Source organism: Dasypus novemcinctus, chromosome 26 (genome assembly GCF_030445035.2).
Source record: "Dasypus novemcinctus isolate mDasNov1 chromosome 26, mDasNov1.1.hap2, whole genome shotgun sequence".
Classification (NCBI taxonomy): domain Eukaryota; kingdom Metazoa; phylum Chordata; class Mammalia; order Cingulata; family Dasypodidae; genus Dasypus; species Dasypus novemcinctus.
This window is the reverse complement of record NC_080698.1, coordinates 57,353,947-57,472,578: the sequence shown is the minus strand read 5'-3', so window position 1 is coordinate 57,472,578 and position 118,632 is coordinate 57,353,947. Positions and strand designations below refer to the sequence as shown.

Here is a 118,632-nt window from a genome sequence, read left to right as displayed (position 1 = left end):
GTCTGCTGTGACTGCTTTCCCCTCTTCTCAACATCGTTCTGACCTTCAGCCGCCCTGGCAATGGGACCACCTAGTGCCCTTCGCCCACCCCACACGCCCCTGCCTCTGGGCCTCGCTCTCCCTCGTCTTCTGGCTGGTATTCCTCCCCATCCCGGGAATGCTCACATTTTCTAGGCACATGAACTCCTTTCTCAACTGAAATTTATGTTGAATTGCAATATAAAAAGCAAAGAGAAAGCAAATCTTATTAGTGAAAATTTATTTTATAAGTTCAAATTTAAAGCTTTTGCTCATTATAAAGTCAGTCAGTTAGAACAATGAGGTTGTCCTGATGAGAACAAAAACTGAATCAGGCTGAAGTCTTGCATCAGCCTCAGCATCTGAGTTACTTCCTCATTATACTTTGTTGCTCAGTTTCGAGCAACCCTGTTTCACGATACGAATTAGCAAATAGAAGTTTCATGCACTACTGGGACAGTCTTCAATCCAAATGAAAAAAAAGGAGTGATAGGAAAATTCTGCTTCAAAGTTGAATGTGACAAGAGGAAGGCAGGGACACAATGTTTTAATGACAAATATGCAAGTTAGACAAGAAGCACCAAAAACTTAAAATAAGCACAAAAGCAAGCAAGCTTCTATTATATGTAATCTTAAATGAGAAAATATCTGAAACCTGTGAAGCCTCTTTTGGGATCTGAGAGGTTCCACAGAACAAAGTTTGAGGAATTCTGTCTCTAGATGCCTTCCTGTCCTTCAGTGCCAATCCTCCTTGGGGGCATCGGCCTTCCTGACTCTCGAGGGAGGCCACCCTGCCCTCCCCTGGCCTCTCACCACTTTCTGGATATCTCTACCCTGACACTTCCCAAATGAGATCTTGAGTTAGAGAGGACCAGGTTTTACCCCATTGGGCCTCTCTCTCAGTGGGTGATGCTCTCGTATCAGTCCCAGGTGCTTCTGGACCCCTGAAGGATCCAAATTTGGGAGGCTGCACATAAAGCCGACAGAGACATCTCAGATCCAAGCAAGCCCTTGCTTGTTTGTTAACTCTTAGGTTGGTGAGTACCCTTTCCAACACAACTGAAAGGCCAAGCAGCTTGTGTCTGGGAAATTAAGAACTATCTCAAATCTTTTTCCTAAAATCCCAAGAAATTCAACTAAAGTGCAGGGTTATGTTTTGAGCACTTTGCTTTGGGAACCATGCTGATTACAATGACAATGATTAATAATAATAATTATATAATAATAGTGGCAGCTAAGTAATGTTCATTGGTTTAGTGTTTAACTGGCACTTTACTCAGCATTATTCATCTTCACATCAACTCTATAAAGTACTTTTCTTCCAGTTTTGCATATGAGGAAAATAAGACTTCAGAAAGGTTATCTTGCTCAAGATTACACAGCTAGGCAAGGGTCAGAAGTGGGACTGGAACCTAGAACTTGAATCCGACCCATCTGAAAGATGTATCGTGACACACTGACAAGGCCTCTCTGGCCCAGGGCAATGAGACAGCTCCTGGCACGTTTAAGCAGGTTGGACTCGACACGGTGAGTACGCGGGAAGCAGAGGTCCTGTGCGTGCCAGCCTCCACCAGACAGCCACCTGCTTGCCCAGTTCACTCGGAGGAATGGCTGTATCTTTGCAGGAAGTAAAAGAATACAGAGACTACGACTCTCCACCAGAAAGAATTGTCTCAGCTCATTTTAACTCCTAGACATGGTCAGAGACCAGGACCTGGGGCTTAGAAACGCTGCCCCATTGTAGCCACCCAAATGTTCCATCACTGTTCCAGCTCCTGTGATGGGCACTTGGAGTATGACGGAGAAGAGATGGCCATGGCTCCTGCTTTCCTAGTTTAGCCTTTCAGGGAAAATAAGCCTGGATAGTGGTATGGGCTTTCCCTCTGTCTCATGGCCCCCCACCCCCAGTCCATGGCAGGGGAAGCAGATTTCCAACAAACTCGAGTTCCAGTTGGACCCGCCTCTGCTCCTGAATTAGCAGCTGAAACCTGGGGATATGGCTTAAAGGTCATTACAGACATACTTTACTCCAAAGAAGAGCTATCTTGATTTAGCCTTTGTCTCCCTCTGGAAAAGTCCTAGGGACACTAGTTTTCCTTCAGGGATTAAAAAGGGCCTTGTGCAGTGTGAACTTCTTTTGAAAAGTTGAAGAACAGCCACCAAAATGCATTCTTGGAATTCACTGTGCTCCCAAAATTAAAGATGGTGTGGCAATTTGAGATTATTTATGAATTCCAAAAATAGATTATGTTTGTAAACTAATCTGTTCCTCTGGGCATAATACCATTGATTGTATTAGATTCAGCTGAGATGTCTTTGGTTAAATTTTATAAATTATCAGAGTTGAGTCCCCATCCCCTTCATGAGCTATATAAACAGATGTTCAATCAAGAACATAGAAGTAGATACACAAGAAAGAGAGAGAGAAAGAGAGAAAGAAAGAAAGAAAATAAGGAAAACAACAACAACAACACAAGTAGATACAAAGAAGATACACAAAGGAAGAGAGACAGCTCCACAGACATGGCAGAGGCCCTGGGAAGAGAGCTGAGCCTCATAGTCTACATCTGACCTTGTGAAGAGAACAGAACAGCTGAGCCCAGAGAGAAACGAGCCCTCCAAGCGGTCAGCAGCTAGCCTAAGGGATTTTGCTTCCTCTTTCCTCCATTCCAGAGACTGTCTAATCCCTGGCTTAGGTGGGTTAGGCCAGTTCTAGCTAGCCGAGGGCCAGGGTGAAGGTCATCTGTGTCTGGGGGGTTTGGGAAAGGCAGCCTGGGTAAATCCAGCCCAGCACACTCTGTGCCAACCCCTGAATGGACAAGGCGGTGGAAACCCTTCATCTCTGTTCCTTGACTCAGATTCAGCCCAGAACAGAATCTTTCTGTCTCTGTGGTTTGGCTTTGAGTGTTAGGCTGTAATGAACTTGTAGTGGACTGTTAGTTACAGTATTTGGCAATGTTGCTGCAGTAGATGGGCATTTTCAATGAGAAGAGACAATATTTATAAGATTGCAGGCAGAACAAAGCACAAAGAGAAGGTTACCTTTAATATCACTAAACCAGCCCTCAGTTTCCTATGTGCTGGTCATTTAGCTACAACCTACTTTTTTAGCCTTAGTAGCAAACCCTGCCCCCCAGGCAACCTGGCCTGGTTGGGTTGCCCCAAACATGCATGGTGCTTTCCCACCTCTGGGCCTTTGCTCATGTTTCAGGGACCTTGCCATCACCTGTGCCGCCCATGGGACGGCTTCCTCCTCCACCTTCATGGCCCTGGTAAGAGGCCCAATCCTTGGCAATGCTGTCCTGTGCTTGGCAGTGTAGTAATCTATCTACCCTGATGGGCAGGGCAGTCCCTTAGGTCCTAGCACACATTGCTTTGCACATGGGACACTAAACATGCACGTGACAGAATTCTGGGATGACTGATGGGTGCCTGTGGGCTCTCTCCATTCTGATTGCCTCATGTGCACACAAAACAGGGGGTTCTGCGGCCATTCTACCTCAGTGCTCATCACCTCCTTCCACCAAATCTGAAGGTGGGGGGATGAGGTCTCGGGGGTTCACCCTGGCCACCAAGCAGACATCGTAGCTGTCGTGCATAAGGACATTGATGGCTGCAACATTCCATTGGTTATCCCACGTGTCCAGCTCCAGTATTTCTTTGGAAATAACCTCATGACGATCTGAAAAACAGCAAAGTAGCAATACAAAATATCATGGTGGAATTAAATAGAGGTCACACATTGATGCCTAAAACAACTTTCAAAAGGCATTACGCACAAAACTAATTAACCAAGTACTGAATAAGGATACTTTAAAAGGAAGACAATGTTCCTGACATTTAAGAAGCTAATGAAGGCCACATAATAACTCACATTAAAAAGTTATTTAAGACCTGCTAAAGGGCATACTATTGCTTAAAGCTGAAAGGATGTCCCAATATCATGCTAAAGATTTATCAATGACATAGTATTTATCAATGATGTAATTATTTATCAATAATGATGAAAACTATCTTATTTCTTTAGGAGGTACTCAAGATAGAACCCAGGACCTCCTACATGGGAAGCAGATGCTCATTCACTGAGTTATATCTGCTCCCAGTGAGAGTTGTTTTTTTCATTTGCTCATCTGTTTTTGTTTTCAGGAGGTACCAGGGATCAAACCTGGGACCTGGTATGTGGGAAGCAGGCGCTCAACCACTTGAGCCACATCCGTCCCTGTCCTTATTTTTTATCGGTGAGCTTGTGTGAGCCACTGACCTCCCCGAGCTTATTTTTCACTTGCAGAGAGGGATGCTAATGTTCGGTCAGAGTCCTTGCAGAAATGGATGGCACACTCAGACTGGGTAATCTGAAGAAAGTTTAGGAAAGGGACCATTAGCAAAGGTATGGGGAGGCTTTAGGACCAGCTCAGTACTCCAAGGCTAACAGCAGCAAGGGCCCATTACCACCCCTCAGCCTGAAAGAAAGGGGAAGAAGTGGTTGCTGGGAGTGGAAGGGGATAGTTGTACGGAGAGGGCCGCCTGGCAGGAGTAAATTTAGGTGGAAGAAGAGGAGTGCATGCAGCCACTCTTGGCAACCCAGCAGGGAGGCAGCAGGAATCAATACCCTGATTTTCCTTTTACCTACCAAATTACTGACATTGCCTCCCAAGGGGAAGACAACCAGTTGAGGCAGTCCATGAAGGTCAGTCTTATAAACAAAAAGTATGGTAGGGAAGGACAGAGGGTGGATCTAGAGGGGCAAACGGAAGAGTTCTAGCCCAGATGCCTATTTCACAATTTTTTAAAGATTAAAGGAGATGAAGTACGTCAAAGTACCCAGCCCAGTCCTGGCATATATGTTGATTTTTGAAAAAGGTCCATGTATTCTACGTTAAGTTATATTATTCAACACTTCTAATTATTTACTGATTGTGGTAGAGTGTTGGTTTTTTTTTCCTTTTTAAAGATTTATTTTTTATTTATTTCTCTTTCCTTTTCCAATCCCCGCCCTGAGTTGTCTGCTCTCTGTGTCCATTCGCTGTGTGTTCTTCTGTGTCTGCTTGTATTCTAGTCAGCGGCACCTGGAATCTGTGTCTGTTTTGCTGCATCATCTTGCTGCGTCAGCTCTCCGTGTGTGCGGTGCCATTCCTGGGCAGGCTACGCTTTTCACGCAGGGCGGATCTCCTTATGGGGCACACTCCTTGCGCGTGGGGCTCCCCTATGTGGAGGATGCCCCTGCATGGCATAGCAATTCTTGAGCGCATCAGCACTGCGCGTGGGCCAGCTCACTACATGGGTCAGGGGCCCTGGGTTTGAACCCTGGACCTCCCATGTGGTAGGCAGATGCTCCATCAGTTGAGCCAAATCTGCTTCCCTAGATTGCATTTTGTTCCCTGGAGAAAAATATCGTGATTTAATCCACTCCTGTAGGTATGAATCCATTGTAAACAGCACCTTCTGAAGATGTATTTTTAGTGTTAAGGTGTGGTCCAAGGTAAACGTAAGGGTCAGGCTGCTGCTTCAGCAGCTCAGAAGACAAAGCATCAGCCCAGAGATGATTTTCAGGCCTTGAAATCTAATGAAGTTTGCTCTGTTGGGCTTCAGAATTGCTTGGGACCCTGTTTTCCTTCTAATTTCTCCCTTCTGGAATGGAAATGTCTATCTTATGCCTGTTATGCCATCGTACTTTGGAAGCAGATAACTTGTTTTCTTGGTTTTACAGGTCCACAGAAGGAGAGGAATTTTGCCCCAGAATGGACCTCACCCATAGCTGATTTTGATGAGATTTTATACTTAGCATTATTACTGAAGTGAATTAAGGCTTTTGGGATGTTGTAATGGATGGAATGAATTTTACATGTGGGAAGAACATACCTTTTTGGGGTGCAGAGGGTGAGCTGTTACAAGTTGAATTATGTACCCCAGAAAAAAAGCTGTTCTATTCTTAATCCAGTCCTGTGGGTGTGAACCCATTATAAATAGGATCTTCAGAAAATGTTATTTTTAGTTAAAGTGTGACCCAACTGAACGAGGTTGTGTCTTACTCTTATTACTGGAGACTTTATGAAGAGAAAGCCACATGGAAGAGCAAGAATTTGGAAGTGTCAGTGAAACAGAAGAGAAAGGAGAGAACATCACCTGTGATGGGGAAAGCCAAGGAACCCAGGGATGACTGGCAGTCGCAGAACACCAAAGTCTTTGGGGGGAAGCATCGCCTTGCTGATGCACTGATTCTGGACTTCTCCTAGCTTCAAAACTGTGAGCCAATAAAGTCCCATTGTTTAAGGCAATCCATTGTATGCTATCTGTCACAGCAGCAAGAAAGTAAAGACACTGATTTTGTGGACTTTATCTGTCAACTCCTGAAAGAGTTCTATTAAAATATACTAAAAGCCCCATGAATCGCCTAGGGGGGAGTGGGGACAGAGAGATGAAGAGGCTGAAAAGAAAACTGTGAGTTACTCGCCCCTGCAGCCGGGAGCAGTGATCATCCCCAGGCCTTGGGGCCACCAACCTTGAAAAACCTGTGGATGATGGTGGCCAATTGAGGGGAATAGACAGTTTCTTCTCAGAGGAGAGGAAGTGTGTGGCAGAGGGATGAGTGTGGTTTCTCTTTGAGGTTAAGCAAAAGAGACAAGCTTTGAATCATGGCTGTAAGTGGCTCAGAAACACAGTCCAGCAGAGGTTGGAGTAATCACCTCTGTGGAAAGGTTTGCTGAAGAGCACCATATGCTGGCAGGCTGTGAAAGTGAAGGAAAACAAAACTTTTTGGAGTCTCTCTTGTGTCTATCCCTAAGCCCCCTTGGATCTGATTTACACCCCATTGGAGGGTCCCTGGCCCTGCTTTATTAACTTAAACAGGGCAATTTTAAAGTTTTAGAATAGGTTGAACCAAAAATAAAAGAAGAGCTGTGAAACAAAACCATTAAGCAAGAGAGAGAGAGAAGTTGACTATCAGAGTGAACTCACTAATCAGATGCCTAGATATCAGCAAAAAATTACAAGTCATACTAAGAAACAGAAAGATATGGCCCAGCCAAAGGAACAAATGAAAGACCTGATGAGACACAGGATTTAAAACAATTCATCAATGGTAGTCACACAAATCTCCTAAATCAAATCAAGCAGTTGAAGGAAAATATGGCTAATGAGATAAAGGATATTAAGAAGACACCAGGGAGAAGAAGATTTGGCTCAACTGATAGAGCATCTGCCTACTATATGGGAGATCCAGGGTTCAAACCCAGGGCCTCCTGACCCATGTGGTGAGCTGGCCCACGTGCAGTCCTGATGTGTGTAAGGAGTGCCATGTCACACTGGGGTCTCCCTGCACAGGGAAGCCGCACATGCAAGGAGAGCCACCCTGTATGAAAAAAGTGCAGCCTGCCCAGGAGTGGCATTGCACACATAGAGAGCTGACTCAGCAAGATGATGCAACAAAAAGAGACACAGATCCCCGGTGCTGCTGACAAGAATGCAAGCAGATACAGAAGAACACACAGTGAATGGACACAGAGAGCAGATAATGGGGGACAGAGGGAAGGGTAGAGAAATAAAAAAAAAAAAAAGAAAGAAGACACTAGGTGGGCATAAAGAAGAATTTGAAAGCGTGCAAAGAAAAGTAGCAAAACTTATGGGAATGAAAGACACAATGGATTAGATTAGTAATACATTAGAAGCATATATTAATAACAGCAGATTTGAATTGGCCAGTGAATGAAAAAGCACATTAGAAGACAGAATATCTGACTTAAAAATATACTTTCAAATTCTTGCTCTTCCATGTGGCTTCCTCTTAAAAAATTCTCCAATATTAAGAGTAAGGCAAATGAATGAAAAAAATTGAACAGGGTTTCAGGGAATTGAAAGACAGTGTGAAACACAAAAACATATGCATTATGGGTGTCCTGGAAGGAGAAGACAATGGAAAAGGGGCAGAAAGAATATGTGAAGAAATAATGGCCGAAAATTTCCCAACCCTTATGAAAGACATAAATATCAATATCCAAGGAGGACAATGCAACCCAAACAGAATAAATCTGAATGGACCTACTCCAAGACACCTACTATTCAGAATGTCAAATGCCAGAGATAGAGAGAGAATTCTGAGACTAGCAAGAGAAAAAACAATCCATCACAGGCAAGGAACACTCAATAAGTCTAAGTTCCAATTTCTCATCAGAAACCATGGGGGTGATAAAGCAGTGGTGTGATCTATTAAAGGTAATGAGAGAGAAAAACTGCCTGCCAAGAGCTCTTTATCCGGCAAAACTGTCCTTCAAAAATGAGGATGAGTTTAAAGTCTTCGCAGATAAACAAAAACAGAGAGAATATCTCAGACAAAATAGATTTTAAATGCAAAATTGTTATAAGAGATGAAGAAGGTCATTATATATTAATAAAAGGGCAATTCACCAAGAAAAAAATAACAATAAATATTTATGCATCTAACCTGGGTGTACCAAAACACGAGGCAAACGCTGGCAAAATTGAAGGGAGAAATAGACGTCTCTACAATAATAGTTGGAGACTTCAGTACACCACTCAGCATTGGGTAGAACATCTGGACAGAGGATCAGTAAAGAAACAGCTTAAATAATATGATTAATGAACTAGACTTAGACATATACAGAATACTAAACCCCAAAACAGCAGGATAAACATTCTTCTTAAGCTCTCATGAATCTTTTTCCAGGATAGATCATAAAACAAGTTCACAAAACAGGTCTCAATAAATTTAAAAAGACTGAAATTATACAAAGCACTTTCTCTGATCATAATGGAATGAAGGTAGAAATCAATAATAAGCAGAAAAATGGAAAATTCATAAATATATGGAGATTAAACAATACTCTCAATTAGGTGGTAAAGGAAGAAATTGCAAGAGAAATCAGTAAATATCCTGGGACAAATGAAAATGAGAACACAACATATCAAAACCTACGGGATGCAGTGAAGGCAGTACTGATAGGGAAATTAAAGCCCTTAATACATGCATTAAAAAGTAAGGGACTGTGGGAAGATGGTGATAGACCAACAGGCAGAGCTGAATGCTCTCATAAAAACAACAGAGAAAAAACCTAAAGCTGTCCAGGGGACCTGCTTTGGGGGTCGGCAGACAAGTACAGTGCTATACAACTCCCAGGAGGGCAAGGGACAGAGACTGAAGAGGTCAAAAAGACAAATGTGAGTCACCGAGCCCCTACAGCAGCTGGGAAGGGCTCCCTTCCCTCACCCCCCAGATATTAAGCTGGGGTAAAACCCCTGTCTCACTGTAGATGACCGAGAGGGGAACAGACATCTTCCTCCCTGTCAGCTGTTTCAAGGGAAAAGGAAGGGGAGGTCAGGGTGCTTTTCTTCAGTGAATTCAGCCAACAGAGCATGCTTTGAATTTCTGATCTGGAGATTCAAACACAGGAACACAAGAAAGCCCAGACTGAAACACATCAGTGGAAAGGTGCATTGACTAGTGCCATCTGCTGGCCTGTCTGGAAACTTCATGGACAAAAACTGCTTGCACTCTGTATCCAACCCCTGGGAGAAAATCTGTGTCCCATAGTGAGTCCCTGGTCAGATTTTGAAAACTTAAGCTGGGCAATTTTAAAGAATGAGAATAAGTGGAACCAAATATCAAAGAAGAGCTGTGGGGAAAAAAAAAACAAAAACAATAGACAAGAGATAGAAATTAGTCATCAGAGTAAACACACCAATATATTCAGAAGCCCAGACATCAGCAAAAAATTACAAACCATACTAGGAAACATGAAGAGATGGCCAGACATAAAAACAAACCAAATATTCTAAAGAGATACAGGATTTAATAAAATTAATCAATGATAATAGGAGAGCATAAAGAACAATTTGAAAGCCTGATAAGAAAAGTAACAGACCTTATGGAAATGAAAGACATAATGGATGAGATTAAAAATACATTAGAGGCAGAGATTTGAATTGCCTGAAGACGAAATGTGTGATTTTGAGGACAGAACATCTGAACTGGAAAAGACAGAACAGAAAGAGAAGAGAATGAAAAAGTAGAACCAAGTCTTAGGGATCTAAATGACAAGGCAAAACACACACACATTTGCATTATTGGTGTCCCAGAAGGAGAAGAGAATGGAAAAGGGGCAGAAGGAATATTTGAGGAAATAATGACTACTTCCCAACCCTTCTGAAGGACACAAATATCAATATCCAAGAAGGACAATGCACCCAAAACAGAATAGATCTGAATAAACCTGCCCCGAGAACCTACAATTCAGAATGAAAAATAAAGAGAGGCTTCTGAAAGCAGCAAGAGAAAAGCAAAGCATCACATACAAGGGAAACTCAATAAGATTAAGTGCCAAACTCTCATCAGAAACCATGAAGGAGAGAAGAAAGTGGTATGATGTATTTAAGGTACTGAAAGAGAAAGACTGCAAAAATCCTGTATCTGGCAAAGCTGTCCTTAAAAAATGAGGGTGAGGGAGGTGGCTGTGGCTTAATCAGTTGAGCTCCTGTCTACCATGTGGGAGGACCTGGGTTCATGTCCTGGGGCCTCCTTGTGAAGGCAGGTTCACCCACATGCTGCAGAGCACCGCCCAGCTTGCAAGTGCCCCAGAGAGTTGACTCAGCAAGGTGATGCAACAAAAAAGGGAGAGAAGCAAAGAAACAGAAGAGTGCACAGTGAATGGACACAGAGAGCAGACAGCAAGCAAGCTGCAAGGGGGGAGGGGAAATAAAATAAATACAGAAACAGAAGAATGCACAGCGACTAGACACAGAGAGCAGACAGCACACAAAAAGCCACAGTGGAAGGGCATAAAAAAAATGAGGATGAGTTCAAAGTTTTCACAGACAAACAGAAACTGATGTTACCAAAAGACCAGCTTTGCAAGAGATACAAAAGGGTGCTGCAGCCTGAAAGAAAAAAACAAGAGTGAGAGATTTGGAGAAGAGTTTTTCAAAGTCTGATGAAAGAAAATGCATAGCATGAATTATATGAATCTGTCTTTTTAAAAATATCATTAAAGTTTTAGACACAGGGACATTTATTCTGGAGAAACAGGGTGAAACTTTGTAAGATAAGTCTTACAGATGAAGTTTATAAGTCTAAATGGTAGTATTATTGTATGTATTTGGACTATGTTTTGATAAGTTATGGTTTATACTTAAGATTAAAATTCTGAGCATGGTTTTTGATGTATAAACTTAATTTAATACAAAAATATGGATGGATACATTTTAAAGACACAACTTGAAAAGCAAATTCTTGAAGAGAAAATAACTTGGTCAGTGTTATTAAAATGTTGACTGATTGTCTTTTGTTTAATCAAAAAGGAAATAAGTGATTGCTTTCTCTCTTAAAATCATACTGCTATTACTATTCACTGTTTTCCTTGCTTTTGTAGAATAAGTTTGTCAGAAAGCTTAAATATTCTTAATATTCATTTTGATTCAAAGTTTTGGTTTTGTTATATGTGGAATCTTAGAAACTTCAGCCAAAAACGCATGCAAATGTGAACATTCTGAAGTTTCTCTTAATTCTGATCTGTGCTTAAGTTTTGGCTTTAAAGAAGTTATAACAGTGGTGGTCTCCTTCAGTATTTGTTAGATGTGTGAAGTACTGACAGATGTCACGATGATGGTTTTATTTTTCAGATGATCACTGTAGATAGGTTAGTCTTACCACAAGTGAGTCACTTTTAAAAATGTGCATGACTTTAAAATGCTGTTTGACCTAAAGTAAGGGGGAAATGGAAAGGAGAAATGAGTTTATATGGCTACGAGTTTCTAAAAAAGAGTCTGGAGGCTGGCAGAAGGATTGCCCTCATGCACAACTGAGCAGAGTCAGAGAGACAGATAAAGCAGATACAACCCCCAGATATTGGTTCCTATGAAGGCTAAAGAGACCCATGAGAGTTATGGTCATGGCCGATGGGGTTTACTACCAGGGCAGATGGCCCCTCTCTGGAAATGGTGTTTATGTGTGATGAATCTGGACTCAGATGGGATCTCCCTTCATAAGACTTTCATGCTAATGTGCTGGAGGTGCAGTTAACGTTGGGGTTTAAGATATAGTTAGGGGATTTGAATCTCTGGACTGATAATGTGATAGCCAGGTCCTGAGCCTCAACAGACTCCAGCACCTACAATCTGATTTATTGGACTTACCACACTCAGCTAAGATGGAGTTGAAGAAGGACAATCACCACACCATGGAGCCTAGAGTGATTACAACTGAAAATGGGAGGATGGCAGCCAGCATCCATGTGGAATCTGAGCCTCCTCTTGACATAGAGGTGCAATGGACACAACCAATCCAATGTCCACATAGAAGAGGTGGCATTGGATTGGGAAAAGTGGACATGGTGGACGATGGGTATGGGGAAGGGCAGGAAGAGATGAGAGGTGGGGGCGTATTTGGGACGTGGAGCTGCCCTGGATGGCGCCTCGGGGGTGATCACCGGACATCGTGGATCCTCACAGGGCCCACTGGATGGAATGGAGGAGAGTATGGGCCATGATGTGGACCATTGTCTATGAGGTGCAGAGGTGCCCAAAGATGTACTTACCAAATCCAATGGATGTGTCATGATGATGGGAACGAGTGTTGTTGGGGGGGGAGAGGGGGGGTGGGGGGGTGGGGTTGAATGGGACCTCACATATATATTTTTAATGTAATATTATTACAAAGTCAATAAAAAAAAAAAACTGGAAAAAAAAATGTGCCTTTTTTAATGAGTAGATTTTACAGATACATCATAATAAAGTGTACTGCTACATTTAAAAAAAATAGGGGATGATGTGGGAGAGGGAGGGGGGTACATGGGAATCCCTCACAATTTTGATGTAACTTTTCTGTAACCTAAAATCTTTTTAAAAAATAAAGTTTATTATATTAAAAAAAAAAAAAAAGAAAGCTAAAATCAAAGACCTAACTGCATACCTGGGGAACTAGAAAAAGAATACTGTCCTTAGAAGAAATAGAAGAACTCAACAAACCAATCACAAGTAAAGAGATTGAAACAGTCATCAAAAACCTACCAAAAATTAAAAGTTCAGGATCAGATTACTTCACAGGGGAATTCTACCAGTCTTCTAAAGAAGATTTAATACCCAATCAAAATTCTTCAAGGAATGCAACTGGGGACTAAAAGTAGACTTAATATTATTCTAGCAATGGAAGAACTTCTGCCACTGACACACAGGCAGTGGCCACCAGAGGCTCTGAGCAGAGGGAGAGGGAAGGGGAAGAAGAGGTGCAACATGGGGCATTTTCTGGATACTGGAATTGTCTTGTATGACATCTCAATGACAGATACAGGTCATTAACCATTTTGCCAAAGTCTATAAAATTGTGTGGTGGAAAGTGTAAACTATAATGTAAACTATAGACCATGGTTAGTAGCAATGCTTCAGTATGTATTCATCAGTTGTAACAAATGTACCACACTAATGAAAGATGCTGTTAATGGGGGGAAGTGTGGGATGGAGAGGGAGTGAGGTATATCTTTTTCTCTGTCTCTGTCTCTCTCTCTACATATTTTTTCCCCCTTTAGGAGCCACTGGGAACCAAACTTGGGATGAGAGGCAGGTGCTCAACTGCTTGAGCCACACCCACTCCTGCTTGTTTGTCTTTGCTTGTTGTCTGCTTGTTGTTTGCTCATTGTCTGCTCATTGTTTTTGCTCATTATCTGCTTGTTTGTTTTTTCTTTAGGAGGCACAAGGAACCAAACCTGGGACCTCTCATGTGGAAGGTGGGAGCTCAACTGCTTGAGCCACATCTGTTCCTGAATCCCCTATATTTTTAATGTAACATTTATGTAACCTAATGTTTCTTTAAAAATGAAAATAAAAAACTTTGAAAAAAGTGAATGCCCCAGGGTATTGTTGAAAACAGTAGAGTATCTTTGGTAATTAGTGGAGTGTAACAGCTGGGTGTGTGCGGGGATAGTGGAAGAGAGCTCTGCCAGTACCACTGTCATCTCATACTGTCTGTGGGCATACCCACAGCTGAGTTTCCCTGAGGAACAACATTAGAGGCTTACCAGTGTGAAAGAGAAACAGACTTCAGTAAAATAATCCACCAGTCACAAAAAAATAAACAATCAAATAACAATAATAAGCGCTTGAGGCAGGGCACTAGTACTCAGAGTTGCTATGATGTATTACTTAAAATGTTTACAAAGAAAAACTTTCAGGCCTGCAAAGAAAAACAAAAGTGTAATTCATACACTGGGAAAAAATTTAGGCACAGAAACTATATTTGTGAAAGCAACCAGATACCAGATTTAACAAAAAAAAATTCCAAAGCAGCCATTAAAAACATGTCCACAGAACTAAAGGAAAACATGATTAAAGAAGTATCATGACAATATCACAATAAAGAGATAGAAATAGAAAGAACCAAATGGAAACTCTGGATTTGAAAGGTACAATAACTAAAATAAATATTAATATGCAAAAATCAGTAGTGTTTCTGTGCACTACTAATGAGCAATCTGAGGAGGAAGTCAGGAAAAAAATTCCATTTACAATAGTGACTAAAAGCATCAAATATTTAGGAATAAACTTAACCAAGGACATAAAGGTCCTATATTCACAAAGTTACAAAACATTGCTAAAACAAATGAAAAATGACCTAAGAAAAATGGAAGGACATTCCATGTTCATGGATTCTAAGACTAAATATCATTAAGATGTTAATTCTACACAAACTGATTTACAGATTCAATGCAATCCACCTCCCATCCCCCCAAATTCCAACAGCTTTTTTTTGTTGTTGCAGAAATGGAAAAGCCAATTATCAAATTTATTTGGAAGGGTAAGGGGTCCTGAATAGCCAAAAATATCTTAAAAAAGAATGAAGTTGGAGGATCCTTACTTCCTGACATTAAAGCATATTATTTAGCTACAGTGTTAAAAACAACATAGTACTGGCATAAAGATAGACCTACTGACAAATGGAATAGAAATGAGAGTTCAGAAATAGACTCTCGCATCTACTGTCAAGTGATTTCTGACAACACTGTCAAACCCACCCAGCTGGGTCAGAATATTCAACAATTGGTGCTGGGAGAACTAGATATCCATAACCAAAAGAAAGAAAGTGGATTCCTATCTCACACTTTATTTAAAAAAAAATAACTCAGAATGGATGGAGGACCTAAATATAAAAGCTAGAACCATAGAACTCCTAGAAGAAAATGTAGGGAAACATCTTCAAGATCTTGTAGTAGGTAGTAGTTTCTTAAAACTTACTCTCAAAGCATGAGCAACAAAAACAAAAAATCGATAAATGGGTCCTCTTCAAAATTAAACACCTTTGTGCTTCAAATGACTGTCAAGAAGGTGAAAAGGCAGCCTACTTAACAAGAGAAAATATTTGGAAAACTCATATCCGGTAAGGATTTTTTTTTTTTAAGATTTATATTATTTATCTCTCTCCTTCCCCACCTATTGTCTGTTCTCTGTGTCCATTCCCTGTGTGTTCTTCTGCATCCGCTTGCATTATCCGGCGGCACTGGGAAACCGTGTTTCTTTTTTGTTGTGCCATCTTGCTGCATCAGCTCTCTGTGTGTGCGGTGCCACTCCTGGGTGGCCTGTGCTTTTTTCACGTGGGGCAGCTCTCCTTATGGGGTGCATTCCTTGCACGTGGGCACCCCTATGCGGGGGAGCCCCTGCATGGCAGGGCACTCCTGGCTCATGGCAACACTGTGCATGAGCCAGCTTACAACATGGGTCAGGAGGCCCTGGGGATCGAACTCTGGACCCTCCATATGGTAGACAGACGCTCTATCAGTTGAGCATGTCTGCTTTCCCTGCTAAGGATTTGATTTCCATGTTATATAAAGAGATCATACAACTCGATGATAAAAAAGACAAGCAACCCAATTAAAATACAGGCAAAAGACTTGAAAAGACATTTTTTTCAACGAGTATATACAAATGGCCAAAAAGCACAGGGAAAGATGCTCTACATTACTAGGTATTAGGGAAATGCATATCAGAACAAAATGAGATATCATTTCATGCCTTACAGAATGGCCATTATTAAAGAAACAAAAAACTACAAGTGCTGGAGAGGATGTGGAGACATGAACACTCCTTCACTTTAGTAGGAATGTAGAATGGTGCAACCTCTGTGGAAGACAGTTTGGTGGTTCCTCATGAAGCTAATTATAAATCTGCCATACGATCCACTAATACTGCTACTATGAATATATTCAGAAAAACTGAGAGCAGGGAAACAGATATTTGCACAATGATGTTCATAGTGGCATTATTCACAATTGCTCTAAGATGGAAACAACCCAAGAGTCCATCAACTGATGAATGGATAAACAAAACGTGGTATATACATATGATGGAATACTATTCAGATGTAAGAAAAAGTGAAGTCAGGATGCCTATGACAACATGGATGAACTCTGGGGCCTTTATGTTGAGTGAAATAAACCAGACACAAAAGGACAAATATTGTATGGTCTCACTAAGACAAACTAAATAAAACGAGTAAACTCATGAATGTCAACTCTAGAGTAAGGGTTACTAGGAGATAGAATGTGGGTTGTGAGGGGGAGCTGATGCTTAATGTATATAGAATTTTTAATAAGGTTGATTGTAAATGTGTGGAAATGGATAGAGTTGATGGTAACACATTCAGTGAGTATAACACTGCTGACTTATAAATGTGATCGTGGCTGAAAGAGGTAGTCTATGGATGTAAATGTCAATTGAAAGACAGCTAGGGGATAATCTAGGGACTATATAACCGTGAACTTGGGGGTGGTAGCAGTTTGATATTATTGATGAATTCCAAAAATAAATATTGGATCATGTTGTAAACTTGCCTTTTCCTCTGGGCATATTAGAGTGTATTGGATTCAGAAGTTTTGCTTTTACTTGACTAAATAAGGATTAAGGCTTTGATTGGCCATGTCAGCAGGACGTTGAGCGTCTGCCCTTGGGACCCCCCTGGGTGGGGACTCACAGAAAAACTATACCACAGAGAGGGGAGGTTGGAGTTTTGAGCTGGGGCCCAGGAAGTAAGCACACAGAGGAGCAGAGCAGCTGAGCCAGAGAGACTCCAGCCCCTGGGAGAGAGACAAAGCCTAGAGAGCCTCACAGTCCACAGCTAACCTTGTGCAGAAAACAGAGGAGCTGAGCCTGGAGGGAAATGAACCCTGGAAAGAGAGGAGCCCAGGAAGCCTGAACCCTGGCAGACGTCAGCAGTCGTCTTGCTCCAACACATGGCAAAAGAGTTTGGTGAGAGAAGTAACTTTGGCTTTATGGCCTGGTAATTGTAAACTCCTATCCCAAATAAACACCCTTTATAAAAACCAACTTATTTCTGGTATTTATCAGCATCCCTTTGGCTGACTAATGCAGGGGTGGATGAGAACTGTTGTTAATAGTACAAATATAAGAATGTTCTCTTACAAGGTGTTAAGAATATGGTAATACATGGAAAAAATACAACTAAAGGAACTTATGGATGATAGTTAACAGTAATATTGTAATATTTTTGCAGCAATGACAAAGATACTATACCAATCCTCAGAGTGAAAATGGGGATATATGAGGGTTTGGGATTTTTCCTTTTGGGGAAATGAAAATTGGCTCAGGTGATGAGAGTGTACCTCTGTGATGAAACCGAGAGCCACTGAGTTTACACTTAGGGTAGGCTGTCAGAGGCACGAGACTGTTTAATACGGTGAGCCCCACGGTGGAGGAGGACTGTGGTTACCACACAAATGGGGATGTTCTCATGAACCACAAGGATACAATACTAATACGTGGTGCTAATAACAGTAAGGTTTGAGGGGAAATTTCACCAAGTGTAAGATACGCACTTAGCAGTAATATTTTGGTAATGTTCTTTCATCATTTGTAACAAATGTTCTACAACAGTGCAAGGTGTTAGTGCGGTAATGTGTGGGAATGCTGTATGGTATGCCTGATTGTTTTGTGAATTCACAACTTCTCTAATAAAAAAAATCATATATATGAATTTATGTGTGTCATGTGAATTATGGTTTTGTCTATTTCTCCTTTTAGTTTTGTCACTTTTTAGTGTAACATTTGGAGTGTGTTAAGTACATATAAATTAAAATTTTTTTATCTTCCTTATGAATTTAAAGCTTTTATCATTATGAAGTGGCCTTCTTATTGTAGGAAGATACTAACATAGTTCATTAAAATCCTTTTTAATATAAATAGTAAAAGGCAGGCTTTACAAAAATTATTCTGACAATCTTTGTCATTTGATTAGAACATTTAGATGATTTAAATTTCATGCAATTACTGATATACTTTGGTTTAAATTTACCATCTTGTTTTGTGGTTGCTCTTTGTCTCAAGTGTTCTTTCTTTTCTTCCTTTATGGTTGTCTTTTTGTTTGACTGAATATTTTTTTTTATCATTCTATACCTTTCCCTCTACTAATCTCAAAAGTATAAACCCTATTTCTATTATTTTGGTGGCTATCCTAGAAATTAACACATGCATACCAACCTTACCATCTAAAGACAGACAATACCTTCCTTCACCTTCCTCTTGAAGGTACTTGGAACAGTTTAATTCTATTTACTTCTCTTCCCAACTTATCAGCTATTGTGGCTGTGCATTTTTTTATGGATTATCTATTTATTTTTTACTAGCAACTTTATTTCAAATTCACAAAAATAAAAGAACAGAAAAAGACAGCTCAACAAGTTATGGAAACATTACTCTTAAAAAGTTCTTTTTCAGGCACTTTTATCTCCTCTAAATCCAACTGCTAACTCAGTTGTTCCTCTAGTGCTCAGAACCTAGATGAATTAAATGACATAGTCAAGGTCTCCTCATTAATGAAAAAAAATGAGAAAAAATGCTCTATCGTATTCCTATTTCACAAAACCAATCCCCATATTCTTTTTTTTTTTTGCCTTTATAATTACTATAGTACCAACTTTGCTTTTGCCACAAAACATTACAATGTTTTTGTTAACAACTGTATTAGCCAAAGGGGTGCTGATACAAAATACCAGAAATCTGATGACTGTTATAAAGGGTATTTATTTGGGGTAGGAGCTTACAGATACCAGGCCATAAAGCATAAGTTACTTCCCTTACAAAGCCTATTTCCACATGTTGGAGCAAGATGACTGACGATGTCTGGGAGGGTTCAGGCTTCCTGGGTTCCTCTCTTCCTAGGTCTTGCTTCTCTCTGGGCTCGGGCTTTCTCTCTTCCTGGAGCTTGCTTTTCTTTCCTCTGTGAGCTTACTTCCTGGGGCTCCAGCTTAAGGTTTCAGCATCAGACTTCAACATCAAAACTCCAACATCAAAAACCCTCAACTCTGTCCTTTGCCATGCCTTTTATCTCAACGCCCTAATGATGTGGCCCAATCAAAGCCCTAATCATAACTTAATCACACCCAGGTACAGACCAGATTACAAACATAATCCAGTATCTATTTTTGTAATTCATAATCATATAAAACTGCTAAAACTATAGTCCATGAATTCCATAGTTCTATTTTTCCCATGTTATACATTCTCAACACCCTATAGTAGAACAACATTCCTATATTTGTATTAACTGCAATCTTCATCTACTTTCAAAATCATTGTTACACATTCCCAGTAGTACCCTCCAGCTGTCCTCCTACTAACATTGATCTTCCTAGACTACTCATTTCAGCCACAATCACATCCATAAATCAACAGTGTTTTCTGTCATTATAACATGTTACCATCAGGTCCAACCATTACCACATATTTATATTTCACCTTATTAAATATTCTACATAACATCCAGCATCATCATCCCTTCTCATCCCACATTTTATCTCCCACCAACCTAAACTTCATAGTTCAGTTCCATAGGTTTGCTCATTGTATCTAGTTCATATCAGTGAGACCATACAGTATTTGTCCTTTTGTGTCTGGCTTATTTCACTCAGCATAGTATCCTCAAGATTCCTTCATGTTGTTTCCGCAATTGATTTCTTCTTACAGGGGAATAAGAGTGCATCATATGAATATACCACATCTTGTTTTTCCGTTCATTGGTTGACAGACATTTTTTCTTTTAGGAATTGTGAATAATGTCACAATGAACATTGGTGTACAAATATGTTTGTATCCTTGCTTTCAGTTCTTCTGAATATATTCCTAGTAGAGGGATTGCTGGATCATATGGCACTTCTATATTTAGTTTCCTGAGGAACTGCCAAATCATCTTCCACAAAGGTTGTACCATTTTACATTTCCACTAACAGTGAAAGAGTGTTCCTATTAGTCCACATCCTCTCCAGCACTTGAAGTTTTCTGCTCTTTTAATAATGGTCATTTTGTATGGTGTGAAATAATATCTCATAGTTTTGAACTGCATTTCCCTAATAGCTAGTGATGTTGAACTTCTTTTCATGTGACTTCTGGCCAGCTGTATTTCCACTTCAGAAAAATGTCTGTTCAATTCTTTTGACCATTTTTTAATGGGGTTGCTTGTCATTTTGTCATTAAGTTGTGTGATCTCTTTATATAACAAGGAGATCAATCCCTTATCAGATACATGATTTCCAAAGACTTTTTACGCCATTGAGTAGGTCCCCTTTATTTTCTAGACAAAGACATTTGAAGAACAAAAGTATTTAATTTTGAGGCAGTCCCATTTATCTACTTTTTCTTTTGTTGCTTGTGCTTTAGGTATAAAGTCCAAGAAACCACCACATGCCACAAGATCTGGAAGAGTTTCCCTGCATTTTCTTCTAAGAGTTTTATGGTTCTAGTTTTTATATTTATGTTCTTGATCCATTTTTAAAATTCCTCCCCTCCCCCCCACATATTGTTTTGTGCTTGCTGTCTGCTCTCTGTGTGTTCTTCTGTATCTGCTTGTTCTCTCTTCAGGCGGCACAGGGAACCGATTCTGGGACCTTCCAGAGTAGCAGAGGTACTCAATCTCTTTTGCCACCTCAGCTCCCTGGTCTGCTGCCTCTCTTATGGTCTCTCCTCTGTATCTCTTTTTGTTGCATCATCTTGTTGCACCAGCTCTCTGTGCAGGCCAGCTCTCCTGCATGCACCAGCACTCCTGCGCAGCTAGCACTCTGTGTGCACCAGCTCTCCATGTGGCCCAACTTGACTTACACCAGAGGCCCTGAGAATTGAACCTTCAGTAGAAGGGAGCCCAGGTGCTTGAGCCATATCCGTTTCCCATCCTTGATCCATTTTGAATTAATTTTTGTATAAGGTGTGAGATAGCGTCTTCTTCCTTTCTTTTAGAAATGGATATACAGTTTCCCCAGCACCATTTATTGAATAGGTTATTCTGACCTACCTGAGTGGTTTTGAGCCTTATCCAAAATCACTCGACCATAGATGTGAGGGTCTATTTCCAAATGCCCAATTCGATTCCATTGGTCAATTTATCTTCACTGTTTTTATCACTGTAGCTAGATAATATGCTTTCAAGTCTGGAGTGAAAGTCTTCCAAATTTGTTCTTCTTTTTAAAGATATTTTTGGATATTTGGGGGGCCCTTACCCTTCCAGATAAATTTGATAATTGGCTTTTCCAATTTGGCAAAGAAGGATACTGGAATTTTTATTGGGACTGCATTACATCTGTAGATCAGTTTGGGTAGAAGTGACATCTTAATGATATTTAGTCTTCCAACCCATGAACATGGAATAAAACTCCTTGTGTGCATCAGCACTGCCTGTGGGTCAGTTTACCACACAGGTCAGGAGGCCCTGGGTTTGAACCTTGGACCTCCCATATGGTAGGTGGATGCTCTATCAGTTGAGCCAAATCTGCTTCCCCAGATCTTCTTTAAATGATTGGTAGAAGTCACCTGAGAAGCCAACTGGTCATGGACTTTTCATTTTGGTAAGTTTTCTGATGACTGTTTTACTTTCTTTCTTTGTGATTGGTTTATTGAGGTCGTCTTCTTCTTTGAAGGGTCAGTGTCGTTTGTTCATGTGTTTCCAGAAATTTGTACATTTCATCAACATTGTCTAGTTTGCTGGCATACAGTTGTTCATTTAACAGTTTTCTCTTATGAGCTCTTTTATCTCTGCTGAGTCAGTAGTAATGTCAACCTTCTCATTTCTGATTTGTATCTTCTCTACTTTTTAAAAAGAAATTAATCTAGCTAATGATTTATTGATTTTGTTGATCTTCTCAAAGAACCAACTTTTAGTTCTGTTGATTTTCTCTATTCTTTTTCTCCATTTCATTTATTTCTGCTCTAATCTTTCTTTCTTTCTTTCTGCTTGCTTTGGGATTGGTTTGCTGTTATTTTTCTAATTCTTCCCAGGTAAGCAGTTAGGTGTTTGATTTTAGCTTTTTCTTCTAATAGAAGCATTGAGGGTTATAAATTTCCCTTTTGGCACTCCCTTTATTGCATCCCATAAGTTTTGGTATGTTCCGTTCATTTGTCTTAAGGTATTTACTGATTTCTCTTGTAATTTCTTCTTTAACCCACTGATTATTTAAAAGTGTATTGTTTAATCTCCATTTATTTGTGGACTTTCCCTTTTTTCACCTGTTATTAATTTCCATCTTAATTCCAGTATGATCAGAGAAAATGTTTGGTATAATTTCAATGTTTTTAAATTTATTAAGATCCCAACAAATGGTCTATCCTGGAGAAAGAGCCATGCACACTTGAGAAGAATGTATACCCTGCTGTTTTTGGGGGTTATGCTCTAAAATTGTCCATCGTTCTAGTTCATTTATCATATTATTCGAGCTATCAGTTTCCTTATTTATCCTCTGTCCACATGTTCTATCTAATGCTAAGAGTGGCTTGTTGAAGTCTCCAACAATTTTTACAAAGATTCATTTCTCCCCTCAGTTTTCCAGTGTGTGTCTCATGTATTTTTGGGCACCTATGTTAGATGCATAAATATTTATTATTATTTCTTCTTGGTGATTTGGCCCTTTTTCTTAATATATAGTAACCGACTCATCTTTTATTAACACTTTCGCATTTACAATCTATTTTATCCAATATTAGTATCACTATATCTGTTCTTTTTGAAATTATTATTAGCATGGAACATCTTCTTCCAACCTTTCACGCTCACCCTGGTTGCATCCTTGCATCTAAGGCGAGCCATCAACAGATGGCTTATGTTTTTTTAAAATCCATTCTATCAGTCTATGTCTTTTGAGGAGTTCAATCAACTAACTTTCAGTGTTACTACTATGAAGGGATTACTTTGTCCATTTTATCCCTTGGATTTCTGTTGTCGTATCTTACAATTGTCTTTTAATCCTTTCAATTTCTTTTACGTATGTTCTTCATTTCTATACTCTTCTCCAGGGCTCTCTCCCTTGTCTTTTCCTATCAGGCTGTAACACACCCTCTAATACCTTTTGTAGATGGGATAACATGGATGAATCTGGAAGACCTTATGTTGAGTGAAGCAAGCCAGACACTGAAGGACAAACATTACATGACCTCACTGATAGGAATTAAGCAAATTAAATGGACTCTCAGAGCTAGAGTCTGGAAGACAGGTTTTACAGGAGACAGGAAGAAGGGTTGTGAGCCAATGCCCATATGGGCAAAATCTAGGAAAAGGTGGAAGGGTGTAGTTGTACAGTAGATGGGAATGACAATAGTGCAGTGATGCTCATGGGTTGGGTGGTGCTGGTTTGTGAGGGGGGTATGGTGGGGGGGTGGGTTGGGCTGTCCATGGAACTGGGGGGATGGCTGGGGGTAGGAACAGGTGAACTCTGAGGATTTGCAGGTATGTGGTTGAAACTACCACTTTGGGAATGTTCTTTTGGCAAATATGGCAGGGGAGGGCTACTGGTTTAGGGTGTTGGGTATGGGGGACATGCAGGACAGGGTGCACCTGGGGCAGGCCTCTAGGGAGTGTGTGTGTGTTCTTGTTGTAGTGGGTTGTATCAGTGGGTGGAGACCCACATAATGAGTGGGAAAGTGTTGGACTCCCATCCTGGGAAGTCCTGCTATGTTCTCAAAGGGGTGGGTGTCTCTTGAGAGCATAGGCAGTGCCTAATAGGGGAGAATAGGCTAGTATGTGAAGCCTTCAACATTATACAAGTAACCATGAATCTTGATCTTCACGGAGTGAACCTTGGTGGTTGCTGTGGGTCCTGAAAGGAGGGGGAGGGAGGAATAGAATAGATAGGACATGGGGCATTTTGAGGTGATGGAATTGTACTATATGATCTTGCTATGATGGATACAGGACAAGTTAAATTTCATCAAAATTTATATAAGTGTATGGTCTAAAATGTAAATCATAATGTAAATCATTGACTATGTTTAGTAGCAATGTTTCAATATTTGTACAACTGTAACAAATGTACCACCCACATGTAAAAGGGGAAAAGGGAAAGAATGTTGGGTATATGGGAATCCCCTAATATTCTGTATGTCACTTTTCTGTAACCTAAACTTCTTTGAAGACAAAATGAAAAAAATAAGACACTGGGGGAATAAATGGAAGAAAATGTCACTGTACATACAAGACAACAGATATTACAATGATGAAAGACATAATATAGTGTCAACTAATTTTAAAAATATTTTTCTCATTATTTTTTGTCCCAAATAAAAAATTTACATTTATTTTTAAAACTATCATTTTAATTTCATTTTCTTATTAATTGTACTTGGTTATTTTGTTGGTTTCATTTTTGAAGAAGTTTTGGATCACAGAAGGGTTACAACTGTGACAGGGAGGATCATTGGTGTGGGGTGTCAGTGATGGGGGATGCACAGGAGGAGGTTCACCTGGGGGCATACCTATAAGGCATATAAATGTGTTCAAGTGGTTGTAGGGCATTGTCATGGTGGCTGGAGATTCACACAATAACCGAAAGAATATCAAATTCCCATTCATGGGAGATCTGCCACATTCTCTAATGGAACAGCAAGAATTGCCCCAATACAGGGGCAAGTACTAGTGAAGGAGGATGGTCCATTGATGGGCCCTTGATATTGATGACTGGACTTATGAACCTTTATTTTTGAAATTAAAACTTAGCCTAGTATTATAGGGTACCTAAGAGTTACCTCCTGAGAGCCTCCTTGTTGCTCAAATGTGGCACCTCTCCAAGATGAACTCAACATATAAATGCATTACCTTCCCCTCAGTGTGGGGCATGACTCCCGGGGATAAGCCTCCCTGGTGCCAAGGGATTACTACCAAGTACCAGCTGGTGATGCAACTGGAAAAAGACCTTGAATAAAAGGGGGAAAAGGTAAAGACGAATGAGTTTATATGGCTAAGAGACTTCAAAGTGAGTCTAGCGGTCATCAGAGAGGTAACCCTTATGCATATCTCAGCAGGAGCTCATAGACAGCCAAAGTAGATACTACCCCAAATAGTGGGGCTCCTGAGGGCTCTGGAGATACCCAGTTCCTACTATACCATGGCAGATAGCTCCAGAATTTGGTGCCTTGCAAGTGGATCCTACTTTGGAATTTGGGCTCCCCAGTGTGAGAGTTAGACTCAGTTGTGGTTTCCCTACACATGACTCTTCTGCCCCTTCTATTTAAATCTATAGTTAGTACTAGAGTTGATAGGTGTATGTCCATGTGCCAGCTAGGCCCTGAATCTCAACAGAGTTTCAACACCTACTCTCTAGTTCATTGGACTCACCCAGGACAACTAACAAGGAGATAATGATGGACAGTGACTATTCCAAGGGACAGAGCATCTGCAACAACAAGCAAGACAGTCCAATCCATCTGCCCCATGAGGTCTAATCCCCCTCACAATGAGAGGTGAAGTGGGCATTGCCATCCCAGAATCCTCAGGATTGGAGAATAAATGAAGGACTAGAGTAGACTTACTGGTATTTTACTATAGACTTACTGTGATTCTAGCAATGGAAGAACTTATATCATTGAAGTGGAGGCAGTGGTCACTGGAGGTTCTGAGAGGAGGGAAAGAGAAAAACGTGTGTAATATGGAGGCATTTTTGGGACTTGGGAATTGTCCTGAATGACATTGCAATGACAGATACAGGCCATTATATATCTTGCTATAACTTACAAAATTGTGTGGGAGAGAGTGTAATTACAATGTAAAGTATAATCCACACTTAGTGGCAATGCTGCAGAATGAGTTCATCAATTGTAACAAACATATCACACTAATAAAGGACGTTGTTAATGAGGGAAAATGTGTTTGGGGGGATAGGGAGTAGGGCATATGGGAATCCCCTACATTTTTTATGTAACACTTATGTAATCTAAGTATCTTTTTTAAAAATTTAAAAAGTATATTAAAAAAATATATAGCTTGTAGATTTGTCTCTTGGTAACATACTCTTTCAGTTTTTGTCTGTAAAGTCTTTAAACTCGCCTTCCTTTCTGAAAGGTAGTTTTGCCAGATAGAGAATTCTGGAAGTTTTTCTTTTTCAGTACCTTAAATATATCATACCATTGCTTTCCTGCCTCCATGGTTTCTGAAAAGAGATCGGCAATTAACCTTATTAACCCTACCTTGTAAGTAAAACATTGCTTTACTCTTGCTGCTGTCAAAATCTTCTCCTTTATCTTTGGCATTTGGCAATCTGAATAGTTGATGTCTCAGAATAGGTCTATTAGAATTTATTCTGTCTGGGGTATCTTATTCTCCTTGAGTATTGATATTCATGTCTTTCATAAAGGTTGGAAAATTTTTAGTTAGTATTTCCTCAAATATTCCTTAAACCCCTCTTCCATTCTCTTCTCCTTCTGGGACACCTATAATATGCTTGTTTGTGTGTTTCAGGTTATTCAGTTCCCTGAGACCCTCCTCATTTTTTCTGCATTCTTTTCTCTGTCTCTTATCTTTTCAATTTCAAATGCTCTGTTTTCAAATTCACTTATTCATTCTTCCAACATTTCAATTCTACTCTTATATGCTTTGAATCTATTTTTTTAAGGAGGTACAAGGGATTGAACCCAGGACCTCACACATGGAAAGCAGGTGCTCAACCACTAAGCTACCTCCACTTCCCAATGAAAGTTTTTTTTTTGTGTGTGTGTGTTTTGTTTTTAGAAGGTACCAGGGATAGAACCCAGGACATGGGAAGTAGGTGCTCAACCACCCAAACTACATCCATTCCCTAACTTAAAAAAAAAAATGGTACTGGGGCTGGGGAATGAGCCCAGACCTCATATGTGGGAAGCTGGCACTCAACCACTGAGCCACACTGGCTCCCTGAGTTGATTTTTTCATTTGTTTGCTTGTTATTGTTTTTAGTAGGCATTATGGGCCAAACCTGGGACCACCCATGTGGAAAGCAAGTGCCCAACTGCTTGAGTCACATCTGCTCCCCCTAATGGATGCCCCTACCCTGAGATGGCTTCCTTGCCTGTTTCTTCTTTAGGAAGCACCAAGAACTGAACCTGGGACCTCCCATGTGGGAGGTGGGCACCCAACTGCTTGAACCACATCTGCTCCCTGCTTGTTTTATTTTTGCTTGCTGTCTGCTCGTTTTTTCTCATCTGCTCATTGTTTTTGCTCTGTGACTGCTCATTGTCTGCTTGGTGTTTGTCTTCTTTAGGAAGCACCAGGAACTGAACCTAGGACCTCCCATGTGGGAAGTGGGCAGCCAACTGCCTGAGCCACATCCACTCCCTCTCCTAAAATATTTTTAATCTCATCCATTTTGTCTTTCGTTCCCATAAGTTCTGTTACTTTCTTTTGCAGGGATTCAAGTTGTTCTTTATGCTCACACAGTGCCACCTTAATATCCTTTATTTCTTTAGTCATATTTTCCCTCATCTCCTTAAATTAAGGTTTAAACATCATTTATTAGTTATTTTAAATCCTGAGTCATCTCATCTAGATTCTTGGCTTGTTCCTCTGACTGGGCTATATCTTCCTGTTTCTCAGTGTGGGTTATCTTTTTTTGATACCTAGGTATCTGCTTATATTGATGATTTTTCTCTGTTGATCAACTGCTCTCTCTTGCCTAGTGGTTTTATTTCACAACTCTTCTTTGATTTTTACTTTAATTTTTTCTAAAACTTTTATACTGCTCTGTTAAAGTACTTAAAACTGTGGCAGGAAGCTGCTGATGGGGCCCAACCAGGTCTACCGTGTCTGGGAAAGAGTGAGAATCTTCCTTCACTTTCCCAGCTGGCCAGCAAATGGCATTCCTTGGCAAACTCTTCCATGGGGATGAATCGTTTAATTTCCACTACCTTTTATGAATTATGGTAGTTATATTTGCTGAAAAGAAACCATAGTCAGCCCTCTGTGGCAACCTTTGTCTTCTACCAGCTGTTAGCTGCTCAGCTGCAGGTTTTTTCAAGGTGGTTTGCCTTGAGGGTGGGGGATGGGCAGTGTTCCCAGCCACAGGGTTATCAACTCATGGTTTTTCTGTTGGTCTGTCTCTGTGTCTGTAGTTCCTCATGGATGATGTGTACAGCACCTTCCTGACCTGCAGGCGTCCCCAAATCAGCTCCCTTAGATTACTATGTTTTCTCCCCTATTTTGTAAGAAAGCTGTGCCCTGCCTGAACTACTCCAATACCATCTTGGAGCGTCTCTACTGTGTATTTTAATTATATGTATTTTTTTTAACACAACAAGCCATTACTATTATTGTTTTGTACAGTGATTCACTTAGAACAAGGCACATATTTGTACTTCGATTGCTCTTCATTCTCACTTGCATCTAGACTTTATATATGGGATTATTTTCCTTATGCCTGAATTATATCCTTTAGGGGAGGTCTTATTATGGCACACTCAGATTTTGTTTGAAAATGTCCTTTTTCACCTCCATTTCCTGAAACATATTTTCACTGAATATAGAATTCTAGATTGGCATTTACATTCTTTCAGTCTATTGGAGAGATTATTTCATAGTCTTCTCATTTCCAAGCAGTGGCTATTAGTCTAACTGCTGCCCCTTTGAAGGTAATTCTTTTCTCCGCTTTTAAGATTTTTCTCTTTGTCTTTGGTTTTCTGTAGCTTCATTTTAATGTATCTAGGTGTGTTTTCTTTTTATTCATTCTGCTTGAAATTTGTTGAGCCTCTTGATTCTGTGAATCAGCAACTTTCCTCAATTCCTGAAAATATTTAGTCATTTTCCCTTCAAATGTTTCTTTCCTGAATTCTATCAAATCTTTCTGGGACTAAGATAAACGTATGTTAGGGCTCTTCATTACATCTTCCATGTCTTTTACCCTCTCTTTTGTATATTCTATCTTTTTTATTCTTTTACATCAATCTGGATACTTCTAAAACCCAACTTCCAGTACACTGTCTCTTGGTTTGGAATTTGCTTTTAAACCCAACCATTAGTTTGGTTAATTTACTGTTTTTCATTTCTAGAAGTTATATTTGATATTATTTCAAATCCACTACGCCACTGTTTTTGGTTTCCTGTTCCCTGCAGATGTTCTCAAATTTGTATTTTATTTTTGTAAACATCAGAAGCATAAGTCTCATGATCTGACTCTGATAATTAAAAATATATACTGTCTTGTGAGTCCATTTTTGGTGCTTGTGGTTTCTGATTCTTGTTCATGTGATCTTATTTCTTTGTATCCCTTGTTATCTTTTTTTTTTGAAGATTTATTTATTTATTTACTTCTCTCCCCTCCCCCCCACCCCAGTTGTCTGTCCTCTGTGTCTATTTGCTGCGTCTTCTTCTTTGTCTGCTTCAGTTGTTGTCATCAGCGGCAAGGGAATCTGTGTTTCTTTTTGTTGCATCATCTTGTGTCAGCCCTCCGTGTGGGCAGCGCCATTCCTGGGCAGGCTGCACTTTCTTTTGCGCTGGGCGGCTCTCCTTAAGGGGCACACTCCTTGCCCATGGGGTTCCCCTACACGGGGGACACCCCTGTGTGGCACGGCACTCCTTGCACGCATCAGCACTGCACATGGGAGCTCCACACAGGTCAAGGAGGCCTGGGGTTTGAACCACGGACCTCCCATATGGTAGACGGACGCCCTAACCACTGGGCCAAGTCCACTGCCCCCTTGTTATCTTTGTGCGCTGTTCATTGTTCCTGAAAACTTGAGTAGTGATGCCTAGGATTAAGGTAACTTCTGGAGAGGATTTTCATTTGTGTCTGCCAGGCACCTGTGGGTATTACTTGTCCAGAACAACTTTACTCTAAGGTTTCCTGAATTATCCAGGTGAAGCCTGAGCTGCAAGTTGACATGAAGGCCAGGACTTCTGGTTCAGTCTTCCTTAAAGATAGAATCCTTAGAGCCTCTTGAAGATACTAGGAATGGACTGGTTCTGTGGAGCCTAAGCTTACACAATTTTGGTGGTACTCTTTAAGGAAAATACTACAAAAACACAATTAAGAATTGAAGTGAATATTTTTATAAAATGAGAAAATAAATTAGAGCAAAATGCAAATTTTAAAATCTGACAAATACCACAAATATAATAAAAGTCAGGTTATTTAAAAATAATTGCAATGTCATATTCTATATTGAGAATAGAAAGATAGCCCAATATTTTTTTTGCATGCTTGATTAAAATTTTTTATTATTTAGTTAGAATGCATAAAATATGCAACTTCACACAGATGTACTTACTTGATATTTGTAGTAATACTACAGGCTTATGTCCTATGAACACAGGAACTGATAAATTCTATTTTGTGTAAATGCCATAAAAATGACAACAAAACAGGGCATTTATAATTGTCTGTTACTAAGTATATTCTTGACAAGAAATAACTTCCATTTTGACTAGATATCAATGAAAGCCAAATCTTCCACTTACAACTTTATGCATCCTATAACTGAAAGAATTTCCTACAGCCTAGCTTATTTTTCCTTCCTTCTCTTCTCATGTATTCTCAGTGCTGGCTGACCTCTGGCCCTGTATCTTCTTGATGTTAAAACACTGGGGAAGTTGGTACAGTGATATTATTCCTGGAAGTAATTCCTGAACCAAGATGGCCAAAAATAATGACAGTATGTAGAAATGAGGAGAACCACAGAAACCAAACTAAATGTATCCCAAGTCAGTTTCCCTTGTGCAGCATCCCAAAAATGCCCATGGACATTCCTATAACATCCTACAGGAAGTGGAAGTATGATGAAGAAGTAGGAATGAAAAGAGATAGCAATCTTAACTGGCTGGTGGTTAGAACATCCTACTTTTGTAAATTTCACAGAACATTTATATGGAAAGGGCCCATATAAAATGACGGTTCAGAAACTTAAGTTTCATTAGCTTCACAGTAAATTAGCCTCTTGGATGAGACAAGTCATATGGGATCAAAACAAGTGCCTTAGTGATGTGAAATCAACTCTTTATACCTTCTGCTTCTCCTCCATGTATGTACTCATCTTCCTTTTATTTAATCATTCATTTTTTCATGCACAGAAGGCAATTAGAGTAGGCTGATGAAACTCATTTAAAAATTCCAACAGGTGAATTTCAAATATTGTTGTGCATCCTTGTATATATTTTGTTAAAGTTTTATTCAGATTCAAATAATGTAGATTGAGTACCTGCTGAGAGACAAACACTGTGTCAGGTATTAAACAGAAGTTATTTAGTCTTTTTAAACCTTTCACTGAACCTGTGAGGTTAGTGCTATCATTATCTGTATTAGTTTCCTAGCGTTGCTTGTAACAATTTATCACAAACTGGGTGGCTTAAATCAATAGGAATTTATTCTCTCATGTTCTTGGGGACTCAAAATCCAAAATCAAGGTGTCAGCGAGGCCATGCTCTCTCTGAAGGCTCTTGGAGAGACTATTATCTTGCACCTTTTTAGGGTCTGGTGGCCACTGGCATTTCTTGGCTTGTGGTAGCATAATTCCTAGCTCTACTTTTGTTTTCACATGGCCCTGTGCCTATGTATCCAAATATCCTTGTCTTTTCTCTTATAAAGACACCAGTCATTGGATTTTGGACCCATCCTGTATGGCCTCATCTTAACTTGATTACATCTGCAAAAATCCTGTTTCAAAATAAGATCATATTCATAGGTACTGGGGGTTAGGACTTGAATGTGTTAACTTGAAGACTTCAATTGACTACATTATCCTAATTTGACAGATGAGGAAACAGGCTCAGAGAAATTAAAGAACTAACCCAATCAGAGCCCCAGTAATACTAGACTGGGATAGAGATCTAGGTTCCTTGAATATAAATCTAATTATCTTTCCTTGGCTCTGCACTGACTTTCAGTTGCATCTGATGACCTAGTCTGGTCTTTTTGCAGATTATGAATCCACGCTAGACTAGGAATTTCAGGACTTTTCTTTCCCTACATGACATGTGTCTGGGTCTCAGAACCACATCATAGCGCTACAAGTTCTAAAACTTGATAGCCAGAATCAACTTCTGGCATGACAGCATGAGTAGCTCCACTGATCTGGTCCCCAGTGAAACTGTGAAAATTATTAAAAAATAAAATAAAATCAACCATTCAAAGTGCTTGGAGCTGGTTCTTAGAGAAAATATCAAATGAAAAAACATCTATTCAAGAAAATCTATGAAAATTTGGCAAGAAGTGATTCGAAACAAGACAATTGCTACTCTCCCCCATACAGCTCAGCAAGGCAGAAATTCCATTCCTGACTGTTGCATCTAAGAACACAGGGCTCCTTATTTCCCCAGCTTCCAGCTGGAGTTTTCTTCCCAGAAGGAGCAGGACTTCAGTGTTTCTCATCCTGTCTCTATGTCTATTTGTTGAGGCTAAGTCCCGGGTGAGTGCAATCAAGATGTGGCTCCCTTCTTCACCCAACTTCCCCTTGTGGAATATAAACTGTACCTTGAGTACCAGCTGAGAATACTGGGCCAACTGATAGTCCCTCTATGGCTTGTAGGATGGTAGTTTCACACCAGATCCCGAGACAAGAGGATCCCAAGCTGCTGCCCACCCCTAACCAAGCACTCAGCTTCTAAGGCAAAAGTGTCACACAGAGGGAAGTTTTCTATTGTTTCTAGCCTCATCTTCAGATCCCTTGAGGGAAGGGTCCGCAGGCAGGCGGAAATATGGCTGGCGCAAGTAGCTGAAACCAGGGTCTGAGGTGGTTACGTGCCTCCCCTGCAGGCATCAAGTATGAGGCAGATAATCCGCCTCCTTGAAAGCCCGCTGCAAAGTGCCAGCCATGTTGCCGGTGCCGGGCCCTACGCTTCAGTCTCTCATTAACCCTGCTAGCCGCCCATTGAAAAAAAACCGTCCCCCTAAATTTCACCTTTCCCTAGCAACCGCCCAGGGTGGCCAATCAGAGGCCTCCGGTGGCTGGGCCAATGAGCGGCTTACACGTCACCCGGTACCCTATAAAAGTGCGTGCGCTTCCGCAATAAAGCAGACCTGCGCCATCAGCCAGTCTCCGAGAGTATCCCTTGCGTCGGTCCTACCTGTTGCGAGGCCCTGCCGACAGCGAGGCCCTCCGGCACTCGCCTTCAATCCCTGACTCAGATTTTGCCTGAGAGAAGAAAGATGCAAAAACAGTTCCTAATCTCTTCCCAAAGAAACGGACTTTATTTGCAAGAAAGCATGAAGAAGTTTATAAATGTAAGAGTGCTTTCAAGAATGTTCACTGGGAGGAAATTAGTGGATCCAATGAAAATGCAGTCTAGACTGCATGAGGCTACTTTATAGTTGAGAACTGGGAATAACATTGCTGAAGGGAGCCCTGCCGGGGTCAGAGCATATATCAAACGCTGACTTCAGAAACTACTCCTTCTAATGAACTATAATTTGATTTAATTCATTTGAAGAGGAGTTTATGCCCCAGGGTACTGTTAAGAGCAGTAGAGCAACTGGCTGGCAATTAGTGGAGTGTAACAGCTGGGCATGTGCAGGGACAGTGGAAGAGAGCTCTGCCAGGACCACTGTCATCTCAGGGACTTTGCGCATACTCAAAGCTGAGCCTCCCTGAGGAGCAACAGCAGAGGTTTAATAGTGTGAGAGAGAAACAGACTTCAGTAAAATAATCCAGTTCAGTCACAAAGAAATAAACAAGCAAATAACAATAATAAGTACTTGAAGGAGGGCACCAGTACTCAGAATTGCTACAATGTATTATCTAAAATGTCCTTTTTACAAGGAAAAGCTTTCAGGCCTGCCAAGAAACACTAAAGTGTTTTCCATTCACTGAGAAAAAATTCAGGCATAGAAACTATTTGTGAGAGCAACCAGATATCAGATTTAACAGAAAAATATTTCAAAGTAGCCATTATAAATATGTTTACAGAACTAAGGGAAAGCATGATTAAAGAAGTTAAAGAAAGGTACCATGACAATATCACATCAAATAGAAAATATCAATAAAGAGATAGAAATTTATAAAAAGAACCAAATGGAAACTCTGGATTTGAAAGGTACAATAAATGAAATAAAGAATTTACTAAAGGGACTCTACAGTGGGTTTAAATGGTTGGAAAAAGAATTAGTAAACTTGAAGACAGACTGGAAGAGATTATGAAAACTGAAGAACAGAAAAAAAATGAAGTAAACTGAACAGAGCCTCAGATAAATGTGGGACACCATTAATCTCACCAACATGCAGGTATAGGAGTACCAGAAGGGGCAAGAGGAAGGAGGAAATAATATTTAATTCCAAGAAATAATGGCTGAAAACTTTGCAAATGTATTGATAAACAATAACCTATATATCCAGGAATCTTGATCTTTTTTTTTCCTTCCTCTTCCCCCCAGCCCTGCTGTTTTTGCTGTTTGTGCCCATTTGCTGTGTGATCTTCTGTGTCTATTTCTCTTTTTGTCTTCTCTTCTAGGGTTCACCGGGATTCGATCCTGGGGACCTCTGCTGTGGAGAGAAGTTCCCTGTCAATTGCACCACCTCAGTTCCTGGTCTCTGCTGCACTTCACTTTGAATCTCTCCTTTGTCTCTCTTTTGTTGCATCATCATCTTGCTGCCTGTCTCACTTGTGCAGGCACTGGTTCACTGTGCAGACACTTGGCTTACCAGGAGGCCCAGGGATCGAACCTGGGTCCTTCCATGTGGTAGGTGGAAGCCCAATCACTTGTGCCACATCCTCTTCCTCCAGTGATCTTTTAAGTAGGGTAAATCCAAAGAAACCCAAAGACAGACACATCATAGTGAAAATGATGAAAGTCAAAGGAGGAGAAAATATAGCAAGGAGCAAGAGAAATATGGTGTTATTTACAAGGAAACCAAATGACATAAAGAGCTGGATAATAAGCAGAAATAATGAAAGCCTTCTGTCAAGAACCATATATTCAGCAAAGCTATCTTTAAAAATGATGACAAAATTAAAACTTTCCCCAATAAACAAAAATTAGGAGAATTTGTTGCTGGCAGACCTGCTTATAAGAAGCATCAAAGGAAATTTTGTAGGTTGAAAAAAAGTTATTCCAGATGGTAATCTGAAGCCATATGAACAATGGAAAATGTAATTATGAAATTATATAATTATAAAAAACACTATATGAATTTCTTTCTTTTTTTAAATGATTTACAGAGTAATTGACTAAAGTAATATGTATATAATGTATCAGGTTATAACATATAGAAATGTAATATAGGGAAGCGGATTTGGCCCAATGGGTAGGGCGTCCGCCTACAACATGGGAGGTCCAAAGTTCAAACCCAGGGCCTCCTTGATCCTTGTGATGAGCTGGTCCACGCACAGTGCTGATGCTCGTGAGGAGTACTGTGCCACACGGGGGTGTCCCCCTAAGGAGAGTCGCCTAGCGTGAGAAGAGTGCAGCCTGCCCAGGAATGGTGCTGTGCACACGTAGAGCTGGTGCAGCAAGATGACGCAACAAAATGAGACACAGATTCTGGTTGCTGCTGACAAGAATACAAGCGGACACAAGAACACACAGTGAATGGACACAGAGAGCAGACAACTGGGGGGGGGGGGGGCGGAGAAGGGGAGAGAAAAAAATAAAAAATAAAAAAATCTTTAAAAAAAAAAGAAATGTAATATATGTGCAATACACTTGCCAATAACAGCACAAAGGAGGTGGGTGAGAGGAAAGCTGAATGGACTAAGAAAAAAACTGCAGATGGGAAAGTAATAATTATACCAATGTACTGCTGGATTTGTAACATTAATAGATGCACTATTCATTACAATAATACCACAAAAAGTGAGAAAGGGGATTTAGGTATATGGGAGTGGTGTTGTTATGTATCACTGGAATTAAGCTAATATAAATCTGAAGCTGATTCTGATAAAGTATATATGGTAAACCCCAGAGAAAAACTCAAAAAATATAGTGAAAAATAATTTATGAATTAAAAAAGCTATATTAGAAAATATTCACCTAATATAAAAGAAGCAGTAAAGGGAGAATAGAGAAACCAAAAGATATGAGATGTAGAAGACAAAAATAAAATTGCAGATGTAAATTCAACTATATCAATAATAACATTAAATGCCGGCATATTAAATAATCCAATTAAAATGCAGAGATTGCAGAATGGATTAAAAACAATGATCCAGGGTGGCGGACTTGGCCCAGTGGTTAGGGCATCCGTCTACCACATAGGAGGTCCGCGGTTCAAACCCCGGGCCTCCTTGACTCGTGTAGAGCTGGCCCATGCGCAGTGCTGATGCGCACAAGGAGTGCCGTGCCACACAGGGGAGTCCCCCGCGTAGGGGAGCCCCACGCACAAGGAGTGTGCCCCATAAGGAGAGCCGCCCAGCGCGAAAGAAAGCGCAGCCTGCCCAGGAATGGCGCTGCCCACACGGAGAGCTGACACAACAAGATGACGCAACAAAAAGAAACACAGATTTCCGTGCTGCTGACAACAACAGAAGTGGACAAAGAAGATGCAGCAAATAGACACAGAGAACAGACAATTGGGGTGGGGGTGGGGGAGAGAAATAAATAAATAAATCTTTAAAAAACAAAACAAAATCATGATCCAACCTTATGTTGTCTACACGGGCACATTTTTAATTTCAAAGACACAACAGAATGAAAGTAAAAGGATGGAAAAAGACATATGTAGACAACAACCACAAGAAAGAGGGATTAGCTATATGAATATCTGATAAAAACAATTTAAAACAAAAAATGTTACTTGTGACAAAGAGGGGCATTTTATAATAACACAAGAGTCAATCCATCGGAAGGATATAACAATTATAAACATATATGCACCTAATAACAGAGACGCCAAATTCATAAAAACTGACAGAAATGAAGGGAGAAATAGACAATTCAACAATAATTGTGGACTTTTACATCCTACTTTCAATAATGGCTAGAACAAATAGACAAGTTCAACAAGGAAGAAAAGACATGAACAACACTACTAATCAACTAGACTAACAGACATCCGATTAACACTCAATCAAACATAACAACAGAATATATACTCTTCTCAAGTGTATGTGGAATGCTCTCCAGGATAGACCATGTGCTAGGCCATAAAACAAACCTCAGTAAATTTCAAAGGATAGAAATAAAGAGAAAGTATGTTCTCTAAACACAATGGAATGGAATTAAAATTCAATAGCATGGAAAAAATTGAGAGGCTCACAAATATGTGGAAATTAAATAAAATGTCCCCAAATAAATGGAGATTGGAAGGGAATTTAGAGAATAATTTGAGATACATAAAAATGAAGACACAATATACCAAAATATAAAGGATGCAGGTGAGGTAGTTTCTCTAGGCAAATTAACAGCTGTAAATGCCTATAATTAAGAAAGAAGGGGAATATCAGATCAATAACCCGATATTCCCACTTAAGATATGGGGAAAAAGAAGAGCAAACTAAACCTAAAGCAAGAAGAAGAAAGGAATTAATAAAGTTTAGAGCAGAAATCAATGAACCAGAGAAGAGAAAAACAACAAAGAAAAATCAATGAACCCAAACTGGTTCTTTGAAATATCAACAAAATTGACAAACCTCTAACTAGACTGACTAAGAAAATAAGAGGGAGCACTCAAGTTACTACATTCAGAAATCAAAGAGAGGATGTTAGTACTGACCTTACAGAAATGAAAAGGATTATAAAGGAATACTATAAACAATTGTGTATCAATAAATTAGGTAACTTAGATGAAATGAACAAATTCCTAGAAAGACACAAACTATTGGGACTGACTCATGTTCAGACAGTAAGAATAGACCTATAACAAGTACAGAGACTGAATTAGTAATAAAAAACTACACACAAAGAAATTCAGGTGGCTTAGCTGCTAAATTCTAACAAACATTTAAAGAAGAACTAATACTAATTCTTCATAAACTTTTTTAAAAAGTATAAGAGAAGGGAACACTTCCTAACTCATTCTATAAGGTCAATATTACCCTGATACCAAATCCAAAGATATCACAAGAAAAGAAAACTATAGACTAATATCTCTTATGAATATGGAAGCAAAAATCCTCAACAAATATTAGCAAATAGAATCCAGCAATATATAAAAAGAATGAGGGAAGCAGACTTGGCCCAGTGGATAGGGTGTCCATCTACCACATGGGAGGTCCCTGGTTCAAACCCTGGGCCTCCCTGACCCATGTGGAGCTGGCCCACATGCAGTGCTGATGTGAACAAGGAGTGCTGTGCCACGCAGGGGTGCCCCCTGTGTAGGGGAGCCCCACGCGCAAGGAGTGCGCCCCGTAAGGAGAGCCGCCCAGCAGGAAAGAAAGTGCAGTCTGCCCAGGAATGGTGCCACACACATGGAGAGCTGATGCAGCAAGATGACGCAACAAAAAGAAACACAGATTCCTGTGCCACTGACAACAACAGAAGTGGACAAAAAGAAGAACATGCAGCAAATGGACATAGAGAACAGACAACTGGGGTGGGGGTGGGGTGAAGGGGAGAGAAATAAATAAAATTAATCTTAAAAAAAAAAGAATAAAAAAATAAAAAGAATGACCATGACTAAGACCATGTGGAATTTATCCCAGGAATGCAAGGTTGGTTCAACATCTGAAAATCAATTAGCGTAAATATCGTATTACTAAACTAAAAAATAAAAATCACTTGCTCTTCTCAACAGACATAAAAAAGCATTTGATATGGGGAGCAGGTGTAGCTCAGTGGCTGAGTGCCTGCTTCCCATGTACAAGGCCCTGGGTTCAATCCCTGGCACATTCTTTTAAAAAAACAAACATTTGACAAAATCCAAAACCCTTTCATGATAAAAACATGCAACAAACCAAGAATAGAGGGGAACTTCCTCAATTTGATAAGGGGCATCTATGTAAAACCCATAGCTAACATCACACTTAATGATGGAAAACTGGATTCTTTCCCCTAATATCATAAACAAGTTAGGGAAGTTTTCCCTTGTGATTTATATTTCACATTATACTGGAGATTCTAGTCATGGCAACTAGGCAAGAAAAAGAAATAAAATGCACCCAGATTAGAAAGAAGTAAAATTATTTCTATTTGTAGATGACATGATTTGCATATAGAAAATCTAAAGATTCCACTAAAAAATATAAAAACTAATAAATGTGCTTAGCAAGGTTGGAGGATACAAAGCCAATACACAAATTCAATTGTATTGATACACTTGCAGTCTAAAAATGAAATTAAGACAATTCCATCCACAATACCATTAAAAGAATAAAATACTTAGGAATAAATTTAAGAAGTGTAAAACACATCCTGAAAGCAATAAAACATTGTTAAGGAAATGAGAGATCTAAATAACTGAAAAACATATCTCATGTACATGGAATGGAAGTCTGAACATTGTTAAGATGTCAATACTCCCTACAGTGTTCTATAGATTCAATGCAATTCCTAGCAGAATCCCAACTGACTGTAGAAAGAGACAAGCTTATTTTACAATTCTTTGGCATGGCACGGACCCCAACTAGCCAAGGCAATCCTGAAAAAGAACAAAGTAGGAGGACTCATGCTTCTGATATTATTTTTTGTTTTTTTGAAATTTTTGTCTATTTTTTTTTAATGTTACATTAAAAAAATATGAGGTCCCCATATACATCCAACCCCCTCACCCCACTCCTCCCATATCAAAAACCTCTTTCGTCATCATGGGACATTCACTGCATTTGGTGAATACATTTCTGAGCACTGCTGCACCTTCTGATTTTAAAACTAATTACAAAGCAAGTATTGTCAAGACAATGTGGTACTGGAGGAGAAAAGACATACAGATCAATGGAATAGAATTGAGACTCTAGAAATAAACTAACGCATTCATGCCAACTGATTTTTCATAAGGGTACCAAGACCATTCAATGGGGAAAGAACAGTCCTTTCAATAAATGGTTCTGGGACAACTGCACAGCTACGCACAAAAGAAAGAATTTTAATCCTTATCTCACAATGAATATAAGTTAATTTAAAATGGATCAAAGACCTAAATGTATCTAGAATATATAAAGAACTCTTACAACAATAAAATGACAACCCAGCTAAAAATGGGTAAAGGAGCCGAACAGACATTTCTCCAAGGAAATACTCAATATCATTAGCCATCAGTGAAATGGAAATCAAACCACATCCACTAGGATATGAAGCAGCAGCTGTGGAAAACAGCTTGGCAATTTCTGAAATGATCGGACAGTTACCATATGATCTGGCAATTCCACTCTCTTGCATGAATGTTCCTATTTCTCTTCATCCTGTCCACCATTAAAACTTTTTTAATTTAATTTTTTAAAAGATTTATTTATTTATTTAATTTCCCCCCCTCCCCTGGTTGTCTGTTCTTGGTGTCTATTTGCTGCGTCTTGTTTCTTTGTCCGCTTCTGTTGTCGTCAGCGGCACGGGAAGTGTGGGCGGAGCCATTCCTGGGCAGGCTGCTCTTTCTTTTCACGCTGGGCGGCTCTCCTCACGGGCGCACTCCTTGCACGTGGGGCTCCCCTACGCGGGGGACACCCTTGCGTGGCACGGCACTCCTTGCGCGCATCAGCACTGCGCATGGCCAGCTCCACACGGGTCAAGGATGGTCGACGGACGCCCTAACCACTGGGCCAAAGTCCGTTTCCCAAAACTTTTTTTAAATAGCAGCCATTCATATGGGCATGAAATAGTATCTCATTGTGGTTTTGATCTGGATTTCCCTGATGGTTAATGATGTTGAATATCTTTTCCTATGTTTTCTGGCCATTTGTGTATCTTCTTTGGAGAGATGTCTGTTCAAGTCTTTTGCCCATTTTTAAACTGGGAAAAATTTAATTGTTTTTATGTTATTAAGTGGAAGGATTTCTTTATATATTCTGGATAGTAATCTTTTATTGGATATGTGGTTTCCAAATATTTTCTCCCATTGTCTAGATTGTTGTTTTACTTTCATGATAAAGTCCTTTGAGGAACAAATGTTTTTTATTTTGATGAGGTCCCATTTATCTATTTTTTCTTTTGTTGCTTGTGCTTTGGGTGAAAAGTGTAAGAAACTAACCCCTAACACAAGGTCCTAAAGATGCTTCCCTATGTTTTATTCTAGGAGTTTGATAGTTCCACCTTTTATATTAAGGCCTGTGATCCATTTTGAATGTATTTATATATATATTTGGCAAATGGAGATCCAGTATCCCCAGTACCATTTGTTGAAGAAACTATTCTCACCCAATTGAGTGGTCTTTGTCACCTTGTCAAAAATCAGGTGGCCATAAGTGTGAAAGTTGATTTCTGAGTTCTAAATTCTTTATCATTAGTCAATATGTCTATCCTTGTGCCAGTACCATGCTGTTTTGATTACTGTGGCTTTCAAGTAATTTTTATTTTTTTTTAATTTTATTTTTTTACTTTCTCTCCCCTTCCCCGCCCCCCCCCCCAGTTGTCTGCTCTCTGTGTCCATTTGCTGTGTGTTCTTCTGTGACCTTTCCTATCCTTATCAGCGGCACTGGGAATCTGTGTTTCTTTTTGTTGTGTCATCCTGTTGTGTCAGCTCTCTGTGTGTGCGGCGCCATTCCTGGGCAGGCTGCACTTTCTTTCGCGCTGCACGGCTCTCCTTATGGGGCGCATTCCTTGCGCATGGGGCTCCCCTATGTGGGGACACCCGTGTGGCATGGGACTCCTTGTGCACTTCAGCACTGCGCATGGGCCAGCTCCACGCAGGTCAAGGAGGCCCGGGGTTTGAATCGCAGATCTCCCATGTGGTAGGCGGACACCCTATCCATTGGGCCAACTCCGTTTCTCTCAAATAAGTTTTAAGATGAGAACGTTTGAGTCCTCTAACTTCATTCTTTTTCAAGATGGCTTTAGCTATTTGGGGTCCTTACCTTTCCATATAAATTTGATGATTGGCTTTTGCATTTATGCAAGATGGTGGCTGGAATTTCAATTATGATTGCACTGAATCTATAAATTGTTTTGGGTAGTACTGACATCTTAATGATAGTCAGTTTTGCAATCCGTGAGCTGAGAATATCCTTCCATTTATTTTTGACTTTTAAAATTTAGCTATGTTTTGTAGTCTTCTATGTACAAGTCCTTTAAATTCTTAGTTAGATTTATTCCTGGATATTTGATTTTTTTGGTTGCTTTTGTGAATTTTTAAAATTTTTTATTTCTTATTCTGATTGCTCATTGTGTATAGAAACACTATTGATTTTTGGGTCTTGATCTTGTATCCCAACACTTGGCTGACCTCATTTATTAGCTCTAGGAGCTTTGTTGTTGATTTTTCAGGATTTTATGTATATAGGATTATATTATCTGCAATTTGGATGACTTCTATTTCTTTTTCTTGCCTAATTGCTGATTTTCTTATGTTGAACCAAACTTGCACATCAGGAATAAATCACACTTGATCATGGCATATAATTCTTTTAATGCATGCTGTTGGATTTGGCTTGCTAGTTTTGTTTTTGTTTTTAGGTACTGGGGCCAGGGATTGAACCCAGGACCTTTTATGTGGGAAGCCGGTGCTCAACCACTGAGCTACATCAGCTCTCCTGAGTTGGTTTTTTTGTTTGCTTACTTTGTTTTTAGGAGGCACCAGGAACTGAACCCCAGACCTCCCATGTGGCAAACGGGTGCTCAATCGCACAAGCTGCATCTGCTTCCAGGTTTGCTACAGTATTACATATTTTGTTGAAAGTTTGTTGAAACTTTTTGCATCTTTTTGTTGAAAGTTTTTGCATCTACATTCGTAATAGATATTGCTCTGTAGTTTTTTTTCTTGTGGTATCTTTTATCTGGCTTTGTGATGCTGGTCTTGTAGAATGAGTTAGGGAGTATTCCCTCCTCTGCAATGTTTTGGAAGAGTTTGTGTAGAATTGGAATTAAGTCTTCTTAGAATGTTTGGTAGAATTCCTCTGTGAAGCCACTGCAAAGGCATCTGGTCCTGAGCTTTTCTTTGTTGGGAGGTTTTTTGCTTTGTTTTGTTTTAGGAGGTACTAGGGATTGAACCTGGGACCTGAGACATGCAGAGCAGGCACTCAACCACGGAGCTACACTCACTATGCTGCTGGGAGGTTTTTTGATTACTGATTCAATCTCTTTATTGATAACTTGTTTGTTGAGATCTTCTATTTCTTCTTTTTAAAAAAATTCTTATAAAAAATACTTAGATTACATAAATGTTACATAAAAAATATAGGGGATTCCCAAATGTCCAACTCCCCACATTTCCCACATTAACAACATCCTTCATTAATGTGGTACATTCATTGCAATTGATGAACACATTTTGGAGCATTGCCACTAAGCATGTATTATAGTTTACACTCTCTCCCACACAATTCTGTAGATTATGGCAAGATATATAATGGCCTGTATCTGTCATTGCAATGTCATTCAGGACAATTCCCAAGTCCCTAAAATGCCCCCATATTAACCTGCTTTTCCCTCTCCCTGCCCTCAGAACCTCCAGTGGCCACAGCCTCCACATCAATGATATAATTTCTTCCATTGCTAGAATCACAATAAGTCTATAGTAGAATACCAGGAAGTCTGCTTTTGTTCATAGTTCATTCCCCAATCTTGAGGATTCTGGGATGGCGATGCTCACTCTTCCTCTGAGAGGGGGTTCTATTTCTTGAATCAATTTAGGAACTTATGTGTGCTTCTAAAAATTTTTCCATTTGGTCTAGGTTACCTAATTTATTGGCACGCTGCTGTTAATAGTATCCTCTTATAGTTTGCTCATCTCTGTGGCATCAGTAGTAATGTCCCCCTCCTCATTACTGATTTTTGTTATTTGCACCCTCTCTCTTTTTGTCAGTCTAGCTAAAGGTTTGTCAATTTGATTGATCTTTACAAAGAACCAACTTTTTGGCTTTATTGATTCTATTGTTTTGTTGTTGTTGCTTTCTATTTATCTTCACTCTAATCTTTATTGTTTTTCTCCTGCTTGCTTTAGATATAGTTTGCTCTTCTCTTTGTAGTTGTACCAAGTTTTGAGGTTCGGTGTTTGATTTGAAGACTTTCTTTTTTGTTTAATGTAAGCACTCAGAGCTATAAATATCCTTCTCAGTCACCTTTGCTGCATCCCATGAGGTTTTTTTTTAAAAGATTTATTTATTTATCTCCCTTTCCCCCCTCCCACCCTAGTTGTCTGTTCTGTGTGTCTATTTGCTGCGTATTCTTCTTTGTCTGCTTCTGTTGTTGTCAGTGGCACGGGAATCTGTGATTCTTTTTGTTGCATCATCTTGTTGTGTCAGCTCTCTGTGTGTGTGGTGCCATTCCTGGGCAGGCTGCACTTTCTTTCATGCTGGGTGGCTCTCCTTACGGGGTGCACTACTTGTGCATGGGGCTCCCCTACGTGGGGGACACCCCTGTATGGCACAGCACTCCTTGAGCGCATCAGCACTGTGCATGGGCCAGCTCCACATGGGTCAAAGAGGCCTGGGGTTTGAACCGCGGACCTCCCATGTGGTAGACGGATGCCCTAACCATTGGGCCAAGTTTGCTTCCCGCCATAAGTTTTGATATGTTGTATTTTGATTCACCTCAAGTTATTTCCTAATTCTGCTTCTCATTTCCTCTTTGACCCATTGGCTATTTAATGTTTAATTTACACGTATTTGTGAATTTTCCATTTTGCTCTCTGTTATTTATTTCTAGCTTCTTTCCGTTGCGGTCAAAGAACACATATTGTAGGATTTCAATATTTCTGAATTTATTGAGTCTTGTTTTGTGACCCAACATGTGGTCTATCAGGAGAATGATCCATGTGCACTCAAGAAGAATGTATATATACTGTTTTTCTTGGGTGCAATGTTCTACATATGCCTGTTAGGTCTAGTTGGTTTAATTATCTTTTTTTGGAATTTTTGCAAATTTATTTTTCCTTTTTTTCCAATTTTTTTTTAAAGGAGGTACTGGGATTGAACCCAGGATGTCATCCATGGGAAGCAAGTGCTCACTCACTGAGCTCACTCACATCCACTCCCTAGGTCCAGTTGGTTTAGTGTGTCATTCAGGTCCTGTACTTTCTTATGGATCTTCTGACTAGATTCTACCCATTACTGAGAGTGGTGTGTTAAAATCTCCTACTATTAATGTAGAACCATCAATTTGCCCTTCAAATCTGTCAGTATTTGCTTTATATTTTGGGGCTCAGCTGTTAGGTACATATATAATTACAATTATTACGTGTTCTTGTTTAACTGTCTACTTTATCAGTATATAATGACCATCTTCGTTCTTTGTAACTGTTTTTGACTCAGTCTATTTTATTCAGTATTTATGTAGTCACCCCAGCTCTCTTTTGGTTACTATTTGCATGGAATATTTTTTCTACCCTTTCACCTTAAACCTATTTGTATCTTTGGCATTAAGGTGAGTCTCTTGCAGAAAACATATAGTTGGGTCATACTTTTTTTGTCTATTCTGCCAATCTCTGCCTTTTGACAGAAGAGTTGAACCGATTTACATTAAAGTCACCTCCGGTAATACAGGACTTTCTTTTGCCATTTTGTTATTGAGCCTTTGTAAGTCTTATACCTTTTTTGTTCCTCACTTTGGTTAAAGCCTATTTTCATATTCATTTGTTTTGTATTGTACCACATAGAATGCCTTCTCAATTCCATCTGGATATATTTTTCATCTATTTTCCTTGGGGTTACCATGGGCTTAAAATGTAACCCCTAAATATATACAATTATATTTGGTTTGATACTAACATCAGTAGCATGCATATACACTTTTCCAATAGCCCTCTATCCCCACATTGTTTTTGTAGTTGTTACCACTTATATCTTTGTACATTGTAGGTCCAAAAACATGGCTTTATCATTACTTTTTATGCATTTGCATTTTAGCACCTGTAGGAAGTAAGAAGTACAGTTATTGTCAAACAATATAATAATCCTGGCATTTATAATTGCCCAAGGGGTTACCTTTACTGCAAGTCTTTATTTCTTTATTTCTTTTTTTTTTTTAATGTTACATTCAAAAAATATAAGAGATCCCCACATACCGCCACCCCTGATGATGAATGTGCCTCTTTCATCATCGTGGCACATTCACTGCATTTGGTGAATACATTTTGGAGCACTGCTGCACCACATGGATAGTGGTTTACATTGTAGTTTACACTCTGCCCCAGTCCACCTAGTGGGTCATGGCAGAACATACAATGTCTAGCATCTGTCCCTGCAGTACCACCCAGGACAAATCTAAGTCCTGAACATGCCCCCACATCATATCTCTTCTTCCCTCTCCCTACCCTCAGCAGCTACTGTGGCCACTTTCTCCACACCAATGCTACAATTTTTTCCATTACTAATCACAATAGTTCCATAGTAGAATATCAGTAAATCCACTCTAATCCATACTCAATTCCTCCATCCTGTGGACCCTGGGATGGTTATGTCCACTTCATCTCTATATTGAGAGGGGGCTTAGATTCTACATGGATGATGGATGTCTTTATTTCTTTATGCTGCTTTGAATCACTGTCTAGTGCCCTTTCCTTTCAGTCTGCAGAACTCCCTTTAGCATTGCTTATAGGGGCAAGTCAAGTGGTGATGAACTCCCTCAGCTTTTGTTTATCTGAGAACAATTAATCTCTTCTTCATTTTTCAAAGAATGTCTTGCTGGATATAAAATTCGTGGCTGGCAGTTGTTTTCCTTCAGCCTTTAACCACTGCCTTCTGCCTCCATGGTTTCTGATGAGAAATTGGCATTCAATCTAATTGCACCCCCTTCTGTGTAACATGTTTCTTTTCTCCTGCAGCTTTCAGAACTTTCCTTGTCCTTTGTATTTGACAGTATAAATCAATATATAATAGGGTGAGTTTTTATATTCATCCTGTTTGGTGTTCTCTGAACTTCTTGGTTGTGCACACTCATGTCTTTTGCTAAGTTTGGAAAGTCCTCTGTCATTATTTCTTTGACTATTCCTTCTGCCCCTTTCTTCCTTCTTCTGAAACTTCCATAATGTGTATATTGGTGTGCTTGACGGTGTCCCATAGCTGTATTAGGCTATTTTTGCTTTTGATATTTATTTTCCTTTCTGCTCTTCAGCCTGACTCATTTCAAGTGTCTTGCCTTCAAGTGCACTGATTCTTTTTTCTGCCCTCTCCAGTTTGCTCTTGAAACCCTCCCAGGCATTTCCATTTCACTTACTGTGGTCTCTAACGCCAGGGTTATGTTTGGTTCCTTTACAAAATTTCTGTCTCTACTTAGACTCATATTGTTTAGTCGTTGTTTTCCTGATATTCTTTAGTTCTTTCACTATATTTTCCTTATTTCCTTGAGCATTTTTAAGATCATTTTAAAAAAGGTTTTATTTGGTATGTCCACATTGTCATCTTCTTCCTTGGTGTTTTCTGTATTTTTAGCCTCTTCCTTTTGTGGGCCATCATTTCCTGGTTGCCTTGTACTATTTTGTTGCACACTGTATATTTTAATATTTTTAAATGTTAACTCTGGGATTTACTCCCTGGAATGTCTGTTTCTTGGTTTTGTTACCAACTGGTGATAAGACAGAGATTTTCTTGGCCGTCAGACTCCTATTAGGAAGGTCTGCCCGAAGTGAATGCCTTGTTCAGGGTTTTCCCTCTTTGAGCCTCTGTCTTGTCTTGGGCTTTTGCTTGTTTGTTGTTTTAGAGTTCCTCTGTTTATAGGACTTTTGTTGGCCCCTCTGTTCCCCAGACCTCCCTCTCCCAAACATTTGAAGCTGGCAGGCCTTTGTCTCAGTCTGTCCCCCTCTATAGTTTTTCCACTCCTTTTATTGTCTCACGCTGCTTTTACCTTGGGGGTAAATCCTGGGAGGAGGACCACCCAGACAGGACTTTCCTAAGCCAGTCTTTCCCAGCCAAAACAGGGCCAGGAGCCCACATGGGGGTGCAGACTGGCTCCAAAGTGCCTTAGGAGGGGATCAAGAAGGGTGCCAAACACTTTTTGGATGGATCCTAAAAGCTGAGTTTTCCTGCTAGCCCAGCAAATGCTGAGTCAACAGCAACTCCGAGGAAGCACTGCATCTTTAAATCTCCACTGCCTCTACCCCTGTCCAGGGAAGGCTGAAGCAATGGCTGCTGCTGCCTTTGTCTGGAGTGGGTTGAAATAATAGCTCTCCTCAGAATCAGGACCCAGCAATCTGAATTTGCTAATCAAAAGCCATGATCAGAGATCATCCCTGTTCTGGGGGAAGAGTATTTTTATGTACTTTCTGTCAGCAGCAGCCAGCTCTAGGGACAGGACCCCATGGCAGCGTGCTGTGGGAGCGGGGGATGCTGGTCACTGTCATGTGGAGAAAGGAATTTACAGCTCTTTACAGTAAGTTACCAGCTTCTCCCTCTCTCTTCTGATGCTGTATTCTTCTGGCCTCTGGAGTTTCAGAAGTTGTTTAATAGTTTGGGTGGAGGGACAGAGTCCTGGAGCTCCCTACTCTGCCGTCTTCCCCACAGTTTCCCTTATGATCTATTCTTTGCCCCACTGGTTATTTAGGTGTGTGTTGTTTAAGTTCCACATAGTTATGAATTTCCTAATATTTTTTCCTGCTATTGATTTCATTGCATTGTTGTCAAAGACCAGATTGTGTGTTCTCATGGAAAATGTTCCATGCACACCTAAGATGTAAATTCTGGGAAGCGGATGTGGCTCAAGCAGCTGGGCTCCCACCTACCATACAGGAGGTCCAGGGTTTGATGCCCAGGGCCTCCTGGTGAGGGCGAGCTGGCCCACGCAGAGTGCTGGCCTGGGCGGAGTAGTGTCCTGCGCAGGAGTGCCAGCCCATGTGGACAGCTGGCGCAGCAAGACGATGCAACAAAAAGAGACACAGAGGAGAGATGATGAGACACAGCAGACCAGGGAGCTGAGGTGGTGCAAGAGAATGAGTGCCTCTCTTCCACTCCAGGTCCCAGAATTGGTTCCTGGAGCTGCTTAATGAAAATACAAGCACACACAGAAGAACACACAATGAATGGACACAGCGAGCAGACAATGGAGGGAGGGGGAGAGATAAATAAATCTTTAAAAAAAAGGATGTATATTCTGTTGATGTTGATTTTAAGATTTTATCCTTGTCTTTGTGTGTTTTTACAAATATGTGTCTGTGAATCTCTTTGTATTTATCCTTGGATTTTATTGAGCTTCCTGGATATGTAGGTTACTGTTATCCAATAAATTTTGGAGGTTTCTATCTACTATTTCTTTGAATATTTTTTCTGCAACTTTCTCTCTCTCCTCTTACTTTGCTATTCCTGTTATGTTTATGTTGATGTGTTTAAAGTTTTCCCATATTTCTCTGAGTCCCTATTTATTAGTTGCCTAGGGTTGCTATAACAAATTACCATAAAATTGGTGTATAAAAAAACCCCCAGAAATGTATTCTCTTGCTGTTCTGGAGTTTAAAAATCTGAAATCAAGGTGTTGGCAGGGCCACCCTCCCTCTGAAGGCTCTATGAACAATCCTTTCTTGTTTCTGCTAGCTCTTGGAGGTTACTGGGAATTTTTGGATTATAGACACATTACTTCAATCTCTGCCTCCTTTGTCACATGGAGTTCTTCCTATGTCTGTCTCTATGTCTAAATCTCTCTTTTCTCATAAGGCCACTAGTCATTGGACTAGGGTCCACCCTAATCCAGTAGGGCTTCATCTTAACTTATTACTTGGACAAATATCCTGATATCCAAAGATGGTCACATTAACAGGTACAGGGTGGTAGGACTTTGACATCTTTTTTTTTTTTTTTAAGATATAATTCAACCCAGTACACTGTTCATTTTTCTTCATTCTTTTTTCTCTCTGTTCTTCAGCTTGTATAATATATGTGCTGCTTTATCTTGAAGTTTGGTAGTTCTTTCTTCTGCCACTTCAAATCCTCCTGTGTACTTTCCAATTCCAGAATTTACACTTGGTTTTTAATAATTATATCTCTTTATTTCTCTCTTTGATGTGGCATTGTCATCATTCCTCCCTTTACTTCTTTAAATATGCCTTCCTTTAGTTACGGGAACATATTTACAATGGCTATTTTGAAGTCTTTTTCAATTAAGTCAAATATCTAATTGCTCTCACAGATAGTTTGTATTACTTGATTTATTTATCATGTAAGGGTCATACTTTCTTGTTTCTTTGCATGCCTTATTTTTTGTTGGAAGCTGGATGTTTTAGATATATATTGTAGCAACTCTGGGTACTAATGCTCCCTGCCCCATCCCACAACTAGTTATTGTTATTTGCTTGTTTAAGTGACTGGCTGGATTATTTTAGTGAACTCTATTTTCCTCCTATTCACAGGGTTAAGCCTCTGATATTGTTCCTTAGGGAAGTGAAGCTTTGGATATGTCAACAATCACCATAGTATGACAGACATATCCAAGAAGCATAACACAATGGGTATTTGTCGGGCTCTTTTTCTCTTTTTCCCTGATCATATCCAGCTAGTATAATTCATTAATTGCTGGCTGATCCCTCCAATGTTTTCAACAATGCCCAGGGGTACAAATTCCTCTACAAGCTAATCCAAATAAATTGTGGCTCATTCAAAGGAATAGTTTCGGAGGTTAGTGTCTGATATTTGTTCTGACCTCAAGAGGGCTCCCACCTTGCTGTCTTTTTTTCCTTCAAGATTTATTTTTTATTTATTTCTCTCCCCTTCCCAACTCCCCACGTGTCTGCTCTTTATGTCCATTCGCTGTGTGTTCTTTTGTGTCCACTTGTATTCTTGTCAGCGGCACCTGGAATCTGTGCCTCTTTTTGTTGCTTCATCTTGCTTGTCAGCTCTCCATGTGTGCGGCACCATTCCTGGGCAGGCTGAGCTTTTTTTGCGCTGGGCAGCTCTCCTTATGGGGCACACTCCTTGTGTGTGGGCCTCCCCTACGCGGGGGACACCCCTGCGTGGCATGGCACTCCTTGCATGCATCAGCACTGCGTGTGGGCCAGCTCGCCACATGGGTCAGGAGGCCCTGAGTTTGAACCTTGGACCTCCCATGTGGTAGGCGGAAGCCCTATCTGTTGCTTCCCCCTCCTAGCTGTCTTATTTCTCATTTCTTTCCTGTAAACAAATTGGCCTACCATCTAGGCCATCTCTTTATTAAATCTACTAATTGCCTTCCAATTGCCTTTGCTGCAGTCTCCACTGATCCTGAGAGCGCCCTTACATTTGAACTTCTCCATGTCCTGATTCAAATAAAATCAGGTCTTTTGAGAAGAGATTAGGAGATATGTTTATGGCCTTTTAATCACGCCCACCCCCCAGCCAAATCTCTGAGCTAGGGTTCTTGGGTTCTTGAGCTGGCATGGGGCATGGTAGACAATGACCTACTTCTCTCAAAGTGATAACCCTGCTCTAAGAGTTGAACATTTGAGGAGCAGGGGAGAAGGCAGCAACTTTGGGTTCTCTTGGCTAGTGAAAAAAATTTTCACCAGTTTCTCCAGTAGGCCATTAAAACTCCTCATGCAATCATGCTGGAAGTTGACCTGTTTTCCAAGTAATTAAAAAAATTTTTTTTTTAATTTTTTATGGTACCAGCCAGGGATTGAATCCAGAATGTCACATATGGGAAGCCAGCCTCAACCACTGAGCGACATGAGCTCTACTGGGTTGCTTGTTATTTGTTTTGCTGTTATGTATTTTTGTTGCTGTTTATTTGCTTTAGGAGGCAGCTGAACTGAATCTAGGACCTCCCATGTGGGAAGGAGGCATTCAGCTGCTTGAGCCACATCTGTTCCTCCTCAAGTAATTTTTGAAGGCATTTCATCTTTTGCTTCAAATTTTGTGGATGAGAAGTCTGAAGTCATTGTAATTATTGACCCTTTGTAGGAAAATTTTTTTCTTTCTCTCTAAAAGGTTTTAAGGATCTTCTATCTATCCCAAAAAATCTGAAATGTCACAGTGATTTTTTTTTAGTTTGGGTCATATTTTCACCCATTGTGCTGAGCTTTCAGTATGTCCTTTCAATCTGGTGATTTCAATGTGGGAAAATTTTTTAATTTACTTCATGGATGACTCAATTCCCTTCCTTTTTTCTGTGAACTTTTACTGGAACTCCTATTGTCTGAATGTTGGGCCACCTGGATTCATTTTCTCTCTCGTTTTCCATCTCACTGTTTTTTTGCTCCTTGTGAGATGTTTCCTCCACCAAACCCTCCAATTTCTTACTGCGCATTTAACTTCTGCACTTGTATATTAAACTTCAAACTGCTCTTTTATCTTTTTCCTGTTCTACCAATTCAATATTTTCTCTTATCTCTCATAGGACATTTCTTCTCTTGGAATAGGCTTTGTTTATTCCAGGGTGTTTTTCTTTTGTTATTTTGATTTCTGCCTTTCCGATACTTGCTTTCCTCAAATATCTCCTTAGGTATTTGCTCATCTTTATGAGTGGAACCCCATGGATGTGTATGTGAGAGATTTATCTGTGAAGTTCTTCATGTGTGAGGATTTAGCTGTGCTTTACTTTGGGCTGGTCAGATCCCTAAATAAGAATTTTCCAATCTCTTGCCTACAGGGTATGGCTACCAACATTCTGGCAATCAGGGAGAGAAGAAAGCTGGGGATCTCAATATTCGGTATGCAAACTTTCACTGAATCCCCCTGATTTTGTCCTGGACACCTGACTTCAATTGCTGCCTTCAACTTCTGTTTTTGTTGGGAGTAGAGGAGGGGTTTTATCTTACTACTGAGAAAAGGGCAAGAGATTTAGGCATCTTTCTGTCTTTCAATTAATCTATCACTTTCTTTTTGTCTTTTTTTTTTTTAAAGATACACAGATCACACAAAATGTTACAATAAAAAATATGAGGTTCCCATATACCCTACTCCCCACTCCCCGACTCCTCCCACATGAACAACCTCTTTCATCAGTGTGGCACATTCATTGCATTTGATGAAATCATTCTGGAACACTGCTACACAGCATGGATTATAGTTTACATTGTAATTTACACTCTCCCCCAGTCCAGTCAGTGAGTTTTAGCAGGATATATAATGTCCTGCATCTGTCCCTGCAATAATATCATTGAGAACAACTCCAAGTCCTGAAAATGCCCCCATATTACACATCTTCTTCCCTCTCCCTGCCCTCAGCAACTCTTGTGGTCACTGTCTCCACATCAATGATACAATTTCTTCCATTGCTAGAGTTACAATAATTCGACAGTAGAATACCAATAAGTCCACTCACTTCACCTATAAATAGAGAGGAGGCTTAGATCCCACAAGGCTGATGGATGGGATTCTCCTGCTTGCAGTTGTAGACTCTCTCGGTTCCCTGGTGTGGTGGTTGACCAACCTCACCTCCCTGTTAGTTAACCTGGATAAGTGCAACAAATTGGAGAGTAGTTGCTGCAACTCTGCTGAGGCTCAGAGCCCAGCTGGCACAGACAGTCCAGAGATTCAAGTCTCCTGAGCATTCACCAACCCAGCACCAACCACAGGTTCAGTAAAAGTGACAGAAGAGGCATATGTAGAGAGGTCACATCTGAGTCCAACTTCATCACTCTTGGGAGCAAAAATTACAAAGTAGGGCTCACTGACAAGGCACTGAACTCCAGAGCCATCTACCATGACATTAGGACCTGGGTGTCTCCATAGCCTTCAGGAGCACCTCTACCTGTGGTTGTATCTACTTTGGCTGTCTCTGGGGTCCTGCCAAGACGTGCATAAGTGCGACCCCTCTGATGGCCTCCTGACTCATTTTGAAGTCTCTTAGCCATAAAAACTCATTTGTCTTTACCATTTTCCCCTTCTATTCAAGGTATTTTTCTAGTTGCATCACTAGCTGGTGCTTCATAGTGATCCCTCGGTGCCAGGGAGGCTCATCCCTGGGAGTCATGTCCCATGCTGGGGTAAAGTAATGAATTTACATGCTGAGTTTGGCTTAGAGCGTAGCTACATTTGAGCAACATGAAGGCTCTCAGGAGGTAACTCTTAGGTCTATCACTTTCATTACCTCTGCCAGAGTTACCTGTTGCTGCAAATTCCTAAACCTATTTGGGGATCTGTGGCATAGATAGGGTTGTTGTTTTTTTTTTCTTTCCTGTTAACAGTTTTGGATTGAACTTTCTCAGATCTAGTTAATTACTACTTATTCATCTGTTTTCCAGCTTCTACAACTTTGTTCCAGTTGTCCTCTTTTGCCTTTTCTTTCTCTTATTGTATTTATTGAATTAATTAAAAAGATATAAAAGCAATTAACTTCTTGACTATAGTTTTCTGAATCTATAAATGGGAAAAGTTGTTCTTCTCAGACAAGAAGAGAAAATTCAGTGTCTATTTTTAGGTCCGATGGTGAGCTCTCTAGTTCATAAAGGGCATACTATTATACAATCGTTCTATTTTGTGTAAAACCCTAATGACAATTTAGCTAATTAAGGGAATCTAAAATTTTAGAACCAAATAATTAAAAAGGACTTTGAGAGCTCATTTAGTAGATCCCCTTCCCTCTGGCTAAAAGCATTTCCAACCCAATACAGTACCAAGAAGTGAGGTTGGCTTATAGCACAAAAAAATTGGAGAATATCAATTCTCTAACTCATTATTACACAAAGAAAGATACGCTAAAAAAACAAGGCAAAACAAAATGTGTTCTAGATTCTTAGACATTATTATCACCCATAACTATGAAGGTCCTGAGGCTACTGCTGTATTTTCTGACCTTTTCTGGTCAAAAGATAGTCAAAGATCAAAGTATGGAGGGGATGGTATGTGGTGAGCTCTGGTGGGTGAATGGATGAGTGGGTCCAGCACCTAGGGAATCTCTCCTGATTCCTTGTGTCCCTTCTTACCCAGAAAGCTTGAACTTATTAGGCTTTTTGCTGTGCCAGGTTTCTTGCTACTATGACAGATTACTGCCTTCACATAAGCATGGCAGGCAATGTTTGATACAAAAGATATTAAAAGTTAAAAAAATTCTTTGGGAAGTTCTAAGAACGAATAGAATAGAAAAATATGTAGGGAAGCGGACTTGGCCCAATGGATAGGGCATCTGCCTACCACATGGGAGGTCCGCGGTTCAAACCCTGGGCCTCCTTGACCTGTGTGGAGTTGGCCTATGTGCAGTGCTGATGTGCGCAAGGAGTGCTGTGCTATGCAGGGGTGTCCCCTGCATAGGGGAGCCCCATGCGCAAGGGGTGCGCCCCATAAGGAGAGCTGCCCAGCGCGAAAGAAAGTGCAGCCTGCCCAAGAAAGGCGCCGCATACACGAAGAGCTGGCACAACAAGATGACACAACAAAAAGAAACACAGATTCCCAATGCCGCTGATAAGGATAGAAATGGTCACAGAAGAACACACAGCGAATGGACACAGAGAGCAGACAACTGCGGGGGTGGGGTGGGGGAATAAATAAAAAATAAATCTTTAAAAAAAAAGGAAAAAAATAAACCTAACCCTTTTATTAAGGAAAATTTCAACCACATAAACAAAAGTAATAAAATAAAGCCCCCTGCACTTAACATCCTGCTTTAACAATTATCACCATTCTACCAATATTTTGAAATCTATGCTAGCCCTATTTATTCCTGCTGGAGTGAATTAAAGCAAATTTCAGACATGATATAATTTTCAACCATAAATACTTTTAAACAATCTTTAATTGTTAAGGACTTAAAAATTTTTTTATATGAAACTACAATGCCATTAGTACCCCTAACAAAATGAACAATTCCTTAATATCATCTAATACCCCAGTCCATATTCAAATTTCCCATATTGTCTGAAAAATGTCTTTATGTAAGATTTAGATCTCATTTGAATCCAGAGCCAAAATATGGTCCATCCATTGCATTTAGTTCAAGTATTTCCTAAGTCTCTTAATTCATAATGAAAACTTTATTTTTAATTTGCATATAACATGAACTTACAAAATGATGGTAGGCATTTAAAAAGCTCTGCTTTGCTGCAGTGTCAGCTTTATTTTAATCTGGCATTCTTCCAAATTATAAGTGCTCAAGGCATGTTTTTTTTTTTTAAAGATTTCTCTCCCCTCCCCCATTGTCTGTTCTCTGTGTCTATTTGCTACGTCTTCTTTGTCCGCTTCTGTTGTTGTCAACAGCACGGGAATCTGTGTTTCTTTTTGTTGCGTCATCTTGTTGTGTCAGCTCTCTGTGTGTGCAGCACCATTCCTGGGCAGGCTGCACTTTCTTTCGCTCTGGGTGGCTCTTCTTACGGAAAGCACTCCTTGAGCGTGGGGCTTCCCTACGCGGGGAATACCCTTGTGTGGCATGGCACTCCTTGTGCACATCAGCATTGCGCACAGGCCAGCTCCACACAGGTCAAGGAAGCCCGGGGTTTGAACTGCGGACCTCCCATGTGGTAGACGGATGCCCTAACCACTGGACCAAGTCCACCACCAGGACTCTTATTGATATTTTAAAATATCCTTGTTACATAAAAAGTTATGGATCCATACTATAGATCGTAATGATGGTACAATTAATAATACGAAACTGAGTTCAATAATAAACGTATTTGTTAGGCATTATATTAGAAATACTTTCAAAAAATGATTTTAAGTGGTTTTAGCGGGGTAAGAATAAGCGAGTTTTCTGAAACTCTTGCTCAAGAAAGATAAAATCCAATGCTTCTGGTCATTATTTCCATTTCCACCTGTTCTTCATATTTTCAAATCTCTTCCTCTTGTCCTGTAATCAGGCACAAGCCTTCCCTCCTGCAGTTCTCTTCACACTGAACTAGTATTTATTGAGTGTCTGCTATGTACCAGCCAAAGTATAAATTAGATCTCATTTAGTTCTTATAACAGCCTGTGGAGGTAAACTGTCCATTTTGTAGATGTGAAAACCAAAGCTTACAGAGAGGTTTGGTGAGTTGCTCATGGTAACCAAACTCTGAAGGTCATGTTTTTGCCACTTCTCACACCGGTCTCAGGGTTATTCACTGGTGATTAGATTAGTCAAAAGGGGTCAAAATCAATACCAGAAGAGGTTCAAAACATTTTAAACTGGATCAAATACCTGCTCCATGGAATCCCCCGCAGACATACAGCTTCCCGTCCACTGCTCCTGCATTAGTAGAATTGGTTCGAAGGGAGAGGAGAGGACTTGGCATGGGTGGGCCCTCTCTCCAAAAGTCCCCATCAGGGTTGTAGATCTCTACAGCATCAAGACATTTTCGCATCTGACCCTTGTCTGGACCTTCACATCCAATTCCACCTACAAAGCATGATATACAGAAATGATAGCATCACAGAGCAGGATATACAGAATTGATAGGATTAAGAATGGAAATTTCATTGTGGATAGCATCCCCTCCCTGCCATTGTATGTATCACAAGTTTACGGGCCTTTGACTTTTCTTTCTTGCATGGTGCTACCTCTAAGATAATTTCTAAGTAATAATGATGTCTACTATGTATTCCATAGACAAATTTACTGTCATTCTTGTTCCTACCACCTGTGCTCCCTCTGTTTGTGCTTATTATGCACCAGATTGATTACACTGGAGGCCTTATTGTCTACAATAGCTAACACTGGTCCACTGAATAAGCACCCCCTTTACGATAAAAAAAAAAACACTTCAGGTTTGAATGTGAAGGACTCTGACATCTGTTCCCTGTTGATGATTAGGAGTGATCTCACTATCTGCCTAACTTGGGATGTGTCCTTTCCATCACTCATCATCCATGCCTGTCTCTCCCTTTTTCCCTAAGTTGCATATATCTTTCCCAATTAGGGAAGGGGCATTCGTTGATAAAATTTTAGGTTTGGGGTCAAAGAAAGGTCTCAGACCTAAATGTCTAGTGCATCTTCCATTTTCTGTGATAGATTCATTTAACAGATATTTATTGAATGCCTATTACATGCAAGGCAATGTGTGAAGTGATAAGGTGTTTAGAAAAATAAGGCATATTTCCTGCTCTCAAGAAAATCAATGGGGTAGAAAAAGCCATGTATACAAATAAATAGAATAGAAACACCATGACAGGTGTCTTAAAAGATACATATTAGATTCAGAAGTCAAGGATTTTAACAAGTAACAGAATATGTACATAATTATGACTTTAAGTACAACTTTCCATGAGAAAAGTAATTGTATAAGAATCTCTATATATTAAAAATGAAATTACATACTGTAATCACATGGGACTAAAAAGAGAATTCACAACCTATGACTTAAAAAAAAAAAAGAACCTCTAATCCATGTAATAAGAAACTAAAAATTATAAGCTTTTTTTTCCTTTTGAGGTACTGGGGTTGGGGATTGAACCTGGGACTTTTTATGTAGGAAGCTTGCACTCAACCACTGAGCCACATCAGCTCCCAAGTTGGTTTTATCATTTCTTTGCTTTACGTTTATTTTTTTTGTTTTTAGGAAGTACCTGGAGTCGAACCCTGGGGCTTTCCCACCTGGGAAGCAGGCGCTCAGCTGCTTGAGCCACATCTGCTTCTGTAGGCTAGCTTTATGTTCTCTCCACCTAAGTCCCAAAATGAAATGTTCCCTATTTTCTGACCTAGAGGATACCTCCCGAGAATGAGGTAAATTCTCAGGAAGCAGACACATTCCTTTCCTTATAGACACTCATTTCATCAATGGCCTAATTCCATCTAGATCTACTGCCTGATCCTCACGACCAACCCCAAAGTCTTTAAAGTGCCGGCCTCAGGCTAAGCCAGGCCTCTCTCGCAGAGGAGGTTCTGAAACACTCACTGCCGGTGAAGATAATTACTGGTGTTTGTATGTTGTTTACAGCGGTATCAACATCCAAATAAGACCTACTTTGAGCTCATGGCATATGCCATTTATCACCTACTGGAAAATTAATCATGTATTGTCTTGTGTCATTTCTTTTATCACTGTTATTTAACACCCCTTTCTCACCATTGCACTAGTCTGATTGTTTTCCTATTTTGCTCACTATAGTTGTGTCCCCAATACCTGACACAGTGCCTGGCACATTGTAATTGTATAACGAATGAATACGAAATTTAACTTGTCATGCTTTGTCTGTCTGTCCACACGGAGGTACTGTAAGTTCCTTGAGGGCAAAGGCCATTCTTTAATATGATTCTTTTTATATTTCATAATGCCTGCCTCCCAATAAGTGCTCAATTAATCCAAGGTTGATAGGAACAGCTTATTTTCACCACAGTTGGCGCTTATGCCAGGCAAAAGAGGTGATGAAGAGGACTCTGGAGGAAAAGACTTTTTCTCTCTCTTTCCTGATGGAGACTGGCTTGCGTCACCGTCACCATATGAACCCAGGGGCTGAGGCTATAAACTCAGGATGCTCTTCGCTGCTTTCTCTCATCTGATTGGATAAATAATTTAGCCCATTACAGTGCCAAGTCTGAGTTGCAGTGCTGCAGTGTTGCAGGGGGCATGCTGTCCTTGGTTAATAGAACAGCTCTGCTCTTTTTGGGTCCTCTTTCAATATGGCACAGTGGTAGCCAGAGGTTTCTTAGTCCAACAAGAAGTGGAATTTCCTATTTTGGGGGGAAAGGAGAACTTAAAGATTTACCTGTAGCAACTGAATCCAGCAATCATCTATCAGATTAGAATAAGATTTATCTGTTTCTACAAGATCCAGCAGAGATATAACCAGGCTGCCTTGTATTTACTACTACTTAAAAAGACCAGCAGGTGGAAAAAAAGTGCCTGGAAACTCAGGCAGGGGCACATCAGGCTACAAAACTTCTGCATCTAACTCAGAAGTTTTATAGGAAAGCCCACTAGAAAAGCTCCTTGATATAATGACTATTGAGCATTATTAGCTTGTTTTTTGGAATAGAGTGCTTGTCATTCTCCTTGCTGTTATCAAGTGTATTTATAATTATAATGGTCAACTCTTACTCTACAAAGCTAACCTTTTAGAAATGTGCTCTTTCTATTTGGTTGTCAGACAAGTTCACATGCTCTATGCAAAGGGGTGAAAAGGGCTGAAAGGCCGTGCTTTGTTTCTGACCATGAATGCTTGAACATATTCTCTCACTTGGATGTAATTTCACCATCAAGTGTACTTACTGTGTAAGTAGCAGATTTAATGAGCTTAAACTTAAGGTGAATCTTAATTAAATAATCAAATAAAAGCATGATTAATAAGTCAGCACCAGCACAAGAGAAATCTTTTGATGAGAGAATTCCTAGGGTAGGATCTACACATCTTTAGAATTTCAATGAGATTCTTCCATATCTTTAATTTATATGCTATCAGATCCTCCAAGACCGACTTTTCTTTATTAAAAAAATGGACAATTGGATAAATTATCTTTGTGCTTCATACCCAAATGGACCTCAAATGCAAAATATATACCGTTTATGGAGGTAAGGGGGAGAAAGTTACCAAAGAAAGCAATGCCTTCCTCTCCCATTTTCATTTCTTTTTTTTTTTTTAAGATATATTTTTATTTATTTCTCTTCCCTTTCCCCCCTGCCCCGTCCTAGTTGTCTGTTCTCTGTGTCCATTTGCTGTGTGTTCTTCTGTGTCCACTTGTATTCTTGTCAGTGGCACCGGGAATCTGTGTATCTTTTCATTGTGTCATCTTGCTGTGTCAGCTCTCCATGTGTGCGGCGCCGCTCCTGGGCACGCTGAACTTTCTTTTGCACTGGGCGGCTCTCCTTACAGGATGCACTCCTTGTGTGTGGGGGGCTCCCCTACGAGGGCGGCATTCCTTGCACGCATCAGCACTGCGGGTGGGCCAGCTCACCACATGGGTCAAGGAGGCCCTGGGTTCGAACCGTGGACCTCCCATGTGGTAGGTGGACACTCTGTTGAGCCAAGTCCGCTTCCCTGTTTTTCTTTCTTTAAATAACAGTACCTATTATTCTCTGTGTTAAGATATTCTAGATCCTTCCCTTTTGCAAGCTGTAGGAGTAAACATCTCTCCCAGTACAGGGGGAGGTTGTGACACACAAAGCCTGGCAGAGACCTGGCTGAGGGAAGAGAGGGGAGGGCAGTGGTGTTTCTCTGATATTTTCCAAAGACATGCCATCCGCTGTGCCCTTGAATACAATGCTCCTTGGGCTTCCCGAGGCCCTTCCGCCAGCTGGGCTGCCTCAAGGTGGCAGACTTATTCTGTTCTCCTACGGTCATGTGGAATACATGATCCAAAGTAGCAGGGGGAGAGCCACACACAAGGGACAGTGTAATCATTCTGGCAAGCTCCTAAAACGGCTGGCGTTGCTAAACCAGTCTTAGAGAGAGATGAATCTATCTTGAATACATCTCTCTCTCTCTCTATATATATATAATTAATAGCATAGGCTCCCTTTGTGTCAGGAAAAAGCAAGTGGGCTTTTGGAAACAGAAAACAGGGTTCATATCCCTATGCCACTACTCACTTTAGTTGGACAGATTGCATCAATTTAACTTATCTAAACCTCAATTCTCTCATCTGTAAATTAAGGATAATAAAACCTATCTCATAAATTGTTGCAAAGATTAAATTATTAGGTAACCATGTAAAGGAGGAGGGGTGTGGGGGAACTCACATTTGCTGTGTACCTATTCACAAATATTATTATAGGTATTTTCTTTTATGTATTCTCATTTACTGCATGTAAACAAGATGGCCAGCAAGTATTAGGTACTCAATAAAAGTTAATTTACTCTTTCATGTTCTAGGATGTTATGTAAGTAAGCCAGTCTTCACTGAAGTTGCTGAAATCTTTGGTTTCATTGCTCTTGGCATAATTACTTGCTATGTCTATAATTGACAGCCTACTAATTTTATGGCCAAATCTTCCTTAAAGGCGTCTTTATAGTTGGATAGAGAGAATCAGATGGTCAAAGAACTGAGATGTAAATAAAGTCTTCCACACAGCTGAGGGAAAAACTCCCTGACATGATTTAGAGAAATTCATTAATCAGAAGATTCAAGAGAGGCAGGAACTGTCAAGTGGACATCATAAAAGAAAAGGAGGGAAACGGACTTTGGCCCAGTGGTTAGGGCATCTGTCTACCACGTGGGAGGTCTGCGGTTCAAACCCCGGGCCTCCATGACCCGTGTGCAGCTGGCCCATGCACAGTGCTGATGGCGCGCAAGGAGTGCCCTGCCATGCGGGGGTGTCCCCGGCGTAGGGGAGCCCCACATGCAAGGAGTGCGCCCCGTAAGGAGAGCCGCCCAGCGTGAAAGAAAGAGCAGCCTGCCGAGGAATGGCGCCGCCCACACTTCCCATGCCGCTGATGACAACAGAAGCAGACAAAGAAACAAGACGCAGCAAAAAGACACAGAGAACAGACAACCGGGGGAGGGGAGGGGAATTAAATAAATAAATAAATAAATAAATAAATAAATAAATCTTAAAAAAAAAAAAAGAAAAGAAAAGGATTTTGCAGTCTGTAGGCTTCTAGGAGTAAAACTGGTGCACACATCTGAGTGGATGGCCTACTTTCTGACTGGCATGCTAAATACAATCTACTTCTAATGTAATGCTTGTGATAATTTGTCCTATCCTCACGAGCTGTCAGACCTCTTTGATGTTTTTTTCAGCCCTCATTTTAGAAGTCCAGATTTGGGGCCTAAAGCCCTAGAAGACCTGAATCTAACTTCTTGTCCCTTTCTATAGCTTATCACAGGGGTTTTGGTTATTTTTCCAGGAAAAAGTCCTTCAGGACAGGGTTGAAAGTAGGTTTACCTACCTTTTACCAAATTCTGTTATGCTAGACAATGTTAATAAATAGTGTGTTTCCAGTATAGTCTTCAAAGTCTTGGAGATCACAAAGCATAAACCAATATTCCTCAGTTTTATTAAGGCCATTCTCTTCATCTGCTGACCCATCAAGTCTTTTTAGCAGTTTTACCTCATCAGGATGAGAAAATCCAATACTCTTTCTGCATCTTGTCTGCTATCCAAAACAAATTACCACAAAAATCAAAAGAGCTGAAAAGGAAGACCAAGTTCCATTTCCTCTACTTGATTCTGGAGGAAAAATAAAAGGTTTGAAACGTCTTAGAACTTCCAAGTGGAAATGTAGTCAGTTGGATAGAAATTGTGGAGTTGAGTCCTGGGTGCCAAATAAGTGACAATGAAAAAACTGCTGTTCCATCTGATTCTAAATAACCGCAATGACTATAACTCCTGAGCTTTACATCTCATTCCAGGACTGGACCTCACTGGATTTCAATACTAGCGTGTCAAGTCTAAGCCTCATCTGGTTAGTTCTCTCAAACCCTGGGCCCAGCTTTTCCAAGTTTCTTCCTTACCCCTCTTCACTAGCTTGTTCCATAGAGACCCCAGGTTTTGAGGCTAAGCCCGTGGGAAGGAGTAAGTCTACAGATGTCACTATGGTTCAGAGGCAAGAGGGACTGAGTCAGAGTCCCAGATGAATGTCACTAGTGCTCTCCTGGATTCCATACCCTCTATATCTCATCACTCCATTCCGTTGACTTTTACCTTCTTGACACCTCTCATATCTAGCCCTTCCTCTAGAGGTATACAAAGTTTTGATAACCCAACCACAATCTCTCTAATTCCTCACTTTCCCTTCCCTCCTGCATCCTCCAACACCTTAATGCTCCAGGCACACAACTACTTGCAATTCCCCAAAAAGGCAAGGCTATTCATCTCTAGACCTTGGCTTGTGCTGATTTCTCAGCCTTAGAATGACCTTTCCTCCCCGTCTTGAACTGGACAAATTCCTACTTGTCTCTCAACAGTCGCTCTCTTGAGAAACCTTTTATGCCTCTCTACACAGAATTAGCCATTCCTTTCTTTGGGCTCCCACTGTCCTCTAGATATCTATCAAGGGTCCTATAAAAATGCATTAGTTGGGAAGTGGACTTGGCCCAGTGGATAGGGCGTCCATCTACCACGAAAGGTCCGTGGTTCAAACCCCGGGCCTCCTTGACCCATGTGGAGCTGGCCCATGCACAATGCTGATGCACGCAAGGAGTGCCGTGCCACACAGGGGGGTCCCCCACGTAGGGGAGCCCCATGCGCAAGGAGTGTGCCCTGTAAGGAGAGCCGCCCAGCGCGAAGGAAAGTGCAGCCTGCCCAAGAAAGGTGCCGCACACATAGAGAGCTGATGCAGTAAGATGACGCAACAAAAAGAAACACAGATTCCTGTGCCACTGACAACAACAGAAGCAGACAAAAAGAAGAACACGCAGCAAATGGACACAGAGAACAGACAACTGGGGCGGGAGAGTAGGGGAAGGGGGAGAGAAATAAATTTTTTAAAAAATCTTAAAAAAAAAAGTATTACTTTATTTATATATATGTCTCCCTATTAGACTTTAAGTTCCCTGATGGCAGAATGATGTCTAATTCATATCTGTGTCCCCAACACTTTCTACATTGCATAAAGGAAGTCAAGAAATAAAATTTAACTTAATTCATGTGGATTAGCTCTCTACCCTCATCCTCAGTATCTTTTTTCTTATACTTTCCTTTGTCAAAACAGAAGGAAATGACTGGCTTTCCAGGATGTGGCAAGCCCTGGGTCCAGAGAGGTGAAAACTCACAATTTAGCCAATTATAAAAGTTATCTTCCTGAGGATATAGGAATCTCAGCCCAGACACTGAGAGAAATTGTTGATATGAGTCTGTTGTTGGGCTCATCATTTTTCACCAGATTTGCCTGCCAGTTGAATCATTAATCTCTCCTAACTTGGGTTAGACCTAACCCAATAGGATATAGGCAAGGTTTTTCCTAATACTTCTTTGAAGAGGCCCTGCAAAGAACTATTAATCAAATATACTTTGACATTTAAAAGTGTAGGAGGCACAAGATAGAAGAAGCCTTTGAAGGCAAGGTGTATTTTTATATTCTCTAAGGTGCCAACCATGTCAACAATATTTGTTATTTGTGGCAGTTTGATATTATTTATGAATTCCAAAAAAAGATATGTTTGTAAAATGGTCTGTTCCTCTGGGCATGATAACCCTTTGATTTTATTAGGTTCAGCTGAGATGTCTGATTAAATTACAATTAGGGCTTTGCTTCAACCCCATCATACTCAGAGTTGAGTCCCGGTTTCTTTGGTGGGTGGATAAAACAGACTCTCACACGGAAGCAGACACACAGAAAAGGAGAACACAGAGAAAAAGGGAAAGCTCATCAGACATGGCAGAAGCCCTGGGAAAAGAAAGGACCCTGATAGTCTACAGCTGATGTTTGAAGAGACCAGAGCAGCTGAGCCCAGAAAGGAGTGAGTCCTGGGGACAGACATGAGCCCTATGATAGCCTACAGCTGAGTTAAGAAGCTAGGCCCACGAGCCTGAAGAAGGAAGAAGGAAGGCTGAACCCTCACAGATGACACCCGCCATCTTTCTTCAGTATGTGGGAACAGTTTGGTAAGAAAGTAAGCTTGAGTTGGACTCTTTAGGGCCTTGTGACTGTAAGCTTCTACTCCAAATAAATACCCTTTCTAAAAGCCAACACAGTTCTGGTACTTTGCATCAGCACCCCTTTGGTTGACTAATAAAGAAAAAAGATCATAGTAAGTCTTGGGCATATTTATCTTATCTAAATAAAATGATTTACAACAAGTGATCATTTGTGCCCATTTCCATATTTACTGAAGAACTGATAGAGGATGGGAATGATGAAAAAACTGACCACATATGTGAATTAGGATAAACTAATTGAAGATAATACATTTTACTCAAAATTATAGGATTTTTTGATAATTATTTTCTTCTTTAAGGCATCAAATTTTTTGTTTCAACTCTTTATGGTTTTTTTTTTAAGGTACTAGGGCTGGGGATTGAACCTAGGAACTCATATGTGGGAAGCTGGTGCTCAACCACTAAGCCACATCGATTTCCCTGAGTTTTTTTTTTTAGGAGGTAGCAAGAACTAAACCTAGGACCTCCCATGTATGAGGCAGGTGCTCAACTGCCCAAGCCATATCCACTCCCCTTTACAACGTTTTAAAATATAACATTCTTCCCTCCCTTAATGAATTGAAGATACTGAATATAACGTAACATTTTGGTAAGGATTCAGGGGTAACTATGATCTGTTTCTCATAAGTCATATATAGAGATGGTTCTATACATTAAATTGCCTGAAGACAAACCTCGGACTTGTTTTCTTGAACAAATTTTTGCTATTAGCAATTTGTCTCTGCCTCATGAGAGCCAGGCACAGGTGTGTAGCTGCACAACTACACCTTGGCTGTGTAACATTATGCTTTCCTGCAGACAAAAGTAAATCAGAGGCCAAGAAAGCATTCTACTAAAATGTTTCTCATCTATTTTTAAATAATATCATCACTGTCCATCAGGGGCTTTCACATTTTAGAAGCTTCCAAACATTCTATGATTTCAGAAACATATCACTTTAAACTTCTGGTTAATTTTAAACAATCTATAAGTATATTTTGGATACTGACTTCATGTTAGTACTAGGTGGCATGGAATAAGAAGTTTAGAATCAGTTTTTATCAAGGAAGAGGATTTGGCTCAATGGATAGAGCATACACCTACTACATGGGAGGTCCAGGGTTCAAACCCAGGGACCCCTGACCCATGTGGTGAGCTGGCCCATGCACAGGGCTGATGTGCGCAGGGAGTGCTGTGCCATGCAGGGGTGTCCTCCACGTAGGGGAGCCCCATGCACAAGGAGTGCGCCCTGCAAGAAGAGCTGCCCTGTGCAAAAAATGCACAGCCTGCCCAGAAGTGGCGCTGCACACACAGGGAGCTGATGCAGAAAGGTGACGCAACAAGAAGAGACACAGATTACCGATGTTGCTGACAAGAATACAAGTGGACACAGAGGAACTACACAGTGAATGGACACAGAGAACAGACAATGGGGGGTGGGGGAAGGGGAGAGAAATTTTAGAAAAATGTTTTTATAAAGCACTCATGGTCTACTGGAAAATCAAAGGCAAATATGAAATCATATATAATACTGCATTATAATTATACATTGAATAAAGTATAATTTCTAACTCATTGTCACAATGAAATATGGAGCTATCAACTCTCTAAAGTTTTTAGGATATGATAAAAAGTATTATAGCTAAATTTCAGTTTGACAGCCATATGCAAACTTTGGTCCCTGAAAGTACTTATTTTCGAGTTCCCCACAGAGGGTGCCAGATAATCAAGGTTTCAAGTCCTTCATATGCTTAACTGGAAATACATTTCATGGATATTTACAGCAAAATCATGGGGAACCATTCATCCCAGTGCAAAGTCACCTCAGCTGCTGTGTCTCTAAACTCAACCCTTTTCTCAAAACAAGGAAGCACCAGGAACACCCTATCTGACTTCTTTGGCCACTGTCAAAAGCATATTTCTTTCCTTGTTTGGCATGTGGTTAAGAAATATAGGGAAACGGACTTGGCCCAGTGGTTAGGCGTCCGTCTACCACATGGGAGGTCCGCGGTTCAAACCCCGGGCCTCCTTGACCCGTGTGGAGCTGGCCCATGCGCAGTGCTGATTCGCGCAAGGAGTGCTGTGCCACGCAGGGGTGTCCCCCGCGTAGGGGAGCCCCACGTGCAAGGAGTGTGCCCCGTAAGGAGAGCTGCCCAGCATGGAAGAAAGTGCAGCCTGCCCAGGAATGGCGCCGCCCGCACTTCCCGTGCTGCTGATGACAACAGAAGCGGACAAAAGAAACAAGATGCAGCAAAAAGACACAGAAAACAGACAACCAGGGGAGGGGGGGAATTAAATAAATAAATAAATCTTAAAAAAAAAAAAGAAATATATATCTAAGCTCAGGACAGTCTTGGAATGAGATCAGAACATACCAGACAGCCTGCTCTGATAACCTAAGAATTCCAGGATACTTTGTCCAAATAACTTTAACTTCTTAGAACTTGAATACATAATGTTGTCTAGGGGAAAGAGACCTTGCCTTGTTATCTCTGTTTCTCTTCTAAAAGCCAGCCTAATGCCTAGCCTATGTAGTAAATGCTTAGGAAACATTTGGAGCATGACACCTCCATTTCCACAATATTACCTTTTCACTTTCCTCACAATATATGTTTCTCAAAAGGTGGTCTTATGATTACTTGCACCAAAATTGTCCGGATTCTTCCTCTACTTCAGATTCCTAGGTCCACTTCACACCTACTGTCTCAAAATTTCTCAAGGGAGAGGACTAGGAACCTGCTATTTTAAAAAGCAACTTAGGTAATTTGAGAACAAGTTACTTGGAATTTTATCAAAAGAAAGAAAAAGACAGAAATAGTCTTACCACAAAGAAACTTAAATCTAGGTCCTCATAAAATAATTCATCACTAAAATGAAATGCATTTACTATAATGACTTGAACTGTTTATGTAACTTTTCTCTTCATTACTCTTTAATGGCGCTCAAGCTGAGAGTCAGACTTACACAATGCCATTATGCTTCCAGTAAATTAATGAGGCACAAAATTGTGTTGTGGAGAAAACAACATCCATAGTTTGGATACTGGCTGTGTGGGAAGACTCAATATTAGCTGTCTCCCCAGACAGGAAAATGAAAAGTCCTTATTTAAAAAAATTCCCCCTAAGAGTTATAACTGATTATTTCTGTGGCTTTCTATTCTATTCTTCTCAGTAACCAATATTTAGGTATCTATTACCTAAGCCAGGCTCAGTGCTGGCTTTTAGAAGAGACATAGAGATATAAAGACAAAGTCTCTTCCTCTAGACAGTTTGAGCATAGTGTGACAAGGAACATAGCAGAGGTGTGCTGTGGAAGAACCAGAGCAGTTAATTCTGACCGAGGGATCATACAACTGCCAAGAGCATTTTGACTGGCCTTAAAAGACGTTTAGGAAAGAGGGTAAGATGGCATCTGAATAAGTACACTGTTGTCATCTCTCTTACAAAAGACTGCTATGTGGTGACAGAATCCTATTGGAGCAGGCTGTTTCGGGAACCTGCAGGGCGGGAGGTGTCTGGACATCGATCTGGAGAGACTGCAGCAGAATTGGTGTTTGCTCAAGGTAGAACCGTGGGTTTCTAACACTGAACGCAGAAGCCGTGGAAAGGTAAATCCCTCCCGCCCTGGGGCTAAGAGCCATAGAGTTCACTGAGAACTGCCGGTTGTGGGGCAGTCTCCAAGCCCTGTGTCCCCCAAACATGAACCTCAAGCCTGTGTCCCCTGAACCCCTGAGGTCCATGCTAAATACCCCGAGACCACATTCCCCCGGGGTTCTGTTTCCCAAGCCCAGCACTCCCAGAAATCCAGCATTGCCCTACCCCTCCAGATGTGGACTAACTCCAGAAGTGGGAGAGTTTAGGAGGGAGGTGCTGAGGGGCCAAGGAGTCAGGTTCAATTTTCTGGTCCCCCCCTTTCTATTGAGTTTGGAGGAGATACTAGCTGACTTGGGGACAGCCTAGGAATAGAGAAGAGGCAAATCTGGTGAGAGAGCCCGATTTACCTAAACGCCCTGGGATAGGAAACTTGGTCTGGGAGAAGGTGGAGTCAGAAAATTAACAGCCCCCCTGTAGCACACCTAAGGGAGAGGGACAGTAGGAGGTGCTTTACAGGCTTCCAGGAGCATATTTAGGGTTCCTGGCCAGGGGTGGGTGCTCTCTCAAGAAATTAAGAGTCATTATTTTCTCAGGTGAGTTGGTTCACTAGGGACCCATCTGAATTTCCTACAGGAGCCCTTACCCAGCCTTCCTGCTGCCTTGGGAGAAAAGGAAGTGAGGAAGGGAGAAAAAGGGAAGGTCAGACTCCTAAGCAGTTTATTCAATTGCAAAGAGGATTCTTTGCCTGGGGACTTGTCTGATCTTTTTTGTTGGTCTGTTTTCTTATTTTTTCTTCCTCTTTATCATCCCCACTGCCCTTTTTTTCCTTTTTCTTCCCTCTCTCTTTTTTTCTTCTTTCTCCCTTTTTCCCCCTTTCTTCTTTTTTTATATTAGTGCTGCAGGCAACATTTCTTATTTGCTGTGCTTCCTCATCCTCAATTTTCTCTTTTCTCTGTGTCCTGATTTTGGCTACCAACGCTGTCCCCTTTCCTTTACATCATTCTCTCCTCCATCACTTATTGTTTCTCTTACATTCCACCTCTCTCTGTTCAGCCCCCAATATTTCTGGCTTTTTATAATATCTCTAATCTGTTTTTTATCATTTATTCACTCTTTGTTATTGTCCTCTCTTTTCTTTTTCCCTCTCTCCTGACCACACTGACTTATTAATTCATATTATATTCCTCCCCATATTCAGTTTAATATCTCATTATAGGTACTCCACTTTTTTATGGTTATAACTGTGCACAGCCTCCATGAGTTCTATATCCATTTTCCTAGATCTCATATGGTTCTTCTGATAACACTCACTATCAATACTACTATTATATTTTTCTTTTCTTACCCCATTTGCTTTCTCTGGACCTAATATTTTCCTTTGAGGGAACTTAGCCAACAACAAGGAAATAGAATAAGAAGGAAAAAGTGACAAAGAGAAGATTTAACACGCACAAAAACAACTAATTAAACCCCAAGGCTAGAATAAGAAGATAATCAACAGAATAAACACAACAAGATAAAATGATAACCAGACAGCAACAAAAAACTACAGACCATACCAATAATAAGGAAAACATGGCCCAATACAATGAACAAACTAAAAATGAGGAAGAGAAGTGGAACACCAAACAAGTAATTAAAACCCTTAAAACATGTATCATGGACCAATTCAATGAAGTGAAGGAAGAGATTAAGCATATTAAGAAAAAATTTAGAGAGCATACAGAAGAAATTGTGATCATGCACAAAAAGATCATAGAGATGATGGGGATCAATAGCACAATCCAAGAAATCAAAAATACACTCTCAGCAAATAACAGCAGATTTGAAGAGGCAGAGGAAAGAATTAGTGATGTGGAAGACAGTACATCTGAAACAGATAGTAGAATTGATAAAAAGATAGAAAAACTCCAGCAGGGATTTAGGGACGTGAATGACAATGCAAAATGCACAAACATATGCATTATAGGCATCCCAGAAGGAGAAGAGAAGGGAAAGGGGACAGAAGGGGTGTTGGAGGAAATAATAGCTGAAAACTTCCCAAACCTATTGAGGGAGATGGATATACATGTCCAGGAAGCACAATGCATCCCGAACAGCATAAATCCCAATAAGCCAACTCCAAGACATATACTTGTCAAATTATCCAATGCACAAGACAAAGAGAAAATACTAAAAGCAGCAAGAGAAAAGAGAACCATCACATACAAGGGAGGCGCCATAAGATTAAGTGCTGATCTCTCATCTGAAACCATGGAGTCAAGAAGGCAGTGGTATGACATAGTCAAGGTACTAAAAGAAAAGAATTTTCAACCAAGAATACATAAAAAAATAATGGAGAGTTCAAAATATTCAAGGATAAACAGAAATGAAGAGAGTATACCAACAAGAAACCTGCCCTTCAATAAATACTAAAGGGAGTTCTGCAGGAGGAAAGAAACAAACAGGAGAGACAGAGTTGGAGGAGAATGTAAGAACAACTAAAACTACAAAAAGAGGAAAAAAATCAAACATAAGACAAACACAAATCCAAAGAAAATATGGCTAATATAAGTAATTCCTTGAAAGTAATAACACTAAATGTCAATGGATTAAACTCACTTGTTAAGAGATGCACATTGGAAGACTGGATAAGGAAATATGACCCATCTGTATGCTGTCTACAAGAAACACATCTTAGATCCAGGGATTCAAGGAGGTTGAAAGTTAATGGCTGGAAAACAATCTTACAAGCAAACAATAACCAAAAAAGGGCAGGAGTAGCTATATTACTATCAGACAAAATAGACTTTAAATCCAAAACAATTGTGAGAGACAAAGATGGACACTACATATTAGTGAAAGGGATAATCATTCAAGAAGAACAAACAATCATAAACATTTATGCTCTTAACAAGGGCGCCTCCAAGTATATGAGGCAAACACTGGAAAAATTAAGTGAAAGAATAGATCCCTCTACAATTATAATGGGGGACTTTAATACACCGTTATCAACTTTGGACAGAACATCTCAAAAGAGAATCAATAAAGAAACAAAAACTTTGCACAGTGTATTAGATAAGCTGGACCTAATAGACATATACAGAACATTACATCCAAATACAGCAGGATATACATTTTTTTCCAGTGCACATGGATCATTCTCCAAGATAGACCATATGCTAAGCCACAAAGAAAGTCCCAATGAATTCAGAAAGATTAGATCTTACAAAATAATTTCTCTGACCACAGTGGAGTGAAGCTGGAAATTGCAAGGGCCAGAGGCCCAGATTTCACAACAAGATATGGAAATTAAACAGCACACTCTTAGAAAAACAGTAGGTCAAGGAGGAAATCTCAAAAGAAATTAATAATTACCTTGAAACTAATGAAAATAACACAACATACCAAAACTTATGGGATGCAGCAAAAGCAGAACTGAGACGGAAATTTATAGCCATAAATTCATACATCAAAAAAGAATAAAGAGCTAAAATTGAAGAACTAATTGCACACTTGGAGGAATTAGTAAAAAAATAACAAAGTAACCCCAAAGGAAGAAGAAAGAAAGAAATAACAAAGATAAGAGCAGAACTAAATGAAATAGAAAATAAGAAAGCACTTGAAAAGATAAATAAAACCAAGAGCTGGTTCCTTGAGAAGATCAATAAAATTGACCTTAGCTAAAATAACAAAGAAAAAAAGAAAGAAGATGCAAATACATAAAATAAGAAATGAGAAAGGAGAAATCACAACTGAACCCACAGAAATAAAGACTATCGTAAGAGGATACTTTGAAAAACTATATTCCAACAAAAATGACAATTCAGAGGAAATGGACAAATTCCCAGAAACACATAAGCAGCCTATATTGATGAAAGAAGAAATTGATGTTCTCAACAAGCCAATCACAATTAAAGAGATAGAATCAGTCATTAAAAATCTCCCAACTAAGAAGAGCCTAGGGCCAGATGGCTTCACAGGTAAATTCTACAAAACATTCCAGAAAGAACACCAATCTTACTGAAACTCTTCCAAAAAATCGAAACAGAAGGAATATTACCTAACTCATTCTATGATGCCAACATACCCTAGTACCAAAGCCAAACAAAGACACCACAAGAAAGGAAAATTACAGACCAATTTCTCTAATGAACCTAGATGCAAAAATCCTCAACAAAATACTTGCTAACCATATTCAACAACATATTAAACGAATCATACACCATGACCAGTGGTATTCATTCCAGGTATGCAAGGATGGTTCAACATAAGAAAATCAATCAATGTAATACACCATATTAACAGACTGAAAGAAAAAAAGCACACGATTATATCTATAGATGCAGAAAAAGCATTTGACAAAATACAGCACACTTTCTTGATAAAAACACTGCAAAAGATTGGAATACAAGGAAATTTTCTGAACATGATAAAGGGTATATATGAAAAAACTACAGCCAACATCGTTTACAATGGTGAAATCCTAAAATCTTTCTCTCTAAGACCAGGAACAAGACAAGGATGCCCACTATCACCTCTTCTATTTAACATTGTCTTAGAAGTACTTGATCAAGCACTGAGGCAGGAACCAGATATAAAATGCATTCAAATTGGAAAGGAAGAACTAAAAATTTCATTATTTGCAGATGACATGATCCTATACATAGAAAACCCTGAGAGGTCTACAACAAAGCTTCTAGAATTCATACATGAGTTTAGTAAAGTCACAGGCTGTAAGATCAATGCGCAGAAATCAGTAGCATTTCTGTACACCAATAATGAGCAAGCTCAGGAGGAAATCAAGAAACAAATACCATTTAAAATAGTCAATAAAAAATCAAATACCTAAGAATAAATTTAACTAAAGATGTAAAAAACTTATACACAGAGAACTACACAACACTGTTCAAGGAAATCAAAGAAGACCTAAATGAATGGAAGAATATTCCCTGTTCATGGATAGGAAGACTAAATATTATTAAGATGTCTATTCTACCAAAACTGATCTACACATTCAATGCAATCCCAATAAAAATCAACACAGCATTCTTTAAGGAACCAGAAAAATTACCTATGAAATTTATTTGGAAAGAAAAGAGGCCCCAAATAGCCAAAGACATTTTGAAAAAGAAAAACGAAATTGGAGGAATCACACTACCTGACTTCAAAACATACTACGAAACTACAGTAGTGAAAACAGCATGGTATTGGCACAAGGAGAGACACACAGACCAATGGAACCGAATTGAGAGTTCTGATATAGATCCTCATATATACAGTCATAAAATATTCGATAAAGCCACCAAACCCTCTCAACTGGGAGAGAATGGCCTATTCAACAAATGGTGCCAGGAGAACTGGATATCCATATGTAAAAGAATGAAAGAGGATTACCATCTCACACCTTATACCAAAATCAACTCAAGATGGATCAAAGACCTAAATCTAAGAGCCAAGACCATAAAGACTTTGGAAAGCAGTGTAGGGAGGCATATACAAGACCTTGAATAGGAAATGGCTTCATGAACTTCACACCAAAAGCACAAGCAGCAAAAGAACAAATAGATAAATGGGACCTCCTCAAAATTAAAGCCTTCTGCACCTCAAAGGAGTATGTCACAAAAGTGCAAAGAGAGCCTACACAATGGGAGAAAATATTTGGTAACCACATATCTGATAGGAGACTTATATCCTGCATATATAAAGAACTTCTAATCTTGAAAATAAAAAGACGAACAACCCATTTAAAAAATGGGAAAGAGATTTAAACAGACAGTTCTCCAAAGAAGAAATACAAATGGCTAAAAACTACATGAAAAAATGCTCCAAATCTCTAGCTATTAGGGAAATGCAAATCAAAACTACAATGAGTTATCATCTTACTCCCATAAGATTGGAAACTATGAAAAAAACAGAAGACTACAAATGCTGGAGAGGATGTGGAGGAATGGGAACACTCAACCACTGCTGGTGGGAATGCAGAAGGACCCAGCCATTCTGGAAGACAGTTTGGTGGTTTCTCAAAGAAGTAGCTATAGATTTGCCATATGACCCAGTCAATTCCACTGCTGGGCATATACCCAGTAGAACTGAAAACAAGGACAGAAACCGATATATGCACACCAATGTTCATAGCAGCATTGTTCACTATTGCCAAAAGTTGGAATCAATCCAAATGCCCATCAACAGATGAATGGATAAATAAAATGTGGTATACACATACAATGGAATACTATTTAGCTTTAAGAACGAATACACTACAAACATGTGATAACAATGCATGAATCTTGAGAACCTTATGTTGAATGAAGCAACCCAGGCATTGAAGGACAAATACTACATGACCTCAATGATATAAGTAAACCAAGCTGCCTCAGAGAGCTAGAGACCGGTTGATAGGCTTAAAGGAATTTGGGGGGTAGAGGAAGATTGTGAGCTGACACCTACCTGGGTGAAATCTATGGTAAGCTGCAGGCAAGTATTTGTACAGGAAAAGGGATAAAATGGGGGAATAGGGATATCTTTGGGTGGGGTTTTGTGGGCTTGAGGGGGGCTAGGGATGGGAGGATGGGTAATATGGCCCAAGAAATTGGGGGGAGGGTGGGGGAACATATGAACATAGGAGATTGTCAGGTATGTGGTTGAGAGTATAATGTTGAGAAAACGTTTTCAAAAATATAAGGAAGGCTACCTGTTTAAGATACCTAAAGAGGAGAATCTGACACAGGACAGGCTTCTAGAGAGTGAGTGAGTGCTCATTTTGTCATAGTGGGTTATATCATTGGATGGAGACCCATACAATGAGTGAAGGTATACCCATTGTTGCAAGTATCTCTGAACATGGCCCTTCAAGCAATGAAGAGTGGGCCCTGACAGGAGAGGAAAAGAGGTATTGAATAGGTGGAATCAGTGTAACTATGGGGCAATGGAAGTGTTCCACAAGATTATGCAAGGATGGTTATAGGACATGTTAAATTACACCAAAAATGTATAGGGGCCTATAGGCTAAAATGTAAATCATAATGTAAAATGTAAGATAACTAAAAACTTAGAAATTTGTATAGTCTAAAATATAAACCACAATGTAAACCCAAGTGTAACTTTGTTTGAAAGCTATTGTCTCAATATCTGTACACCAGTCGCAGTAAATATAGTATGAACATGTAAAAAGATTACTGGGGAAGGGAAAAAGTGTCTGATGTTGAATATGTGGGAGTACTGTATGTTGTATATATGAATTACTGTGGTCCAAAACTTTTGTGAAGACAAGCTTAATAATTAGAAAAAGAAAAAAGAAAAAGAAAGGATGTAGACACTGAGGAAGAGATGGAAGAAGTTGCTTGCCAATGTGCATACAGGGCAATACTTATTGCAGTGATGGAAGGCAAAACATCAAAAACAAAGCTTTTTCATTTTTTAATTTTTTGATACCTCAATTTATTTTTACTTTAATTTTTCTAAATTAGTATGTATTCTATATCTACCTTTAAACCCATCACTATATTCCATTTTACTATTAATGAAACCTGGCAATATATTGGGCTTCATTTTCAGGGAGGTTTTGGACCACAGAGGGGTTCGATGGTGGCAGGGGAGGAATACTGGTATGGGGTGTTATCGGTGGGTGGTGCATGGTTGGGAGGGAGTTCTCTCCAGGGCATATGTGTGGGGTGCATAAAAACGTTTGGATATTTTCATACTGGTTGCAATTGGGAACGACAGCTGGGGGAGTGCTGAGTTCCTGGCCAGGGGAGCTCTGTCGCATTCCCTAATGGGACAGCAACAATCCCCTGAGTGCAATGGCTAAGACCAATAAGGAAGGACAGTCCAACAATGAGCCCTTGATGCTAATGACTATGCTTGCTAGCCTGTGTGCCTGAAATAAGAACTAGGCCTAGAGCAGCAGGGTGCCGAAGAGTTACCTCCTGGGAGCCTCCATGTTGCTTAAACGTGGCCAGTTTTGAAGACAAACTCAGCATGTAAATGCATTGCCTTCCTCCCAGCATGGGACATGACTCCCATGGATGAGCCCCCCTGGTACCAAGGGGTTACTACCAAGTACCAGATGGTGATGTGGGTGGAGAATGACCTTGAAAAAAGGGTCAACTCAGACCAGCAGAATATCTCAGCCTACATGTAATATCAGGAGTTAAAAATGCTTTTTGATCTTGAATAAAAGGGGGAAATGGAAAAGACAAATGAGTTTATATGACTATGAGTCTCCAAAAAAGAGCTGGGAGGTCATCAGAGGGTTTGCCCATATGCACACCTCAACAGAGTCCCAGAGACAGCTAAAGTAGATACAACTTCAGGTATTGGTTCTTCTGAGGGCTACAGAGACCCACAGGTTCTATGGTCACGGCAGATGGACTTCAGTGCCATGTCAGTAGGCCCTTCTTTGGAGTTTGTGTTCCTGAGTGTGATGGAGCTGGACTTAGATGTGCTCTTTGTTCAAAAGCCTCTCCTGTCACTTTTACCAGTTCTGTGGTTGGCACTAGGGTTAAGTGTATACTCAGGGGACCTGAATCTCTGGACTTCCATGTGATAGCTAGGCCCTGATTCCAAGTGGAATCTAAGCACCCTCTTGATACAGAGGTGGAGTGGACTTAACCATCCCAGGGTCCACAGAATGGAGGAATAGAGTATGGATTAGAGTGGACTTACTGATATTCTATTCTGGAACTACTGTGATTAGTAATGGAAGTAAATGTAGCATTGAGATGGAGAAAGTGGCCATGGTAGTTGCTGAAGGTGGGGAGTGGGAAGAAGAGATTTGATGCAGGGGCATTATCAGGGCTTGGAGTTGTCCTGGGTGGTAATGCAGGGACAGTTACTGGACATTGTATTTCCTCCCATGGCCCACTGGGTGGACTGGGGGAGAGTGTAAACTATAATGTGGACCACTGACCATGTGGCACAGCAGTGCTGAGATGTATTCACCAAATGCAATGAATGTCCCATGATGTTGGAGGAGGTTGTTGTTATGGGAGGAGTGGGGTGAGGGGGGTGGGGGGAGGTATATGGGGACCTCATATTTTTTTTAATGTAACATTTAAAAAATAAAGACAAAGAAATTTAAAAAAACTGTAAAGAAAAAAAAAGATGTGTAGAACTTAGTAAAAGAAAGGAAGAGGTGCTGCAAGCAGAAGAAAAGGATAAACAAAGGCACAGAAGTGAGATGTGTTCACAAATTGACCTTCGGTCTGCATGGCTACAGTTTAGGTTGTGTGGGGTTGGGAGGAAAGTGGCTGAAGTTGATGCTGGAAAGGCAGCTGAGGCCGGTTTGTGAAAGGGTCTAAATGTTTTCACAAATAGATTCTAGTGCTTACTTTCTATATTTAATTTTGTCTGACCCATCAAACTGAAACAACTTCTGAATAGAATTTGATTTTTAAACAATACTTTATGGAAATCCAAAGTATATTTATGAATATACATTTTCATTTCAGAAACAAGCATACTGTATTCAAAAGCATAACTTAAGGTATGAAATCTAAAATGCTTTCAAGTTTATCTTACACACAAACTTCTTTTGGTTTCTGGTACTGTATTTCAACTAGTGTTTTATAATAGAGACACTCAACAAAGGCTCACAACTAAGTTTTAATGAGATGGAACTCAGATGGTTCTACTTTTCCCAAAATGTTATCAATAGAAATGCGTATTACATTCATTTTATGCTTTATTACTTATAAAAAATAGGATTTAAAACCTTCAAAACATTTTCTTATAGCAATAATCCCAAATTTTCTGGAATGCTATTTTAAAAAACATTTTTAGAATATTAGCATGTATTTTGGATTAAAGTAGCTTAATTATGTTATCTCTTATATAGAGCTTTCACAGCACAAGTGAAAAGAAGATATTTCTTTTTGAAAAAAGACATATTAAAATGCATGACCTTAAACAGCATCCTTTCATTTGGTCTCTTTCCCAAAGGATTTCAATTGGTTCTGTCATTAAGTATACAATACCACTCTTTCTTGCACTATTAACAAAAATGGACATGTTCCTGAGAAAATTCTTAGAAAAAATGTTAAAACGAAAATCAGCCCGGTTTTAAAAAAGAGGGTTTTTAACAAGGGTATTCATTTGCCTGTAAGTCTTATATTGACTACTTAAAATTATTTTAAGCTTTCTAGGAAGTTATCCAACAGAAAAGCCAATTATAAAGTGGTAAAGCTGATAAAGTACATATGTAACACATGAAAAATGGAGTCATTTGTGGAAAAAAAAAATCTAGCCATATCTTTTAATTTTTATTGTAAGAAGGCTATTTATAGATTTCTAGGAAAAACTATCCAATGCCTAATTAACATGCCCCTTGGCTGGTTTGCCAGATGTTATTTTCACCTAAATTCAAATTATTCATAGTATTTGTGCCAACATGTTTTCCAGAGACAAATGTTTCCACAAGTGAAGAGTTAGCAGAAATTTAGACTGAGGTTAATATTTTAAAATCTTTATAACTAAAATAAAACCTCCAGGGTCAGTGTTAACCACAATGTCTAGATGTTTAATGTTTTCCCCCTCAGTTCTAATGGGAAGAATACTTCTGTAACACTTTCAAAGAAAACGCCCAATAGCCTCAATTTCTATAGTCTGTATGCATGTTCAACTGTATGCATGTATAGTTGTATCTAGAATGAGTATGCATGACTGTATGTACAATCTTGTATGAACAATCTAGTAACATAATATAATGACAATAATGAGAAATAAGGAAATGGTCATTGACATCTGGGAAGAAAAGGAAGAACCATCAAAACAGCAATCTGTGGCCTTCTAGTTTAGGGGCGCAAATAGTCCTACATAATTTTCAACAATTGGTGGCGGACTTGGCCCAGTGGTTAGGGCGTCCGTCTACTACATGGGAGGTCCGTGGTTCAAACCCTGGGCCTCCTTGACCCGTGTGGAGCTGGCCATGCGTAGTGCTGATGCGCACAAGGAGTGCTGTGCCACGCAGGGGTGTCCCCCGCGTAGGGGAGCGCCACACGCAAGGAGTGCACCCATAAGGAGAGCCGCCCAGCGCAAAAGAAAGTGCAGCCTGCTCAGGAATGGTGCCGCACTCACGGAGAGCTGACACAACAAGATGACGCAACAAAAAGAAACACAGATTCCCATGCCCCTGACAACAACAGAAACGGACAAAGAAGACACAGCAAATAGACACAGAGAACAGACAACCGGGGTGGGGGGGGGGGGGAAGGGGAGAGAAATAAATAGAAAGATTTTTTCAACAATCAATGCACATCACTTACATACAGAGGAGTCCAAATTTTGATCCTCTTAATGACTAATTTTAAAAGGTTATTTTAAATTTTAAATTGGATAGATTTGGGTTTGATTCCTGGATTTAATCACACTCTTTGTATGATAAAAATAAACAAAGAAAAGAACTCACCTTTGCAAGATATTGTGAGGATTGAGACAATACGCATAAAATACAAGCATTTTTTCTTTGACAAGTATGAGTCTCCTTCAAAGAAACCTTTTATAAGGCAGAGAAAACTGATCATTTAAAATAATTTTTCTTGTTGGAAATGTTATCAGATTTTGGCACCACAGAGTTTGGTGATGGCAACAGTTATGTGGAAAATCTAACTATGGAGAAGCTTTCCTTTTCCAATAAAGTTGGAAAAACAAGTTTTTGTACTACTCAGCACTCAAAATGTCAAAGAATTTATCTACTTACTTAAGGCTATGTTCTACTCCATAAATAAGATGATAAGCTTTTTGTGGACAGGGACCTTGTCTATGGAATCATCTGAATAGTGCTAGATAAGTAATAGAAAAACAAAGGTTCAAAATTGTAAACACAATGAAGATGAATTAATAGAAGACTTTAAAAATGGACTTTAGGAACCTTTCAAGCAAATTTCTGGGGTAAAACCCAACAGCTATGGTAAAATAAAGCCTTGTTCTCTCTTTCTGTAAATGGACTCAAACTTGAAATAAGGATCTGTGAAAAAAAAAAGTAGATTAGGAAACTACTGACTTAAAAGATGGCTAACATGTGGCTGAACATTTTCAAAGAATTTTAGATATAAACAGAAGTGGACATATATCTATTTGAAACAGGTTCTCTAGATAACTTCCAGAAGCATATGTCCATGGTAAATCCTTGGAATAAGAAAATGCACAAAGCAGTTTTTGTCAAGACCATCAGAAAGAGCCACTGTCACACTCTTCTTTGTTTACTTTTGTTCTTCACTCTTTTGGCCATATCATTTTGTCTTTTTTATCTTTACTGGTTTCCTAAACCTAGGCTAACTTTGTATTTGGACTCTCTCAACCTACTGTTTGTGCAACCACTTTAAAGTATGGTATAGAGGTAGGTATGTTATACCATTGTTACAAATACAATACAAAAAAGAAGAAAAATGTCCTTGCACTTGGAGAGGGGGATAAAGATTTTCTTAGTATGTAACAGTGACTGTCTGTCTTGCCACCCAAAGGCAATATACCTTAGCTGCAGGAAGGCTGATCACATTTCTAATGCAGCTATATGGGAATTAGACATTGTGCTGCCAATCTAGGACCTGATGGATTCATCTATTGTTAGATCATTTCAAATATCTGACTCTCACAAACCCTCAGCAGACTATGTCTTCTTATAGAGTCTGACAGGATAAAACCCTTCCTGAGTAATATAAATGAACACTGGTAGAAAGAACTTCCTGAGGAGAACAACTCCATCTACATGTGCTTTTCACCTCACATTGTTCTCAAATATTTGTCCCTCACTTTGGTTGATATAGAAAATAGTAAAGCATGTGCCCTGGGTACAAAACCAATCAACTTAAATTCTTTTGCCCAAGTAAATAGGATAATAGCATAGCTGTGGATTTCCTTTTGCTCATGAGAGAGTCTGTGCTATTGCTTACACTTCATTTTGAATCTAGATTAGTATCACAGACAAGGAAGAATAATTTCTATTTAAGCAACATGAAAAAACAGGTCATTATACATTTTGCCAAAACCTATAAAATTGTACAGTGCAAAGTGTAAACCATAATGTGAACTATAGACCATGGTTAGCAATACTTCAATATGTATTCATCAATTGTAACAAACGTACCACACTAATTAAAGATGTTGTTAATGGGAAAAAGTGTGTGTGTGGGGGACGGGGCTATATGGGAATCTCCTATATTTTCAATGTAACACTTATGTAATCTAAAGCTTCTTTAAAAATTAAAAAAAAATAAGAATAGGGAAATTGTGTATGTAGGTGGGGGTGATATGGGAATCCCCTATATTTTTGATGTAACTTTTCTGTAATCTAAAACTTCTCTAAAAATAAAGTTTATTATTAGGAACAACAAAAAAAAAAGGCAATCTGCTTATTAAGGCAGACTCAGGGAGTCACAGGGACTTGTTACCATGGTCTGACGTGGAAAAATTTAGATTACAGATTAGGGTAGCCTACAGTTCCTTCCTGAAATACTTTCAGTTATACTTGTTCGTTGTACAGTTGTTGGTGTGTTTATCCAGAGTCTGGGTCTGCAGTATCTATCCCAGTGTCTGACACATTACTAGGCCCCTCCTCAAGTATTTACTGAATCAAATTATAGTATTATAAGAATCCAACACCTCTCCAATGGAAACTTTTTTGTCTATCTGACACCAATGCTACTCAATTGAACTTTATGTGCTATTTAAAAAAAACTAGTTTCCCACTTAAATATCTCTCCCCTCAATTCTGAGAGGCCAAATTTTGCTCATTTTCACTCATCTAGCACCTAAGAACTGTTTCATCCATGGGTCTTTGATGTTTTTTTCCTCTCCATTATCCCAGGGCCCTTGTAACCTCCTTCTTCCCAATTTCCTCACTACATTGAATTTCTGAACTATATTTTATCTCCCCAATATGTCTGGGGTTTCCCCTCCCTTTACATACTTCTTAGCTCAATACCATGTTTTGTAATTTTAATTTTTATACTTACTGTCACATTTCTATATCAAATTCAGATAATGAATGAAATTCAAAACCAAGAAAAATTCAAAGAGAAATATTATGTTCTTATCCAAAATAATGGGTCAAACTACAAAGCCAATTTTAAAAAATTCTCATGCTAACAGGGAACAAAGCAAGCATAGATAATAAAAACCCACATTTGATCCAAGCCATGATTTAGCCATTGCCCTGACAAACCATATTAAAGTTACTAAGTCAGAGAATAAATTAGCTAATATGATTTTCAATTCCTTTCTTTCCTTTGGGTCACTGTCTGGCTTACACATTATCAAATAGTGTAGTGACTAAAATGCAGGTAACAGAAAGAAGCAAATACATCACTTGATTGAGTCTCTAAAGAGAGAATTTCTTAAAGGCCTAGCTAGAACTTTAACTTCAAATCTTCATCCATTTCTCAATTTGGATTTTGTGACAAGGCCCTATAGATTCTGTTAACTCAGGATACTGAAGATGGAGCTCTTGCCCATCTGTCCATTTAAGAGCAGTATTAAAGGGAAAAGGGCAATGGGTAGACCCCAAGCCAATCACATTCCTGAAGTATAAAATTTCCAAATAGTTGTCCCTTTTATTTCTTGGAGGTATATAAAGGTAGAGTAGAGATGTTTGGTTCTTTTTTAAAAAACACTCGTGATAAGGTTACTGTTTCAAACCATTCAATGGCTCTCCATCATTTATAGACAAAGTTTGACTTCCAAGTATGGCACATGAGGTTCTCTGTGGGTTGCCTCTGGCCTACCACTCCAGGTTTATCTTCTGCTTTTGTTCCATGGTGCCTTTGATGTTTCCAACCTATGAAACTACTGTCAGATAACACACCATGCTATTAGCATATTAATCACCAAGAATTTCCTCCTGATGCTGTGCTATTGGGCAAACCTACTCCTTCAAGAGTGAGCGCAGCCAACACCTTGGTGAAGCCTTCTCTGAATTCCCTGAATTTGTGTATATCTCTATAAACAGCCATCATCACATCGAATTTTGTTTTGTGAGTCTTCCTCAACATGTTTCTTGAGTTGCAGTTAACCTACATATCTCCAGCTTCTAGTAAAGAATAGGTTTTCAAGGAATGTTTGCCCAGTGAATAAATAACGGTTGAAATTGAGTCAAGGCAAAGTTGTCTATGGCTGTTCTGTCAAAAATATGTCTCGAGCAATTTTTATGTGCCCAACAGTCATTAAGTTAGAGCAACTACTCAGTTTTACAGCTGAAAAGTTTGTTCCCTCTTTCCCCATCCTTCACTATCTTTGCTTGTTTTATGTTATTAAATCTTAATTTAGGTTCAGACCATTTCATAAGATGATCTTAGGTGGATGGATCTAGAAAGTGTGAGAATATTCCTGTTCTCTCAGGAACCTAGTCCACTTTGTAGATTGGCCTTGGGAGCCTTGTCCAAAGAGGGAGACTTACTGAGTATGCTCAAGGATTTTCATTGCCACCATTTCACAAAGAACTCTTGGTACTCTGAAAGGCCCTTTTACAGAGGAGCACTTACAGATGAGATGTCATGACTTTGGTGGGGGCTATGTGAGCTTATATACCCAACTCATCCAGTTATGGGAAGAACATCACAGAATTTATATGCTTACATAATGGTAATCCAATTTCCCTATGTTAGTCTTTATGGAGCAGTTCTAACTTACAATCTTTGGTGACAGATAAAGGAAATATTGTAACCCTGAAGCCTAAACCAAGCCCAAAAGGGTGCCAGAGAATACAGAGCCAGAACCATTCAATATATAACTCAGTGGGGTTACTGCCCTGCATCCTCAGCTGACCTAAGGTAGAGACAGAACTAGGTACTTCCCTAAAGGCCTCTGTTAACTCCTCAAGATGCCCACTGAAGCAGCCTCAGTGGAATGGCAGGACAAAAATAAGTATCTTGGGAAGCAGATGTGGCTCAAGCAATTGAGCTCCCACCTACCTACCACATGTGGGGTCCCTGATTCAATCTCTGGTGCCTCCTAAAGAAGACAGTGAGCTGGCATGACAGGCAGGCATGGCAAGCTGTTGCAACAAAAGATACAAGAGAAAACATAATGAGAGACACAACAAAGCAGGGAGCAGAGGATCCTGGTACCTCCTAAAGAAAATGAGCAAGACAGCAAGCTGACGTGACAGGCAGGCGCAGTGAGCTGATGTAACAAGAGACACAAGAAGAAAAACATAGTGAAACCCAACAAAACAGGGAACGGAAGTGGCTCGAGAGTAGGTGCCTCCCTCCCTCATTGAAGGTCCTGGGCTCGGTTCCCAGTGCCTCCTAAAGAAACAAGGAAGACAAACACACAGCAAGTGCAAACGAGGGGGTGGGAATAAATAAATAAATAAAAGTAAATCTTAAAAAAAAGTATCTTGAACTGATGAAGGAAGCAATAGCATAGTGGTAGAAAGTAAAGGTTTTGCTGTCACATGCCTGGTTCTGATTCCTGCTAGCCACTTAATAAATGTGAATTAAGTACTTACATTTTCTGAAATTTCAATTTTCCCTTTCTCCCCTTTTTAAAACTGTGAAACATATATACAAAAAGTGTGTCTAAAACATATAGAAACCACCTTCCATGGTTTGGTAGGATGTAATAGGTCATGGCATGTCAGTGATCCTTATGCAACTAGAAAATGGACATTTTGGAAAATGTAGTGGTAAAGAAACAATGAGGACTGGATGAACTAAAATTCCAGAGAAGAGAGAGCTCTTCCTTGGCCATTTTCTGCCTTTGGGGTATTTGCTAATTTTGGATGAAGGCTAAGAATTGATTTTGGGGCAGAAAGAGAAACTCTACTGAAGGAAAGAGAAACCAGTGGTGTTTCTGGTGATCACATGGAGCTGGCAAGACAGATTTGAAACTAGAGGATCTGCAAACAGTCTGATTTTTTCCTTGAAAATGCTAACCATTGGAGTGATCTGGAATTCTAGATCAAACACTTCTAAAAGTCAGAGAGAACTCTCCTAAGGTTGCACAGCATACAGAAGACCAAGTTCCACTAAAATGACAGGCCCTGTCATAAACAAATGAATGGTCTCCCTCTTGAGATATCTGTCAGGTTTTGAAGTTGTTCATGGAAGCTAAAGAGTTAAGCTAAACAACTCTGAAGGGAAAGAAGTGAATCCTGACCATCTTTCAGGACACAGGAGACAGATCCATCAGGCAGTCAATCGAAAGCCTGGGAGGGCCATGCCCAAGGAACAGGGACAAACCACAGATGGCCTGAATCTCACTAAGGCTGCAACTCAGTCCTAGCTCTGCTCAATCTCTTATTGTATTGAGGTTAGCAGTCCCTTGCTCTATCTGTCATAGCAAGGAAAAGCAGAACCTTCTCTGGTAGAAGATATCATTTAGAGCCTACACATTCTTTCCCAAGGTTCAGTGTACAAAAAAAAAAAATGACTGGACATGTGAACAGGCAGTGAAATATGACTGATAAAAGATGGACAAAATGAATAAGAAAATTGGAGAAATTCACCAAAGAACTAGAATCTATGAAAGAAAATAACATGAACACTGTAAAACTGAAAAGTATAATAGTGAAAATAAGAATTCACTAGATGGATTAACATCAATCTGAACAAAGTAGAAGACAGCATTAGTGAAGATGAAGATGAAGATAGGTCAATAAAAATATTCAAAAAAAAATATTCAAACTGAGGTATAGAAAGAAAAAATGAAAAAAGAATCCAGGTTAATATCATAAGAGACAAATGGATAATTGCAATCCCTAAAGGAAAGAAGAATCTGGTAGACACCATATTCAAAATGATATTGGGGAGTAGCTTGATACTCCCCACTCGATAGCTCAAGTGGTTGAGTACCTGCTTCCCATGTACTAGGTCCTGATCTTATCTCTGGTACCACCTAAAAACAAAGAAACAAAAAACAAAAAACCAACTCTCATTGAGGAGCAGATGTAGCTCAGTGGTTGAGCACTTGTTTCCCATGTACAAGGTCCTGGATTCAATCCCTGGCACCTCCCAAACCCAAACCCAAACCCAAACCACAAAAAAACCCCAAAAAAACAAACAACAACAACAACAATATTGACTAAGAATTTTCTAAAACTAATGAAAGACACCAATCCATAAATTCCAAAGGTTCAGTGAATGCCAAGCAGAATAAATGCAAAGAAACCAAACTCAGGGACATCATAGTCAAATTGCTGAAAACCAAGGATCAAGAGAAAATCTTCAACAAAGCCAGAAAAAAGAGGTGCATTACCTTCAAAGGAACCTCAGTGAAACTGACATTTGGTTTTTCAATAGAAACTATGTAAGCCAAATACAATAGAGTGACACATTTAAAGTATGGAAAGAAAAAGATACTGCCAACACAGATTTCTTTAACCAGAAAAAATGTGTCTCATAAATGAAGACAAAATAAAGATATTTGCAGGCAATCAAAGCTAAAAGAATTCATTGCCAGCACAACTACATTACCAAAAATAGTAAAGAAAATAATTTTGGCTAAAGAGAAATTATTCCAAATTGAACTCTGCTATGTCAGGAAGGAATAAAGAACACTGGAAATAGTAATTTTATATATAGTAATATAATTTTGTAAATAAATATAAAAGGCTGCTTAAGCACTAAAAATAACCACAACATAAGGACATGTGAAATATATAACAAAAGTGCATAGGGTGGGAAGAAAGGAATTAAAATGTTGTCAGGTTCTTACATTGTTTGAGAAGTGATGAAAGTATTAAAAAGTTAGCCTGTATTGTCAAGAATGCATATTGAAATCTCTAGAGTAACCACTTAAGATTTCTATATATATATAAAATCATATACACATTCTGTTGGTTCTATTTCTCTGAAGAATCCTAATACACTATTCTTTTAGAACTGCAGCTTCACTGAATGGATAGGAAGTTTCTCCTCCCTCAGAGTTATGTCTCTTGGAAGTCATTGCAGCTACTACTATAGCCTCAGGATTGCCTAGGGATGAGATGTGAGAGAGCAGAGAAGAGAGAGAGAGAAAAATAGGGGTATATCCACACTGTCTGTGTGCTAGGGGTTCCCTTTCCAGTAACTAAGAAAGCTAGATGGTTCCTCTTGGAGGTCTCTCTACTGTGTACCATGCCCACATCTGGGTTTCTAAATTTCCTTCTATTGTATTATTTTGCATTGACTTTTAAATTCTATTTTTTCCCTCTGCTAGTCTGGAACTTTTATACTCTATTGTTTTAGTGGTTAACTTAGAAATCCATTATGGATATTTAACTTTGAAAAAGCTAAATTTAATGATTTCCTTTATTCTCCTCCTTGACAATTCAGGGACCTTGAGATACTAACTCTATTTAATCCTCTCTGGACCTGACTGCCATTATTAATTATACTTTACAATTACATCTTTTACTATTATTTTATCATTTTATTGTTTTACAATAAATTTAAGTATATAAAATTTTATTGTTTATATATATCCATATATTTACCACTTTCTTTACTCTTCATTCCATCTTGCATCTCAGACCTTCAATCTGGCTGGGATCACCTTCTCTGACTGAAAAATTTACTTTAAAATTCCTTTTATAGCCATCTTCTGGTAGCAAACTCCCAGTTTTCCTTTGTCTGAAAATACCTACTGTTGTGGGAAACTCGCTTACCTGTTCCTTATTGTAAATGTTACACCTGTTCTATTGTAGATGTTGCAGTTGTTAGATATTGCAGTTGTTCCCTATTATTGTAGATGATGTTGCAGTTCAGATAGCAAACAGCTGCTTGGTAGTTTCCAATAAATACGAGGTGGAAACTAGGGTCGAGGTTCTCAATTTCAGAAGCTGTGTGTCCCCTAGTCCCATCTCTATCTCCTCTCGTGTCTCTCTCTCTGTCCTTTATTTTGTAAAGTTCTGCATTGCATTCCCTTTGAGCCAACCTATCACTAAGCTGATCTCAGCAACTGGCGCCCAATGTGGGGCTTGAAGGGAAGAAGGTTCACAGCAACTGGTGCCCAACGTGGGGCACAAAGGGAAGCTCAGCATCTGGCGCCCAATGAGGGGCTCTGAACAGGGACCTGAAGGGAAGAAGGATTGCCTTGAGTGAAACTAAAGTTGGTGTGACAGTGCAGAGCCCCGAGTGGTTTGGAAAGCCTTCGAAGTCCTCAAGGGTTTGCTTGTGTTACCCCAGGAGACAGAGAACATCCTGTGTGGATACCAGCTGGTTGAATAAAGCCATACCACAAACACCAAGAGACAATGAAAGTTCCTCTGGAACTCAGAACCTCCAGTCATGCAGATGGAGAGACGGATGCTGAAAACTGCATGACTGCGTCTCATTCCAAAGACTAATGGCTTTACATCAAAGTATCTAAACTACAGAACTTGTTCAAGCCGGCATCATAAAGCAAGTATGGCTTGGGGACAGAAAGAGATTAAGAAATCGAGAGGAGGAAAACTGGAAAAGAAATGCTGAATTATAACAGGAAGCAATGAAGAAATCCTAGATTAATAGATTTGAACTGCTTTTGTGTTTGTTCAATGTCAGTGTGTGTTGTAATTTTCAGTGTGTGTGAAAGAGAATAAGGAAGAAGAGACAGAAAAGGAAGAAAGAGAAAGGGAAAAAGAAAAAGAGAAAGGAAGGAAAAGAGAAAAAGGAAGATATTTTGATATCACCGGATGGTGATATAATTTGATAAATAAAAGGTTCTGAACAAGTTCAAGTGGCCAAAAAAATTAAACAAGCACTTATATTACTACCTAAGTTTAAAATATTAATGAGATCTCTATAGTTGTCTTTTTTTTAAAAGATTTATTTCTCTCCCCTCCCCCCCACCCCAGTTGCCTGTTCTCTGTGTCCATTTGCTGTGTCTTCTTTGTCCACTTCTTTTTTTTTTCCCCCTAAGATTTATTTATTTATTTAATTTCCCCCCCTCCCCTGGTTGTCTGTTCTTGGTGTCTATTTGCTGCGTCATTTCTTTGTCCGCTTCTGTTGTCGTCAGTGGCACGGGAAGTGTGGGCGGCGCCATTCCTGGGCAGGCTGCTCTTTCTTTTCATGCTGGGCGGCTTTCCTCATGGGTGCACTCCTTGTGTGTGGGGCTCCCCCACATGGGGGACGCCGTTGCATGGCACGGCACTCCTTGCGCGCATCAGCACTGTGCATGGGCCAGCTCCACACAGGTCAAGGAGGCCCGGGGTTTGAACCGTGGACCTCCCATATGGTAGACGGACGCCCTAACCACTGGGCCAAAGTCCGTTTCCCTGTCCGCTTCTGTTGTTGTCAGCGGCACGGCAATCTGTGTTTCTTTTTTGTTGCGTCATCTTGTGTCAGCTCTACGTGTGGGCGGCGCCATTCTTAGGCAGGCTGCACTTTCTTTTGCACTGGGCGGCTCTCCTTATGGAGCACACTCCTTGCGTGTGGGGGCTCCCCTATGTGGGGACACCCCTGCGTGGCACAGCACTCCTTGCACACATCAGCCCTGCACGTGGGCCAGCTCCACACGGGTCAAGGAGGCCCAGGGTTTGAACCGCAAACCTCCCATGTGGTAGACAGACGCCCTAACCATGGGGCCAAGTCTTAATAGAATTACTATAAGTTTCTTCATAAAAAATAGCTCTTGCTTAAATTGAAATGAAGTTTATTTTTCTTCATAGGATAAAATGAAAGATGTAAAAGTTAAGTGAATATTGAAAAAGGTAAAAAGTTTGTGGGAATTCTAACTGAAATGTAATAAGGTGTATTTTGTCTTAAAATTGTTAGTGTGGAGATATGCAGGACAGAACTAGCATGTATATAGCAAGTTGTAAAAGTATTGTGATAGTATTCAGTGACATCATGTGTTTTGTAAAAGTATAACAAACATGAATAAATACAAAAAGTACAAAAACTGTGTGAAAAGGTCAACAATGGACTTTTGCAGTTCTTTCAAGGTTTTCTGCCCTGGCCTGATGGCAATGAATCTGGCAGCATAGAAGAAACTTGTGGCAGTGACCCTACTAAGAAACATCAGAGACAATGGTATTTTAAAGGCCTGGAATAGGCAAACAATTGGGACAAGATATAAGGTCCCTGCTACTCTATCAACTTGTTAAATGTTGTTTGGTTGGGTAAGACAGAACTATGCTCTCTGCTGTAATTGATAAAGTATAATGTTTTCTCATGTTAGTAGAATTTGTAATATTGTTGGGATACTAAAAACCTTTTATCTCTCACTAAGATGTGTTAATTAGGAATGGTCCTTCATTGAAGTAGGAGGACACCTCCAGTAGGCTGCTTTAAAAAAATAAAAAAAGAGGGAGAAGGTGGATATTGACTTAGCCTATGAATTGGATGTGGCCCCAGGTCCAGTGAAGATGCTGGGGAAAATGAGATAGTTTTTGATTGAGTACTGGCCTATATAGCCTTGTTGGGAATCTTAAGCCCATGAGAAATGAAAGTCTATTTATTGAATGTCTGCTAGTTGAAAGTCTTATTGTTTGTTGTCGCAATTATGGATTATGTATAAAATGCTTGAATACTAATCAAAATTTTAATAATGTAACATATTGTATACTTAAATGATTTGATGAGCTGTGATATATAAATGTACCTTGTTGAATGTACATGTAAATCTCGTTTTAAGTTTGAACAATCCTGGGACTGAATATGTTGGGAAAAAATTTAATGAGTATTGTTCAAACCTAGAAGTGAAAATATCATGCAGGAAGCTTTGTTAATCAGTGAAATGTCATTTGCATAGACTTTGCAAAAACAAAATGGGGGAAATGTTGTGGGAAGCTGGCTTACCTGTTTCTTATTGTAAATGTTACACCTGTTCTATTGTAGATGTTGCAGTTGTTCCCTATTATTGTAGAAGATGTTGCAGTTCAGATAGCAAACAGCTGCTCGGTAGTTTCCAATAAATATGAGGTAGAAACTAGGGTAGAGGCTCTCAGTTCCAGAAACTGTGAGTCCCCTGGTCCCATCTTTATCTGCTCTCTTGTGTCTTTCTCTCTGTCCTTTATTTTGTGAAGTTCTGTGTTGCCTTCCCTTCTAGCCAACCTATTGCTGAGCCGATCTCAGCAACCTACATTTCATCCTAGTTCTTGAAAAATACTTTCATTGGGTATAAAATTCTAAGTTGGTATTTATTTTCTCCTAGCACACTAAAAATATAATTCTATTGTCTTCTGAATTCCATTGTTCTGTTGAAAAGGCAGCTGTTAATATGACACTTCCTTGAAAGTAATCTTTTCTCTCTGGTTGCTTTTTAAGATTTTTGGGGTGCTCTTCTGTTTCACTATCAGGTTTCTATGTGTTTTTTGTTAACTTATTGTGCTTGGTACTCACTGCATTTACTATATTTGTGCATTGGCATCTTTCACCAGTTTTAGAAACTTCTCTGCCATTATTCCTTCAAATATCACCTTTGTCCCATTCTTTCTTTCCTCTTCTTAAGGAACAATGACTAAACATTAATCCTTCTCACTATCATTCATGTCTCTTAAACGTTTAAAAATCTTTGTCTCCGCGTTAATGTTTGCATGGTATATTTTCTATCATTTTACTTTCTACCTATTTGTGTCTTTGAATATAAAGTATCTCTAATAGATGGCATATAGTATGTTTTAGTTTTTCTTACTCAGTCTGAAAAAAATTGCCTTTTAATTGAAGTGTTTGGCTCATTCCCACTTAAGGTAATTTTGACATGGTTGAATTTGTCACCCATTTTGCTACTTGTTTTCTGTGTTTCAAAGTCTTTGTTCCTCTGCTCCTCCTTTACAACCTTCTTCCTATTTTAATATATCTATTTTCAGTGCATCATTTAAATTCCTGTTAATTTTTGAACTATTTAAAACTTTTTCTTAGTGGTCTCTCCAGATTCTCAATATGTGTATTAACTTATTGCTATCTATTTTGAGTTACTACTGACTTAATTCCCTTAAAATATAGTAACTTTGCTCAAGTATTATCACCATTTCCTTCACCCCACTTTGTGACATTGTCATATATTACATCTACATTTATAAACCAAACAATACAGTACCATAATTATTGCTCTTTGTGAGCATGTATCTTCTAAAGAAACTGAGAAGAAAGAAAACCACGTATTTACATAGTCTTTTACATTCACTTATATATTTATCATTTTGGTGTTCTGCATTTCTTCCTGTGGATTAAGGTTACTGTCTGGTGTCATTTCCTTTCAACCTCAAGGATTTCCTTCAACATTTCTTATAAGGTAAGTAAACTATCAACAGATTATCTTTGTGTCTATCTTTATTTACCTGGGAATGTCTTTTTTTTTGCCTTCAGTTTTGAAGGGCAGTTTTGCTGGACATAGAATTCTTGGTTGACAGGTTGTTTTTTCCCTCACAGCACTCTGAATATATTATTCTACTGCCTTCTTGCCTTCATTGTTTCTGATGACAAGCCACCATCCTAATTGTACTGCTGTTCCCCTCTACATCATGGGTTATTTTTCTCTGGCTTTTAAGATTTTCTGTCTTTCCATAGTTTTTCTATGATGTCTTAGGGGACGTTCTCTGTGAATTTATCCTACTTGTATCTGTACATTAATACCATTTTTTTTTCCATCAAGTTTGGGAATTTTGATCATTATTTATTATTAAAAAAATTCTGCCCCTTTCCCTCTCTCTTCGAGATTCCCATTATATTATTAGTCCTATTAGTAGATTTCATGCTATTATATATGGCTTTTCTTTCTTTGGATTTTTTCTCTGTTCTTCATATTGTACAATTTCTATTGCTCCAGCTCCAGGTTTGTGATTCTTTCTTTGGCCATCTCGTATCTGCTCTTTAAGACTTCTAGTACATTTTTCATTTAGTTTTATACTTTTCAACCCCAGAATTTCCATTTGGTTCTTTTGAACAATTTCTATTTCTTTACTGATGTCATTGTGGAGTCACTGTCATTATATCTTCCTTTACTTCTTTAAAAAATGGCTTAATTCTTTGAACATTTTTTATAGCTTCTTTAAAGTCTCTGACTCCTCAATCCAACACCTAGGCCCACTAAAAGACAGTTTTTTAAAATATTTTTTTCCTCTTGAGTATGAGTTACACTTTCCCATTTCTTTGCATATGTTATATTTTGTTGATAGCTTAACATTTGATAAAATATTACAGCAACTCTTGATTGTGACTTTTTTCCACTGAGGGTTGTTGTTATTTTAGTAATTTGTCTGGATTTTATCTGCAGAATCTACCGCCCCTGTGGTGTGCTGTTGTCTCTGCTTCAGTTTTTAAAAATTCTCAGTTCTATTTTTTAGCCTAGCTTCCTAGGGGTCACTTCTATTTCTGCATGGCTTAGTGGACAGTAAATGACAGTTGTTGGGGTTTTTTTTTTGTAAAGATTTACTTTTTATTTCTCTTCCCTCCCCGCCTCCCCGCTTTCCCAGTTGTCTGCTCTCTCTGCCCATTCACTGTGTGTTCTTCTGTGTCCACTTGTATTCTTGTCAGTGGCACCTGGAATCTGTGTCTCTTTTTGTTGTGTCATCTTGCTGCATCAGCTCTCCATGTGTGCGGCATCACTCCTGGGCAGGCTGCACTTTATTCATGCAGGGCAGCTCTCCTTACAGGGCGCACTCCTTGCGCGTGGGGCTCCCCTACACGGGGGACACCCCTGCGTGGCAGGGCACTCCTTGTGCGCATCAGCACTGCACATGGGCCAGCTCCACATGGGTCAAGGAGGCCCTGGGTTTGAACCCTGGACCTCCCATGTGGTAGGCGGACGCTCTATCCATTGAGCCAAATCTGCTTCCCGATGACAGGTTGTTTGTACTCAAACACCAGTAATATTTCTACCATCTTTTGGTTGGGCACATTCATAGTTCAGGTAGTTTCTAAGGCTGTCCCAATTTATATTTTCTGCCTGGCCCTCTCAGGCCTACCCTGTATAGTCTCCCAGTCAGCAAGGTATGTTTGAAGATCCTGGTCCTTCTTTAAGTCTCCCCTACGAGTGAATGCAGCCAGAGTTGTGTAGAGGTTGGGCATTTCCAGGGACTGCATGTTTGTGCAGCTTCCCTAGCCTCCAGGATGTATGGAGAATTTCTTGAGTTCCTCTATGGTTCTCTCATTTCCAGGACCTCTCTGGAAAATCCCACTTAAATTTCTGGCTCATTCTCTTGTCTGCTCCTTGCCCTAACCAGGACCAAAAGCTCAGGCTAGGAAAGGTGCAGCTTTGCCCATGTAAGCTGTGTGGGTTTTCCATTCCCCATTCCCAAATACATCAGCCCTCTCTGGCAACAAAACTGATAGTTTTCCTAGCCAGCTCCACTCTGGTACACTGTGCTGAATAGGCTGGTATTCAGAATACTGGAAGTTATAGGCATGAATCCTGCAGACTCTTTGAAATCTTAAAGTTCAGCAGTTTTTTATGAATAAACTCAAGTTTTGGTTTGCCTTTGGTTGATTTCTAGAGTCATGAAATGGTTGTTTCTGAGAAATCTGTCCATTTGCATAGCTGTTTGCAGGGAGAGGATGTGTTGACCTTTTCACTTTTCCACATTTTTAAGTCTTCTGTTTTACTTGGCTTTGGCCTGCTAAATTCTTACTGCCAAAAGAGATCTTGGATGCTTTTCAGAAGATTTTAAAAATGTTTTACCCTACATTTTTAGGTATTTTCAGTAGGAACATCAGTCCAGAAGCTAATGAGCCATACAGAACAGAGTTAATAATACTTTGTCACAGTTTTGTTTTTGTCACAGGTTTTATGATTAAACTGTTTATACAAAAAATTCAGCAAAGTGCCTGGAACATAAAAGGGCTCAATAACAGTAGCTGTAACAACATTTGAATACTGATATAGTAAGGATTTCACAAATATTATGTTACTTAATCTTAACCACTCTATGATATAGGCATTCCATTTTTTTTATATTAGTAAAAAAATATTACTAGAAGGACACATTGGTGGTAAGTGGTAGAAGCAGTTTTAAATTCAAATCTACTTAACTCCAAAGCTAGTACCTTTCCTTCTTTACCATGCTGCCTCCTGGGAAGATTTCAGAACCTGCTCTTTTTGAGACAGCCTGTGGAATGTGTCAAGGAGATAGTAAGAAATGAAATGTTATGGAGATTTGGAAGAATCACTTAATTGGCAGTGACCCCAAACACAAGGGAGCACATAAAGATTCCTAAAAGTAGACATGGCTTTTGCTAAGACAGTTAACGAAGGACTGTGAAGGCCTGCATGTCATGAAACGGATAGGGTTCTAGGTTCTTTATATTTACTCAAACTCCAATTATGCACATGGTGAGCAATTAAATCTGAACTAAAACTATCACAAAAATACTAAACAATGGAATTTCATTCCATTCCAAAGCTTATACATATATCTGGGAATTAAGGAGCAAATGTTTGGGAAGTTGATTCTTTTAAGGTTGATTCTTACAAGGTGGTAACATTTACCGAGTGATTATGGATGTAGTCTCCAGTTCTGAATATCCAGAAACTAGCTTCTAAGCTACTGCAAAAGCCTTCCTTAGTTATTCCACTTTCTTTGCTTTGTTCTCCTCACCAAACTTCCCAAAGCATTCTTCAATCCTGCTACTTCTTCGTGATTTCTCACTGCTTAGTATTATTTTCTTAGTTCTTCATTCACAGGCCTTCATAATCTGGCTCCAGCTTACCTTGTCTGTATCTCACAACTCTACCCCGGTGGGTCATTTACTCACTCTTCATCCTCTACCCACCCTTACCACTTCAATAGTCACCACCAAGCCTCTGCTTATGCCATTCTCCCTACCTGTACTTCCTTGCCTTTTCCCACTGGCCCCTTTTCTGGAGCATACTCTTTTTCTCTGGTTCACCTATCCTGATCTTTTAAAAATCTTTAAAATCTTCTTCCTTCCATTCATTTAAAGGGTGTGGGTGTCTTTAGGTGCCTTTCCCCACATAATTTACCAATAAAGATATCATCTTTATTCCACATGTGGCCTAGTTGTGGCTTCATATTAGGGGAAATTCTCATTCTGGTTCAACTGATACAACACCTGTATCTTACTTTTAGCTGCTTCCAACTTGTACTATAATTAGATCAGCAACCCCCTCCCCCCCATTCTAGGCTATCTATCAAAGCTCAGGTATTTTATCTTCTGGGTCTATAATATATATTGTAACAAAGTAAGGAACATATACAGAGACAAAAACTGTAATCGCAATGAGTCTCATAACTGAGGTAGTAAAAAATTATGTTGCATAATGTTCTTGCTCTTAAATCATAAAACAACAATTAGTATTTGAGGACATTAATTTTTTGCTTCATGCTATGCAAACAGTCAAGAGATAATGGCTTTCCTTTAGTAAAAAAACAACCGTTTCTATTTAAGTACAACTGGTTTGCCTTCCCGCCATATTTCATGTTTTGTCTGCCATCTCTTTGCTACCCGTCATCTTCCCCACGTTTCTGCCAGTCGGCCATGGGTGCAGTTTCATTCCTTCCAAAATTTATGGGAGGTGGGGAAGGTGATAAAGGATGATGTTAGGGAGATAGAAAGTTCTTAGAAGAGCAAAGGGCCTAATAAAAAAGGAAGAAATAATAAGTATAGGAGAAATATAAGGACCGTTCTGGAGTTGATTTGACCCACTTTAGACAATTGAACAAAAATCTTCCACCAATCCCTGCTGGTCACCACAAGACTACACTTATTCAAGAGATAAGGAAAAAAATAGGTTCAGACGAGGATTATTGGATGACTCCACTATACAAATTTGGAGGGTGAGGCAAAATAAGAATTGGTATAATTTGTGGCATAGTCTTACCTAGCTGGTTTTCTCACCATTTAATCACAGTTGGTTGCAAAGGCCTGTATTTCACTGACCAAAAGTGGTCATTTCCAAGCTTTTTATTTGGTAGTATAAGTAAGTATGTGTCACTACTGTTCTTGTGTTCCAAGGTACTTGAAAATACCACAAAAATAATTTTGCTTTCAATAGGTCAATGGACCTTTATTTACTCTTATTTGATTGTGCTCTAGAAAATAAGAAACTAAAGAAAAAATTTGGCTAGTTACATATGCATTTGAACTGAGAACAAGATGAGGGAAAATATTTCATTTTTACTGAGGCAACTGCTGAGGAAAATAAAAAGTATCTATGTTTTGTTAGCAATTTGTTGCTTCTTACCCAAAACATAAATCTCACTGTTGACTACAGCTGTACTGAACCGGTACTTAGAGTACTTCATGGGTGCCCGCTGTGTCCATTGATCTTGGCTGGGGTCATACTGCAACAGTTTGTTGCTTAATCGATCAGGTTCCTCATCAGGAAGATCCATCTGTATGAAATATGACAGCCAATATAATAACATACCATTTAGAGATCTTTGTATGTGAGTGCAATTAATCAAAGCAGACAGCCAAGGAGATAAATAGGGGTTAACCAAAGTGACTCACACTCACAGACAAACCAAATCCCATTACTTGGTGTTGCAAGTACACTGTCAATATCAGAGGTATTTATAGTCTGTAACAGTGGGGCTGAGGAGTTGGGTTATAGCAAACAGTTTGTGATCTTAACAGTGAGACAACATATCTCTTTTTTTTTTTTAAATGAAGCAATTGCAAAGCCTTAAAAATGAAGCCATGCTCTTTTGAACATTATTTAAAAGTAATTCTATTTTTACATTTTATGGTTGTGAGAAATAAGGCAAATTTCTTTATATTTTTAAATCCAAACTGAACAAAATTAAGCTGCAAAAACATTTTTAGTATTTTAGTAATTAAAGCATTTTATACCATAATTCTGATCTAGGTAGAAATGGTCTGAATTCAATTTTTCAAGACATATGGATTGATCTAAATTTGCAGCTATTCTATATATTTACATTATCTTTTTATGACTAGAGACAGTACAAATTGTATAATTGCTTATTCTTGCATAGATTTAAGTGGCTTTTCATATTCATAAACTTGAAGTGGAAGTAATGTCTTTTATATACTACAAAATGTGTCAGGAAATATATATGGTTTCAGACTAAGGATTCTAAGGGTCTTTTTTTGGGGGGGGGTTGCAGTTTTTCAACACAGAGGTAATGCCTATGAAAACTCTGTGCATTTAAGTTTAGTTGGCTATTTTTTTTTAAGATTTTTATTTAGTTTTTATTTCTCTTCCCTTCTCTGCACCCCCCCCCAGTTGTCACACAGAGAGATGTGTGTTCTGTGTCTGCTTGTATTCTTGTCAGTGGCACCCAGAATCTGTGTCTCTTTTTTCATTATGTCAGCTCTTCATGTGTGTGGCGCCAGTCCTGGACAGGCTGCGCTTGTTTGGCACTGGGTGGCTCTCCTTACAGGGCACATTCCTTGCGCATGGGGTTCCCCTACATGGGTGACACCCTTGCGTGGCACGGCACTCCTTGCGCGCATCAGCACTGTGCCTGGGCCAGCTCATCACACGGAGGCCCTGGGTTTGAACCTTGGACCTCCCATGTGGTAGGCGGACGCCCTATTCGTTGGCCCTAATCTGCTTCCTATAGTTGGCTATTTTTAATATATAAAGAATTATGATATACTGTATTAGGAATTAGACCAAATTAGCAAAAGCCTTTGGTATGCAACAAACCTCCACATGTCACCTGTTCAAAGACACATAAATTAATGAATATAGATTTTATTATTTTACTTTTCCTTCTAATTTAAGTATTTAAGCTCTATTTTAGTGAAAACTTCTACGTTGTCTTTGGAACTTACTCATAAAAAATTACGTAAACAATTTTGAAAAACTTAATTACAAATAATTTGTCAGGTTTAAACTATTAGCTGTGGTGAACTAACACTTTTTGATACATTGTCTAGGTAAAAAAAAAAGTGTTAAATGTGACTTTTTTTTTTTTTCCGAGGTGCCTGGCTGGGGATTGAACCTGGGACCTCGTATGTGGGAAGCCGGAGCTTAACCACTGAGACACACGGGCTCTTTGAGTTTGTCTGCTTGTGCTTTTTTTAAGGAGGCACCAGGAACCAAACCCAGGACCTCCCATGTGGGAAGCAGGCACTCAACTGCTTGAGCCACATCTACTCCCTGACATTTAAGTTTTTATAACAGGTATGATAAGATATAAAAGACAAAATTGGGAGCAGATGTAGCTCAATTGGTTGAGTGCTTGCTTCCCATGTAGGAAGTCCCAGGTTTGATTTCCAGTACCTCCTAAACACAAAACAAATAAACAAAGAAACAAACTCTCATTGCAGAGCAGATGTAGCCCAGTGGTAGAGCACCTGCTTCCCATGAATGAGGTCCTGGGTTCAATCCCTGGTACCTCCTAAAAAAAAATCTAAGTTTGTGAAATTAAAGAAAAAATTATCAGTTTTATTATGTATGAATCAAATGTGGAAATAAGAAATCACATAGGCAAAAATACAGTTATTTTCCTTCATGGGAATGGTCAATGAGCTAATAAGACTAAGCTTTTATTAGAAAGAATGAATGGCCAGAGAAGAAGGTTGCAGGAATTACACTATTATGAAGGCTCCAAGTCACAGGAGGGAATATCCAAAAGGGCCCCTGTGGTCACAGTCTACTGACTTTTCGATTTTGGCTTGAAATTGCTTCGCCAGGCTTCAACAGAAACAGTGTTGTGGTTTCCCTATCTGCTAATGCCCATGCTTAAAATCACAATCTACTTTCATGGAAATGATTCTGATGTCACAGCAACACTATCCCAGTTTCCCACTTAGGATAGGAATGTTAAACATGGGAAAGATTTAAGAGTTACTTGCCCCAGGCCACACAGCTATTAAGCAGACAGTTGGGATGAGGGTTCAGTTTCTCAGCCTCCCACTTAGATGCTTCCTACAGATAATCCTGCACAAAGCATCTTTCATAATTAGCAAGAATGGGAAGAATTATGAAGAACATAGTATGAATACTGAATGAAGTCATGTCTCTGAATAATACACTTTAAAATTAACTCTAGGGGATAGATATAGCTCAAGTGGTTGAGTGTCTGCTTCCCCTGTTTGAGGTCCTGGGTTCGGTCTCCGGTACCTCCTGAAAAAAAAATTAAGTTGCTTTAACACTTTAAACCTTAAATTTAATATTCTAGAAAACGGAAAGCATTTTTTTAGTATTCAACAACTACAATGTTTTCAACATAGCAGTAAGATTCAGCATAGCCATGCCAACTAGGTATACAGGAAATTTCATAACCTGCGGGGTCCAGCCTCCAATCACATAGAGCTTGTTATTCACTGTTACTACAGCATGGCACGCCAATTCTAGTGGAAGGGGAGACACCCTTCTCCAACTGTCTCGGTCTACAGAGTACTTATCAACACAGTTTGTAATAAGATACTGATTTTTAATTTTCATCTGTCCTCCTATAACATAGAGGTCATTATAGACACTGCCCAAAGCATAGAGCTCTCGAAATTCAGCTGTGCATAACTTTTCCCAAAACTGGTTTCCTCTATCATGATACCTGTAAATTAACACAGAGAGAGAGAACCCAAGATTAGAGTTAATATGAAAATAACTTACCCAAGAAACACACAAGTTTTTTTTTTCCCCCAACTAAAAACAATATGATCTGGTTCTACTAACTGGTGAGAAAAAAACATTAACTCAAGGTAGTGGTACAGTTTTTTCGTTGCTTAAGAAAGATTAATCATATCTAAAGGAATTCTAAGAAAGAAACACAGAGGAAAAGTATAGATTATCCAAGACTAGTCTTTATTTTCTAATTTTGGGAAAGAAAATCAAGAACAAATAGGACAGTCTTTCAGCAAATAATCTGTAATTTTACCCTAAAAGAAGAATAAGTATACATAACCAAAAACTACAAAAATGTCTTATTCTGTGACTAGAAATATCACTTTAATAGTACATTAAAGAATGTAAAAGTTTTATAACAGAAAATCTGAAAATATCTCACTTCAGAGCTATGTAGGATATGGAGAGTTTTAAGAATTATTTTTCTAACTGGCTTAAAATAGAAACTGCAAACTGAGGTCAGAGTACAGTATAAAAAGTCACCTATAGATGTCTGTTGGGCATTTAAATCAATTTTTAATCTAATAGGTATAGTAATCTCTTTCAGAAATAGCTATATCCATATACTGAACAAAATCTTGGGAGATAGGGACTCTAGGGTATTTGGTCTCTCAGTGCGTCCTAGAATCCAACGCATTACCTGAGTATTTGTGTGTATGTGTGCAAGTGGGTTATATATACACATATATAATGGCTATTCATGTATCTACACACACATATATGTACATACATATATCCAAATAATGTGTGTATATATGTTTGTGTAGGCAGATATGTGTCTGTGGCATTATGTAATCACTTAATACATGAGTTAGTGGCTGCAAAAGTACTTTTGTGGACAGTGGGATAAAATAAGTGAAATTAGTTGTCCCAGAAAATTTAGGAGGTAAGCCTGGACTTCAAAACTAAATAAAAGTAAAATAAAAGCCAGGAAAATATGAAAATAAGAACAAAGGTTGTTCTATCTGGGAAAGAATGAAGAAATTACAATGTGTGTGTCTTGTAGACAGTACTATTTTAAAAGTAAAGACTACTAATTTTGCATCAAGCATTTGGCAGTTAGTTGTACAGAGGAGACGTTTGTTGTTCTAGGCCAGCTTGCACACACTTCCCCAGAGATAACTTTAGGCTTCAGGCCTGACAGGGAGGTTGGAAGGTACGCTCCTTTTCTGAGGATATGTCTGACTTGTCACAAACTGAATGCAGGAATCTATGAAACCCTGTGATAGCTGTCTTCTATGATATAATTCTAGGCAGGAAACCAAAGTCTCTAGAATTAGAGGTGGTATTTTGAAAAGTTTTAATTGAAGTTTATCATTCATATATTAACATACATAGATGGTAAGTGTATAGTAAAATCTGTGAATTTACAAATCAAACACACATACAGGACTCCCATACATCTCCCAACCACCAACACCTTGCATTGTTGTGGAATATTTGTTACAAACTATTTCACCACTATTTTTAATGGTACTGGACTTTTGAAGAGAAAGGAGTATTAGGTATCTGTCCCTACATAGGGGCTACTCAAGTAAACTCAATTGAATGGATATAAGGATAGAACTAAAACATATTATTTTGGTTCTGTGAGACATGGTTTATGAAAATAGGATAGGGACAAAATATATTCCTTGAAGGTTGGGAAGTACATGTGTGCTGGATGACGTTAAACTGATTTTTGGTTAAACGTTTTAAATTGAAAATGGGGAGAGAACACTTTGCAAATTATAAAACTTGTTATTCTGAAAAAAAAAATGGATACGACATAAAAAAGAAAACAAAGTGATGGGAATACTCAATGTTTACAGAAGTCACACAGTGTGAGGGATAAGGAAGAGAAACTGAAAGGTCTATCTTTTTAAAAAAGAAATTACCACCTAGAACACTATTCTACTTCCTTTTTCAAGTTAAGAAGAAATATACCTGCATGGAAATCTATGAACTACAGAGGCAAACTGAAGAGTTTGGACAGAGATAAAACTGATAAGAAACAGAATAATATAGGCATATACCACAGGATAATACATTTCTCACACATATCATGAAACTAGAACTAAAGTGACCTTCAGTAGTCCTAGATTTTTTTCTATCCAGATATCTGTTGGGAGTCTCATTTAAGCCCAAAAGTAATCCTTCAGATACTTTCATCGTTTGCCTTGTTGAAAATTTCATTATTGGAGGGAATGATGAGGGTAACTTTACCCTAATTCTGACCAGTATGGAGGAACTGGTTGGTAAGAAGGGCCCAGTTGAGTTCAAGTTAGGTAAGGAAAACATGGTAGGTAAATAGCTAGACATATGCCGAAAGAAATGAAAGCAGGCTTTCAAATAATGTTAAGAGGAAAGCTGTCTGGGGATCAATATTTAAAAGTTTGACAGGGTTGGACTTTTATTAAAAATAAATTCTGATGGCAGAATTGTGGATTATCTTGATGAGGAAGAAAAAGCTATTTAAAGAACCTGAGGTACTTGTACAAAAGGTTCTTAAGACGGAAAGAAGGGCACCTCATGAAAAGCAAGTATAAAACAATTGCCATGGACCTATAAGAACCATCCCAGGAAAGCTAAAGCTTCTTCCTGTAAAGATTTCATATCCTGGCTCTGTAGTCTATACCTGACCATTCTGAAGAAGACTATATCCACTGCTCATCAAAATGCTCTGCCATGTATAGGTCCACATCCCTCATTCAGGGCTCTGCATCTCTGCATGTCTTCAAAGTATGAATGCAGAAAAGGGAAAGGTTTGAAACTGATAATACTAAGAGATGACAGAAAAATATTAGACCTCTTGATTCTTTCTTTGCTCCATCTTCACTATCAAGAAGAAATACTTTCTGACCAAAAAGTCTGAACAAACCTTGGTAAGAGGGAACTGAAGTCTAAGATGGGGCAGATATTAAAGGAGGGTTTTCACTGTCTAGCATTTATTCTATTTGCATATTTATATTTAAGTGCTGAATACTTGCCAAATAAACAATATATAAATGTGTTCTCAAAATACAAGACCTAGACAATATGCTATTTTTTTTAGCAGACAATCTTGTTCTCCTCCCACAATTCTAGGATTGAAGCTTTCTTAGAGAACACATATTTGGCAATATTGCAGGTTTAGGAAAGATCCACAAATTAAGGATACAGACTGAAAAGTGGTAAATAACTACTAATTTTTGGTAAAAAAAATTACTAATAACTCTGAATTATGCTAAAAATGATTTTAGAGACCATATCAATAAAATTTTTCTTTCTTGCTAAAAATGATACCAGGCTCTTTAGAAACAAAGCTATGTAATATATATTATCATCTAGATAAATAGTGAAATACAAACAATGAAATCCTAACACACATACATTTAACTCATGCAAATTCAACTTTATGTTTTCAGCAATTAAAGGGAGAGAAAAAATAATTTTAAAATGTGGGTGATTTCATTATGGATTATATATATTCTATTTTACTACACATTTGGGATTTTAAACATTTGCTTATACAAAACTATGCTATTTTTTATGGGAGACTTACAGGGTAATTTTGACTACATATAATTTAAGATGTGACCACTCTTTCAGCAGAACTTTCTGAATTCACTGTGACATACATACCTATAGATTTCAACGTTCCTGTTCTTCTGTCTAGATAGTTTAGAGGCACTTGCTTCTCCAGCCACAATTATAGTGTTGTTTTCCATGACAACACCAGTACACACGGTTCCTAAACCCTCACCATACTTTGGAGATGAGATGAAATAGGTCTTGCGTGATGAAGGGTCGTAACAAAAACTAGCATCCCCATAGTTCCTATGTCTTGACCTGATTCCTGAAGAATTATTGCCAATGCAAAGCAGAAGACTGGTAGTCTCCATGCCATAACGAAGATTTAGAGAATGCTTCTGGGGTGTCTTGATGGCTTTGAAAGCGTTTTGAATTATGTCAATGCAATCTGCATGGCACAGAAGCATTGTGTTCCTTTTTAGGGCTTGTCTTAAAAAGGAAGGATTTATAAGTTCCAATCTGACTTGCTTCAAAAGCTCAACAAGATGCTCTGTACGCAATTCTTGATTATGATTTACCCATCTCAAGACTAAGTCCAGAATGCTCTCTTCTCTGGAGATGTTAAGATCATCTGACTTAATAAGTGTCAGAAGTTGATTCACTTCAATTTCTAGTATTTCTTCATGTAAGCTCACCTCGGCAAAGTGCTGATATAAATATTTCTTCGATTGATCAGATAAATCTTCAGCTCCAATCAGCTTTGCAAAATAATAGATACCTACACAATTGGAGGCATCCATGTGGTCCATCATATATTTCTGACACACACTAAAGACTTCTTCCATCTGCATAAAATAGGCAGCCATAGCTACAGTCTGTACATTGGCATTATTGATCTCTAAAGATGCATTGTACATGTAATTTAACATCACTGCCACACTTTCTGCTGTGGTATCATGGAGTATGACTTCCCTTTGAGTACATTCAAGTAGTCCACAGGTGAACATAGCTTTGAAATAAGGGCTAAATGCAGCCAGGACCAGTCTGTGGCAAGGGAATCTCTCCCCTTCTGCTATGAGTATCACATCAATCATTTCTGCTAATTCTTTCATGTTCTTAATTTTATTAAGTAAATTCAAGCTATGTTGGTATTTTTCTTTTCCCTCAATCTTGCACTCCATGACACACTCTCCAAAGTTTCTAAGCCTTCTTTAAATTTAGCTTGATTTCTGAGGCGTTATTTGCATGTCTGATTACTCACAAAGCAACAGAGATGTCATGTAACATTCCTGAGGGAAAGAACAGAAGCAGTTTTCTTCTAAGAATTAAATTCTCTATAATTTAAATATGAAGCATTAGTTCTAAGAAGTCTTTATAAATAAACTTTATTCATTCCACTCAGAGCTGTTTCACTTTAGGATGTCTACTTTGGTATCTAAAATAATGACTTTAATTGTATAGACAGCAAATTATTAACAGCTGATATGGTATTTTCCCAATCAGCAGCAGAGATTTTTCTAGGAGTACTGGGAAGTCTTCCCTCCCAAGGGGACGAAAGAGAGAAGTGATAATATGGGCACATTTCACAATTCCACTTCCAGTTACCAAATATAGCTGTCCAGCAGACAGATGGTATAGGGGCATTAGGGGATATTCTCTGTGAGGTGATACAACATCATCACTCCAAACATACCCAAAGTTTGTAATGTGCAATTCACAAACCATGACTGGAGCCATGTTGACTCTGACCTGGAGGTGGAGGAGGAAGGCCGGGAGAAAAGAATGCCACTAAAATTCTGCTCAAACTTTGCTTTGGGGAAAATATTCACAACAGTGGAAAATGCATAGATCATTTCTATTGGGCTTTGGAAAACAACCGAATGTCTGATTTAACAATTCTTGAAACTTACAACTAAATTATCCTAAACTTAGAAATTGCACAAAAGCCACCCAGTTTCTCTATCCTCCCTCTGTCCTTGCTTCTCTTTGTTCCCCTATTTCACAGAAGCAGAGACTGAATCACTTAAAAAGCACTAGTCTAATTAAAAATCTCTTTAAGCTAGTTGTTTGATTTTCACCTTCCCCGGGGGAATGGAAAGAGGATGTTTCAAAGAAGTTAATTAGCTGTTCTGATTTTAAGAGGATACTCCTAGAGTTAGAAACCTTAGTGTTTCTGTCAACCTCAAGTCTCTGTCACCCTTTCTAGTTCTTACTTGGCTTTAAATTTCAGGCAATAAGAATAAATGTTGATGGTAGAAAAGTTAGTATTAGAAGTTAAAGAAACATGTGGAATCTAATCCTCTTCTCGATATAGAGGTGGAGTGGGCATCACTATCCCAGGGTCCACAGATGGAGGAATAAAATATGGATTAGAGTGGACTTACTGGTATTCTACCATAGAACTATCGTGACTAATAATGGAAGAAACTGTAGCATGGATGCGGAGACAGGCCATGGCAGTGGCTGAGGGCAGGGAAAGGGAAGAAGAGATGAGATGTGGGGGCATTTTTGGGACTTGGAGTTGTCCTAAACAATATTGCAGGGACAGATGCTGGACATAATATATCCTGCCATAACCCACTGGGGGAAGAGTATAAACAATAATGTAAATTATTATCCATGCGGTGCAGCAGTGCTCCAAAATGTATTCACCAAATGCAATGAATGTGCCACACACACACACAAAAAGTTGAAGAACAGAAGGCGATAATTTCAATAAAGTGAAAGCAAAATTTGTCAGCTGTGAAGGTACTATGGGTCAGAAATTTTCTATGTCTCAATGAGAAATGATATTTTTTTCAGAATGCCAAATTTAAAAGTTTAAGTCAGGAAACAAGTGTTATGCATGATAGGAATGTTAACTATAATGGCAACTATAACACTTAAAAAGCACTATGCTTAAGTATGTAGAGTTATAACAACTAGCTAACCTTAATAATTTGTATATTTGAAATAGGAATAAAACCTTTGATGGACTTTCGGGCATTAAGATCTCAGTTTTATTTCAATAAAGACTTATGACTGGGGAACAGATGTTGCTCTGTGGTTGAGCTCCTGCTTCCCGTCTATGAGGTCCTGGGTTTGATCCCCAGTACTTCCTATGGCTTTCAGGTAAAAGTTAACCTCTGGTTTTTTGCTTTTGGTTTATATTTTTACCAAAAAAAAATTCAATTATGGGTAACTAAGAGGTCATTTGATTTCTGAATGCTCCTACAACACACTATCACTAGCCCAATTCATATGTATAATTTAGGCTTATTTATCAGTCAATTTTACAGATGATAGTTGTTACTCTGAGCTAGAAAACATACCATTTTTATAAGGAAATAAATATTTTAAATTTTCTATTTTCTTTGTGTGATACATAAGATTCTCTCAAAGGATACCAGCACTCCCAGGGCTAGAAAGGTCAAACATAGCTTCCAGGTAGGATAGCTAGATTTAACATACCACAGGCAATTCGAACTCTTTAGTTCCCAGTTCCCAAAGTTCTGATCTTGGTGCTGCTAGGAAATAAATGAGTTGCTGGGGACCCAAATGCTATGATCTCAACTCTAAGATTTTGTATCTTTGAGAAGGGAACCAAACCATCCTTACTTGCCTTTTTGCAATGAGAGCTCTTTTATTTTAATAAAAACACAGGTGCCATTAGTTTCAAATAGAATAACTGGTGAATTATAAATTATGTACTATTAAATTACGTGCTTGTTTTCTCTTTAAACAGCTCATGAGATATCTTATAAACAATTTTCTAGTGGACAATGTTGGGATTCCCCCAGCATATAACCCGCCTTCCCCTGGTGCAGTTGGGGTAGGACCGACTCCCATACTCCTTACCACTGTGGCCTAATCAGAGTGATACCCATTATCTCTGGTTCAATGATTGGAATGTCCTTTTGAACAGAGCTGCATATAGATGCGAGGTCTGGAACTGCTGCAGTCATGTCCCCATCATGAAGTAAGTCAGCACGAGGACAAAACCAGTACAGGGAAGAAGGCAGAGAATACAGAGCAATGGAGTCTGAAACATGCCTTTATCTGTATTTTCAGTTGAGAGAAACAAACCATTACCTTCATTGTTCAAGCTGGTTTAAATTACGATTGCTGTTATTTGCAATTAGGAATCCTTACTAATATAAGTGGCATATGCAAAAAGTTTTGGGAAAAGGTTACTTAAGGTAAATGTAATTATATATCATATAAAACTTCACTTTTGTTGTAGTTTTACATTAATATTTTCTATTATTACCATGCCAAGTAAAAGCAGCATAAAACCTTTACTTATCCTCATTTCTCCTTGATAAAAGGCAACAATCACTAAGCCACTCTTCCAATTTTACCTCTTCTCATTAAATGGTCATAGCATTTTACAGATGAAGGAACTGAGTCTCAAACCCTGTTCCCTCTGACTCCAAAGTCTGTATTCTTACACTCCCTCTAGTGGCAAACTAGGGCCAGACAGTAAATATTTTAAACTTTACAGGCCATATGGTTTCTCTCAAAACTATTCAACTCTGCTCTGGTAGTGCAAAAGTATCCATAGACAATATGTAAACAAAGGGAAATGGACTTTGGCCCAGTGGTTAGGGCGTCCGTCTACCACATGGGAGGTCCCCGGTTCAAGTCCCGGGCCTCCTTGACCCGTGTGGAGCTGGCCCATGCGCAGTGCTGATGCGCGCAAGGAGTGCAGTGCCACACAGGGGTGTCCCCCGCGTAGGGGAGCCCCACGCGCAAGGAGTGCACCCATAAGGAGAGCCGCCCAGCGTGAAGGAGGGAGCAGCCTGCTGAGGAATGGCGCCGCCCACACTTCCCGTGCCGCTGACGACAACAGAAGCGGACAAAGAAACAAGACGCAGCAAAAAGACACAGAAAACAGACAACCGGGGGAGGGGAAGGGAATTAAATAAATAAAAATAAATCTTTAAAAAAAAAAAAAAAAGAAAAAAAGAAAAGAAAATTCTTAAAAAAAAAATATGTAAACAAATGAGAGTGGCTGTGTTCCAATAAAGTTTATTTATGGATATTGACACTTGAATTTCATATATTTTCACGAAATAGTCTTCTTTTGACTTTTAAAGCCATTTAAAAATATAAAATCCATTCTTAACTTGTGGACTGTACTAAAACAGGCAGTAGGATGCCAACCCCCATTCCAGTGTTATAAATAAATAGATTATGAGTAGACAATATTCTCTATCTGGATGCCTAATTGCCACTTCTCTGCTTAAATCCAGTTAAAGACTTTTAAGAAGGGAATGATCAGATTCATGTTGTAAAAAGATCATTTGGTTGTCCCCAAAGAAGTTCTCCTATATAAATCAATTTCTTGAATAAATAGTATACTTGGATGCAAACTGTCTGTCCCAGACACTGGCTTTAACAACAGCAACCACAAATACTTTTAAAACAGAAATCACTGTTTCAGACATTCTGTAGAAAAGTTTTATTATCAAGTTTTTAATAGTCATAGATATTTAAGTATCCCTTCCTTCCAACTGCCTTTTTTACAACTCCTAAAAGGTACTCTAATTGCTGTGGATTTTGAGCAAATGAAATTACTGATGGAAATCCTGGAAAACAACTGGATAGTTAAATTAGCCACCAAACTTAAAAAAACATTCTCAGTATTATTTCTTGTATGTATATAAGTGCATAAAAGATACTGGAATGGCAGATGGGGGTTTTGTAGTGATAAAGCCTTGGGTCTGAATGCTAGTTTAGCCACTTGTTTTTTGTAATCTTTTTTCTTTTTAATATGGAATGCTCCACGAATTTGCATGACATCCTTGCTATTTTCTGTTATCTTAACAAAATTATTTAACCTTTCTAAATCTTGGTTTCTATATCTGTAAAATGGAAATATAATAATGTATATAAGTAGTTAGATTAAGTCACTGGCATCCAATTCCTCAATAAATGGAAAATATTATTAATTACTTTACAGTAGTGTAGCATAGCATAGCATGTCATAACTTTGGCCTCAGTTTCTGAGTCCTAGGTTTGAATCCTCGTTCCATTATCTAGTAGCATGGACAAATTTCCAGTTTCTCACCTGGAATTAGTTTTGAGAATTACATAAGAATAGTTGGGAGGACTATATAAGGCCATGCATGAACAGTATGTAATTTACTTGGTAAAATGTGCTTGGTAAAGCTGAAGCAGAATATACCTACACAAACAGTTTGCAAAGAATAGAAACGTTTGGGTACATATACCAACCATTTGTGGGTACAGACACCGCCCAAATGTAAGAGAGCTGACAGCAACTCTTTCTTATAATGATGGCCTTTCATGAGCCAAATAAAATCGTATAAATGTTCTCAATGATATCAATAGGAAGTTACTCTGTTCTAATTTATAGAAAACTGAACTGGTGCATTCATATTAATAGCATCCATAGTAGCGGAGAATGAAATGAGCAGCAAAGATAAATATAAATCACAAGAAAAAAGTCTATTGACTTTGCAAATCCAAAAGGTGGTTATACCAAAGTCCATTATATTAATTTTGAAAAATGGACCACTATAAATTTTAATGTAGTGACATGTTAAACTGCCAATGCTTTGCTTGTATGGTGTTTAATTTTATGACCTTTATATTATCTCTAAAGTTGCTACTTTTTCTAAATAACGATTGATACATGGCCACGTCTTCTCTAGGAAGACTCTCCATGTTTTGCTGAACACTAGTTTAAATTCATAGTGGCACCGTTTGAACTAGCAAAAAATTGGAAATAACCTAGTGTCCACTAACAGGTGAACAGATAAACTGTAGTGTATTTACTCAAGAGAAAATTGTACAACAGGAAAAAAAAATGAACTAGAGCTGCATGTATCAACATGGATGAATCTCACAAACCCACATTGCAAACCATACCTGTGTATTACCTGATATTTATAAAGAGAAAGATAATATATAGATATATTATGAATTTTCCTTTTGAAGTGTTAAAGTGTAGCAAACCCAATTTAAGAGTGATTGGAAAAGACAAACAATTATAACTTCCTAATCCAGTCTAAATAAGAACTGCCGTTCCTACCTTTGAAAACCTGTGGCTGTAGCCCTCCCCTGCTCCTTAATTTTAGTGGTGTCGTATGCCTAGGGGAGAAAGGCAGAAATAATTCCTGCTTTGCCTTTTGTGGAAAGTCAGTTACTGGATTCCTGAATGGATGTGCATTTTTCCCCACAGAAATTTCTAGTACGGTAAGTAGGTTACAATTATGAAATGACAGAGTCAATTGACATCAAAGCCTTACATTTTATAGCTGAAAAGACTGAAGACTTGCAAAATTACTTGGACAAGAGCTCCTAAATTTCAGAGCCTATCTAAAACCCCCCTTATAGGTTTTGTTTGGGAAGCCAATGAATGTCAACATTATATCAAACAATGAGGTTCCAGTTTCAATATTTTAAAACAAAGCCCTTTTGTAAATTGGTGATTACCATGTCTAAAATTATCTCACATTAAAAAAGAATTATCCTAAATCTATTTTATCCACACTACCTCTTATCCAGCTCTTATGAAGCCCTTTACAATCCAGCACCTACAAACCTTTCCTGCCTTATCTCCTAACTCACCTTATATGTTTACTCTTTTCATAGAATTGAACCAATGACAGGCCCTCTAACAGATACATGTCTTAATACAAGCTGTTCTCTGAGTCTGGAATATCATTCTCCCCCTGTCGACATGAAAAAATATAACTGGCTCTTCAAAATTCAGCTCAGACACCACTTTCCTAGTGAAGCCTTCCCAGCCCTTGCTTGCATTTAACTTATACCTTGTATACAGCACTTAAACTTCACCATGGATAGTGCAACTTACCTGTGCAGATGCCTACCTCCACTTTCAATAATGAGCACATTGAGAGTAAAGGACTTAGGGTTTGATCATTTCTATTCTTACCATCTGCCTGTGATGATGCCTGGCATATAAGAGTTACTGAATCATTAAATTAATGATTTGCTTAATTTAAATTCCAAGTTCAGGGAACAGATGTGGCTCAAGTGGTTGAAAACCTGCTACCCACCTGGGAGGTCCTGGGTTTGATCCTGGTGCCTCCTTAAAAAAAAAAAACCCAAACAACAAGCAAACAAATGAAACCACCAACTCAGGGGAGCTGATGTGGCAATCCCTGGTCCTGGTACCTCAAAAAAAAAAAAAAAAAAAAAAATTGCAAGTTTATGATAAACTTTTGTTTTCTTTTAGGTTTTACATAGGTTAATAAACCACTATTTGAAGGTTCTTTTTCCTCCTACATATCAAAGTCATGCCTGATGGTTTAAGTTGCTCTCCTCTTGTCTAAGCCTAGAATTCTTATCACCCAGAATTAGTATCTTGATTCCCTTGCCTATAGCTTGATGAATTACGACACTCACATCTTACCCCTATTCTCAAAATTAATTTAGTCACCATCTGCTTTCTGGAATTTGGCTCTCATTCCTAAGGAATCAACGAAGCCACGTATTGACTTTATATTATGCCAGAAGTCACAAATTGGCTGCTCTTGGACTGTTTTGCCAAATCAGTTGCCATCAGGCAAAGGTGAAACACTCCGGCATCTACAAAGAAAACTGGAGGACATGGTCCTTAATTTCTATGAGACAACAGTGTGCGGGACCCGAATAGACCGTTACTCCCCAGTCCCTAAATGAGTCTGTCTGCACTTATCATTGTGTTTATGCTATTGCTTTTCTCACTCCTGTCCACTTATGTCACCCTAAAGCCATTTAAGTTGATGACTCATCGTTTAAACCATTATTCCTCATACCCTATTTTGCTTCAGCAACATCATCTTGCTCAAATCCTACACTCGAAGCCACTGGTGGAAACTGGCCTAGAACACCTCCACAACCCTAAATGTACTCTGCATCTCCCACTCGCGGGGAAAAAGGCTTGATTCATCAGTAAGAATCCGCTCCAGTCACTCGGCGTTTAATAGCTGCCAGGCACACGGATGACAAAGGTAAATAAGCCGGGTCTTCTACTTTTTGCCTTTGAGGAGTTAACAATGTCTACATCTCACAGCGCTTCATACTCTGCAAAGCGCTTTAAGACGCTGAAGCTCAGAGGTGCCTCTACGAACCATGGAGGCCGGGGGCGGGGAACGCAAGGCAAGTATTTTCTTCACCGTAAAGTTCAGAGCATTGCCCAGGGATGCAGCTACTTTCCTGAAGCCTTCTAAAGTGCCGGGTCCTGGTCTAGTTCCTAGGGACAGAACCAGGAACAGGCAGACAGAGGGCTCCCTACCGTACACGGGGCTTACAGCAGAGGGAGGGAGGGAGAGAAATAAATGAGCGGGACAATTTCAGAGAATGTTAATTTGGGAAACCACGAAGGTAAATAACGCGACGGCGAGGGGGGAAGCGAGCCCTCTCCCGCCTGGGCAGAGATGACCTCAGCTGTGCTGGACCGATGACCGGGACGGGCCACGCATCTTGGGGCAACCCCTGCGGCTGGCGTCAGCTCCCGAGCCGGGGCCATTCTCCAGGGGCCTCGCGGGTCAAGCAGGCCAGGGCTTCGGCTGCGCCCCTCTACTTACCAAGCTGCTTCGGGCGCGGCGCGGCCCCCCTCCTCCGCAGAGGCCTTCGCGGCCTCCCGCACCCCCCCGCACGGAAAGGCCCCGAGCCAGGCCCCTGCCCTCGGCCCTCCGCGCGCCTTGCGCTCGCCAGAAACCCTCTCCACCCGCGGCCCTGCCTGACCCACACTGCCCAATATGGGTCTGTCCCAGCGGCTGAGCGCTATAAATAGACGGGGGCAGGGAGGGGCGGTGAGCGACGGCGCGTGGAAGGGAAGGGAGGGCGCTGGCGGCGGCGCCGTCGCTTCTTTGAGGCAACAGGTGCTCGTCCTGAGGCGGACCCGGACGGTGATCCGGTGGCTCTGCGCCTGCGCCGCGTCTTCCCGCCGGGGCCTCGGGGGCGACGGCTGCAGCGCCGGCAGCCGCTCTGCGCCTGCGCTGTCTTCCCGCCGGGCCCGGGACGAAGATTCTGCACCCCCCGAGGACCGCTCTGCGCCTGCGCGGGTCTTCCCGCGCTGGCCCGCGTGCCCGGGCATTTGAAGGTATGCGGGGAGGGAACGAGGGGGCAAGGTAGGGTTGCCAGGTAAAATACAGGAGCCCAGTTAAATGTGATTTTCAGATAAGCAATGAATAAATATTTTTAAAGTATGCCCCAAATATCGCATGGTTAATTCACAAATAACTGGGTGTCCTGGCTTGTTTCTTTGTTTTTGGCCTGTGATTTTATTTGCTACACCTGGCAACTCTATCTGGGAACCCGAAGTCCCTCGGAGAAGAGCCTGAACAGAACACAGGACCTGGAAGCCAGTGGACATCTCAGCGGTTGTCAATGAATATAGATGTCAGGCATGAAATTACAGGCGGGACACCCCTCAGCCACATTCCCTGACTCCAGTGCTTCGGTTTTAGCACGACCCCTGCGATGGATAATGCATGTGTCAGCTTGGTAAGGCCATGGTATTCAGTGGTTGGTTAACACTGGCCTAAGCATTGCTGTGCTGTTTTGTAGCTGTGATTTGTGTCTATAATCAGTTGACGTTATGTAAAGGATTTTCCTTCCATAATGTGGATGAGCCTCACCCAATTAAGGACCTCAAGAGCAATGAACTGAGGATTCCCAGAAAAGATACTCTGCTTCGAGGCTGCAACATCAACTCTCACCAGAAATTCCAGTCTGCCCTATGGATTTTTAACTTGCCAGCCCTCACAATCATTTAAGCCAATTCCCTAAAGTCAATCCCTTAATGTCTCTCTTGTATCCTGTTGGTTTTGATACACACACGCCAGAGTTTAGATGTGTGCTGAGGAAAGGGTATGGTTTGGCCATCCTAATTGCATGGGGACTTCAAATCTAACTTATTAGTTCTAATAAATGTATATTTCATGCACACCTAAATGTGTGGACTGCGGAGATGGAGAGCTTAATGCAAAGGACGGTGCTGGAAAATGAGCAATAGCAGAAGTGATTTGTCACCCTATGGGAGAGGGGACATTCAGAACTTAGAGATTTTTCCTTAAGTCCTAATTTCAACAAGATACAAAGAGCAACTTGAAAAAGATAAGAAATAGGGACTCTATATATACACACATGCATATACACATTTATATACACACATAGACATACATAAATTTATTTTGTCTATTGTCTTCCCAAATGTGAGTTCCATGAAGGCAAGGGTTTTGTCTGTTTTATTCAGTGCTGTCTTCCCAGCATCTAGAAAAATGCCTGGCACAAAGTAGGTGGTCAAAAATATTCTTTGAGTAAATGAACAGATAAATGGGTCGGAGTTGTTATTTGCAGGTGATGGAATTCCATTTGGCTAGTCTGAGAGTGCCACAGAACCAGGTTTGGCTGTTGAATTTCTGGTATAACAGATCCTGGAGCTCGGAAAATGAGTTCCTGGGGAGTGGCTGTGCTTGAGATATTCACCCCCAGCTGCCTTAGGCTCTCCCATGACAGTGCTTGCCAGAGAATTCCAACTCTTCTAGCACCTTCCAAACTCTTCTACCATCACTTCCACCTCTAGGTCTCCTGAAGGTGCCTCTGATGAATGGAAAATAGGTCATACATCAGTACCCTGACTTGGAGGGAGTCTAGGAAATGGAGTTTATTTTTTATACATTTTCTAGCTTTGATAGTTGGAGGCTTGCAATGCAGGTGCCACTCCACTCTCCTCGCCTTGAAGTTTTGTGAGGTGTAAGAGAGTAAACTATCACCACTTGAGGATTCAAGTAAGTGGCATGCTAAAGAGGGCTGGGGGGCTGGTGGGGGGCAGAGAGCTCTTTGAGATGTGATCTTGTTCAAGAGAGCACAGAGGAAGGGTATGGGGGGTGAAGGAGTTGTAGAGAATTGGGTTAGGAAGGAGCATATAAAGAATACTGAAAGTGATGGTGGGGGAGAAGGACCGAAGCCTGGGGCCTGGGAGTCCTGAACTTGACTGTTGACGGCTAAAAACAAGGATGGCAAGCTTGGCACCTTTCATCTCAACCCCTGTACTATGGGGGAATGCGTGTGATGTTGGGAGGGGGATAGTATTAAAGCTTGCAGCTTCAAGTTCAGCACTTATGGGCTTGGGAGGACAGGGCTTCCAGCAGTTACAACTTGCATTTTTTGTCCTTGCTGCTTGCCCTGGTCTAAAGGGCTCAGGTCATTGCTGCGATGCCCACCAATGGGGGCTTCTCTTGCAGAACTTCATATTGTAGCCACGTGCAGATATCCTAGAGATGTGCTCACCAAGCCTGAGAGCTCCTGGAGGCCAGGAACTCCGTCCTTTTCGCCTTGGTGGCCCGTTGCCACTGTCTAGCTCAGGCTCTCAGGCAGAACAGGCAGTCTGATTTTGGGTGATGGAGAAACAAAGTAGTGAAAATGCAAAGGAAGGGGCCCTTTGAGGTGGAACCCTGGGTATCCTGGCCCGACACTGTTCCTTAAGGCTGCATGACCTCTTGGAAGTCACTTGGATTCTTGGAGGATAATAGGGAAAATCATAATGGATCTGTCTCACAACCAAGTTGTCAGGAGGATGAAGTGGGAGCGATAAAGGGTGTGAAAGTGCTTTGATAAACTGTAAAGTAACTCAGAGTAATTTCTCTCTGTCCAGGCATGTGCTATTAAGTGGAAATGCCTTTCCCCAAAGATGTTGACTATGAGACAGAAAGCCATCTCTTATTGATATTTATTTCATCCTGTCTTGAGGCAGAGAAGTGGACCATATACTTTTTTGGAGACTCTTCCACTTTAAAAATCCATTACAAGGATGCATGAGGGGTACATTGATTATCTGTCTACTAAACCATGCACTTTCCTACTTTTCATAAGCCACTGTCTCAGTCAGCCAGGGCTGCTATGACAAATACCATACAATGGCTTGGCTTAAACAGCAAGGATTTTGTTGTACCATGGTTTTGGGACCCAGGAGGATAACAGCAAGGGATTGTCAGGACCTGCTTTTCCGAGGTGTCATGCTTTGGCCATAGCTTTCTGGCAGTCTTCCATCACATGGAGAACTCCCTCTCCTTGTGTCTGATCTCCTGAGTTTTGCTGGCTTCTGGCTTCTTCTTTCTTCTGAAGGGCTGCATCTGAATTTTCTCTCTTTATAAGACCTCTAGCCATAGAGATTAAGGTCCACCTGATTCAATTTGGCTTCATCTAAGTAAGTTCTTTAAGTTCCTATTCACGAATGAGTCCACACCTTAATAACATCTTCAAAGGTCCTGTTTACAAACGGGTTCACACCCACAGGAACGCGGATTAAAACTTGAACTTGTCTTTTGTGAGAGATGTGATTCAATCCCTAACAGCCACCCTTAGACATTCCATCTTTAGGACGTTCAAGGCTGCACACAACTTAATTCAGTAGATTTAAAGACCACGAAACATTGTGGAGGCCGGATTTCTCTCCATATTCCAAAATTATTTCGTTTTTCCCAACAATGAAACACTTGAATCCTGAGTATATGATTTCTCAGATCCTCTTTTAGGCAGGCTCCATGTAGAGAGAAACATAGGTCTGATGAATTCTGACTGATTTTGCATCTATTAAGTAATTATCAGTGATACTATAGGCTCGATAAGTGAAGATATATATTTTTAGCTGCTCTAACAAAGAAATAGAATAATTCCTTAAACAGACAGAAATTTTAAT

The 118,632-nt window shown here is 39.6% G+C and overlaps 1 protein-coding gene across 1 annotated transcript; it reads right to left on the bottom strand.

Moving 5' to 3' along the window:
- Nucleotides 1–244: 244 nt before the first annotated feature.
- KBTBD12 (kelch repeat and BTB domain containing 12) lies at nt 245–114,809 on the bottom strand. Its single transcript, XM_058288886.1, has 6 exons — nt 114,515–114,809; nt 105,084–106,261; nt 101,139–101,409; nt 98,121–98,271; nt 57,195–57,392; nt 245–3,700 (listed from the first exon to the last, which is right to left on the bottom strand). Exons 2-6 carry the CDS (start codon nt 106,151–106,153, stop codon nt 3,519–3,521), a joined length of 1,872 nt encoding a protein of 623 aa, XP_058144869.1. The 5' UTR covers nt 106,154–106,261; nt 114,515–114,809; the 3' UTR covers nt 245–3,518.
- Nucleotides 114,810–118,632: the final 3,823 nt, after the last annotated feature.

Bases quoted from the DNA above. Each gene is read 5' to 3' on its own strand.
- KBTBD12 (XM_058288886.1), bottom strand. From the start codon at position 106,153: ATGGAGTGCAAGATTGAGGGAAAAGAAAAATACCAACATAGCTTGAAT. The intron at 101,410-105,083 runs GTATGTATGTCA...GTTAATTTACAG, and splicing joins AGGAACGTTGAAATCTATAG to GTATCATGATAGAGGAAACC. The intron at 98,272-101,138 runs GTTATGAAATTT...TATTTCATACAG, and splicing joins TTGGAGGCTGGACCCCGCAG to ATGGATCTTCCTGATGAGGA.